This window comes from Lagopus leucura, unplaced genomic scaffold (genome assembly GCF_019238085.1).
Source record: "Lagopus leucura isolate 7727_CA_CO unplaced genomic scaffold, USGS_WTPT01 Super-Scaffold_100016, whole genome shotgun sequence".
Classification (NCBI taxonomy): domain Eukaryota; kingdom Metazoa; phylum Chordata; class Aves; order Galliformes; family Phasianidae; genus Lagopus; species Lagopus leucura.
The window spans coordinates 7,359,994-7,493,159 of NW_024962270.1; the positions used below are offsets into that span (position 1 = coordinate 7,359,994).

The 133,166-nt window shown below is 42.7% G+C and overlaps 3 protein-coding genes and 1 long non-coding RNA gene across 6 annotated transcripts; 2 read left to right on the forward strand and 2 right to left on the reverse strand.

Moving 5' to 3' along the window:
* Window positions 1-8,368: 8,368 nt before the first annotated feature.
* On the forward strand, window positions 8,369-17,314 carry HMGN5 (high mobility group nucleosome binding domain 5). Its single transcript, XM_042876724.1, has 7 exons — window positions 8,369-8,452; window positions 9,130-9,236; window positions 10,227-10,256; window positions 10,669-10,698; window positions 11,640-11,690; window positions 15,125-15,268; window positions 16,602-17,314. Exons 2-7 carry the CDS (start codon window positions 9,222-9,224, stop codon window positions 16,647-16,649), a joined length of 318 nt encoding a protein of 105 aa, XP_042732658.1. The 5' UTR covers window positions 8,369-8,452; window positions 9,130-9,221; the 3' UTR covers window positions 16,650-17,314.
* Window positions 17,315-34,351: 17,037 nt separating this feature from the next.
* On the reverse strand, window positions 34,352-36,804 carry LOC122182777. Its single transcript, XR_006179993.1, has 3 exons — window positions 36,717-36,804; window positions 35,929-35,957; window positions 34,352-34,371 (listed from the first exon to the last, which is right to left on the reverse strand). It is a non-coding gene; the product is annotated as an uncharacterized LOC122182777 (long non-coding RNA).
* Window positions 35,725-91,136, forward strand: BRWD3 (bromodomain and WD repeat domain containing 3). 3 transcript variants are annotated; one of them, XM_042876298.1, is made up of 40 exons: window positions 35,725-35,826; window positions 35,918-35,976; window positions 36,165-36,194; window positions 36,397-36,456; window positions 44,500-44,650; window positions 47,044-47,142; window positions 53,666-53,826; window positions 55,714-55,935; window positions 56,701-56,801; window positions 57,479-57,549; window positions 58,961-59,061; window positions 60,841-60,881; window positions 64,004-64,108; window positions 65,539-65,692; window positions 66,199-66,333; window positions 67,113-67,241; window positions 67,640-67,865; window positions 68,477-68,647; window positions 70,438-70,621; window positions 71,089-71,182; window positions 71,855-72,004; window positions 72,771-72,847; window positions 73,793-73,970; window positions 74,296-74,412; window positions 74,714-74,821; window positions 75,960-76,084; window positions 76,304-76,386; window positions 76,923-77,034; window positions 77,308-77,369; window positions 77,457-77,612; window positions 77,889-78,009; window positions 78,787-78,912; window positions 79,004-79,085; window positions 79,549-79,605; window positions 80,132-80,275; window positions 80,559-80,711; window positions 82,020-82,183; window positions 82,813-82,910; window positions 83,406-83,558; window positions 84,807-91,136. In XM_042876298.1, the coding sequence occupies exons 1-40, from the start codon at window positions 35,790-35,792 to the stop codon at window positions 85,592-85,594; spliced, it is 5,385 nt and encodes a 1,794-aa protein (XP_042732232.1). In that variant the 5' UTR covers window positions 35,725-35,789; the 3' UTR covers window positions 85,595-91,136. The 3 variants fall into 3 exon arrangements, with proteins under 3 accessions (XP_042732232.1, XP_042732230.1, XP_042732231.1); XM_042876296.1 differs by having other exon boundaries at window positions 35,726-35,826; window positions 83,400-83,558; XM_042876297.1 differs by having other exon boundaries at window positions 35,726-35,826; window positions 80,135-80,275; window positions 83,400-83,558.
* An 18,056-nt stretch (window positions 91,137-109,192) lies between these two features.
* TENT5D (terminal nucleotidyltransferase 5D) lies at window positions 109,193-122,402 on the reverse strand. Its single transcript, XM_042876550.1, has 3 exons — window positions 122,356-122,402; window positions 115,977-116,099; window positions 109,193-111,891 (listed from the first exon to the last, which is right to left on the reverse strand). The coding sequence occupies exon 3, from the start codon at window positions 111,870-111,872 to the stop codon at window positions 110,697-110,699; it is 1,176 nt and encodes a 391-aa protein (XP_042732484.1). The 5' UTR covers window positions 111,873-111,891; window positions 115,977-116,099; window positions 122,356-122,402; the 3' UTR covers window positions 109,193-110,696.
* Between the last annotated feature and the right edge of the window lie 10,764 nt (window positions 122,403-133,166).

A 133,166-nucleotide genomic window follows, 5' to 3' on the forward strand; every position in this document is an offset into this window, starting at 1 on the left:
ATGCTCTTGTCAGGAACTTTATTGTGGGAGTGAGAGGAGGGGAGGGACAGGAGGGTGGGAGCTGAAAGGCTCAGACACGGAGCGGGTTAGGCTCTAGCATCAGCTGATGGCCGTTGCCCTCATTCTGGGAGGAGATGCCCCGTTCCTCAGCGTTCTGTTGGAGTGAGCGCATGAGGCAGCACCTTGCCGTTCCAGCACCCAGCTTCCTGCCCGTGGCAGCCTTAGATGCTGCAGTGGTTGGATTGTCACTTGGAGAGGTGAGAGGGGTCGAGTGGGATGGGTAGATGTTACTGTTTGGTAACTCTGAAGTGCCTCTTAAAATTTGTTTCATTGTAAAAGTTGCTCTCTGAGCAAAATGTTGGCCCACGCCAAAATAAAGGCAGGCTGAGCATATAGCAGAGTTCAGAGGCTCTGTTCTTTGGCTTCCCAGAATTATTGTAGCTCATCTTCCACACAGAGCATCAAAGAAGCAAGTGACAGTAGTGCTCTCACAGGACCCACCTGAGTCTGCCCACAGCCCCTCTGCTTCTCATCTCCTTGAGTTCTGTGCCTTGGAAAGGGACTTTGCTGCTCAGTGAAAGCCCCAGTGGGAAACTTGGAACCATAACACACTGCAATTTCGCTGCATGGTATTTTATCATTTCTATTAATTACAGCTGCTAGATGAGACATCAAAGAGTTCTTAATTATTATAGTCATGGTAGCACTTTATTAAGAGAAATTTATATTCAGCACCTGTCTCCCGCTTACCTCTATAGAAAAGTACTCCAACTACCACCTTAATTTTTTTTTGTTGTTGTTAAACATTCTGATAGCAACTTCACAGAAAATGGAAAATGCTTTTCATGATAAACACAGCAAGCTGAAATTTTACCATCTACAAGCTAAGATTAAAGAAAGGTGTTTGATCTGCTCTTGGAAACAGGAGGGAGGTATTTTGAAAACGATGTTTCTCAACAGTGAAAGAACAATTCTGAAGATGACATGCCTAATTTTGGTATCTGATGCTTATCTGATTTTTTTGAGAGTGTCATAAGGTTTGTGCATGTTTTGGAAATGCAATAAGCCAAAATATTTATTTAGGATGATGGTATGCAATAAAAGCTGCCTAGTTCAGGGAATTTCAAAATTTAATGGAAGTAAGTGGTGTGCTTTTTAAAACAAACAGATTAAAATTCTTCCAGGAATGTTTCTTCAGATGTGTTTGCACAGCTTCCTTTAGAACTGTTTGAGAAGTATGCTCATAATTCCCACCTCCTCTGAAGCACGATTCTCTGTAATCTGATTAACAGTAAGGAACAGCAGAGGCAGAAACTAAAGCTTATCAGCCAAAGTGGAAAAAAATACAGGTGGAGACCTGGGTAGATATATTTACTTGAACTCTGTGCTTACCTGTCCTTGTGAGGCTGAGCGACTGCCCTCTGGCCAGCTCTCCTCACAACGCCCTGCAGCTTCTCAGAGCTGAAATTCGTCTGCAGTGCACAGCACCCCGCCTTTTCTCCCTGAGAAAAAACCTGCTGTAATCATTGCTCTCAAAAGTGCACTTTAAAAGGCATTTTATCTTCATGAAAGAAGATTTATAATGTTAAGAGTAGTGAAATGACTAGGTTTTCTTGACTCGCAATAGTAAATTTTCTACTCTATTGGCAGAAGAGTGCAATGCTTTTTATTCCCAGACTGTTAATGTAAAACCCATGGCATTATTTTTGCTTTCACTGTTAAACAACTATGAAGTGTTTAATTATCCTTCTCCAGGTAGACCAAAACCTCAAAATGAATAAATTTGATATTACGCCTGTAGGAGGAAAATCTACTGTTCTTAAGCAGCCAAGAAAAAAGTTTGTATATAACAGCTGTAATTGTCCCTTCAGTTCCCTTTTTCACTTACTGTAGTGTATGTTTTCAGAAGGCCATCTTATCAGGTCGTATCTTTTATTCCTGTCCCTTTCACAAAAGGAAAATGGTTCAGTTGGGCTGAGTTTAACTTTGCTGTGGGTTATTTGACGAATTATGAAGCAGGAGTGCATGCAAGTACTCCTTGATGCCCACCACAAGCCCTTGCCTTGTCCAGTGAAGCAGAACACCCAATGGATGGGCCAGCCAGGGAACATACGGGCATTTAAGGTATAATGTTGCAAGCAGTGGTAAAGATCTACTTATTTCTTGCTTAAACTGAAGACCAGGATAAGAGTACTGACAAAGTAAACTACCTTCAAAAAGACAAATGGAGTAAAATCCGGCAATAAAAGACATTGCACTAATCAAGTGCAAAATCCCTCTTGTACAAAAGATCAGGAAGCACATGTGCTCCAAATGCTCCACAGTTTCTTTGTAACAACAGAGAGAAATAAATCCAGAATTTAGTCATTTGGCAAGTAACATGAGAATGCACCAGGTTTCCTAATTTTGTTTTTAACATTGCTGGAGAAGATGATCTTGATGTGTCTGAACTGAAACAGAGGAACGAGCAGTTGGTCAGAAACATCAGCTAAGCATTCTCAATAGGAAATAAGAAATCTATTCTTTCATTTCCAATCCCAGACAACCATTCCTGCCAGTAACTCAAGCCAGAAGGCAAACTGTGGCTCAGATTGTGTCCTCTGGCTTCACCATGCTCTGCAAGAGAAGTGTCCCACTGGGCTGTTGTGTGTGGAAGCTTCCTGCCAGCATGCTGGAGCAGGTGCTGGGGTGCTCCAGGAGCTCTGCATGCAGCAGCATGACCGCAGCTGCATGATTGCATGCAGCAGCAGGTCCAGGGCTCAGCAGCAGCAGCACCATGGGGATTCCCATGAGTTCTTGTTCTCACTTGGAAATGAAGACAGGCTGCAGTTCTGAGCCTCCATGTGTAACTGGGTAAGGCAGCATGAGGTGAGCATGGGGTTCGTTTTTCTTTCTTTTCATCTACTTAATACCTCTGTGGTGGGACTGATAGAGTTGTTAAAATCCCTTGTAATGTACAGGCGTGTGTCTTTATGATGTAGAGCAAACAAAAGTAACATCAATCCACCTCCCTCCTTGGACTTTGGCTGGCACCAGTACTAGTTTTTGTAGGGTTCTTTACCTTACGAAAAGCATCACCGGACATCATCACTATGAATATTACAGATAAGAGCAGGATCAAAGCAAGGCAACATGGCAAACATTTTGCTTGTCATCAGTCAAAACAGCTTTTTATGTCTTTAGCGACAACGATTTCCTGACAAACCTCTGCTCCTGAAACCCGCTGCAAATGCAAGACCACCTCGTACTCTTTCACTAAGAGGAAGCGCACATTTCAATTCGTTTTCAAACGCTGGGACCTCCCTGAAGCAGCTTTCTCCGTGCAGAGCCCTCCCTCCAGGCCGAGCCCAACGATGGGCGGGCGGAGAGGGACGGAAGGCCGGGAAGGCGGAGACGGGGGGCGGCTCGCTGCCGGGGCGCGCCCCCTGCTGGCACGGCCGCCACGGTGCCGGACCCGCGGGGGAAGCGGCCGAGCCTGGGCTGTGCTCGGCGGTCCCACCCCGAGTAGCGCTGGAGACGTCGGTTTGATTCTCAGCACGCAACAGGCAATTTTAATTCTTTGAATAACGTTGTATTGTTCCGATAGGTAGGCTTTTATAGAGATAAAGATTAATTTGGAGGGATAATACTACTTTTATTTTTTTAATATTGTTACATTGTTCCGATAGTTCAGTGCTTACACAGCCCCTCTCCTGGACCTCCATTTTAGACGTCCATTCTGAGCACCTTGGAGCGCCCACATCAGTGCTGCTCTTTGGATCAGCAGTGTGCTTTTGGAGCACATCTGCCACACTGTGCTTGGACATGCTGGCACAGAGCAGCCTCACAGCCGCCCATTTCATGGCATTCAGATGACACCGGGCTGGAGGAAGGCTCCAGGTAAGCACACAGTATCCTGCAGCATCTGTGTGAACACAGGGCCCTCTGTACCAGTTCTGTCACTGTTCAGATGCATTCCCACTGCACCGCACTACCTGCAGAGGTAGGCACAACCAGAACTGCTGTGAGCAGGTGTGGCAAAACAAACACAGACAGCTCTGGCAAACATTTTTGGCAGACAGTATCTTTTACATGAAGAAAAAAAAGCACCCTGCACTGCTGCTGGCACAGGCTGTAACATGACTGCATGCAGCAGCAGGTCCAGGGCTCAGCAGCAGCAGCAGCATGGGGATTCCCACTGCTCCCTGAAGCTTCTCGTCCCAATGCTGACCTCCATGCAGGCAAAGGCTGGCCAGCTGCAAGTCCTTCTTATGGTTTTGTCTCTCATTATCCTTGTACCCAGCACTGGCAATCCATCCCACCAGCTCCAAGCCATGGCCTGACTAGTCCTGTTGTGCTCTGGGCATCTCAAAATGGCTGTTGGAAACGCTTGTAAAAAACAAGCGCTAAACGTGGTGTGGCTTTGAAAATCTTCGCTATGCTCTTTAGGTCACAGCCCTCCCATGTGCTGTCTCTCCAGGAACTGTTTGTAAAAGCTGGTGCTGCATTAGCCATCTCCTAAGGCTTTGTGTGGAAGCAGTTTCAAAGGAAGACTTGCACACTTCTGCAGGAATGGTGGGGACCATCTGGCAATGGTTAGTTTGTTATTATTCACTTTGTCAATTTATTCTAACCCTTACTGGTGCTTCAATGTGAGACAGATCCTCAGACAAGCTTGTGAGTTCCTGTCTGGGAACTACCCCAGCCTTCTTCACAATGAATACACGCAAAAAGCTCATTTGGGGCTTCTGTGGCAATTCTGTCTTTTCTATGTATTCCTTTGTATACCTTGATAGCAGATTGGCTCTAGAAGATGTCTCTCAGGCTTCCTGCTCCTGATGAGACTGAAAAGCTTTTTCAGTCTTTCTGCAGGTTGTGTGTCAGAGTTACATGTTTCAAGAAGGACAGAAGTCAAAGGAGGGATTCTGTGGATATTTTGCCTTTGTTCAGAAATGTCTTGAGTTGCTTAGGCACAAAAGGGTGATCTAGGAAAATATTCATCAAATATTCATCTGACATCAGGAAGAGGTTCACCTCTTCTTTGCAGGAAATTCCTGCCTCAGGCTACAAATATTCACCAAATATTATGAACAAGCAAACATTTTGAAAACATTCAAGACATGATTAGCAGTTCTTTGGGGGACATTGGAGAGATACAGATCCCTGAGTTGACTGGTTAATAAACAGAATAACCAGGAGTCAAACCAGTGCAGGAGCAAAATAGAGAAGACTAAGACTAAGAAGGCAAAAAGTGGGCATAGTTGTGATAGATTCAGTCTGAAAGCATTTTCTTGCACATTGCTCGTCTGTAATTTCCCAGCCTTCTATAAATTAGTCAGCATGTGAGCACTGCTCTGTAAGTTCAGTGTGGGTAGTTTAGATTGCATGTTCAGAGTGCTGGCTGTGTTGTTTTGGTTATGAGATAGTCATGGTATGTTTCTGTTTGCAGATGGGGAGGTTTTGCCTCTGTGAGTCTATAACCTGGTTCATTTACCTACACTGAATATAAAATTTAGCAGAAACTGTAGCACAAAGAAAACTAATAATCATTTATCTGTAGTCTAGTGATACGCTAACATAAATTCAGACTTAGACCTTTTTGTACTGAATCTATAATACCAGTTTTAGGAAAAATGACCCCAAAAAGATCACATGACACAAATTGATGATTCAGATTAAACTTACATCCTGGACCCAGTCTGTCAGAAAGACCTAACCGAGTAATTCTGTGCAGGCGGGCTGTATGCCAACTGAAGTGTATTACCTCCTGATACTCTAACATGTCATATCGAGTACTTTTTGTCTTCCCACAACACACACAAGGCCACTGTACAGCCGTAAAGCCAGTGTAAGCCCCATACTGCGTGCTGGGATTAACATCTGTGAATCTGGATCAGATTTGTACTACTGCATTAGCGCCCATGGTAGCATGGCCTCCTTTAAGGAAGATGAACAGCAAAGAGCAAAGGTCCTCGTGGTGGCCATGCACGTGAGTGCTTCTCTTACCTGCTGCTTGGTTACGATCACAGCTGAACATACAGCTGCCTGTGTGGCTTAGAAGAAAACTCAAGCAGCCATGGCCACCTTCCCACTTATTTGATAGGTGACTTCCTGTTCTTTCCAGTTATTATTACATAACAGAGTATTTCAGTGCTCCTTCCACTTGGCCTGAAGGAAAGATGTTTAGAATATCCATAGGTATAACCAGGTCTGTAGGTCTGTACAACAACAGCTGCAGTGCCATGATACCATGCCACATTTTATACTATCTATTGAGAGGGAAGTGGTCTTCTAATTAATGATTATTCCGTTTAGTTTGTGGTTTAATGCACATTTTCGGAGCAGTCAAAATATTTGAAAAGTACAAAAACAAAGCACATGAAATGCAAAATTGCAAGTGAATTTTAAGTCTGTCCTTAATTTCCAGTGCATATTTTGACCTGAGCTTTCAACCAAAGTGCTGTCGTGCAAGCTGTTCTCATCAGGAAAGCAGGCTGACCTACTCGACAGAATTCCTGCTCCTCTTCCACAAAGACTTGTCACAGAATACAGGGAGAATGCAACAGTAACTACAGACAGGTGAAACTTTCCAAGGCAACTGACAACAGCAACTGAAGCACAAATCTTAGCAATGGTGAGCTTCTATTATGGGACACACATACTTGAATGAAGACCCAGGGCTTTTGAAATGTGTTTTAGACAATTTTTTATTTAGAAGATGGAGAAATGAGTGGAAACACTATTTAAAATCTTGATTAATAAAAGAAAATGGCTGAGAATACAAAGGTGGCATGATCAGTGGGAAAGGAGAGCAGTTACTGAAAGGCATCGACAGAACAACAAACCTTCTAACATAGAAGGCACATGGGGAGAGAGCATTAACAACCGACACGAACAAGAGTGTAATGCAGCACTAATGGCAGTGTTAAAATATACAAGCAGACTTTCCAGATTGTGCAAAAAGTGGAATCAAGCACATAGTTAAGAATTAGCACTGCAGAATAACATGGGCAGGCAGGAACAAAATGAGAGGCAAAATTAGTACCTGAGAAGGATATAGGAACATGTTATATCTATATACACAGGAAATAAAAGCAAAACAAGTGAAAATATTGTTCACTGCTGATAGAAAAAGAAGGCACGCGCACACAGAAACCAGCACGTCAGTTTCTTCAGCCTTCAGAACTGCCTTGCAACCTGTTACTGAACCGAATGTTTTTGGGAGGTGACAGCAACAAGTAGCAGCAGGAAAGAACCCATTACATTGAAGTGGTTACGTGGTTACACAGGTTGGCAGCACTTGGAAAACACACTCCAAATTGTTCAGGATGCCAGCCAGAGAACTTCTGAAATTATTGGCGTGTAGCTACAAAAAAATATTGTGGAATTTGTGGGCTCTCCACTGATTGACTAGAGGAAGGAGAAGAAAGGTGAACTTGTGAATGGAAAACTGTTCAGAGTAAATCCAAGGTTCCAGGAAAATAATAAACTATTAATGTGTATGTACTTTGTGAATGAGGTAATTTAAAAAGTGACAAGTCAGAAAGTCACTATGAATTTGTAAAGAATGTGGGGAGCAGTTCAGATGACAGCATCGCTGAAAGCGTTCTGGGGAGCAGAAAACGAATCTGAACCAACATGGTGATGCCACTGCAAAGTTGGCAAACGCCATACTGAGATAGCTAATCTGGTTAGCCTGATGTAGATTTAAGGAAGAGTGCAAGGCTGAAAGGACTTAGGCAGCCTAAGAATGAGGAAAGGTATAGAAAATACAAACTATGAGAATTTGCTAGAAAAATGAAGTTTGGACATGATAATATTATGTGAAACGACGATCTAAAACTCTGCTATAAGTTGCAGATTGCTCTTACATAAACTTGGTGTTGGGCAGAGAAGCTTCAGCTAACTCACAGCCAGCTCAGATGCCAAGGCAACCTGTGCAGTGGCACCGACAGCCAAGCACCAAAACGCTCTTGGCAGGCTGCGGAACGCGCCTTGCTGGGGGCTTTCAGAAAGGTTCGACTGCCTTTTGCCAGGAGTGAGGCCGTGCCTCAAGCAGCGGCTCCAGTGCGTGTGTGCCCTGCACTTTCCCCAGAGAGACTGACATAACAGGTGCCACAAGCCCTACTGGAACGCGCACTTAGGACAAAACGAAACATCGGTTTTGCCCGGGACCTCCGCACAGGGTCTACCTCACCGGAGGCCCCGCTCCAAGCAGCACCTAGGGCCGCTGGGCCGAGCGAACGGCGCCTTCCAGCCGGAGCCGGGGCCCACGGCCCCCGCGCGCCGCCGCCCGCCCCGGAGGCACTCGGGCCGCGCGGCCGCCCGGCTCTGTGCCGCCTCCTCCTGCCCCCCGCCCGGCACCTTCCCGCCCGCGCCGACGCCGGCACCGCGCGGGGCTCCGCGCCCCGACCTCGGCTCCCTGCGGACAAAGGCGGCGGCTCGCGGGGCCGCCCCGAAGCCCGTTCCTCAGGTACCGCTCCCGCCGCCCCCCCCCGGACCCGAGGCGGGATCGCCCCGCGCCATGGCGGCCCCGCGAGGGACAGAGCGGCCGCCATGTTGTCGTCCTGCGGCCTGCGCTAACTTTGGGGAAGTTTCTTTCCCGGCCTCTGGGGGGACGCGAGGAAGGAGGAGACGGGGGGGGGGGGTGGGGGGGAAGGCAGCTCGGCGGCCGGCGGGGCAGCACCGCGACGCGCGGAGCCGTTCCGAGTGCGGCGGCGACGAGCGGCCGCCTCGCATCGACACCGCCCGCCCTCCGCGGGCCGCGCGGAGGCCGCCGGCGGCGCCGCGCCGTATTCACCGCGCGCGTTAGGCCCCTCCGCTGCGCAGACGGCGTAAGGCCGCCGCCGGCCCTCCGTGTGCAAGCGTCTCTCGCGCTACGGCCTCGGCCCCGCCCCCCGCCCCCGCCCCGCCCCTCGCGCCGTTTCCCGCACGCCCATTGGCCGCGGCGGCCGTCACTCTGCGGCTGGGCCCATCTCGCGCTCCCCATTCATGCAGTTTGGTTGCGTGTTGGTGTATTTTACTGTTTGCAATAAAGAGGGGGGGATTTTTTTTTTGTTCAGTTTCTGCTGCAATTAACTCTTGGTCCCGTCGACGTCTCTTTTTTTTTTTTCTTTTTTTCTTCTTTTTTTTTTTTTGGCAATCCCGCAGGACGCTCGAAAACAGTTTCCCGGCGGTTCCCTTTATATTTTTTACACCTCTCCCGATCTCTCTATTTTGCAATCAACTATTAAGGTGCAACTATGCCCAAAAGAAAGGTAAGCGGGGCAGAACGGGGGCGGGAGGATTACGGCCGTTTGTGCACAAACAGCGCCGATTCGCCGTGTGTGTGTGTGTGTGTGTGTGTGTGTGCGTGTGCACGCAGAGTTTCGGCGTTTTCCATTTTTGCTGCCCGTCCAGCAGCGCGGCCGCTCTCGTAGGGCCGGAGCCGCGCGGCGCGGAGCTGCGAGTTCACTTCGGGCCGCCGCCGGGCGCAGCGCGGCCGTCTCCATGCTGCTCCCGCCGCCTCCATGGTGCCGCCGCGCCTGGGCCGCGCCGCGCCGCTCCGCCGGGCGCCCACCGCCCCGCGCCAGCCCTGGGCAGCGCCGGCGGCATCTGGGCGCGGGTATGGCCGTATGCCGGCGGCGCTGAGCCGCTCACGGTGTCCCTTTCTTCGCCGTTTGCCTTTGTTCTCCTTTTTTTTTTTTTTTTTTTTTTTTTTTTTTTTTCTCCCACTTCTTGTCATACCAGATGGTTGTGCAATGGTAAATCGGAGCCATTAGGCGGCGCAGAGTTTGAAACCGTCCTTGAAGGGAAGCGGGGAAGGAGCCGCCACCATCATTAACAACTTTCTCTCGGCCCACGCCGCCGGGATCTCCCGCCACCCCAGCCCCCCGCCCCGCCCCGGGGGACCCTCACCGCCCGCCCCTCCCAAGGGCTCCCAAGGGCCCCGCGCCCCCCTTGGCGGTGCGGGCTGCCGCGCGCTGCCGGCCGCTCCACGTGCTCGGAAGGGATCGCGGCGGGACGCGGCGCGGAGCCACGGGGCGGCGGGGTGCGCGCGGAGCTTTGTCCTTGCGCGGGGCCGGCGGCGACCTTGTTGTGGCCGCGGATTTGGCGGGAACTTTTTAAACGCGGCGACGCCGCGGCGCGGTGACGTAGCGGCTCGGCGGCCGCGGGGCACGCTGGGAGCTGTAGTCCGCGGGGCAGCTGTGAGGCCGCGTCCCCGCTCATCGCCCTGCCTCTCATCGCCCCTCTCGCTTCTCTTGCAGGCTCCAGCTGAAGGCGAGGCGAAGGAGGAGGTAGGATTTCCTTCCTCGGTTCCGCTCTGCGCAGGACTTCTGTGGCGGTGTGGGTTAAATCCGAGGTTCCCCTTACGGGTGTGAGCCCTCGGCATCCCGCTGCGGGACCGCCCGCCCGCTCTGAGTCCCCCAGACGCCGCTCTGCACACCGGCTGTTCGGGGCCCGGGGCTGCGGGCCTCCAGGCCCTTACAGCTCAGACGTGGCCCTCGGGGCAGTAAGGGGACGTGGTTGCCTGGCATCTCAGTAGGGCTGCTTGTGCAGGGGAGCAGCGCTGAGTGAGCCGTCAGCCCTATGTCCAGAGGTTCCTAAATCCTGGGGTGTGCAGGGTGTGTGCTGTGTTGTGCTGTGCTGTGCTGGGAAAGCCCAGCTCTGTGCTTGCTGAGCTGTAGTGACACCTCTTTCTTTATGCAGCCAAAGAGAAGGTCAGCCAGACTATCTGCTGTGAGTATTCCTCTCTGATCTCTTCATACTCCATCTTATGGGATGTTAAGTTCTGGGGGAAAGTTGCAGAGAGACTGTTTTTTCCTGCTGCTGCTGTTAGAGGCCAAGTTAACAGTATAAAAATATTCAAGAGTAAAATTCCTACTTTATGTGTCTGGGTTTTGAGCAGCAGCACGTAACAGGGCTCACTTTCACACATCTCATGTGAGTTGTGCAAGTCGTTTCATTCATCTATTAGTGAACATACGTCTGGACACATGAGTTGGGTATCCAGACTCAAGGACTATTGATTTTAAGACAGACTTAGTGTCTGTAGGTCTCCTCACTACAGATACCTGCCCATAGCTCTTTAAATTGCCCACGCTTTCTTTAAGCTTGTAATTTGCCCATTGATTTTCAGTGTCCAAGTGTTGGGTAAACTGAGATCTAGAGGGTGTAAATCTCTGTTGAGTGGTAGGGTTCAGCCCAAAGTCAGTCTTCCCCAGGCTCTTGGTATCCTTTCCTACAGACTTAGTGTGCCCAGCCCTTTTTTAAGCAGTCTGGAAATGCCAAGTGGGTAACAGTTATTTTTTAAAAAAGAAAGTACTTAATTTTAGTGAAAGCTAAGATGTGTGTTGACTTCTAGAGTTATGTGCAGATGTTAATACGTCTCATTTTTGACAGATGCTTGCCTTCACAGTAGACAGTGACACTCAGACACAGTAGTGATCCACTCACTAGTGCTAGTCAGCATCTGTGCTGTAGCCACTGTAAGGTATATGAGGAAATGTGAGTTTGAACAAGAAAAGATATTGACCCATCACTGACATTAATTCCTTATTACTACAGAAAGAAGCTGTCAACTCAAAATCTTTTGTTGGAGTAGTTTTCAAAAGTTATCAATGTAATGCTAAAACTTGTATAGGGCTCATCTGACTGTTTCTTATATGTGTTTTGTACAGAAACCTGCTCCGCCTAAACCGGAGCCAAAGCCCAAAAAGGCAGCACCTAAGGTAAGTGTTGAAGGTATCCTGAACTGAAGTTAACACTTCTGTTTTTCAGGGTACTCATAGAGGGGGAAAAAAGCACTGAAACAACCCAAAACATTCACAACTTTTTTTTTTTTTTTCCATAGTTTTCTTTAAAGATTTAAGATTGAATCTTGTGGGTTAAAACAATGTGAAATTGTGACATCAAATTCATTTAATCCAAATTCTCCTGAAGGAATGTGGTAAACTGATCAGATTTTAAGTCAGTTGTAGTGAGGCTCTACTGCTGCCTCGCAAGGCCATTCTGTAGTTTCTTACCATGTATTGTTGGGAAACTGTATTGATTTCAATAGAGATCAGAAATTCAGTTAGGGAAGGCATTGAAAATCATGCTTTTAATTGCAGTTTCTTATTGAGTTTTCATTCAGAGGCACTCCTTTCATTTATCAGCTTATCAGATTTTAATCACTGGAGATAAAGATCTACATACTCATTTCCTTAAGCTGGATATTTTCCGAAATGTCAAAAATATCAGCATGTCTGACAATACAGCTAAACAAGAAATATTTACATTTTCTTTGTGCTTTGGAGCAACAACTCGAAACATAAAAGGAGGCTGTTTCTGTGATCCATGAGGTATTTATTCTTCCTTTCTGCCACGCTTTCCCAGAGGTCATGGCTTGCAATCCTTTTATTTTAGAGCTATCAGTAAATACTCAGATTGCATTAGGCATTTGCTGTTGGGAAAACAAAAAAAATTCTCCTTTTAGTCTGTTTCCATCATACATTTTCCTTGGTGGTTTTGAGCAAAGCACAGGTTTTTAGTTTCAGAAGGATATGATGGCCTGAGAACCAGGTGCCTTTTTGTATACATTTAAAAGCCCTCGCAATCACATACGGCATCATGGGCTTCCAGACGATGAAAAAACTGCTCTGCCTCGAGTTCTGCTGTGTGGAGCAGCAAAAAACGTCACGAGGAGAGGACAAGAAAGAGAACCCCACATGCTGTCTGGGGATCCCCCATCACAGTGGTGTCCAGAGCAAGTTTTTCACATCTGCATCTTGGCTGTGCAGCCTGAACTTCTAGATCCCATTCCAGAGCGGCGGGGGAACCCAGGAGCCCTGCTGCTCAGCATTCCTGCGGTGTGAGCCGCTAGCATTCTGCGCTGCACCTCCCTCTAGTGGCTGCTCCCTCGAGCCCACATTGCTCCTGTAGCCCCAGCGGAAAGAGAGCTGGGATCTGGGAGTGCTGGGGTCAGCTTCTGCTGATCACTCGTGCAGAAGTCAGTGCAATTGCATACGATGCATGGTGTTGGCTTTTTTTCAGGCTTGCTTTTTTATTTTTCGTTTTGATGGAAACATCTAAAGATTTATACACAGAAGCTCTGCTAACAGAATTTTGGAGTTGCAGAGCTAAGCATTTAAAAGTTAAGGACTGTAAGTGACTGTTAGAGCTTACTCCAGTCCCGTGCTGCACGAGCTGTGTGGTGCATCTCCTCTCAGGGACTGATTGCTATTGAGTTCTGCTGGCAAGTTGCGAGTTGCCCCACACCCAGGGCAGCAGCATTGTTCTTCTTGCAGTTAAGGTGTTGGTTTGAATATGGGAGACTTGAGCTTTGGCTCTCTGAAGCTATCTAATACAGGACCAGCATCTATGCAGAAGGGGTTGTAGTAAGAGTTCTACAGGATCCCAGGTTCCCAGTCACTGCTGTATTCTGCAAGGCACTTTCTTTCCATTCAGAGTCCAGTCGTAGAAAGTAATTTCTCTGGATTCTTCTCAAGTCTTGTTTTAAGAGGCTTTGCCAACAGACAGTAGTCTGCAGAGCAAGTGACTAACACACCTGTGCTGCTAGAGAGCCCTTCACAGCAGACTGCTTCTGTGTGCTTCAGAGGTCTCCAGAAGTTTGTTCAAGGGACAGAGAGCAAGCCAGTATCGCAGCAGCGTTGCAGTTCCAAACCTTAACACTGCCAGACACTTCCAGAATAGTTATGTGCTGGTGTTATTCTGATGGTTATTTTTCTTGGCCTTTTCCTTCTTCTACTCTGCCTCTTGAAAGTGTAAGTGGTGCTCTTTCAACTGGGGGAAGAGGGCGAGAGGAGGCAGATGGCTCTCTTTCCTGCTCTATTTGACGACTCTCTTCCTTCACTCTGGAAAAGAGCCGTTGTGTATCCTTCATAAGTCAGCCCCCAGAATGGAGGAGAAGGTTCTGGAGAGTGGGCACAGCCTGGGGGAAGGAGACTTCTAATGCCACTGAGGTGGAGTTTTCCAGGTGGGCTGAAATCCCTCAGGAAGGTCAGGCTGGGGAGTGGGAGGATAGAGAGGAAAAAGCCTCACTCCTGATTGGTGCCACCAACCTCCTGTCTGAGCTTTCCGCACTGTTACAGGACTTGGTTTTAATTTGGGTGAGTTTTTTATCATCAGCATTACTGAATAATCAGGTGGCTTTGCTCTTAACATTTTGTGTCTGTGTTTGACATTAGCAAACAACTCATTTTTGATGTGAATTAATTTTGTGAACTAATAAGCTAGGAGTTGAAATAAGCATATAGACTTTCTAGAACTTTTAGACACTGGGACAACTCCATTTTCTGACTAGGTAAATGTGTGTATTTGCGATTTATGTGCTTAGCTTCATTTACCTTTGGGTAGTGGTTTTGGAGGTATTTATTGTTCTTTTGTTGGAACCATGTTTATCAGTCATGATCTGCTTAGATTCTCTGATGGTTTCTGGTTTGCTGGTTCTTTATTGGCAGCAAGGGGCAGATCCTTGCAAGTGAAACTGGTAAGAAACCATGCTTGTTTCTGGGTTAGGGTCAGGGTTTGACCTTACTATATAGAAAACTGTTACTACAGAAGTTGTGGCATTGAACTTTGTTTTGATTTAGTCTGATCAGCCATACAAGAAAGTGTGGTTAAATAATAACTGCAAAATTTGCGTTGTTATTGAAGTGATGCTGTTGGGCCCCCAGCTTGTGCATCACACAAATGGTTTATTATAGTAAGGAATATTTCGGGCAGACAAGGGGGAAAGTCCTTTGACTACAGCTTTGTTAGAGTTTCTAAATAGGCCTCAATAGCACATCTGAAGTATTCTGGTATTTCCACTAGTTGCACATGTTCTTTTTGTTCTTTGGTATGCCTTTCAGCAGCACAGCAGAAATACAGGCCAGTTCAACTCCAGCATTTTTTAGCTAATTTAATTGAATGCCTATTTAAAATAGGAATTATTTTAACCCCAGCTGTGACTGCTTTTATATTATGCGCTTCTCAGTAGCACGTTTGGGGCAGAATAGAAGGAGAACACTTCTCCATAGAAACCTTCATCTCATCTCTGTCACTAGGAAGTTCTGTGTGTAGAAGCAGGTTGTGTGGACAGGTTCAGAGTTGCGAATGTGCGAATGAAGGCGTACGAGTTGGAAGTCAGCATTTGCCATATCACAGTTTCTTTTCTTAACAGAAAGAAAAGGCAGCAAACGATAAAAAGGAAGACAAAAAGGCAGCAACAAAAGGGAAGAAAGGAGCCAAAGGCAAAGATGAAACTAAACAAGAGGATGCAAAAGAAGAAAACCACTCTGAAAATGGAGATACCAAAACTAATGAGGTACCTTAGCTACAGTAAACATGGGAATAAACACAGATGTATTGGTAATGCATCTGCTGGAACTAATGATTGGGGCCTCCTGTCGGAAGGTGCTGCGTTCACTGCTGTCCTGTTAAGACACACCAGCTGCAGTGTCTGTGCAGGGCGACTCCCAGGGAGAGCCTGAAAGAATAGCATTCTCCTCAAACTCTTTCCTGCTATGTGGTAGAGCCCTTCCACAGGTGGTCTGTGCTATTGTAGTGTCCCTCTCTGTGTTGGCACAAGAGCAATGCAGAATATCTGGGGAACAATAGAGCTCAGAAAGATTGCTGTCCAACCCTGAGCTGACTTTGCATATCCTCTCTGGACTGCTGGATTGCCTATTCTGCTCAGCACGGGTTGGTACTGTGCCAGAAATCTGGTTTTAAGTTTTACACAATTCTTTAAAACAATTCTTCGCATCAGAACAGTTCAACAAGAGTTCTTCAAAACAAACTTGGTCTTGTCTCTTGATCTGAAAGCCTCTTTCTTATAGGTTCTTGGTCTTGTCTCTTGATTTGCAAGCCTCTTCCTTGCAGGTTCTTACCGTATCACTACTTACACAAGAGCTGCCGTTTGCTAGGACTGGCTACAAGCTTCAGTCCGCTCCTGATGGCCTTTTCCTAGCACTCCTGTTGCTGATAGAAGTGCAACATTTGCTACAGGCTCCTTTTATCCCTGCAGCTGTAGCCTAGCCTGTTGTGTACTCCAGTGCTGTTGATTTACAGTGCTCTCTCTTCGTGTGCTGAGTGTCGCTACAGAGTTAATGGGTCATTCATTTGTTCATTCTAAAAAACAATTCTCAAGCTTCTCTGCTAAAAATTAATATGGCACCATCGTCCTTCCAAGGACCACTGATAGGAGCTTGGCAATTTTGATGTGTTGACTTAGAAACTAATAGCAGACGTTTCATAGAAAACAGGTGAGATCTGCCTCCCTGAAGTTCGTACAACACAGTATTTGTGTGCAATTCTTACACTTCCTGTGACTGGACGGAGATGAGGACATGAACTTCCCCTAGCACTTGATTGATCCTTATCTAAAACACGTTTCAAATTCTGTCTCTGGATTCTCTTATCATTCTGATATTAATCAGTCATCAAATGATACTCCTCCTCCATGGTTTAGTTTTTAGAATTATCAGCCAACGCGTTGTTGTGTTGATATTATTGGTAGTAGCTGTGCTTTCCTGTTTACCTACACAAAGTGTTGTCCATGTGCGTGCTAACAAAGTAGTCTCTCTTTGATGCTTGTTAGAATGGGATCCGATTAGCATTACAAATAATATTTCTATTCTTCCCAAACACTTTTATAGGCACCAGCTGCTGAAGCATCTGATGATAAGGAAGCCAAGTCCGAGTAATGTTAACCCTGCCCTATATCTCCATCATTTGGTATCCGTACCTCCATGCTGTATTGTTAACAGAGAGGAATATTTTTATCAACTATTTTATAAATGCAGGTTTTTTTAGCATGAATTTAATTATGGAACATCTTCATCTCGGTTACTTGGGAATTAAATCCCTAACAAACAAAACAAAACAAAAAAAAAAATCATTGTTTTTAAATTTTGTGATTGTAATAGTTTGTATGGTACATGGAAAGAATAAGTGGTGGTAGCTTTTGACTTCTGTCAGTGTGTCCCTTTTTGTGTAAGTCATGCTTACAGAGTTCAGATTTTAATTTTACCCTTGTACGTGTTGTATGGTTTCTTAAAGTGGGGAGGTCTCAAAACAAATAACTGTGTTAAACATTCCAGTGGTTCTGTGGGTTGCTTTTATAAAGAAGGTGAGCTATTTTCATGAAAAAAAAAAAAAAAAAATACCTAAGAGCTGGAAATCTGTTGTTTTCCCAAATGTAATTTTATTTTGTCGGTTTTGAAAAATAAATAAATAATGAAAAAAAAGTGTAATCATGTTTTTAAATGAAATACAAGCATTTCTTTTAAAAGGGCAGGTCGGTTGTATGTACCCACTGTTAGGAATTTTGCTGGATTTATCTTAATAAAAAAGACTCCTCAAAAACTGACTGTGGTTCGTTGCTTGTGCTGCACACGCGCTGCTGGAGCTGTGCTGGCGGACCTGTGCAGCTGGGCCCTGGCATCCACAGCACGGCCGCTGCTTGGGCCCCTGGCTCCCGCCGTTGTGTCAACAAAACCGACCCCGTTTTTGGCAGTCAGGATGGGAACAGATGGTTCCAGAGGAAAGGCGCCGCCCAGCATTCCCACATGGAAGCTCGCGTTCTAAACCGTGCTTCCTCGAGAGAAGCTGAGACATTGGTGTTGCCCAGCGTCTGGTGGGTGTTGTCTCCTTTATGTTTCAGTGCCTGGTAATTGATAACGGTTTAGAAGAGGGGTCTTCCTTAGAAATAGCAGGTGAGCTTGGAGATAGCAGTGCTGACAGCAAACGGCTGGTAGTGTAAAATGGTTTTCTGTTATGCTGGAATGGCCATAGTACCAGATAAAGTGCATGCTTACCTACCTTTTACTTATAGCTTCTTCTAATATATCCTACTTACGGAGCGTTTTCCTGCTTAGCTTCCCCCAGCATGATCATGTGTGTATATACAGAAAATGGTTTCCATGAATGCAAGCCTGTTCTGGGAATTGCTGCTAGACTAGGCAGTATACATAGGGGTTTAATATGTTTTACCTAGTCTTATTTCTGTTGCTACAGCTATGCTATACAATTTTTTTCAAGGACACTTCACATTTTCCTCTCTAAGCCACCTTCTTTATGGTCTCTTCACATTGATGACCAAATTTATCATGTATTTGATAGGAAGAAAAATGTCTGCAATGCAGAAAGTGTGTTTTTCGTGTATGTAAGATTGTTTTGCAGCTCAGAAATGTGAAATTCCAGGAGGCTGCACAGTTCATCTTCTATCCACAGCCCAACTCAGTGTCTCAGTGCAGTGCCCTGTATGAAATGGCTGTTCCCTGAGCAGCACCCTGGGGTGCTGGCTACTCGGTGATGTTTAGTGGTGATTTAACCTCCAAGGCCTAAAGCACAGATGATTTTTATTTCTGCTGTGACACCTTTCATTCCATAGATGTGCTCTGCTAAAGCAGCCAGCATATGTGAGCTGCAACTTCCTTGCAGGGCTGTTACACAAGTTCAGGTGGTATTTTTCCCTCCTAGGATTTTCTGTGGGTGCATCTGTCGCTGTGTGAAATCTCATGGTGATTTAGTGATACCAGGGGATTCTGCGTATTTTAGGTTGAAGGGATCCAGTGACAATTCAAATGTCATCCCCACACTTTTACGCATGAAAATTACTGAATTTAGCTTGCTTTTGGGCAATGAAGGATCGCTAATAAGCATGGCAGTTTGTTTCAGAGACAAGATGCAATAGTTTTTAGGGTCTGACCAAATGCTGCTTGAAGTTGGTGAGAAATAGCAGTGGGCCTGCACAGCTTTAAGGATAAAATGCATTTTGGAATAAAGCATATTATAGCTGCAGTGTCTCCTCCCAGCTTCCAGTGGTTGCTGTGCAGGGGCGTAACAGCACATCTGGTGTAAATAGGAAGGTGAGCTCTTTGTGCAAATCTCAGTGACGCCCCTCTCTTCCCAGTTTCATTCTCCCTTAGTGTTTCGGGCATGGTTATTTAAATAGTAGCCAACAGTATGAGTATGGTTGGTATTTTCTTCCTAGCAAAAGGCTCATCCATGTGCCAAAGTGTAATCAGCCCATCACCCGCTAATTGAGGTCATTCTGTATGTTAGGTCACATTTCTCCATTCTAATTCAGAAGCTGTTACACAGAGACATACCATTGAGAGTTTGGTTTTGTTTAGTTCCCCTTTCAGTGCCAGGGCGAGAGTTTTCTTAATTCTATAACTATTGTTACAACCAGATTCCTGTTACAAATAAACTCAGAAAATTGCTTAAGAACTTTTCATACAAACCTCGTTGCTCAAGTTCACAGCTTTTCAGAGCAATGGGATATTTGAGTGAGTTGCACAATGAAATAGATTTCTGCCTTCTGCCAAGCCCTCCTCATCTGGTACTCTTGACATCTTGACACTGCAGCAAAGGCAACTCCAGTTTATGGCTGACCAAAAAGTGGAGGTTTCAGTGGGAAACTGAAACCTTTCACAAGCAGTCAGTTTGGGTGTCCCTGATTCCAGGCTCAGCTGGAAGGCATGGAGAAACCCTTCACCAAGCTCCTTGGCTCTCCACTGCCAGAGCTCTCGGGCATAAGAAACGTGTTTCCTATTCTAGTTCTGACTAGGAAAGGTTCTTAGAATGGCTACACAGGCAAAATCGATTTGGGCGTTTGATTACCATTACTGAAGATAACAACTCCAGACTGGACAAGGTGTGATGTGGCAAACAGCTTCCTGAGTCTTAAGACAGCAATGGTTCTGTAGTGGCACAGTGGTGCTCTCAGCAAAGGGAGGAGACTTCATGTGAGGTAAGATGCATGTTTTGAGCAAGGCACATGTAGAACTGTCGGCTTGCATTTTGCACTGAGACCCGGTGAACGGTGGCGATGCTGCTGCTCATCATGAGTTACAGACTCTGTACGTGGAGGTAGTTTGATGAATGTTACACCCAGTTTAACGAGCGGACTGCAGGCACCAGTAAGCAGGAGCCCTACAAGGAATTGCAGAGTTGGGTGTTTGGCCAGGGCCAGGGCTGCTGGAACACAGTGCAGCGCTCTGGGTGCAGTGAAGCAGTGCTGGGTCACATTGCACCGTCAGCACAGAAACACAGCGTGCTTCCACCCAGCAAGATGGCAGGGAACAGCGAACCCATTGTGGACCAACTGGAGGGATTGTGTGCACGCTTTGGACCCATCCTATTGTTAGGGAGGTTCTCCATAATGGTTTCGTTTAGTAGCAATCATTGGACAAAGCAAGGCTCTTCACTCAGTGCACAAATGCCCTGTGATGAAATTTAGGATGCAGTCTCCTAACGCAGCGTGGGGCTGAGCTTACTTCAGCGTGTGTATTGAATGTAGGATAAAGGGCTGAGACCTCGCATTCCTCGATGTAATGCTTGTTCTACAGGAGCCTCAGCAGAACGTGGGAAAGTGTTTGCTCTGTGATAGCAATGAAAGGCTTAGAGAAACTGCTGGGCACCTAGAAAGTGGGGTTTGAAGGAAGAGGAGACACCCTGGAACTTCTCCCTTGGGTCCATCGTGAGCGATGTGTTGGGGCAGCACAGAGGGAGGAACATGAGGGAAGAGGCACAAACAGAACATGGAAATCAGTGAGGTCCTTCTGCTTGGAAAAAAACAGGAGGAGGGAGTGAAATCTCTTATTTTAAATGAGGAGGGGAGAATAACAACTCCCCCCAGACCATGTACAAGAAAGGCTTTTGTAGATACATCCTATGTCCATCTTTGCTCCTTTGAGTGAAGTAACTGCATGCAAAAGCCAGAAAATCTGATGTGTCTGATTTTCAGATCAAGAGCTCCCTGGTAGTTAATGGAGTTACACTGGTGTTAATCTGATGAAGCAGAAAGAAAATTGGATCCCCTGAATAGAAACGGATGGCTTTTCTTTCCAGTTGTCCCAATGGTGATGTTCCTCCTCCATGCAGCTGGCGCAGGAGCCCTGCTCTGAAACCTGATCCTGCTGGATGGCTTCCAGTGAGCCAAGAACACCCCTCGGGCTGCGTCCGTGGCTTTCGAGGAGCCTCTCTCCTTCTGAGAGAACAATGTCAGCGTGGCTGCTGGCCAGAGAGCGTCCCAGAGCCCAGAGAGGGGAGGCGGTCACTACAGAGCATGGAGGAAGGGGTCAGAAGTCATTGCTGTCCATGCAAATAGCAGAGGGTCCTGGGGAAACAAAGCACTGCCTGGCTCGGGAGGGAGATGCTCACAACGTGTCACATGGGAACACTCAAGTGTTGGCCCCGTGTGTTACAGTGAGCCCAAGATTGTCACCGAGAGGTGACACCTGGAAGAAGTGAAATGAAGTAGGTGCTTATGTGATATGAAATGAACAACATCGCAAATTGGAAAGCGCTGCCTCTGAAAGAGCGGAAATCAAATTGACATCGCAAAGCTCTCAAAGGCATTTTAATATAGTTGGACACATCTTAAACATTTCCAGACGTTCTTAAAAAAAGGGTATGGGGAGTGGGAGGGGGGGGAGCAGTGCAGATAAAAATGTGGAATTGAAACCTACAAATAGAATGGGAGGGCCAGATTTAAACCAGGTTTGTCTCACTGGACTCAAGGACTGTGCTGCTCCAGGGGTCGCTGCCAGGGTGAGGACTCGGAGCTGAGGGGAGCAGTGTGCCCTGCACACAGCCAGGCACTGCCCACCCCGCAGCCCTGGGCTGCTGCTCGTCCTGCGATGCTGGAGCCATGGAGTTCTGCCATTTGGCAGCATCTTCTTCCCTGCCAAGAGGGGTGCATTGCTTTCCTTAGGGATGGAGGTGAGAGCAATCCTGGAATTCACTGTGAAAGCTGCTTGTAAGCGATCCAAACACTGAAATCCAGAAAAATCACCGGGGTTTTATTAGTTTAACATTAACAGTTCAAGGAGGGAGTGGGAGTACGTTTCTTGGAGCTAAAACCAGATGTGAGACTTCGTAGCCACAAAGATTTCTGGTTCCCCTCTGTTTGCTTTTCCCTCGGGAAGATGAAAGCAGCAGCAGGGAGGGAAGGCTCTGATGGCAGCAGCTCTCTGCCTTCACCCTCACTGCGGGGATCCCGCTGGATGCAGCTCCACAACCACAAGGGAGCTGCTTGGATCCACATGCTGCTGCAGTGGAGGTGGGTGTGCTCCAGCTGGGACACAGCCACAGCTTCCAGCCAGGGTTGTTGTGTGCTGGAGCTGATCGCTTGTCCTTTGCAGGTCAGGACCCTGCTCCGTTTTGCACCAGGAGCACCAAGGAGGGCTGGACTCACAGTCTGAGGGAAGCCCTGCGAGAGCTGCCTTCCCCTCAGGCCTCCTCCTATAAATCTTTCTACGCTGCAAACAGAAATTTGCAAATCTAGGCCAAGCGTTCCCTGCTCCTATTTCACCACCCATGTTGTCAGAGAGTGGTTGTGCTGTGCGCTACAGAGATGCAGCATCTCAGCATAAGAGATAACAGACCACTCTGCTCTGTGCCCATGCAGCCCGGTGGGGTCCTCTTCTATACCTGGACCGTTACCCTGGGAGTAATTAAAATAATTAACAAGTGTAATTAACTGTTGAGAGTTTTAGCACATTGTATCAGCAACAATTAAATAAATTGCCCTTTTTGTCTTGCAAAGAATTGACAGAGAGGGGAACAAGGAGGAGGGAGGTGGAGAGAGTGATGCGGTGGCACGGGAAGTGAATAGGGGTCGGTGGCTCTTGTGTTGGAAGACAAAGCAGACAAAGCGGTGCCCCACGGAATTACCGAGTGGCAGATGCAGATTGGCCACATTTCCCGCAGCGCGTAATTAAGCTGAGGAGCTCATTGCCCAAATGGATCCCCAAATCCGGGGGCATGGAGTGCTGGGGGCCCTGAGTTGTCCCCAGGTCCCTGCTGCCTGGTCCTGCTGTGCATTTGGTGCCACGACACGGCCGTGGCTGCTTCACAGAGTTAAGGGACACATCCCAGCCGTGTTCCAGCACTGCTCAGCCTGGCTCCAGCCTCCAGCACGGAGCCTTGGGGCTCGTCTCTCCTCACCATTGGTGACCCTGGGTTGCATTTTGGGCAGCACGGGAGCCCAGAAGGATGGAGCAGAACTCGCATGCAGGTGTTCTTCTGCCCAAGGGACAGTGGCAGTGCCAATGCTGTTGTGAGGGGAGCAAGTAGGTGCCCTGCTTCGCTTTGTGCATCTTGCTGAAATGCATGAGCCCAAAGGGAAAGAAACAGCAGAAATCCAAGCAAATATGGAAGGTGAGGCCCATGGCAGTCAGTGGAGGTCCCTCTGCAGGCTGACCAGAGGGAGGGCTCCATCCCCATCTATTTCTGCTCCAAGCGTGCCAGCGCGACTCAGCTGCCTTTCCTGATTGAAATCTAACACCTTTTATATGGTTCACTTCTCATAACTTGAGGGTTTTTTTTTAAGAAAAATTAATTCCTTGGACTCTGGCATCAGCAGGCAGCAGTAGGGGCAGAAGCTGTGCTCCTGCCCTGCAAAGCCATGCCCCCCCTCAACATCTCCCATCAGCACCTTTCTTCAGCCCATTTATTTTAAGGGAAACAAAAGCTCTACTTTCTGCCCGTTCCCTCTGTGCTGCCCGGTGCCTCCACAGCACAGCCCCGGTGCCACTGCCCTCCCTCTGCCATCTGCATGACAAAACCCACTGCTCCATCCTTTTGGGGATTGCCCGCACCACAAACCTTATGGGCTTCATCAAAAGCTCGGATGATTTTAGGGTCTAGGTTTTTATTCATTACAGCATTGGCTGACAAAGCCCATTACATCATCTGTTTGGAAGAGAAATTCTCTGCAGCTGCTTGTGTGGCACAGGGGGGTTTGCTGGAAAAAATAAGACAGATTTTTTTTGTTTCATTCTTTCAGGGCAATTTTCGTTCAAATTGCTGGAAAACTGCACGTTAAAAAGGCTTCCAAAGTGGAAAGGAAAAGGGCAGCACGCAGCAGCTTTAACCATTCTTTTTTTCTTTTTTTTTTCATTTCCCTTCCAAAAAGCTGGGGGAAGGCAGCCCCCGCTCGGGGCCATGTTTGGTGCTGGGATGTGGGGACAGCAGGGTGCCCCATCCTGCCCCATTGCTGCTGGGAAGTCCTCGTGGCTCAGCACCGGTGCAAGCAGAGGAATCCCTCCAGCATTCAAGAGGAGAGGCTGAAGTGGTACCTTAGGTTGCTGTTGGAACGGCTGCTAGGCTCGAAAGAAAGATTTATAATTCATAGGGTAACGTGCACACAAGGTGCTATGGAAAATATCTCAGTTCTTCACTCACTGCAATTAAGAGTGAGAAAAACCCATAACTACAGATAAAAATCCATTATTATAGATGAGTGTGACAGACCACTGCGTTTCCCCATCAAGTGAGCAGCACGGATGGGCTGAGCCTTGTTGCCACAGGAGTTTCACAAGTGGATTTTGAGACATTTTAACTGTATCCAGGAAAAGATGGGTCCTCACTGCTGAGCGTGTCCTTGGTGGTAATCTGGATATGCCAAGGAGCATGGAGGTATGGCATTGACACAGCATGGTGGGCTGGCGGTCCGTCTTGGTGGTCCCAACCTTAATGAGTGGCTGCCTGAGAGATGGGAATGCTGCTGGGTTTTGGCAGCCTCATCAACGTGGAGAAGGCGTGGGGGACGTGGGGTGATCCAGGTGGTGACCTCAGAGCTGCTGTTTAAAAGAACGGGGCTTCTTTCAGCGGTAGAGGTTGGGTCATGTTCAGTTTATGTTTTATCTCGGATAGAAATTGATTTTTGTAATAGGTCAAGAGTTCAGGAAAGCTAAAAAAAATAAACCAGGATCTGTCTTTTTCTGCTCCCTAAATACATAGGGCTGCTTTCCAGCACACATTTCATTTTCAGGTGAGTTCCTTTGTTGCCATAGCAATATTACTTGTGTTTGGAAAGCCGCAGCTTTGGTTTTCTCCCAGGCCATGCTGTCACACACAGGCAGCACCCCGAGCCCAGCACAGAGCCGCACTGAGCTGCGCCGCAGCACGCAGGCAGAGGGGGGCCATGGGGGAGCGCAGGGCTCCCACCCAGAGATGCTCCTCTCTTCTCATCCTTCCACCCCACACCTCGCAGTGCAGCTTTGCAGTAAGGTCAAAGGAACCCCGGTGGCTTTACTAATTAGCACTTATTAACAATGCTTTTCTGGCTATGCCCGTAGCTCTCCCTCCGGGCACCGGTGCACATGCAGCAACGAAACCTGTGTGTTCCCCAGAGAGCACAGAGTCCCGAAAATCCCATTTGCTGCCACACAGGTGTCTCATTTCCTTGCTCCGCAGATCCCAGGCCCAATGAATTTATTTTATTACTCTGCTTTAAATACTGCCGGACATGCATTACAGGGGTCTGTAATAGCATTAAGAAAGGCACAAGGAAAAGGGATTCCCTGGTAAGGGAATGGTTCTGTGGACATTTGGGTGATAGGTATTCTGTACATGTACTAGGGATTAAAATTTGATTTTAAGTATTTGTGTATTAAATATTTAACCTCATCATATCTAAATCATTTGATCTGGACAGACGGGATTGCTGGGCTGACGCCGATGGGATGAGCTTCAACACAACCAAGTGCCAGGTCCTGCAGTTAGGCCGAGCAACTGGAAGGCTGTGTGTGAGAAATGGACCTGGAGGGGCTGGTCAGAGCTCAGCTGAACATCAGCCAGCAGTGTGCCAAGTGGCCAAGAAAGCCAATGGCATCCTGGATTGTATCAGAAATGGTGCAGCCAGCAGGAGCAGGGAATCGATCATCCCTCTGTACTCAGCACTGCGAGTGGTACTTTGAGTGCTGTGCTCAATTTTGGGGCCCTCACTACAAGAAAGACATCAAAGTGCTGGAGCGTGTCCACAGAAGGGCAATGGAAATGTGAAGGGTCTGGAGCACAGGTCTTATGGGGAACGGCTAAAGGAACTGGGATTGTTCTGTCTGGAGAGAGGAGGCTCAGGGGAGACCTTACTGATCTCTACAGCTGCCTGAAAGGAGGTTGTGGAGGGTGGGGGTTGGCCCCTTCTCCCCAGTAGAGTGACAGCATGATAGGTACCTGCCTTAAGTTACGCTAGGTTCAGGGAGGTTCAGGTTGGAAAATAGGAAAAATGTATTCACCAAAGGAGTGGTGAGGCACTGGAATGGGCTGCCCAGTGTTGGGATGGAGTCACCATCCCTGGAGGTGTTCGAGAACCATTTAGATGTTGTACTGAGGGATATGATTTAGTGGAGAAACACTGGTGGTCAGTGGACAGTTGGACTAGATGATCTTGGAGGTCTTTTCCAAGCTTGGTGAGTCTATGATTCGTATCATTAAGTTATTAAAATATTTAATGTTAAATTCAAAATTATTTTTTTCTGTACTTCTCTAAACTAAAGCAGGCACAGAGGGCCACACATTAACCTAAAACCCACTCCGTGATGCCGCAGCATAGCTATGGCTGCATGCTGAGCGGCTGTTCTGCTGCACCACCATAAGCTGTTCACATAGATCACGTTTAAAGGCTTTTTTTGCTCGCTTTGTTTGTTTGCTTGCTTTCGTTTTTTAATTCTGAATAAGCCCCGTTTGGATTAACAAACAGAGGCTGCGTGCACGCAGCAGACCCGTGGGTGCTGCAAGCCTTGCTGCGATGCAGGCAGCAGATGACAACCGCAGGGCTGTGTGGCTGCAGGGATGATGCAGGCAGAGCAGCAGACAGCAGTGCTGGGGGCACACAGCCCTGTGACGTTTCCTTTCTGTGGGGGAATGCCACCGGTGCAGCTTAGGGCTGTGGTGGCTCCCAGGATTACCCACGCACAGCCCTCCCATTCCCGGCAGAATCGTTGTGCCCAAACACAATAGGAGCCTGGAAGAAAGCAACGGCCTCGACAATGAGTTTCTCTGCTTTTATAGGTTTTAGTGGAGCCCATTGTGCTGTTTTAACACCCTTTTTTGTATTTCGATTCCTAATATCTTTGACTGGGGGAAGGGTGGAGAGGGCACCGATTTAATTCGATAATCCCCCTAAGCCTTGCTTAATGCACTCACTCTATTTTGTGCCTGTGAATTTTATAGTGGTATTTTGGGTGGTTGCAGCACTGCACTGGAATACATCCCACCATTTATTTTGCAGCCATTGGAGGGAAATGGCTGGCAGTGCTGAGCAGCCTATTTACTGCGCTCACATTGTCAAACCCAGCAAACCATCAGCCCAGATGTGGTCGGATCCCGGGGCTGCAGCAGGGATATGGGGAAGGGAGTTCAGAGTCTGCCTGCAAATTGCCCAGATGAATATCTAACCATGAGCAGAAGGCTTCCTCCCTCTGCCAACATTCTGAGCTGGATTTGGGCTGTGGGGACAGCTCATGGCTCCTTCTGAAGGGTACCACATGAGACGTGCCTTTGGGCTCCCAAAACTTCATGGCTGTGCCACGAGCAATTTGCTCCTAGCAAGAACTGGGTGAAGCTGCTGCAAGATGAGGTGGTGCTGAGCCATCCTGGGAGCATCTCAGAAGGTTGCAGCAGAGACAAAAAGTGCCAATGTAAGGGTCAGAGTGTCTGGGGCAGCTGGCATGCAGCAGCAACAAAGCTAAGATGAGAAGAAGGGGTTTGGAAGAGGTCAGGATTAGAAAGATGCTGTCTGTAGGGAACCAGGTCATCCAATGAGGAGAAAAGAACAAAGGAAGAAAAAAATATTAAGAGGCTGAGATCTACCTCACTGACAGAGAAGACAGAAGGGTGTCCACAGACATCACAGAGAGAGCAGGAGACCTCAGCAGGAACACGGCAGGGCTCCTGTAGTTCAGCAAACTGCCCAAGAATGTGCAGAACAAAAAGATGCTTTTATTTTTTCACATATAGCCTGTGCAATTGCCTTCCTCACTTCTCACAGCCCAGCAGTAAGGATGTAATGCCTCATGAAAATAAGTATGGATGGCTGGAAGTCTGTCTGTAAGGCTCTCATTTGCCTTTCACAGCCTCACCCCACATCTTTCAGTCTTCCATGCTATTTCTCATCACACACCAGGAGAGTTTTCAGCCACATAGAGCTCATGGATCTCATAAACTCTACAGAAAAGCTTTCTTTATTAGCATAAAAGAAAGAGACAAAAGGGTAAGTATTTGGAGGTGTTGAAAAACACTTCACCAGACATTAAATTATATTATTTATTCTATCAAGAAAAGCTTTATGGGACATCCCAAAAACGTGAGCTATCTTTAAATGGAGATAAGAAAGAAAACACACGTACTAGCAAGCTGTTTCTAAAGCTCTGATCAGTTGAGGCAAAAAAACAAAATAACAACAAAAAAAAACAAGTCGATGGTGGGAGATTTTGAAAATTGAACTCCTGAGAATGTTTAAAAAAAAAAAAGAAAAGAAAAAAAGAAAAAGAGTATTTCCAAAAAAATAAGAAAATTAACAAGAAGCTGGAATGCTATAAAAGAGTGTATCCATCCACTAAATGATGAGAGTTCAAGAGCTAAATGAAATAACTGTCCAGGAAGGTGGTGGAGTCACCATCCCTGGAGGTGTTCCAGAACTGTAGAGATGTGGCACTGAGGGACGTGGCTATGGGCATGGTGGAGGTGGGATGGGGTTGGACTTGGGGATCTTAGTGGTCCTTTCGAACCTTAATGGTTCTATGATTCTATGAGAGTCACTGTTTCCGACAGAGGAATTGATGGAGGTTTCCAAATCAAAGTCCTCTTAAGAGGAATGAGATTGAGAAGTTTCCTCACAATGAAGATCAGCAGAGAAGTCTTTAAGCTGAATAAACAAAATTAATGGCAACCAAATTCCAGTATGGGATGGCAAAAAAAGTCCTAGAGGAGGGTTCAGACATGAACTGCCTGACTACATGATTAGTTTGAAGCTCATTGGCCACAGCAAGCCTGATATTGAAGGAATGGAACAACAAATGAAACTAAACAAGGATAATACAAATTAATACCAATGGAAGCTACAGATAAATAGAACTGGGCTCTGAACTATGACAATTTAATGAGGAGATGCTGGCTTCATTGTGCTGATCGTTCTGCAGTGCCATACATGATGCTCAGAGATAGTCAAAGGCAAACAGGAGGGAATGGGAAACAAATAAAAACAAGTGTTGTGATGCCAGTGAACAAACTGCAGTTTCAGTCCTCCCATCTCAAAATGGGGACAGCAGCGTGAGAAAAGGTAGAGGACAACAGAAGAGAGTGGGGCTTGGAGCTGCCTTGAGTGAGTAGGACTGGGCTTTTGCTTTTTGGAGGGGACACACAAAAGAGGATGTGGTGCAGGCCCCTGCCCAGCAGCTTTATCAGTGGCTTTGGAAATCTGTTAGAAACTCTTCCTGCTGTGGGCAAACAGCAAGGCAGTTTTCTAATTTATCACCTTGTGTGCTTATTCATGTTTAATTTCTATTTTTATAAGACTGTACTAAATGGGTATCAGCTTATTAACAATGTTCACATGTTATGGATATTGATGAATATATTTAGAAAATTAATGTATATTTTTATTTAAATAAAACCAGCACTTTAAAAAACTCTTAGAACTTGGTGGGGTCGTCCACAAAAATACCCATTACTTTTGTAAAACCACATTAAAATGCAAAAATTCCGACAATGTAGAAGAGAAAGGATAGAGGGGTGCAAGCGACTTGGTGGATGGAGTAACAGCAGCATTTGCATTCCCAGCTCTGCGGGGACAGACATGATGAATTCTGAGCCACGCAGGCAGACACTGTGTGCCCAGACTGGCTGCAAAGCTATGGGCACCCCAGCAGGAAAAGCTGAAGATGCAGGACCAGGCCCTGCAAATTAAAAAACAAGCAAACAAAAAAAAAACACAGTCTAGAAAAGGATTCAGCAAGACGTGAATGTTGTTGAATGATCTCAGCTGGGAAATGTCAGGTAGCATTTCTGAGGAGAGCCCTTTGTGCACATCGTCCCCGGAGCGAGCAGAGCAGGAGCCATTTGCATGAGCACCGCGCTCAGCAGCTGCAGAACGCTGCGTGCAGAGGGCTCGCACCAAACCACGCTCCTGGCGAGGCAGCATCCGATCCGGAGCTACAGATGTGGGCACTGCCACTGCAACACCACCAGCGAGGAAAGCTGTCTCGTCACTTGCAGCTGTAGGTAATTTTCTTGCTTAGAGAACTTGATGAGTTATAGGCACCTTCAGGGGTAGTGCTGAGATTCAGTGATGTTGTGGCAGATTTCACCGTGTGCTGGCATTATTCACCTGGTTCTTCTGTTTACAGAGCTATGGGCACATCGGCATGCAGGCTGCTGTTGCCTGTTTTTGTATGCATTCCATCCATATTTGAAATTTTGCATTTATTTGTATCTAAAACAGTTTACATAATGTTCAGAGAGAATTAATTTGTTTGAAAATGAAGCAAATAGAAGTTAGGCAGTGGTACGGGTGATGTACATACCTCCCAGCAGAGCAGCAGCTAACTGCAGTTAATGGCTGCCATAAGAAATATGAGATACGGATCGGTCGGCAGAGTAACAGCTGATCCTGTTCCAGACAGGTGGCACCTTGTGTGCTAGCAAATGGATTTGCAGCTTCACCAGAGGAAGAGACGCCACATTTCCATCACACAGAACAAATCTCTGAACTTAGACGAACTATTTTAAGATGGAATTTAGAAACAAAAGAGAGTGTTGCACTGTTTCCCAACAGCCTTTCCTGCGGGATAGTGCTGCACGGAACTCTCGGTTATGGAGCACCACCCAGAGGGCAGAGCAGAGGGATGCAGAAGTGAGATGATCGGATACGTAAAAAGAAAGAAGATCCTACAGCACACCTTACATAACCACCAGCAGGTACCGGATTGTTATTTAACAGATGTCGTCAAGAGAAAAAACTGTGAAAAGGAGATTTCTTTGTCAAGAGAGGATGTTCATCGGCACACAGGACCTCTGCACGCAAGCAAATTCGTCCATTTTGTTAATAATTTAGCACCTCTTATTTTCTTAAACAAACTACAACACCAAAATTTCATTTTGAGGCTACTGCATTTTGATACCATCTTAAAGTAAGCCTTGACTTTTCAATACCTATATTTGGTTTCAGCAGTATAGTACAAAGCACCAGTTCTGCAACTGCTTCTAAATAGCACTTATTTTTGTATCAGTTACAGAAAAACTTGGATTTCATCTCAGGAACAATGAGTATCCTTGTGTCTCACCTGGCTGCATAAGGAAAGACTCAAGATTAGCAGAAAGCACATAAAAAAATGGATGATAAATAGTCAAAAAAGTAAAAAAATGCTTAACCTCTTGTAGTCTACATCCAAAGGGATTCAGATACATGCATTCCCATATACAATTACTGGAGAGGAAAGGTACAGCCCAGGTACAACCCTGCACACCTGCATGGTTCCAATGCAGCTGTGCTGTATCTCTGTCTGGTTGTGGAAAACCTCTACTAGGCATGTCCTAACAGTATGCTAAAGCTAGAAAACAGAAAGCAGAATTTGACTCATCTAGAATGTATAACAGTAAATAAAATAAGAGAGACACTCATTTGGTGTTACAAACTGAGTAAGGATAAGATAATTTAGTGTAGCAGTGAAATTAAGGCGAGGTAAATCCTGTCTACTTGCATGTCCTCTCAACTACAGCACTACAGTGAGAGGTGGCAGACACAAGCTGGAACATGAGAAGTCCAGATAAGGAAATGATTCTGGATCACAAGGATGGTCAGACTGGAAGGGGTTGGGTTGCCCAGAAAGTTGGGCAATCTTCCTTCCTTGGAGGTGTTCAGACTTGCCTGGTCAAACGTGATATTTTAGGTCTGCTCTGTGCAGGGTGGGGACTGGGTGACCTCTGGAGTGAGGAAAGCAAAATAGGGCTTTTTTGAGAGGTTTTTGCAATATCAAATGGGCAGAAACAGTGGGTGTTTGACGTGAGAGTTGCCAGAACCAAGCTTTTCAGAGGGTTAAGTGCACTAGGTTAATCATATTTATTTAATATTAAGAGTGTTTTTGGTAAGTTAACTGTACAATGGCACAAGTAGGAGGCATTTTTTCTGAGATTTTTTCCCCTGCAGGTTCTCACTTAGAGTAAGATGCATATACAGAGATGTTATGCTGGGGAACCAGGGTACTTATTAGCACCAAGCAATATCAGTAAAAGGGCAGAAAGGTAGAACTGAGTCTGTGGAAGTATGAAAAATGCACACGTATGCAGGAAATTAAAACCTCCTGAGTTAGCTTCACCTATGGCCCGTATCTGGAACCTCAACAAGATCTCTATCACCATGATATTTGTCATGATTTTCCCCCATACATGTTCAGCACTCATTATCCACCCTTCCTGCTTTCTTCAGATCCGAATGCTTTGTGATGATCTGCACTCTGTCTGGGAGAGGGAGGTGACCCTGCAACATTTGACAAGTTTGGCCATAGCAGAATGAGACTGATTTTATTTTGTGGGACAATGTGTAGATTAAAGTTTTATCTACAGATTTCCACTCAAAATGCTTCAAAGGCATTCCTTCATTGTTATTATTATTACTACTATTACTATTATTTAAAAAAGAGCAAGCATGGAAAGAAACTCACAGCGTAGCTTCTTCCTCAAAGCATCTCTGCTTTTGAGTGTATCTGTTGATCACCAGCAAAGACCGTTGTATCAGTATGTTCCTCTCCAGCACTAAGTGCCACTGCTGCTGTTGGCATTTATATAACAGAATTCTGCTTTGGAGAAACGTGAATAAGCACTAGCATCAAATCTGCCTTTCACTAGGAGATTTACTATTGCTGTCCAGAACGATGCTTCTTGGATGCAGAGGATCCAGAAAGAGATGAGTCATGGAGCTGCAGATCTATCTGTGTATGGCTGCAGTGTGCTGTGGCACAGAGCTCCCAGGGAATGAAAGGTGGGCATTACTCACCAGAAAGACAACTCCTTAACGGGAGAGCTCAGAAGAAGCGGGAAGATCTATTGATCACAGTGCTTTGAGCATCCCTAGGGGATCATAAAGCAACTGGGAGAATGTTAACAATATGAAGCTGTGGAGCCACAGGATCAGCAATACAGGAAGAAGGCTGGGGGTCACTGCGGAGATGGAAACCCCAGCCCTAATTGCTCTGAAGGAGCCTGGCCAAGGGAAGCTATCCAATGGCTGCTCCAGGCATGACTAATGAGCTGTTTGTGTTCAGCCTGGATGCAGGCTGTGGTCTGTACACCCATAGTCTGCAACACATAGCTAACAAATAGCTGCATAGTTATTAATGTGCTCCTTTCTTGTTGACGCATGAATCAGCCTAGGCTTCAACGAGGGCACAGCCTTTGCATTAAGGAGCACCTCTGAGTTTTGAGCTGTAAGAACCTGTTTGTGTAAGCATCTAGGCATGCAGCAAGGCTTCCAGTGCGAATGGTGTGGGAAGGACACACGCAAGGGACAGAGGAACTTCGTTTGGGAACATTTTCTATCTTGGCTTTCAATTTGAGAGCCCATTTCAGTTCCTGTAGGAATTCCCACTGGCTCTAGATAGGCCCAGAAAGAATAATCCTGCCTTTTTGTGGTGGTACAGCTTATATGCTACTGCCTCCATGCTCAAATAAAGACAAATTGTGAGGAGAAAGGTTCGGCAAGACTTCAGCCAGGGGGGGCCAAAGAAACACGCCGTATCCATCAAGAATATATTAGGTAACTGTTACCACTAGAACACAGGAGGCCCTGGTGCTACACAATGTTTATTGTGCTGTGTTTTCTCCTGACACAGAATTAAATTTAGCTCAGAAAGATTGATGTGCACTTTCAAAACATATTACAATACTCTTATCTATGTTTTTCCTTCGAATTCCTAGCATACATAATAAGATGAGCTTGCAATTATCAGTTCTGACGAGAGAGAAATATCGCTTCTAAAGATACAGAATATCAGAAGGCTCTTTTCCCGGAAGGTAATTTGTTTCCAGAACTATTTTACACCCAAACTCCCACAGGAACAGCAGGACTAACTTCAAAGGCTTGTTAGTAATGGAAAGCCCCCAGAGCTGAGGTAACAGCTTAGGAAGGTGGCTCCCTACATCTCTTTAAGTGATAACTATGAATCGGCCTTATAAAAAATTCTAAGAGCTATGATGGTAAGCAGGGATGCTTTATTTATTTATTTTGGCTATTTAAATTCTCGTTAGCAGCTTGAGAGCTTTGGAGGACAAAGAAGAAAATGAAGTCTATGCCTCAGCCAGCTAATCCAAGCGCCTGCCACAAACAACTTCCACACCTGTATTAAGATGTAGGCAAGGCAGGCAGAGCAGCTGGATGTCACACACCTGACTTGTTTCGGTACCCTGAAGCATCCTGAGAGCAGGCTGGGCTGCATCCTTGTGGTAACAGCAGGAAGAACTCCAAAATGGCACTCCACAGTGTCTAGTCATGCATATACACTATAAATATATGTGAAAATGAATTTATCCTTAATGTTTCAACTGCATCAATTTACTGTGATTCAGCTCTTGGTATTCAAAGCATGAAGATCAGTTGTCTTAATCCTTTGTTTTTCGGTTATGACAGTGATTGTTACCCTGCAAAGAATCAGGAAATTCTAACACCAAACATCAGGTATTTATGGCAGCAAAACACAATTGTATATTAAGGAATGTTGACAATTCACTTAATATTTTAGCAAGTTATTGCTGAAGTGAAATACATTTCTGAAGCTTGGACAGGATACTTCTGGAAAAATTACTTGTTTCCCTCAAGAATGTCTATGGAGATCGATATTGCACAGAATTTTCTTTGAAGAGAACAGGTGCAGCATCATCCATGTCTTTATTTCCTGGACACTGGGAGGAAATAATTGTGATTCAGCTCCCGAAGCACTGGCTGTGAGCTAAGACGAGTGCAGGAGCTGGGCTCAACGATCCTTGTGGATCCCCTCCAACTCGGGCTCTTCTGTGATTCTATTTCTATGATCTTATTTCTCATCTATTTCTATGATGAGAAATACCCAATCTAACAAAGCCACCGCAGCCCAATTCCTTCTCTACCACATTGCCTTGTCCCTGTGGTATACTGGGGACCACACAAGAGCAGCCACACCGAAATCCTGTGAGGTGCTGACAATGACAGGTGTCACGTACTGATGGCTGTCAGTTCCCATTTATGTTAATATGAGGGCACAGCCTGGGCATCTGGAATTGAACGCTGTCTTGAGGACCTTCGTGTTTACGGCAGACTTCTCATTTATGCTTTCACAAGGGTGCTCTGCAGGTGCCCCAATCCCAGCATTCTGCCTGGAGCCCCTTTGTGTTTGTGGCAGTCAGTGTGAGGTGCGCAAGGACACCTCTGGGTATCCAAAATCCAGCACTTCCTGTGTTTTCGGAGGATTAAACAGATTCTTTTTCACAGAGGAGACAACTCCACGAGCACAACTGAAGTTTATTTCCTGCGCCCTCGGTTTGTTACACGCTGATAAAATCGAGTAAAACACTTCACCCGCCCTTTTTCTCTCGGCCAGGCCCTCCAGCAGAGCGGCCCTCGGCCCTCGCCCTGCCCCTTCCCACCCGCACGAACGCCGCTCAGCTTTGCCCTTCTCCCCGCGGCGGCACTGGCACGGCTCCGTTTTCTCGCGCTTTCCACACGCACACCCGCAGGCCGCCGGGGCCCACAGGCCTCAGCGCGCCCTCCCCGCGCCCCGGCCCTCCGCTGCGCGTCACCGCCCGGCCCTTCCGCCCCGCCGCTTCCCCGCTGCCCGCAACCGCTCCGCACCGCCCTCGCGCGGCCGGCGGCGCTCCCTGCACCCAGCTCGGCGGTCGCCTTCTCCGGGCCGGGCTATCTATGGGGCGAACGGCGATGCCATGAAGCCGGCGGAGAACGGCAGCGGGGCGAACGCCGCGCACGGGCAGCGGGGCTCCTCCATGGGCGTTCGGCCGCTGTAGGAGCGCCGAGTGCGCGGGGCGCGATCCGCCACCTCCCCTCCCCCTCGGGCCTCCTGAGGAGGATGGCGACGGCGGCCGCCCCGACCCAGCTGGAAGCCGGTGGGTAGCGCTGGCCGCGGGGGCTCCGCCGCCGTCCGCCCGCTTTGTAACCGTGTCCCCTTCTCCCGTCCCCCTTCCTGTCCCGGCGCAGAGCTCTATTACCTGATCGCCAGGTTCCTGCAGTCCGGACCCTGCAAGAAATCCGCCCAGGTGAGCGGGGCTGCCGGCCGGGCCGGGAGGGAGGAAAAGGAACGGGACGGGACGGGGAGAGGAGCCGGGAAGGGAAGCAGAAGGGACGGGGCAGGTCGGCAGCGGGCGGGCGGGGGCTAGGGGGGCACGGCGCCGCGCTGCGGGCTCCGGACTCACGTCCTTTGTGTGCGTGCTGTGTGTGTCCCCAGGTGCTGGTGGAGGAGCTGGAGGAGCACCAGGTAAGGGACGGCGCTGCCCGGCCCGGCCCGGCCTCTCCCGGCACTGCGGGGCCGTGCAGCGCGGTGCGGCCGGGGCCGCGGTGCGGCCGGGCCGGGGGGCGCGGAGCGGAGCCGGCTGCCCTCGGCCGCCCGGGGAGGGGTCTGACCTCCGGCTCCGTCCCTCCTCCCGCTCTCTCTCTCTCTCCCCGTCTCCCTCCCGCAGCTGATCCCCCGGCGCCTGGACTGGCAGGGCAAGGAGCACCGCCGCAGCTTCGAGGACCTGGTGAGCCCCTCGCGCCGGCGGCTGCCCCGCGTCCCCGCCACACTCTGCGCTCCCCCCGCTCCGCCCGACGGCTTCGCCCCGCTGGCCCCAGGCCGCCACCGGGCCGGGGCAACGGGGGCACGGCGGGGCGGTGAAGCCGGGCTGGGTGAGGAGGGGAGGAGGGGGGGGTTGGTTAACAGGACGGGGGCGGTGGGGACGGCCGGGGGACTAACCGCGACGCGCTATTGTGGGGCCGGGGCGGGTTATCTGAGGGCACGTACCGGGGCCCGGCCTGGCGAATGGCGCCGCGCCTTACAAGCCGGAGCGGCGCGAGCGGCGATGCGAGGAGGCGGCTGATTGGCTCCGGCGCCGCAGAGGAACTGGTGGGGGTGGCAGGGGGCGCGGGGCGGGGCGCCGCGGCTCGCGCCGGGCCCGCGGGGCGCTGAGGGGGCGGGCGGCGAGCGCGGGCCGGGGGCGGCGGCGGGGGGTGCGGAGCTGCGGGGCCGCCCCGCGGCGTTGGGCCTGCGGGCGCGGCCTGCGCCGGGCCCCGCTTGGGAAGCGTGGCGTTGAAAACACAAAAAGTCTGTGAGATAAAATGTGGGGAGACCGGCGCGGGTGGGTCAAAGCCGCGTGGGTGCCCGCCGCTGAGGAAGGGCGGCTTTGCCTTGCGCCGGGGAAGGCGCGGCCGCTGAGGGCCGCAGAGAAAAGCGGCCCTATCGTCACTGCCCGCGGGTGACGGCTCTGGCACTGCAGCTGGCGGCTTGGCTGTAGCCCTATAGCGCGCTGTGAGCGTTCCGCTCCGCACGCGGGGGGAGCTTCGTGCTCCCGCCCCGCAGAGCGCCGTGCTGGTGCGGGCTTTGAGAACGAGTGTTGTCCTGTAGCTTGCTATGCGGTTGGTTTTCCATTGTAGCACTATTTTAGGCGTTCAGGTGCAGGTGGGAGAGTTCCTGACATTGAGGTGAGACACTGGTGCTCCTGGCTTTCCCTTTCTGAAACATACAGAGAATTTAAGGTGATTGTGCTTTGTCATTCCTGTGATGGATAATTCTAGAGCTGTTTATTGAGTGAGCAGAAATGGAGTAAGTACTGCATTCAATAAATCTCAGTGCTGTGTGCGATTTTCCTAGAGCATCTGAAATCTAACAGGCCAGTTTGGGTTCAGATTGTGCCTGCATGCAGTGAAGGGTGCTAACAGCTGCAGTGTGAAAGCTGATTTCAGACTATTTTGCTTCATCAGTTGCACTGTGTCTGTTTTTCCACTTTGTTCTGTGAGGTGTGGCTAGGAAAGCGTTAAAGCCTTTTCTTCTGTGTTAGGTGCTGCTGCTGAAGATGTATGTTTTTAAGACTTTCAGAAGCAGGAAGCAAATTGGAGTAAAGTGAGGCTTGGAATTAATGGGAAGTTGCTTCTTGGAGCATAGAATTATCAAAGCCAAATATAAGATCTTTTTTTTCTTCTCTTTTAAGTTAATCAACAGTTATCCTTTTTTTGTCATCTCTTTTCTAGTTTTGTTTAGCTGGTTAACATGATAAATCAGTTAGGAACAGGACCACGAGCTAATCATTACAGAAAGACAGGTTGATGCTATATGGGATGAGCTGAGCTTCAATTAATCCTCAGGCTGAAGCTTTTACTGTCAAGAATGTGGCAGGAAAGCCTTTATCCCACTCTGCTTAGAGTTTGATGAATCTGGAATTTGGACCTTTGGATACATATGATTGTATATTAACCTGAACTACTTGACTTCTGTGCTAGCTAGATGTCTAGAATGTAATGTTTAGAACAAAGCTAGGGCTGTGGAGAAGAAAAAACTCTGAACTTAACTTTAATTATCTCACCTCATGAACAAAAAATTAATTACTGATGTTAGCAGTCAGGGATGGAGTGTTTTTCTACCCATTTTTCTTGTTTGAACACTGAGAAGCAGAAAGGCAATCAGTTACAATCTTTGCCTTGTGTTGCAACTGCACTGGGCAGGCAGGCCTGAGATAATTGAGCAAAATGAGAGATTTGCAAACCCGGAGAAGTTAGGTTTGTTTACTAGTTTGCCCAATATTCTGCTCTCGCAAATCTGACAAAGAATTTAGTGTCCTAATTGCTGATGTTTTTCCATTCTCTGTCTGACTGTTTAGTCTAGAGCTGGTATTTTTGCAAGAATGTGTTGATGCTCTTGTTGTAGAGTGTGCTATTGCTCTGAGTTCTTTCTGAAATGATAAAGATGGAACAACCAAATCGCCTAGCAGGTGGCTTTTATCTAGTTAATGTTTACTCCCACCTCCCTCAAGCTTTCAGTCAAGATCCGAAATTTCTCTGTTAAGAGATTTCTTTCTTTCTTATTTGAACTTAGTCCTTCACTTTACATGTCAGGCACCCTCAGGCAGGAGAATAGTTGAAGATACACTCATAAGTACTGTATCTGGTGAGCGAAGCCACACAGAGAACACGAGCATGTTCTGCATTTGTGTTCCCTTTGTGTTTCCTGCTTCTTTCCACTTTGGAGCACTTTTTATGTGCAACATGTGGCTGCCTGTCTACCAGGTGTGCTCCAAAGGTCTGCCTGCTCCAAGCGGTTTTTACTTTGCTATTGGCTGCTGGTGGTCTTGGGACATGAAACATGCTTGTAAAGGGGAGGGTCCTCACTTTCATTATGAAGGTCTTAGGTATGTCGAAATTGCATGCAATTAGTACTTCTATTTTAAATTAACCACAGCAGCTTAATGTACAGCCAGCTGCCGAGCAGACGAGTTGAGCTGAGCTGCTTTAGATTATCAGAGCAGTCTCCAGTGGGCAGTTTTTGGAAATTATTTTTGTTTATTCCTGATAAAAATGACTTTTCTGGTTTTCAAGAACTTTCTGAAGGACTGTCTATGCTGGCAAAGGCTGTTTTGTTCTTTGTGCTGAAGTTGAGCTTAATTTTAGGAAAAACAGAACATCAGCTGTTGTTGGATGGTGTCTCTGAGTGGAGAATTTGTATCTGTGGATGGCTGCACTAGTATGGAACAGCTTATGGGATTTGGCTTTGGGTTTCTGCCTCGTCCATCTGCATTGATTTAAAACTAGCTGTGAATCTGAGGTGCCGTTATTTATAGCTATTGCCAATCCCAGCGTGAGCAGCAGAGAGGTGGTGTGGTTTTGTCACCTCAGGAAAATGTCATCTGCTATATGATAGTTCCAACCCACTCTCCCTGAGGAAATAATGATAATGGCTTTTGAATTTCTGTGTATATGCATATTGTTGACGTCTTATGAAAGTCCAGTATCTGAGGTTTCTTTTGTTGAGATTCCATATTTGAGGTCTTGAGTAATTTCCTGCTTGCTCAGCTGTCTTGGTCCTCTGGTCTCCTCTGCTGCTTTTTGATGGAGTTGTCAATTGATTCTTAATTGATTGTTATTTTGGCAAATGAGAGCAGCATGGTGCGGCTGCCTGGAGGTCAGAAATCTGCTGCTGCTGCACGGCTGCCTGCCTGCCCCAGGACCTGGGGGGAAGGGGCCTTCCAAGGCCCACGTTGTTCTCTGCCTTCCCTCCGCTGTGCGGCTTTTGCATCAGATGGAGTTGGTGCTTTGAAGCCATGTTTCTCTAGGCTTCCCTGAAGAGGCGTTCCAGACCCTGGGAACACAGGCATCTCATTATAAGTAGTAATCACAATGAGTTGGCTTTTTGTTTGCTTGTTTCCTGTTTATTGAACTGTTCTTGGGAGGAGAAACTGTCAGCAGTAATTCCAGGGGATTTTGTTTGTTTGTTTCGGGGATCAGCAAGCCTCTTGCCTGTGTCTTAGCTGCCCAGTGAGGACTCTTTTCTTAGCAGTCTGAGATTATGTCGTAATACTTCCAACATCAGGAGCATAAACAGGTTTAGAGGTATGACTTTCTTCTAGCCCTTACGTGACTTCAGCAATAGTTCCTTATTTGCAGCTGCTTATCTGTGTAGCAGCATATTTGCATATTAGTTCAAGCTGTTGTGATGAAGTTCACTTGGAGCTGTTTACATGGAGTTTTTAGGACATACTGGCTTTGCTTGATTGCTCGAGTTTTTAGGTCTGTAAGACCTGCAAAGTTGGTTATTGAAAAGCATTTCTGCGGTGCTCTGGCAGTCTCATGCTCTGATATTTTCACCTGTATAGGACTGTTTCATATAAAGGCAACAGCCATTTTTATCATTTATCTCAGTATGTCTGTAGAACTGGCTCTCACTTAGCATGCCTTCAGCTCTTCTGAGTTATTTTAAAACAGTCCTTTAAAAGCTCCTTGTTTAGCATGTTTTTGGCCTGTCTTGCTAGTTTCTTGCTTTTTTTTTTCTAATTTGTATTTATTTTTCAAAAATAGTTTTTAATATTCTAAAGATATTTTCTAATGCACTTGAGGAGGTGATAATATGCTTACTGCTGTTTAATTTTGGCATCCCACCTCTTTGCCACACAGCAAATGTGGCTGTAGCTGACGTTAAGCTTTGCCTTTTTCTGTCCTTCTTTGAATGCAAATGTGATCTGGGAGGCTTCATTTTTCTCAGCCATGCGTTTGCAGCTTTACAATTTGGGGTGATTTTTAAAATCAATGTGCATCTCTCATGCAGAGGTGAGAGACAGGAACTTTGTTTCAAGTTTTTTTGGGAACCTGAAAACAAAATTCCTTGTTCTGCTCCAGGCTGCAGTTTAAGCGTTTTAGTTGGAAGTTACTATGGAAAAAAATCTCCATGAGAATTTACTTCTACTGCTGTCTGCCTGCGTAGCTGTTTGGTAGTAACAATATTAATATACAGATTAGGGGCCACTTAGGCTGCTGTGGTTTGTAGAAACGTGTAAATGACAGGGGAAGGAGAGCCACGCAGCCTTTCTTCTTTAGTGTGGTATGGTTCTGATTGCAGGTGGCGGAGCTGATGGGCAGGGCGTGTTAATAAAGGGAGCGATCACTTTGATACGCGGCCAGTCTGTGCAATATGCTCCACATGAAATGTTGCTGAGGAAAGTTTACAGTCTAATAAAACTGAGCGCTGAGATCTGGCAGCTCCCTGGTGCTGGTTTAGCTCTGGCTCCGTGCTGGGTTCACCAACTTTCCTGGTCTGGCAGGGAGCAGCCAGATGTCTGTGTCCTGAGCTGCTTAGCGTCTCGGCCACCCAGACAAATCACCGCCAGGCATCTACAGATAGCTGCCACATGCTCGGGGTTCTGGCACATCCATCTTTGATCTTTGAGTGCTCGCAGGTCTGCAGATGTGCTGGTGCTCACTCCCCTTGCTGTTCTGTAAAAAAACAAAAAAACAAAAAAACAAACAAACAAACAAAAAAAAAAAAAAACAACAAAAAAACAACAACTGCCTTAAAGGTCTTTATGCAAGCAAGTAGCATTCCATTTCTGAATAGATGTACTGAGTCAGTCAGTTCTTGCTGAATAACGTGTGCTTTGTGTTAGTAGAGCCAGGCTCTGTCTCCACAGTAGGATATCTGCTGCCAGGCTTAATCCAACACCTCTCCAGACATAGAATAGCAGCAAGGCTTCAAACAGTGTGTTCCTGAGTGAAAAGGGATGTGTTTCGCTGTGTTACATTGAGAGAATGTTCGGCCTTTCTGAAAGGTTTCCAGAGAGAGGAGGATTTCTACTCTAAAATTGAAATGAAAGTTTTTTCTGCTTTTGGATTGGTTACCAGCTCTCTTTTAATCTCTGGAGCTTGAATAACTGCTAGAATTGATAGCTGTTGACTGAGAAACATGCTACTAACTATCAGAGCTGTAAAAGAGCATTTCGCACTCTGAATTTAATACATTGCATATTTTCTCCTTAGATTGCTTTTGTTTCAGATCCTTCCCTTACATAGTGAAGAGAGGCTAGCACACGATAACAAAGCCTTTTTTACTGTATGTATGTATATGTGTGTATATATATATATAAATTATATTTATAATTTACAAACAGCTAAGAATGACAAACAAATAGAAAAGTTCACATAATCCTTGTATCTCATTTTGGCTACTGTTATATCATGTAGTTTCCAACTACTGTCAATTTATGACTACATCCTGGACCTCACTGTCTGCACAATTGGGTACTGATATCATTTTGAACCTGTATGGTTTTGGGGGAAAAAAAAGTTTGGCTGCAGAAGCTGCTCAGAATAGGGTGACATTCGTGGTACGGGGCGTTCATTCCTTAATGCTCATAGTAAGAAAATTAATGATGTGGGCCTTTGTTAATGTAGTTATCAAGTTTATATTTCTTGCAGAATTACAAAGCCCAGGGCTTTGGAGGAGCTTGCCTTTCTGCTTTGCCTTGCAGATCTTTGGCACGCAGTGACTGAGAGGTTGCGTGGTGAAGCCTTACTCTTCTGTAAGAGTTTCCATTCAGATTGGGAGTGTTTGAGTGAATTCAATTAAATAGTACCTTGTCTGCGTCATTAGAAAAGGCTGTGATTTGTTTGGTTAAAATCTCACTCGTGCTGTGGGACGGCGCTGATCCTGCCTGCGCTGTGGTGGTGACATTGTACAACATGACTCACTGCTCTGGGCCCCGTAGCACCACTGCTGCTGCCCAATTGGAATGAACCATTTCCCAATGACATGTGGTAATAACGCCAGTGATGACACAGCTCAACCAGTAGTGTTTTGGCAGAACACCTCAATTAAGTGGTTGTCTGTTCCTCTTTTCAGCTGCCTGCCGCTCCCTCTGCTGTTCTGGGGCATTCTCTCGTGGGTGTAGGTGAAGAGAGTAGCCAGACCTGTCTGGTGATGCTCTGCTGTTAAAGGAAGCGGTTCTCTCCTTTCCACCAGCTTTGGTGGAAAGCTCTTCCATCAGCTTGTCTGAATCACAGTCAGCTCTGCAGAGTGCCTTTCCCTTCTGTGGGTTGAATGTTCTCTGAGCATGGGGAGCCGAAACAGTTCGCATTGTGATAGATGAGCGCTGGGGCTGATGCCAAGGGAAACTATATCGAGTAGTCAAGCTGGGCAAAAACTTGTCCTGCACTTTGGGAAGGGACCTGCGTTGCTGAAGAGTGCTTAGAGCTCCTCACCAGCATTGGGTACGACTGGACACAGCTGCAGTGTTCTGGTGGGTGTGTGCATACACATGTGCCTGCTGCTGTTTCTTTACAATGAATGCTGTTCTGGCCTTTTCAGGTTGGCTTTAGTATTACTTGGCATTAGCTTGTGGCTTGGGAAAACAAAAAAAGCTCTTTTAGTATCATCTTATTCTTCATGATGTTGCAACAGATACAGCAATTGCAAATAGTTCTAGTTCAGTGTTTTCTCAGTCTTCAATCGCAGGTACCAAGGAGTTGAAAGGCTGGCTGTTGTTGATCTTAGAAAAGAGGTGGTCGTAGCTCTACATCCTGGGTTGAAGGAGTCAAATGAACTCTGATATTGCATATTTTTGTTGGCAGCTGGTGGGTGTAGTAGTAGTCAGGCAGCTACAGAGCACTCTAGACATGGCAGCAAAGCTTATTTGCTGTTTGGACAGACTGCTGGGGAAGCTATCATATCCCCATAGAAAACAGTCTCTGTCTAAAGCAGAAAAGGAGGAATGATTTCTCGGGATAACTAATTAGGAGCTGGCAAATGTGGGTCTTGAAGTTACTATTCCTAGCAATTAGAAAATAAGGACTAGGTATTGCTCTAAGCATAATATGTAGGGTTTTCAGGCTTTGTACATGCACTTCTTACAGTGATGTAAGGCAAGGGTTTTTCAGCTAAGCGAAACAGTGCATGTGAGAAGAATGAATTGAAGGGTGAAACAGACTGGAGAAGTCCCCAGGCAATACTTCATTTGATCAGACCAATGCAGTGAGAATGCTGTGTTTCTGGGATCTTTTGTTTGTTATTAAAGAGCGTTCTAAATTACTACTCTGGCTGTTATTACCTTGATTTTTCTAGTCTGACTTATTCCACATTCTGTGACATGTTAAAAGATATTTTAGGTATAATTAATTTTGAGGACACTTTCACTATCTTCATTTTAGAAATCATTTAAGTAACTAATTTTAATATTTGAATAGGAATTAAAAAAAATAAAAAAAAAAAAAAAAAAACTAGCAGAAGCAAAAATGAGCCGATTTTCAGATACCTGTGTTATCTGTATGTTTAGGTGGCTGTCAATGCACACATCCCTCCGGATTATCTTCTTAGGATCTGTGAGAGACTTGGGCCGCTTTTAGACAAGGAAATCCCACAGAGCGTCTTAGGTGTGCAGACCTTGCTGGGAGTTGGGCGGCAATCTCTGTTAAGGGCAGCAAAAGGTAAGATTTTTAGTTTATGTCTGTCTGCATTTTGTTTTGAGGAACGAAACCTTTTGTTTCAATCCATATTGTGTTATCTGTATCTGTTTGTGTAAACCCTGGTTTATCTTCTCTGCTTTTCAGCTCCTGCTTAATTATTGTGGTCTTGCTAAAACACAGTTATTGCTGGCCCTGTTATTGTGTCTTTGGTTGGGAATGCCATCTCTGTGTCTATTATTGCCTTATCTTGTTACTTTTCCTTTCCTTCCCCAGCTTGTTGGACTGGTATTTGTGTCAACAGTGTGATGAACTGGATTAGAGATTAGACCCACCTGAAAAATAGCCATATTTTTCCAAATGCATAAACGTGTGCGTGTGTCTGAAATAACCTACCACAGTATATATTTTGCTGGGCTATCTTTCAAACTGGTGTATTCCTTTATTTGATTGTCTGGCTGTACAGACAGGTTGAAGGGTAGGGTGGCATTTGGGACAGCAGTTAGAGGTTGGAGAAAGTGAGCCATTCTTTGGTGATAGTTTCCTGCTTGTCCTTGCTTGAAGTTAATTTGAACAAAATCCCCTGTTCCCTTCTTGAATAGGACACCAGTCTAGTCCTTCTGAAAAACTGCTCTGCTTGAGACAGTGATCCTGAAAGCACACTTTTGTGTTATAACTAAGCGGATCTGAGAGCCATTTGCTATTGAAAAGAGTGGTTCCTCCCTTCCCTCCTCCCTGCCACTTCTCCCCTGTAGGAGCCAGAACTTGTCTGATCCTATGATGTGCTGATTCACAGCTGAACTGTTGCAAAACTTGGTATTGCTATGGTAAGTACTGAATTAAATGAGCTCGTGGATCAGAGTGCTGGAGGTGACAAAGGAGCATCCTCCTGAGAGAAGAGCCGGGGTTGAGAGCTGCACCTTCCTGTGTCAGTGGCAATTGAGCACTAAATTTTCTGCATGTGAAGTCAGACTCAGATGCATAACCAGGATGGTAGCTTCTTGCTAATCCATTTGATGTCACCTGGTGGATGTGGTGTCTGCAATCACTCATCCAAAGTTTGGGGGTGAATCTATGCTTTGTTATAACTGGAGAACTTCAGATTTGCAGGGAGGTTCACAGCAAAACATTTCTTCATTTCACATTGATTTGCATCTTAGAAGAAAACATGGAAAAGAACGTATCTATGCTAAGATCTGGTCTCTGGGTTAATTAGGGAACAGAGGCTAGATGAATTGCTGACGTATAGGGCTTTTTAAGTGACATCTTCATTGGAAAGAGAATTCTGCTGGACTTATGATGGGATTTTTTCCTTCAGGAAAAGAGCTGCTGTGACACTGCAATTCAGTGTGCACTCGCTAGCGTGGGACAGTGTACCTTTTCAAAATTGACACATATGGGTTGGTTGTTTTTACTCTTAGTTGTGCTTCAGTATGAAGCTTCCATTTACCGTTAGCATTCGCAGTTATTTTGATCAATTTGGGGAAGTTTAAGTGCTGTTTTTAAGGTGCAACATCAGAATGCTCTGTGGCACAGTTTGGACTGTAATAGAGGGTGCTCTCAGGAGTCTTCTTGAGTCATGTAACCCTGTACACAGCGTGTTCAGAGATCGAGGTGCTGATACATGGACCTACCAATCTGTGGCACTGTCCTTCTCTTTCAGCTCTTATTCACTGTGGCAGCTCGTTTCTCCCCTCCAGATGGCCAGAAATGGAAGAAGTCCAGGTCTAATTTCTGAGGCTCTCTGAACAGTCTCAGAAAAATTGCTATTGTTCTGGAGAGAAGGCTCTCTGAGGCCAGTTGGCAGCGTGTAGCTGGAGTGCCTGTAAAGAAAACAGTCTTCATTTTAATAGCTCCTTCTGGGGGGGGAGGGGCACAGGGGTGCAGAGGAATATCTGAAGATAGGGCATATTGCCATCAATTGCAAGAAAACAGATTTATTGAAAAAAATTTCCCTTCTCCTCTTTTCAGGGAAAAAATGTATGTGAGCGTATTCTCAAATGTACAGTTTGTAAGGAGAGATCTTATAGGTGTTGGGATTCCAAAAAGACTAAAATCACACCAGAATTCATGTTGCTTTAATACAATGTGCACCTACTTTTTTTGTTCTCTTTTTCTTACCAGCAGATTAGAAACTATTCACCAAAATGAAGCAAAAACAAGCTAAAAACATTTATGGTCATATTGCTTAGGAATGAGAAATCAACTTAACAGCCTCCCCCAATTACATTTCTGACAAACTACTCAAAAAGATGAATTTTACTTTTCCATGAGAACAGTTGAGCCTGGAGGCTGAGAAATGACAGACAAGGGTGCTGGGAGTGCTGCTTGATGCTGTTGCTTCTGGGAAGAATAGGTCAGTTAGGCCTGGCTTGGCTGATCATTTCTTTAACCTGCTGTTAATCTTTCCCATACAGATTTCAGACACACACTATGGAAGGGATCAGCATTTGCAGCTCTTCACAGAGGCCGGCCTCCCGAACTACCTGTAAATTATGGGAAACCACCAAACGTGGGTGAGTTTTGAAACATAAATGAGGTGGTTTTGCCTTCTCTGTGTTTTTATTAATATTCCATCTTAAAGTTAACTCTTTCTGGTTGAATTGCTAATTTGGGTTTTCACAGAATCACAGAATGGCCAGGGTTGGAAGGGACCTCAAGGATCATGAATCTCCAACCCCCTGCCACATACAGGGCCACCAACCTCCACATTTAATACCAGACCAGGCTGCCCAGGGCCCCATCCAGTCTGGCCTTGAATACCTCCAGGGATGGGGCATCCACAACCTCTCTGGGCAGCTGTTCCAGCACCTCACCACTCTCTCCGTAAAGAATTTCCCCCTGACATCCAACCTAAATCTCCCTTCCTTCAACTTAAAACCATTTCCCCTTGTCCTGCTGTTATCTACCCTTTCAAAGAGTTGATTCCTGTCCTGTTTGTAGGCTCCCTTTAGGTACTGAAAGGCTGCAATGAGGTCACCCCGCAGCCTTCTTTTCTCCAGGCTGAACAAGCCCAGCTCCCTCAGCCTGTCTTTGTAGGGGAGGTGCTCCAGTGCCCTGATCATCTTCATGGCCCTCCTCTGGACCCTCTCCAACAGTACTGTGGGCTCCACACTTGGACGCAGTTTTCCAGATGGGGCCTCACAAGAGCAGAGCAGAGGGGGACAATCACCTCCCTGTCCCTGCTGGCCACCCCTCTTCTGATGGAGCCCAGGATACAATTTGCCTTCTGAGCAGCAAGGGCACACTGCTGGCTCATGTTATCATTAATGTTTTTATTAGTGGCTTTTTTAAGATGTCACCATTAATTAATCTAAAAAACAATCCTCACTGGCAATCAAATAATTGCTTTTGCACTCTTCTGGCTTCAGCCTTCTATAATATATGTACACATGTTTAGGTAGAAATAGGCTTTGATCTGTTATGATACACCCATGTAAAAAGTGCATATGCCCATATGATTGAAAAGGCATGGTCAGAGGAGCATGTAGACAATCTTTCATTCAAGATCTTTAGCTGGAATAAAGCACCTGGTTCCCAGATAACTTTTATCTCAAGAATTCATTTTAGTTCAATTATGACAGAAAGCAGACTACTTGCAGCATCCTTCTACATAAAAGGAAATGATCACCGAACCAGCACTTGTATTTGCTTTCAGTTGGATAAAGAGCTTGTATAGAACTCGGATGTATGTGTGCATTCAGCTTATTTATCATCACAGAGCTCTGTTTTGCTTAAACTGAAACCTCTTTTCCTAACATGGTCCGAATTTTCATTAACTGTTTTTGCAGCAAGCAAATTTGATTCTTACAGGCATAAATATAAGTCCTGTCTGTCATGATTTCTTTTCATATTAGGGTATTTTATTTATGATTACCATGTGAATTTTTGTGAAGATGTATGGACTTCCCCTGATTTGTTAGGGGATTTATTCATGTGCATTTCTCTTATCTGTTGAGTGGAAATCTCTAATGGGAAGTCTCTGTTGAACTCCATCCAACTGGCATGATTAATTTAACTTAAAAATCAGAAAACTGAGTACTAAGGATACTGTTTTTCTTTTTTTTTTTTTTCCCTCTTTTTCCTGACCACAATCCTTGTTTAATCTCTGAAAATAATTTATTTTTTTTTAAAGGAGATTCCATTCTCCTTCCCAGCCATTTCTCCTCTAGAGATGCAGGGATCATGGTGACAATCTTCTGCTTCTACAACGTCTGTTCCTTTGTTTATGTTTCTGCATTTTCTCACTGTCTCTCCTTACTAAAAATTAACCTTTGTCTGGCGTAAAAGTGACAAAGTCAAGGCTGCTTGTGGTTGAAACCAGTGGCACACTTTGCATAAGGTCTGTGGTGTTCCAGCAACAGTGACAGAAGAGTGAAGTTAATATGGATCTCCTGTATGAAAAATAAAAGAATATTTGCCTAGAGCTTGTTCATAATTAACTATTACCTTAGTACTTTTCCTGCTTTTGCCAGGTGATTTGAGCTATACTGTCACTTAAAAAAGAAGAAACTATTTCCATATATTGGTAACGTTACTTCTGTGCATATCTCTGTATTTATTCTTTTAGACTGGTTCGGAATTTACTTGAAAATTAGCACTTAAGTTGGTGGACTGTTAATAAGCTGGATTATAGGTTGACTGCATAACCTCAATCTCTGTAGAAATTGTATTTCCATAAGGGGTTCTGGATCAATACTTCAGAAGGAGCTTTTTGGAATACTTGGTGTTACTGATGAAGCATAGTGGTGTATTGGACTTCAGCACTGTCATGCTATCATGACAAAGGTCTCTGCTACTTGCTTGGTATCTGTTTAATGACTTGGAGAACAGAATGTTTTCTTGTTTCTGATATTTTCCCACAAACTGCTATTAAGAAATACAGAAGTGTTGTGTGGAAATGAGTCTTTATAGCCAGGAGTTCCTTTTTGTAAATACCAGTTTCTAGAAGAACATGGTCCTCCTTGGAGTAGATACATAAACTACCAGTTAGAGAGAAAAGTATGGGCAAAGTTTAAAAATACAGAGATGTCCTGTTCTAAAGGTGTACAGGAGACAGAAGCTTGGTTCTGGTGTTCCCAATGGCTGTACCTGAATCGAGTGTCAAAAAATTCTTCTGTGTGGATTTGTGCAAAATTGAGTGGGATTTTTGTTTTGGTGAGTGGTGCTGCTGTGTCCATGTCTTCTTTTAAAATGCTAAACAAAGAAGTACAAGCAGGCTCTTTAATATTTCAGCATGATTGTGAATTCCTGTGCTGTGCTGACTTAACATGGGACGGCCTGGGGCAGTCAGATGGGGACAGCCTGGAGGTTTCTGGAAATACTTGCTGAAGTGCTGGAAGTAGTTGTGCTGAAGGAATGGGTGCCCAGCATCACGTGCAGTCATGAAATTAAACTACTGTGCAATTGCCTGTGCAGATAGTTAACTCAGGTGTAGAAATAGTGAGTAGAAGAATTCTTATATTGTTTCCATTCTTGTGATAAAGATTTAAGCTTGCTGCCAGCAGGGTATCATGGTGAACTTGGTAAGCGTGGCCTTTCAGACTGTTTCTTTGCTGGTTTTGTGCTAATGGTATCTTTGGGACTGAATGAAGAAGTTCCACGAAGTCAGCAGCTCTGAAAGCCAGGATACTTTGTTTCTGTGCTTTTAGCAGGTCTGGCTGTCTTGGTGACACATTTGCTCTTTGAGAAAGTATTTGGCATGTCTGAGCCAACTGCATGTGTTTCCCAGTGTCCATGTGAAATCCAGGCTCAAGATGCCTCTCTTCTGCACACTTTGAGAGGTGCCCAGCCTTCAGGCCTGATGTTACATTTGTCTTGTTATCTCTAGCAGTACAGACTGCCACTTACAAATTACTGTTTTACAGTGCGTTTGAGTCCCCTGCACTCACTGCAGTGGTGCCTGTACTTGCACTGGAAGTGCAGGCTTTTTTGGAAGTGTGTGTGTGTATTCAAGGACCAAGGGCTGTGAGAAGCAGAGAAATGTTTTACTGCACAGCACCCCAAGCTAATGCTGCGGGTTGGTGCTTCTGTAAGCCAGGGCTTTCCCTAGCTCAAGGAGTCAGGAGCCCACATCCCCACCAGTGTGCTGCAAGAAGGATCGCGTAACCTGGATTCATTTCTGAGGTCAGCAATCTCTCCTTACCGAAGGGAGAGTGTGCCAAGTTCTGTGTGGCAGTAGGGAGTGTTTTGGAGATCAAGAATGTTGTGAGTAAGAAATGTTTTGGCTGGTGAAAGGCTATCAGCAGCAGTGAGGTTTGTGGCATCTCTGCACATGGGTAGCAGTCATGTTAACAGCTAGAAGAGCAGAACTTCATCTGAGAAAGCAGTTCTGTTTGCAGGAGAAAATTGCTTCATTTCTTAAAAAGAAGACTGGATATGCTCACTGTTAATATCACATAACATCAAGACAGTTTTGAAACCTTTTCTTAGGAGTAAATAGTGAGGGGAAGGAGAGCGAAGCTGGCAGCTGTTAGGCCTAGTATGGCACCAAGTGCTGCAGCTTTTTGGATGTGTTTCCCAAAGTTTTTAGGGGTGCTATTTTGCTAATTCTACCTGTGGGAATCAGGTTTTTTTTTTGATGATTTTAGACTTCGAGTATAATAACTTTATTGTAACAAAGAAGACAGATTTCCCAGGGCTCTTTATCCTGTACTTAGGTATTATTCCCATTAATCTTCTACCAAAACATAGGAGAACTAGATTTGTGCATGGTTTGTTGTTGTTTTCTGATGTGTGTATGAGAGCTCCTTTGAAGGCAGTGAGAGTTTATGAAGTGTGGGTGGACTAAGATCTCAGTGATGGCTTTGTGTGTGAGGTAGACATTTCTGGTTTACACTTAGCTTTTTTGCAGTGAGAGTCAGGTGTGTTGAAAGCTTCCTTTTTGTTCTAAGATGCACTTGTGCCTGGCTGCTGTTACACTTCGTGCACGGTGTGTCCTTTGTGTGAGTGACAGCAATGAGCAGTGCTACATTTCCAGAAGAAAACACTGCGGTGCACAGAAGGTATTGTCATTATTGGGAATATATTGAAATACAGTTGCACTGTTTTCATTCACACTTTAAAAGTGTGTGCGTATGTGTGGTTAAAAATGTTCAAAGCCATCTGAAATTGTTTCAAGGCAGGTGGGCTGTTACTGTGTGTTTGTATGCTCTGAAAGGCAAAGCAGAATTACTGTGTTGCTCTCCGCTTTGCTCTAACAACTCTCCAGCCATTGGTGAGGGGAGCTGTAATGTTTTTAAGAAGTTAGGTGTTAAGCTGGTTTGTCTGAGCAATATATAAAAATAATGCATAGGTGAAGCAAAAGGTACCATTTTACTGCATTTATCACAAAGGGAACACTGTTCCCTTCTGTAAGAGGTGGGCAAATCTTCATTTCTACTTTGCTAAGGGAGGCAGTTTCTATATAATTTAGCAGTTACTATATAATATCAGGTATTGCTTGAATAGTGGTTAGATAGTAAGTTAATTCAGCTTAGTGTGTTTTACTTCTTTAGCACTGCTGTGTATGTATTTTTGCATGAAAAACAAATATTGACTGAAGATAAGGTCATGGTGGGAGTCTGATTCTTTTCAAGCACAGACTTCTTTCATGTTACTGTGCCTTTTTTCTAATATGTAGCTTTTTTTGTTGCCTTCAATTATTAAAAATAGCCCAAGTTTCAGGGCACAAAACTGAGGAACAAAAATACCTTCTGTAAACCCGGATCAATTCATTTTCTGCCCTGCTTATCTCTCTGCTGTGTTTAAATGCCTCAATCTTATACAGAAGTGTGTAACCAGTTCATAACTCTTCGAAAAGGTGCTTCTTGACTTTGTAATTTTCTAACATCTTCCACGGTCTTTTTTTTTTTTTTTTTTTTTTTCCTGGTGTTTGTGTAGGCAGGTAAAAAGTTATGATGATGCAATTAAGAAAATGGGTCAAGTTGTTCAGTATGCTGTTAAAATAAAGGGCTGAAAGGCACTCGAGAGCTTCCCGTGGTTCCTGGGAAGTCCTGCCTACTGCAGTGTGCAGTACACAAGATAAGGGGATCTGCAGGGAGCCTCCTATGGCAAGCAGTCTGCAACCCACCAGTACAGCTGTGTATCTCGAGTGGCGTTCAGAAAGAACTCTCAAAACTCTGAAGTGAAACGTTCAAGTGGGATGAATTAGGACAGGTGAAATTAAATGCCAAGAGTTATCTCAAATTACGCACTGGGTCAAAGATTAGAATTAGCGTCTTTCTGTATTCTGCAGCCATGATGATCTGCCTGCAGTGGTGTGCCCTGGCAGTCAATTTCATGCTTAGTCTCTCATTTCCTAGTGAAAAGCTTCATAGTTACCTTCAGCAAATCTGTTAGCAGTGCTTGTCTCTACCTTGTGCCTTTGTGCATTGAGATTTCTGCCTCTTTTCGTCAGGACCCCTAGGAGTGGCAATACTGGTATCATTTGTTGTTGAGGGTTTTTTCTGTGCTTGATGCTCTTGACTGGAACTCTTTCCATCAGTGCTGCGTATTTCTTATTCTTATATCGTGATAAAAATGAAAGGAAGTTGCTGCTACTGCCAATAATGAGAGAGACTTTATGGAAAACATAGGAAACTTTTGATCCTGACGTATGATCCAGTGTCCTTTCCAAATAAATCTTTTTTATCACAAATTAAAAAACAAACTAACAAAAGAGATGCCATCCAAACATAAATTTGTGATGATTTTTATATGGGAATTACATATTACTAATACCAAATTTTCAAAGTCCACAGAGTGTGTGTGGCCTGCTCGTGATCTGAACTCTTGGATTAACTTTTGGTAATTATGAAAACACTTCATTGTGCTTTAATATTTGTTAGGAAACCAGGTGTATCGTGTGTGGTAATAGGCTTCCTTCATGGTTGTGTATTTTTTGGAAGACTGTACAGAATGTCCTGATAAGGTGGCAGGGGTTCAGATTTATAGATTATAAACGTTGTTACCAAATCTTATATTGACACAGTATTTTTTTCCTTTGAGTCCTGGACACAAAATGCAGGTCTTAATTTTTATTATTACTTCTTCTTCCAGTAAATATTCTTTCTGCACGGCAATTAACTGGATGTGGACGTTTCAGCCACTTGTTCCCAACATCCACCTACCAACAGATGAAGATGCACAAGAGGATATTAGGGCATCTATCTTCTGTTTACTGTATAGCCTTTGATCGCAGTGGGAGAAGAATTTTTACAGTAAGTCTAATAATTTAACTTTTCTTTGAAGATTGCTTTGCTTAGTTTGGTTTTCTTCTTTTTGAGTCCCTTATCAGCCTCTTTGTTTTTGATGGAGATGTGGAAACAGCCTCCAGAAAAAGAAGGGAAGAAAATATTTGATATATATGAAAATCCATCTTTTTCATTGTTAGTTTTCCCTTTTCATTTGAGTTGATGTTTTAAAATTGTTTCTGGCTCTGGGAGACTGAAACAGCTATCTACTTGCCAGCCCTTACAGAAGGGCTGTTCCAGTCCAGATCTTGTAGCTCTCACTTGAAATGTGTGCTCATTTCTATTGGTTAATCGACTTTCTTGTTAAATGGCACCTGAATTATTCTGGACTTTGTAATTATTGTGCATACTGCTTGCTGAGTTCAGTCTTAACACTTTTTTTTTTTTTTTTTTTTTTAAACTACATTTTACCTTTGGTAACCTTGGAAATTCTGGCAGTCCTCTTACATTTCAGTAAAAACTTGGTGACAAATAAAGAGCCTCGTTTCTTCATCTGCAATTTATGCCTCTGCTAAATGTACTTTCTAGACTTCACAGTATGTCAGTATATATTCACATGGATATGTGAATACCATTTTCAGTTTTTCATGATAATATATAACATACATTTCTATGATACTACACTTGGTTTTTGTTGCGTTTAAAAAACAACAGATTTTTTAAATTAATAACTAGTAATGCATTTTTAAAGAGTGAATGCTAATCTTGTCTTGGCTTATCTTTGCCCTTGTTTCTTATTGGTAGCTATTTAGCACAGTTTACCTGGAAGGCTAATTGTTACCTCTGTTTTTCTTTGCTAGCTTTCCCACTAATTATGAATTGTTCAAATAGAGATATTATTATTGTTATTACTCTGGATCACAGTGAGGGCCTTTCCATTTTTATCTATATCATAGAAAAAAAAAAAAAAAGATCTTTCTCATCTGCAGTTATATGAAGTACTGAAACTGATTTGTCTGTGAACTTACATGCAGCTAATAGAATGTAATTTAAAGTCAAATGATGTTGACATTGTGTTTAGTGTTACTGTGTTGATGTGCCTGAGTGCTCAGTGGTAGTCCTAGGAGAGCATTGGAGAAACACAGGCTGAGACTTGAATGTAGCACTCTGCTGTTCTTTTGCCTACTTGAATTAGGGTCAAAATTAGTATTGTTTTTAATATTTGAATAGTTCAAGTAACTGTGAACTGCCTAAAAATTGTCTTTAATATTCTGAGACTTTAAGACTGAATGTGAAGTTATGTAGCTGCTATTAGAGGTAGAAGAATTTTACAATAAGCTGCTGTTGGATTGTATCCTGTCCCAAACTGAATTCTCTCAGTTGCGCATGATATCCATGAGTTCTCTTTTTGTGGTCCAGCTTTCTTCCATCAACAAAAATTAAACCTCGTGGTACAGCTGACTACTGGCAGCTCTTGAGGCCTGGCAGAGGTTCTGAGGAGCCTCACATGCTCAAGTTCTCATTTTCCTTAGAGCTTCCTCCACCCTTATGGTCACCTTACATTTAGTATTGGATTCTTCCTGCTCGCACAGATGAACGTGCCTGTTAATAACACATAATTAAACATCTCATCTGAAACTTGATTACTACTGAAGGTACTGAGAAATGTTATATTTGCAGTGTATATTAGGTACATTAGAACAAATCAAAAGAGCATCATCTGTTTTACAAACATCTCAATTCCTGCCATCACAAAATGATTCCCAAACTCAGATGTGTTTCTATGGAATCCTGCTGAAGTTGTTCATCTCAAGGTGCTTTAGATTCTTGTTCATCCACAGCCCACGTGTGTATCATGGACACATAACATGTAGATTATTTTATATAATCTTTGGAAATTTTTTCTGGCATTAGGGGTCAGATGATTGCTTGGTGAAAATCTGGGCTACAGATGATGGGCGCCTGCTCTCAACGCTGCGAGGGCACTCAGCTGAGATTTCTGACATGGCTGTTAACTATGAGAACACGCTGCTTGCAGCAGGCAGTTGTGATAAGATTGTCAGAGTGTGGTGTCTTCGAACCTGTGCCCCAGTTGCAGTCCTGCAGGGCCATTCTGCTTCCATTACTTCTATACAGGTAAGGAATAATATTTCTTCATAAGCTATTGAAATAAAATGGTACTAGCAGATGGGAATAAAATTTCTCTTTCCATTGTGTTTGGCAGTGTAGGTTTGTCCCTGCTGAGAGCATCAGATGAACTGGCAGGGTCAGGGGGAAACAGCTGGCATCCTTGAAAGCTGTGTACACAGCAACTGGGAACCTCATTTCTCTTCCCCTTGTCTGTACTTCCACTTTTGTCTGAATTTAACTCTGTTGAAATGTACTTATTATATTATTAAGGCAATATTTTACAACTTGATTTTGTGTTACATATATTTGTATAAACAAAATATTTTTTATGGTATAGGTATACAATGTATATATAACATTCCTCACAAGCTTTTTTTAAAAGTTCTTAGAAAATAACTTAGAAAATAATCATAATTCTTCGTGACTTTTTGAGGAAACAGGAAAATGGCATGAACATAGAGAATTACAGAGGTATTCTCTCATCTTGTTGCCCTGGTCAGAAGGACTAAGCTTGTTTCCTTTTGGAGTTAAATTTTCTGTGGCCAGAAGAGGCTCGCTGGTCAAAATGTGTTTGGTTTTTGTTTCTATTTTCTTGGCTTTATTTTTATGGAAGTTCATTTCCTATGTTTGTGCCTGTTCCTGCTCTCTGTAATCCTGAGGAGAAAGTTAACATGCTAATGAAAAATATTTCTGTCAATGTCCATTTACTAATTTGTAGCATGGAAGGGGGAGAATGAAATTAGCTGATTGAATTCTAAACTTTATTTTCAGTTCTCTCCAGCAAGAAAAGGCACAACACGATACCTCACTTCTACTGGTGCTGATGGAACAATCTGTTTCTGGCAGTGGCATGCAAACACCATGAAGTTTAAGTAAGCCTGTCAGACTATTATTATTATTTTAAAAGAAAAACAAACTTATTTGGAATTTTAAAATGGAGAGGAATACTGGGGTAATTAAAGGCATGTTCCTTCTCTATGAGTAAGTTCCTTGGGGATGTGTTCTGCTATATACTTGCTGCTGGATGACTGTGGTGTGGCTGCCATACATAACACCATCGTGTGGGGCAGAGAGCACTTTATCTTACATGCATTGCAGAGTCTTGGTGTTACAATGCAGAGAGGAGGTTATTTTTTCTTTTTTATGTGCTTTGCTAGGCAGTGCTGTGGAAGAAGTTAATGCTTTTGTGTTTAGGACCACATCTTTGTGTGAAATGTACAAGCAAAGATATTTCATTGCTTTTGATCAGAAGAACATAGATCTATAGATGTCACCAAAGCCACACTTAATAGGAAATAAATCCTATTATACAAGTGGCTTGCCAAGTTCTGTTTTAAGTAGATTTAAGTTGGTTAATATAATTATAAATAAATTTAATATTTTCAATTTAGAAAATGGTAGTTTTATTAGTCAACAAATAAAAATGAGCTCTAGCAAAATAAGGTATGAATTACGAAACGGAAGGTTTTAGGATGAATGCGCTGACCTTGCGAGCTGCAGTGTGGGAACAAAGGAATGAAGAGTAAAAATGCTGTGATGTCACATATAGGGATCGCCCTGTGAAATTTGCGGAGAGGTCCAGGCCTGGCGTTCAGATATCTTGTTCATCTTTCAGTTCTGGTATGTATGCGATATGATATCCAGATATGAGCTGGAAAGTATTTTCTGAACTGTAATTCCTCTGGTGGGTGACAGAGCTATTACTTCTTTATAAATACAAATGATACCAAAGCCTTTTTCAGTTAATCACAGCACTGTCAAACTGTGATTGTTTGAATCTCTTTGTGCAATGTGTGTTTCAAGCCGCTTCTTTATTTATTTTTATTATTTTTTTTTTTTTTTGGTGCATGTGTGTGTGCTTGTTTCTTTGTTTTAAATTTGACTTAAATGTCTTTACCATCTCAGAAAAAAGTTTCAGTAAGGATTTTCAATAGAAAGTTCTTGAAATCTTCCAGACAGGTGACTTCTGTTTAGAGATGGCTCTTTTGCCAGTTCCAAATTTGGCTGTATTCTAGAAAGATCAGTTTTCACTTAGAGACTTCTTTGGGCTTCAATAATTCCCAGTATTTCCTTCAGGGCATTTTTGCCCTCCCTCTTTCCCTCAGGCTGCACGTGGTGCTGCTTGGCAGAACCGTGGAGGCCAGACCAGCCCAGGAGTGCAGGAGGGAGACAGAGTTGTCTCATTAGTGAGCAGCTATTCAGTAATTTACTTAGTACTGAAGAGCAAAGTATAAAATAATCTGTTGAGTGATTTGTAAGTGACTGAGTCCTTATGTTCCCTTGTATGCGTTTGAAAATATCAGCTTGAATAACATCCTCTGTTATAGCTCTTAATCCTCAAAAATAGTGATTCTTACTAGTAAAATTGTGTATTTTCTTATTTATTTTTGTTACCTGGAATTGAGAACTATTCTAGAGCCACACAACCCTTAACATATTCCTTTTTTTAAAATCTGGGGTCCTGAAATGGCTAATACCATTTTGATGCCATAAGCTACACACGAGCACCCATTTCTTCTCTGCAGTATTATTAACAGAACAAACAAACATTACAAGAAAATAACTTAATCGCTGACTCCCAGTTCATCAATAATTTCTCTAAACACTTCAAATAGATGTGCTTCCACATTTGGTTTGGCCAGTGAGGATATCAAATTGCTCCCCTTCTATTGTTCTGCATAGGCTGACTGAGGGCACTGTGATAATTTCTGAAGGTATGGGGGAAGGCAGTAGAATTAGTAGAATTAGTTGATGAGTGCTGCAACTTGCAATTTTTCTTCCTTTGGTCACAAAGACCTACAGCTGTAACATGTTGCAGACCTCATTGTTACATTGAAGTTGATGCGGTCTGAGGAAGTACGGGTTAAAACAAAACTTGTCAGGGTTGCCTTATTTTTTCAGGACGTGTGTTTGTATTACATTGAAATTTTCGGTTTAAAACTTCTTTAAAATTGTTTCTTTGACAATAAAGCAGTAATTGAATTCAGTTGTTCCTTGGATGACTTCTCACCAGAAACACTGTCTGTCTTAGGTGGCATGTTCATTGCAACAGGTAGTACTGACCACGTGATAAGAATATATTATTTGGGCTCAGAGTCTCCAGAGAAAATGGCGGAGTTGGAATCTCACACGGTAAGAGACAAAAGGAAAGGAAATCTTCCTTTTCCCCCTACCTTATTTCAAGAACTTAGGCTTTGTATACGCTATTAAACTTCTTTTCTGTCTTCAGAGTTTGGTTGGTTCTCAACACCGTGGTATTTTAACGCCTTGAAGTTTGTAATATACTTATTTTAAAATTCCTCTAAAGCCAGAGATGCGTGCAGAATGTTTTATGTATTTTATCCCCTTTATTCCAGGAAATGGGAGGAGGGACTGGGTTGTTTCATTTGTTCCTGAAGAGAGTCTGTGATGGGGTGGGGAATTAAAGCACTTTTCGTGCAAGACATTATTATTCCTATTAAATTTGTTCTTGAATATTTAACTTGATCTGTGACAAAAATCCATGTAATAAAAAGACCTCAAAGTCATTCTAGTTTTAGAGTATGGCGTCGGACTCTAGATCATTTAGAAAGCAAGGAAAACTTAAGAGTATTCTTTCACTAGTGGTGCAGAGGGATTCTCATTAAAATTAAAAATATTCTGAATATCTGTGTAACCTTCAGCACTAGTTTCTAGGTTTCCAAGTTTTGATGGTTTCTATTAAAACTATTGAATGTCTTGATTTTAATGAAATCTGAAAAAGAGCTGTTACTAAAATAGTGTCAAATCTGTCTTCATTTCTTAATTGTTACTGAGAACAGAGGATGTCAGTATTATTTATTGTGTTTGTAAACAATATATCAGAAAGGCCAACTTACAGCAACACTGATAGGCTTCTGAATGATGAGGAGCTTGGAGCATTTATCTTTATACTGTAATAGCCCAGCCACCAACTTTAATAATATTTTGTGCATTAGGGCTGAGGACTAAATTGATTAATTAAACTTCAGTGGGAGTCATGAGTCCTGTGTTTACATCTCAGAGCTTCAAGTCAGTAAATCTAGCAAATGTTTTACTCACAGGCAAGATCTTGTCTTCTGTATTCAGCACATCAGCTTGGGAATAAACTGAAATTCCTTTGATTTTTGAAATTCTGCTTAATAACTCAGCTTGCTGTTAGCCTGCCCCTGAAGAAGTCCTGAGCTGGACACTTGTCAGGACCTGGGAATGCTTGTGGGAGGAAAGATTAGCAAGTGCATGTAGCCAATATAAGTATTAAGCAAAATAAAATAATAATTTTTAAAAAACATCTAAAATTTAATGCTAGTTTCTCAACAATTAAGAAGTGGAAATAAAACCGAGGTTTGTTTGCTTTTTCAGTTGTTGCTGGACAAAATATTTTGAACTGCTTTAACATTCTATCTAAAAATTGCAAACCTCTTATGTATGTTGTTAAGTCATTTTTTTTACCATTGTATTGAGTGCTGTACCTACCAGGCCCTGGGACTCTGGGAGTGCCTTACTCCTGTTAACAGTGCAGTGTTAAATGTGCAGGGTTCCCAGGCAGGGTTTGCCCTGTGGCGTTTGCAGGAAGACTGTGTACAGGTAAGAGCAGAGCTGCTGCACCTTCTTCCTCCTAAATATGCAAGTATTGAAGAGGCTGAGCCAGAAATCCTTTGCGTCTCTGAACTCCTTCTGGAAAGCTGTGGATTCACTGCCTGTTCGAGATTTTTCTCTTTTGATGTCTAACACAAAATGCCTGCTTGGGGAAATTTTAATAGGGGATGTGACTTTTGAATTTATATGATAATGTATTACAGGAGACGCATAGGAAGGTGTAATTTGCTAAATAGCAGTTCAGCAATGAGATCTTTTTGGATGAGCGTTTCATCTTACAAAGCACTTACTACTATTTTTTCCCTCCTTGTTTAGGACAAAGTTGTCGCAGTCCAGTTCTGTAACAATGGAGACAGGTGAGTGGCTGCCTTGGGATTTTTCCATTGAAAGTATGGTATTTAATTTTCAAATAATCCAAAGTAAACTTAGTGCAACAGGAAGACTGCATATGGGCTCTTATTAATCTTAGACAAATTATTTAAAGTGTACTAGGAGTTAAGTACCGTATCCACAAGGTTAATCTTGCTGTCTTCTGCTATAACAACAAAAAACATTCTGTGACTCTGCTTTTCTTGGTGTGGTTTTTTTTTTTTTTTTAATTAAATTGAATAAATAGGAAACCAAATTTTGTATTCTTTTAGTGTCTCACCTCACAGGTAGGCTTGTTAAGTACAGGAAGGGTTACTTCTGGAAAAGAGCACTGTAATAGACATAAGCTAAGCTAAAACTGTTACAGATTCGTAGATGGTCAGACAAGCAAGTGTGCTTCATGGACTGGAGCGCAATCATCTGCAAAGAGCTGTGATCTGATTAATGGGGTTTCTGTTGCAAGGTGCTTTTATCTGAGAAAGTTGGCAGTAGCAACTGAATGTATTCAGGTTTTCAGGTATACAGTAGGATCTGGGATTTCTTTTTCCAATTACTTTGCTTTATCATTTCAGTCCTGTTAGGGCGAGGTGAAGAGCAAGCATATGTACTTACCTGTTTATTTGTGTGGCTCATTTGGTAATGACTTCTGACCACCTATTTTTCTGGAGCACCAGGAAGCAAAGTGGTAGCATGGTGGCTGTACCACACCTGTTTGCCAAATTCAGCTTGTGCTGATGGCCAGCTTAGAGCAGTGGACTAGCTACCAGTGATAGCAGCACTTCAGTTAGCTCTTGCGTTCAAAGGAGATCTCCTCCCATGTTTCTGAACTGCAGAACTATTATATGTAGGACCCTTTTTTTTTTTTTCTTTGTTTAATTGTGCACTTATCTTGTTTAAGCTGGTAGGGTTGTTGATAGATTATGTATGTGTTGGTTTTTATTTTAGTGGAGCGGGTTTTGTGTTTGTTTTGTGTTTTTTTTTTTTTTTTGTTTGTTTGTTTTTTTTTAGTTTTTAAGCCTTTCTTGTCTATGCTTTCTGCATCTTTTATATCAGCTGGGAACCAGAAAGCAGCCAATGATTTGCATAATTTGAAAACATTTTCTAAATAATATGACATTGCTGGTATTTTGCTGAGCCATGAGGTCATCCACCCTTTGCTATCTGTCTAATTTAGTTCCTTGGTGAATGGTTTCTCCTGTGAGGCCCTCTCTGGGCACGTTGACCAAGCAAGTTCTCTCTTCTGGTGCTCAGTTCTGAAAAATTTGGGAAGTGTGTTTGTTATAATGAATTCGCCAGTTCTTGACTTGACTTCAGTGGGAGTCTAGTGAAGAACGTGATATGATGAACAGCCTCCAAAATGACAGGAGAAAATCTGATTTGTTCTTGAAGGGGAATAAGCACAGAGCAGCTCTTCAGTGGGCCTTTGGGTCTCGTAGACAATTTTATTGGTCTGCTTTATTATTTATAGAAATTTGCTTCTGTCTGACAACATGTCTGCAAAAATGTGAGTTTTTAGGCAAATCCTGAATTTCCAGCTAATTAGTTTAGATGACTACTTTTGCTTTTTAAACCTGCATTAAGTCGGGGTGCTGTTGCTTCTGTGGGAATTGCAATCAGGATGCCCATGGTGAGAGGTTCCTATAGGCATATCAGTGTGACAAGCTTTTGCAGCATAGCTGTGTTAGAGTGCAGTATGACAAGCTATGATTAGTGACCAATATCCTAATGTAAATGCATTTTTGCCAGCTTTTGCTCATTTTCCTTATTTTGCTAGGCAGAAGGTTTAAGGGATTTTGCATGCAGGAGTCATCCAAGCAAAGCAGTGCCTTTGCCAGAGCAACTGCACCTGTACTCAGAAATCTTTGTCGTGGAAAATTATGTGGGAGTGTACTGATATAATGGTACAAAAAGTTCCTTACTTCCAAGGAATGTGAGAGCACAAGTCCCTCTGAGGGTATTAAGTCAGGTAGTCACTGAAAATTATACTCATATGCTAAATGGAAAAGTTATGACCATGTTTTTATTTTATATTAAAAAAATAATAAATAAAGCAGGAAAGCTTGTCATGCATGTATTTAAACACTTTTTCATCATCATGAAAAATTTCAGGACAAGAAATGTGAAAAGGTGAACCAATCATTGTTTCTGTATGTAAATGTAGTACATTTTTAAAGGCGCTTGCTTTCCTGGGAAAGAATGTTATTCGAGGAGCTTTTTTCAGAATTCTCAACAAAAATGACTTCTTAATGTTGATGGTCAAAGCTTTATGATATGGTTTTGTATTCAGCTTCACAGGCAGGGCTACTACTTTTATTCAGCGTGGGTATTTCCTTTCTGTCTTCACCTTTTCCCTAAGTTAATGCATTATAATTTATGCTAGACTCTTGGCATGTAATTTCTTTCTCTTTGCTTCCACTATGAACTGCTCAAGGGATTTGCTGATGTCATTTAAAAGGGAATATGCAGCTTGTATGAATTACGACATTGAAGTCATTCCAAGGCCATCTGCTAGCTATAACCAAATGTAATTAATGTTGTGAGATATAAACTGTTTTCTGCTGTACAAAATCTGATATGAAAATTGTAACCTCACTGTCTTTTAATTATATTCTCTAGATCAGAGATGCACAAACAATATAAAGAATAAGTGTTGAAAAAGTATTAAATACATTCTAGCTTCTGTACTGACTTGAACACGTGTGCTCTTGGCTTGCCAAATTTTGTAGCTTCTTTTTATTCTGTGCTATCAGTTCATGGAGATTTTATGACAGATTAAACATGCCTGTTTGTAGGCATATAGAGAATAAGGCAAGAGTATACACACAAGTATGCATCTCCAAGTGTTTTACCTGTACACATGTATGTGTGTGCATATTTGGTGCAGAGGGAAACACAGTCCTCTGCCAAACTCCTAAACATTCTTACCACAGCATTTAGTATGCTCTGAGCATGTTGCTGCTGAGGATAGAAAGCTCCATAGTGAAGATACCGAACAGTGAGCATGTAAGAAGGGCATTTGGGTGTTAGACAGAAGCAGCAGTGACTTAATGCTTATTCAGAATTTCGTGATTCATTTTTTTGTTTTTGTTTTTCCACCTCCACCCCATAGTTTAAGATTTGTCAGCGGTAGCAGAGATGGAACGGCGAGAGTATGGCAATATCATCAGCAAGAATGGAAGAGTGTAGTCCTGGATATGGCGACTAAAATGACAGGGTAAAGCAAACTGAACAAAGCATGCTGCTTACCACTGTGTACATAAAGACCAAAATCTGCCATGGAATTTAAAACTACTTACTTAACTTTAAGTTAACTAAAAACGCATGTTTGTGGTATATTGAAAATGCCATGGCCCTATCTGTTAATTAGTCCCCAGAAGAAAATATTAATAATTGGTAGATCCTGACTGTAGTGGTTGGGGAATACTTAGTATTTTACTGATGAGATAAGAATGTCAAATAGAGTTCACCTCATGGAAAGAGATTTGCAGTAGAACCTCATTGATCCTATGCAGACCTATATGTTTTTAAAATAAATGTGTGTGTGTGTTGAAGACAACTCTTGTTTTCTCTCACCTGTCAAAAAAGTTCTAGTAGTTACTGCCATAGTTTCCTCAGGTCATTAGTATTCATTTTATGTCATGTATACTGTTTTATTTTTGTACTATGGGGTACAGTTTAAATTATAATGAGTTCATTGAGTTTAAAACGTTAAGAAGAGCACAACATGTAAAACGAATGTGAATCTGGATGTTTGGCAGTTTCCAGCGTTGTGCAGCCATTGTTACAAATAACAGGCAGTTTCTTCAGTTACTATTCAGATAAATGAATTTAGGCCACTGGTGCTTTTTTTACTTACTTGAGGACAAATGACAGTAGGCAGAAGGTTGATGAGAGGTTTGACACTGGTTCTTTTCCATAACAACCTTCTTTCCTGTGTGAACGCACTCCCAGGTTTCTTATTTTAATCCAAGACCTGAGTTGCTTTGCAGAATTTCTTGTAATATAGAAATGTATATCCTGAGCAATTATTAACATTGCTTTTTTCCCTAAGCCTTCAGGTAAGAGATGAGTTGTGTTCATTTTGTTCTCAGGTTCAATTAGATTTTTGAATTTTTCTGTTTGAGGTCCTTTCCAACAGACTTCTGAACTGGATGACTTCTGAAGTGGCCTTCTAGTTGAATTTGTACAATAACAAAAATCAGTGCAGGGGAGATCCGCTAGGCAGCTTTTTTTCCTGCATTCTATTGTATTTCAAATGGTTACAGTTTTAATAAGCTAGCTGCTGAAGTCTGAATCTGATTTATTTAGGAAGCTTTTGCTCACTACAGAGTTTACTTGTGTTGATGACCAATAAGAAAAAATGTCTTGTAGAAATGAAAGAAGGAGTTACGGTAGGTGAAGATGGTCATTGAAGAACAGGAGGGAAACTTGTTCTTTTTAAGGCGAGAGAACTGTAAATCTCAGTGGTACTGAGTATTTTCTGTATCTGTTTTTTGCTACTGCAAACGCTCCCCTTCCTTCTCCTTCATTAGCCAGTAGTGGTGGCCACTGTGCTCTCCCTAACTTCACATTGAGTTAGTGCTGTTAAATGTTGCTGTGTGCGGTGACTGATTTATTTCTTTTTTAAATTATGAATTTTCTTAGAAACAATGTAGCATCTGGAGAGGACAAGGTGACTAAACTGAAGGTTACAATGGTGGCTTGGGATAGATATGATGCAACTGTCATCACTGCAGTCAACAATTTCCTTCTCAAAGTGTGGAACTCATCCACAGGGCAGCTTCTTCATAGCTTATCTGTGAGTAAAGTTTGAGTGAATAATCCCTATTTGTTATAAATGAACTCTAAAAGTGATTTGAGGCTGAGCTGCAACCTCATGCCTCCTGTTAAGCAATGTTTTATCCTGAAATATGCCAGCTGTCTGGTGCTTTTTGGGAGGATGTGTATCATGAGGAAAGGAGCTGATGATCAGAGTGCTGCTAGACCGTGCTGATTGTTGGCTGACAAGGGAGCCTATTTGGAGGTCACAGCTTCTGGCCTGACTAAAGGGCTGCAGCTGTCCTCAAAACTGATTTCTGCTTCCTCTCCCCTCTCCTCCTTTTGTGCTGAGCTACAGTCTGAAGCAGAAAGTATGATAATGCCAAGCCTCTGACAAAATATCAGCTAAGTATAGATGCAATTCTAGTTTAAGATCTAGTAAACTGAGCTGTTTTAGATAACCTCACACTAAATACTGGTGTATTCAGAGATATTATGTGGAAAAACATGACTTTTTTTTTTTTTTTTACCCTGCTTTTGCTATAGGGTCATGATGATGAAGTTTTTGTTCTGGAGGCCCATCCATTTGACCAAAGGATTGTACTTTCTGCGGGTCACGATGGAAATATTTTCATTTGGGATATAGACAAAGGAACAAAAATTCGTAATTACTTTAACATGGTAAGAATAATCAGGGAAGGAGTTTTGGTTTTTTACATTTATGTAAAACTGGTCTTGAGGCAAGAGTGGATTTCATCATGTACTTGCTGTGAACAACATTATAACAAGATTAGTGGAAAGTTGCTGCATATTTAGCAGAAAACACTATACTCCTCAGAAGGCAACATCCAAATGTGCTTATTGTGTTTTTAAGTGTAGCAGCAAGTCTTTCATGGGATCTGTTAGGTCAGAATATTACTCATTTACATAGCTATACTATGCAAAAGATAGTAGTCATTTCCAAGGCAGAGCAATGAAAGCCAGTAAATTTCTGTGTTGTAACACAATGCTGTGGTCTGGAAAACAGTATGGTTGTCTTGTGTGGCATCTGTCTGAATCCATGCAGTGTAGGTTTGTTGGTCTGATTCCTCTGCTGAGTAAATGCAGCTGTGCTGTTTCAGGACCTGAGCTAGCTTCCTGGCACCTGATGCTGTGAAACCCGCTGGTATGGAGTTACTGTGTGTATGAATTCTTTGCTTGCTCTGTATCTTCCACTAAATAAAATTCAGACTTCTTGTTTCAGAACATAAATTAAAAGTTGCATTGAAATTTCAGGGCAAAGAAGTAATTTGACTTTATTGACCAGTGATACTTTAATAGTTGAGTAGAAAAGTAAAAGCAAGCATTGAGTGAGTTGGGAGTGTTCACAGAATTAGAATTTAGTACTTGAAGGAGACAAGTGAAATTTTCTTTTCATAGAGAATACATGATTTTGAAAGGGATGCTCTGTTTGTATACAGATTGAGGGCCAAGGCCATGGAGCTGTTTTTGATTGCAAGTTCTCACCAGATGGACAGCATTTTGCCTGCACAGACTCTCATGGACACTTGCTGCTATTTGGTTTTGGATGCAGTAAATATTATGAAAAGGTGAGTTGAGTGAATCTTAAACTCATCTCTCTTGGCCTCATTTTGTCTTAGGAGTAGTTGTGTTAGTTTGTTGTCTCCCCCGTGCCCTGGACTAAAACTAATTAAATGAGGGAGCAGTTACTGTTCATCTAAATCAGAAAGATGTCGACAAGAATTACCAGATAAGGGAGCAAGACGTTATCTTCTTTCAATTCACCTTGGCATAATTTACTGTTGAATATTTGCATCAAGTCTTGATAATAAAACACACTTGTGGTAGGTGTCTGTTCTCTGTCATAACATTTCTTCCGCTGATTCTAAGTGTAGGAGTTGTGGTATGTGGGTATGGGAGCCATTCCAAAGCTTCATGACAGCTGCAAATGGCCATTTATTTATTTTCTAAATTGCTTTTCTTGCAGATTCCAGATCAGATGTTCTTCCATACAGATTACCGACCACTGATCCGTGATGCAAATAACTATGTTTTGGACGAACAGACTCAGCAGGCTCCACATCTTATGCCTCCTCCATTTCTGGTGGATGTTGATGGAAATCCTCATCCCACGAGATTCCAGCGGCTGGTACCAGGGAGAGAAAATTGCAAGGATGAACAACTTATTCCTCAGCTGGGTTATGTAGCTAATGGTATGCTAAGTCTCATGCATAATGCATGTATTGCACAGTACTGAGCACCAGTTCAGCAGGATGGTACTATAAAGATTAATTCTGTTTCTTCTGAAACAAGTGGTTTAAAATCAGTGTATGGTAGAATAACAAACAGGGTACCGTCATGGCATAAAGGAAGTGTATGGGATTAACTAGATTGGAGATAAGACAAGGAGACTTCAGTATTCCAACATCTGTGGACCTCTATATACATTGATGGCAGCATGCTTCAACTATTGTCCTTGTTGTTCTTGATGTGACTATGTATGTGAGTAAGGAAGCAAGGAAAGTAAGACAGGCTTTGAAAAATGCTGATCTCTGATAGAGGTCTCCCACTGTCACCTACTGAAGTATAATTTCTTTCTGTTGTTACCAAGTTCTTATTTTTATTTTATGTGCAAGTCTGTAAGTATAGGTTTTTCTTGCAGATAATCTTTTAAACTTTGCTTCCATTCTGAGAGCAGAAAGACGGCCTGTAATCAGATGTTTTGCAGGGCAGACAGCACAACTTAAAATTTGATTGTTTCTATAATGTTTATAAATCAGAAATTAAACATTTTGTAAGCAGTCATGACCCTGTTCTTGTTAAGGTGATGGTGAAGTAGTTGAACAAGTCATTGGACAGCAAACTAATGACCAAGATGAAAGTATCCTTGATGAGATGATCAGAGAGCTACAAAGGGAGCAGGATCTGAGACTAATCAATGAAGGAGAAACTCTTCCAAACCCTCCACTCAATAGATCTCACTCTGTTAATGGAGGTAAGCGTCCCCTCTTTTCCTCTGTCATTTCTTTAAGCAAAGAACAGTAAGGTACTAATCAAAATGTGTTCAAGTTTTTGTGTTTTAGGGCAGTGTCTTTCACAACACTTTCTCTTGTTCTTGCACATTTTATTAACCTGTCTGGGGCACCTGCTAGTACTGTCAAAGGAATTAAATGTTGAAGGTGCAGTCGATCACTTACTAACTGGACATTATCTGATTACTTAGAACTGTTAATGTGCTAATTCTAGTATAAATTGTTTCTAAAAATAAAGTTCCCTATATTGTCTCGATGTCAATCATTATGGAGATGATACTTTCTAACTGAATAATGTCAAGTTAACAGCATGTAATTAGAGAATGCCAATGGAATACAACGTTGTGACAGGCTAATGGCTTCCTTGTGCAGAGTAAATGCTAAAGCTGAGCATCAGTGTTTATAAAATAAACATGTCTGCTCTGTCTTAATGTTTCCTGAGAAAGCTTGAGATTGTTCTCCTAGTGAGTGTTCTGCTATTGTGACTGTAGTTTTAATATGCAAAGTGATTAAAAATTTAAAACAAACTCAGTCAGATATGAACAGCTGACTGTGAAGCAGCTGACTGAGTGCATTTGTCATAACAGAACAGATGCTGTGGACTTCTGCTGCAAATCATCCTGAGCTTTTAAAAAATTCACATCACTAATAGATTAATTTTAGGTTAAATGACTGATTATACTTTCGTATTTGAGTTTCCTAGCAAATCTTAAATTGTTAGTTTTAGAGTTTAAATTCAAGAAGAAATAGGAAAAATATTACTGGAAACTGCATAAAATAGACTTTTGCTTTGATCTGGATTGGTGTTATCATGAATGTGGCCTAGCAGGCAGCTTCAATTCACAGGAAGTCCTTTCTGCTCCTTATGATAGGCTGATGTGTAATCCCAGTTTTCAGTTGTATTGGCAAAATATGTACAAATGCCCCTGTATTTGTGTGAGGGGGAGTTTCTGTATGTGAGGCAGTAGAAATGAATGTAGTTACTTTGCAGAACTTGCACTGTCAATGTTTTTCCCACATGAACTGACCCATTTGTGTGAGTCAGAATATACATGAAGTGATTGATATTTTAATAGCTGAATATCTCTATACAGGGTAGTACAATTGTAAATTCAGTTTTCTCATGCTGTTAGCCATACTTAAGCATGTAGAAATTGTCGGTGCTTTCCCAAATAACGAGATAAATTAAGGCAGTGACAGCAGCAATTCTGATTTTGTCAGCGGTATTTTCTTCTTGCTACCGTGAAATTTCAGTCTCTGTTTTCTTCTGAGTGTGTAGCACTGCAATGTTGTGCCACCTGATGAAAAGTGTGCCTGTGCACACAAAGTAAGCATTGCAAATACAGGTATAGGCACAAGAGACATGTTAAACCTTGCAGCAGTCTGTTATTTTAGTTGATAATCTCTTTTCTTCTACCACAGAATTTAAGACTCGTGACTTAAAAGCCTTTAAACAGAAGACAAGGTTTGGATTTGAGGGTCGCTTAAATGCCTTTACAATTTTTCTTATAGTTGTGTTGTCTGCTTGCCACAGACAACTCCAAGGTATTGCAAGCCACAGTGATATTACTAAAACAAATACATCTGCAGTAGCCTATGGCCAATATGTAAAAACCTTCATCTGAAGCAAAAGACAAAGCCACCTGACATCTAATTAGTGTTCCATAAAGACGCTTTGCAATCGCTAAGCTTCAAATTTTGGGTTTTATTGATTGATCATAGAAGTGAAGAAAAATCTTTTTTACCCCCTCAGCTCTTCGAAGTCCAGCCTTGGAAATTGCATCTCCACCAAACGTTGGTCTCCGGAGAAGTGGTCAGATTGAAGGGGTCCGGCAAATGCATCACAATGCTCCCCGAAGTCAAATGGCAACAGAGAGAGATCTCATGGCATGGAGCAGAAGAGTAGTGGTGAATGAGCTTCCTCCAGGCATCAGCAAGTAAGAGGCCAAATGAGATAGGAAAAGAAGATTAAATTGTACGATGTTTAGTGATTCTTCCATACACCTACTGTAGGTTTTAGAAAATGATTTTTCGGAAATAATTTCAGGTTTCTGGGGATTTGTTTGGAAATTCGGATAGTAGGATCACAGTGGTAGCTTCTGCTGAAGGCTTAAGAATAGTAATTCCTTCTCTTTTCAATTAAGCCTTTTTTCAATGGTTCCTTCTTTTTAATTTCAATTTTCTGATTCTTCTGTCTTGCTGAAGGTTTGTTTAAAGACAAACAAACCCCACACTAATTGTAATACATTTAAGTTTCCTTGTAGTGAAGTGTATGTAAACACTGTTTGGAGGACCTGTGCTCAGATTTCTTGTGGCAACAGGCACAAAAGTATTTTAATTTATAGAGACTGTTGAATATATAATGATATAATGAATAAAACAGATGTCTCCTGCGTATAATTAGGGTCCAGGAAGAATGTCGAGCTGCCAAGGGTGAAATTGAAATTGGTTTATACACTGTTGAAAAGAAGAGAAAGCCATCCCATACCTTACAACGGGTAAGTTAATTCACCAGAAGTGAGAAACCTGGGTATCAAACAGTTCTGAGAACTGAGCTAAAAAATAAAATGAAAGGAATTGATTTAGAAGATCAATAGTGCTAATCGTTACTTTGGCTCTTCTGCTTTTCTCTGTAACTTCTCTGTTTTCATACTGTGGCGTGCAAAAAACAATGGTAAATCTATATCCATAGGGCTTCAGTTGTAGGATGATTCTGGGAAAACAAAAGAGCAGTAGCATGGTAAATGCTCAGCTTGACTTACAGAAATTAGGAGAAAGGTTAGAGGTGCCACCTGTTAAGTGGCCAACTTTTGTCTTATCCAGAGGCTGCAGGTATTGTTTTAGAAAAACTATATTTCATCATAGAAGTCCTTCTTAGAAAGAAAGATGCTTTAAAAAGTAGTGTTGATATTAAACAAACAAACAAAAACCATCCAACTGAAAAAAAACCACAAACCAACATATGCTGAAATGAGCAACCACGAGTCTCTAAAAGATGTCTTTTCAATTCTAATTCTAAAAATTTCTGGTTGGCATTTGTAGATGGGATAGAACTTATGTCTCTAAAAAATGTCTGTAAAAAGTCACTGTAAAAAGCATCTTTTAACTCCATCGTTCATTACTACATATGTACTCGTTTTCTTTTTATCTCCCCTCTCATGTGATAAAAGAATGATTACCAACCTGGAAGTGGAAGATCTTTGAGAAGGAACCAGCGCAAACGCCAGCACGCGTATCAGACCCGCTCCACGATAGAGCACAGTCAGCAAGGAGCAAGTCAAAACTCACGTGCACGGGAAGAGTCAGACAGCTCCTCAGAGGTCTGATATGTCAATGATTCCTCCACATGTTCCTGGTTCACAGACTGTCACTGTCACTGCTAGGGCTCAAAAGTTTCTGCGCTTTAAAAAATAACGCTCAAACTGTTGAATCCTTTGGCTCTGTGGTGTTACTGTACCATGTTGGTACAGTACAATCTTGGAGAGAGGAGGATCATTTACCTCCGTGCTAGTACAATATTCAAAGCTCAAAACTAGCTTAAATACACAGGTTGTGTATTTTTGGAAATCTGAAATATTTTCAAGTAATTTTAACTGGATTGGGTTAAACCACTTACAGTTTTGGACATTCACATGCTGTGCATATATTCTAGGTCAGATTCAGTACTTTAATTTCATCTGCATCTGTAAACTGTTGTTGAAAGAGATGTTGGCATTATTCATTGATATGTCAATAGAAGGACTTAAAATATACCAGATTAAACATAACTTTTTCTCAGTAGGTGTAAAGTAGAAAGAGACTGCAAATTGTGAATGCACTGAACATACAGAATAGCTATAAGGACAGGTGACACCAAAATTTATTAATCAAACACTTAAATACAACCTCATTCTATGGTGCAAGTGCTGTTAAAATTCACACCAGGAATTACATATGTAGTATAATATTAAGTAAGAAATTGTGGAATTATTTAAATTAGCCCTTAACTACAAAGCTTCCTCAAGTGAAACAGACCATGTAACTTGCAAATAAAAATGGTACATGTAATACTTTGCCTCAAAGTGAACCCTTTCGTTTTTAATGCAGGAAGATGAGACAGTTGGCACAAGTGATGCATCTGTGGATGATCCTGTGGCAACATGGCAAAGTGACAGCAGCTCCAGGTACATTTATTAGCCTCTTTATTATATTAAGTAATTTGAGTAAGATAAGTCAGACATTTGTTTTGATATTGTGAAAGATTGCAAGTTCAGGAAGAAGTGTTACTGAGTTACCTTGTAAAGATACTGATTTGTTGATACCCTATGACAGATTGAAGCGAACTGTCCTAAACTAAAGTAGTTTAAAATGTTAACAACAAAAAATTCCAGAGTCTTATCAAGTAAATACTTGTGTATACTTGATTTTAATATGGTGACTTCAATATGTATGAGAAAGTTTTTGAAGAGTGCCTCCTTTCCTAATCCCACTTAAAGCATTTCCTTTTTATTTTTGGAATTGAAGAACAATTTTGAAAGATTTGAAAGATTTTGAAAGAAATTTTGTTTCTATGAAAATCCCCATTTAAACTAATAAATTATTGAAAAATTGATGCCATTTAGTGGTATCTAGTAGAAATATTGATAGGCACGCATCCATATCTTCTGTTCATGTTTCAGTAGTTAATTTTTTCATTGTCAATATGTCTTGGTGTACAAGTTCCACAGTCTCTTTTCTTAATGCTGTGCTATTATGCCTGGAAGAGATGTGATCTAATACTGTGAGTCTTATTTGGGTGTTAGAATTGGAAATGTATTTTTAAGAGTGCTCTAATTTTGTTTATTTTCATGCAATTAAATCAGTTTTTATAAAGTCGGTCTATGAACCAATGAGCTAATTAGTATGAAAATAAGTACCAAACAGAATTCCTAGATTTACCAGCAATTTTCAATCGTTAAAATGATCTGCTAAGATATCACTTAGCTGTTCTTTAAGAGAATGGAAATGCGCCCTAATCCTGACGTCTGTTTCACATGACCAGAAAAACGGGTTGAAGGATTAAACCTTTCATTCCATTGTGTGAGAACTGAAGTGCTGTTTTCTTTCTTACAATTTTATATTATCTACAGTGATTCATCAAGTGAATATTCTGACTGGACAGCTGATGCTGGAATTAATCTCCAGCCTCCAAAGAGACAAACGAGGCAGGCGGCTCGGAAAATCTGTAGTAGTTCTGAAGATGAAAATGTGAAGGGAACAAAAGGAGTGGAGCAAAAACGAAGGAAACTAAAACAACCTAGAAAAAAGGTTGGCATTTTTAATTTATGAGGGCCTTTTTGACTTCCTAAATACATGTTTTTTTCTTTAACTGTTTGTGTTTTTTTCTTAATAATCATTAAAGAAGACCAACAGTGTATTTTTAAAGAAACCTAGTCTATTTATGAACATTTTAATCTTCTGTTTTATTGATAATGAACGTTTCTTACCACCCATGAGTTAGTTGAGATTTTTGGAAGGTTCCAGAGTAGCTTTGCCCTTGTATATAGTTATCTTTATATCATGCTTTATAATCTATTGTTGTATACTCTGCCACAGTAACTGCAGCTTGTGCTCTAAATTTAATATATTTAAGAAACCAAGTGGACTGCTTTCAATGGAAGGGGAGCCCAGTGAGGAGTGGCTGGCCCCGCAGTGGATCTTGGACACCATACCGCGCCGCTCACCTTTTGTCCCGCAAATGGGAGATGAGGTAATTCCAACTGTAGCAGTCTTTAAATTCCCATCTAGGCTGATGAACTTCTGTTTGGTTGGCACTATTAAATGTAGCTTTCAGTGACTCATGGCTAAGATAGCTGACTTAAGGAACCAGATGTTTACAGATAGCTGTCCCATGTCCCTTTATGTGCACATGCAATTTCTGAATAGAAAGAAGAATTGTTTGTGCATTTTCAAACAAATCTCTGTGCTTTGTAATGATCTCAATTTTGAAAGTCTATACAGGAACAAAACTATCAGTAAAATAAACTTTTTTTTTTTAATTCTCATTTTAGATCATATACTTCAGGCAAGGCCATGAAGCTTATGTGCGGGCAGTAAGAAAAGCAAAAATTTACAGCATTAACATGCAAAAACAACCATGGAACAAAATGGAACTCAGGGTAAGTTTAAGGGATACTTCAAAGTGCTGAATGCCTCTGTAGTGTTAACTTGGCATTACAAGCCAGTATGAAAGAGTGTTGGACTAGATCACTGCCAGAGGTCCCTTTTGCATTTGTTTTTTTTTTTTTTCCTTCTTAACTCTCATTCAAGCAGTATCCACCCCACAAAAGATGCTTATAGTTCTATCAATGGTCTGCAATGACCTGAACATATAGGTGGTGTCACTGTTTTAAATGTGATTGCAACAAGTAAATAACTTAATGCATGCATAAGCTTCCTTGAACAAGATATAGTTAAGTATATAATTGTGTATGGTAATTGTTGGAAGAGCTTGACATAATATTACAACATGTTTTGACAGAATAAAAGTGTTATAGATTGTTTGGCTAGGTATTATACTTATGTAGTTCTTCTGTTTTTATCTTAACCTTTTTACTTTGAGTTACTGAGTCCAGTGACACCAAATGCTCAGTATTTTCATATTGTGTTTTGCTTTATTTAGATTTCATATCAAGCAAAGAGCATATATAAGTGCTAATATTCATATACATATGAAAATAATTGCTTTACTGGAAATATATTCTGATGTTAGTGCTAGGTACTGAGTGATTCCACCTGTAATCTACAAAGACATCACTAGGATACCTCTCAAAGAATAAAGAAATGTTATTTCACTTAGGATACACATCTTAAAACCTGCTCATGGTTGACAAGATGTGATTGTACAATGCTAATATTGAATTTCCACTCCAGAAGGAAGAGTTTCCTTTTCCTTCCCTGTACATTGCTACACAAGGGTGAGAGGCCTTGGCTTTAGTCAGGAATAACCCTTGGTGCCATCAGTGTGGTTGAAACAGAAAGTAGTGTGCCTTAAAGTCTTCTCACAGAAATTAAATGAGTTGTGGGCATCTTGCTCAGTGCCTCGGTGTATTTGTGAATATCTTTTATTTTTAGTTTTCTTTTTAAGGACACTGTGATTAATTTCTAGTTTTTGGTAAGGAAAACTTTTATGGGTGAAATTACCTGGGCTGCAAAATGGGAACATTTGTTTGTTGTTTATAGGTCTGGTACTTTAATGTGGATGTTCCTATTGTAAACATGTTAAAATAATATTGTTCTGTGCATGTTGGTTAATAGGAACAAGAATTTGTGAAGACTGTAGGAATTAAATATGAAGTTGGGCCCCCTACACTTTGCTGCTTGAAGCTTGCATTCCTAGATCCAATCACAGGCAAAATGACAGGAGAATCATTTTCCATTAAGTGAGTAACTGAAATTCTGATGGTATTCTTTAAGAAATTGTATTGAGCCTTAGAAGCTTCCACCATTTTTTTTCTTCTCTTTCAAGATATGATGGCATGAATTCATTTTCTTTTCACATTTCACATAATAATGCATGAATTTTTATGTTAGGAGACTGTATTGTACATATGGTACAATGCTTGTGGGTAACAGAAATAATATTTTTCTATTTCACGAAGGTATCATGATATGCCAGATGTTATTGACTTCCTTGTGCTGCATCAGTTTTATAATGAAGCCAAAGAGAGGAACTGGCAAATAGGTAACGACTTCCACTTCCGTATGTTTGCAGAGTTTCTTTGCTTGCTTAATAGGCTAAAATTTGGTGGTTGTGTTCTTTTGATTTTCTGTGAATATTATATATTTCAGACATTGAAATGGGGGGAGAAGTGCTGACATCACAACAAATTCTAACTTTTAAGTATACAAACTCTTTTTCAAGCAGTGATTATCCTAATGTAAAAATAATTTTACTATATACTCTATTAATAGCTTTACTTTGTGATAAAGATTTTAGAAGATTACAAGTTTTATTTTGTAATTAATTTACAAATGTTGTGTTTTGTAACTCTCTGATATTCCTGTAGCATTCCCACAGCCTGACTTCTTAGAACAAGGCTTGTGATTTGTGGGGAAGTGTTTGGAAGATGATGTGCAGCATCTTTGTAACACAATGTGAAAAGACCCAGTCACACTTGATACTACAGTGATCATTGGAAACCGTTATTTGATGTTTACTACAATTAGTATAACAGAAAAGAGAAATGATAAATTCTGCAAAAATCCTGTTCCTTGCAGGGGATAGATTTCGCAGTATAATAGATGATGCTTGGTGGTTTGGAACTGTGGAGAGTCAGCAGCCTTTTCAGGCAGAATACCCTGATAGTTCCTTCCAGTGCTACTCTGTTCAGTAAGTACTTACATAGTTGCAATGTATGACACATTGATATGCTTGGTGTGTACTTCAGGAACATGGATCCTTTTTTTTCCATTTAAATACATAATAAGCTGCTTTGTTTTCATGTATTTAATGATGATCTTATTCTTAAAGCAACTCTTCTAGCATAAATAGAATTACTGTGAACGCATGGGAGGAAAAATATTTGTTGTTATATTTAGCCAGATGAAAAATTAAATGCTTTAATTTATGTATTTGAATGTATTTCATTTTTATTTTTAAAAGCTGGGACAATAATGAAAGAGAGAAAATGAGTCCGTGGGACATGGAACCAATTCCAGAAGGAAGTAAGCGTGTTTTGAATTCACATCCGTATGTAAAGAAAATAGTTTTGTGTCACTGCCAGTGCTCACTGTTCAATTCTTCATATTTAGCTGCTTATCCAGAGGAGGTTGGTGCTGGAGTCCCTGTGACTCCAGATGAGCTGACGGCTCTTCTCTACAAACCCCAGGAAGGAGAATGGGGGGCCCATTCCAGAGATGAAGAATGTGAGCGAGTAATTCGGGGGATTGAGCAACTTCTTTCTCTTGGTATGTTTGGAGAGAAAAGGTGGAAGTTTTAAGGACGTCAGCATGGCTCCACGTGACTGAATGCTAGATGAGGTGGAATTGGCATGAAGTATTTCAAATGTTCTCAGCTAAGTAATTGAAAAGAGTCTGTTAAATGTCATGTGGGGTCCACGTATTACTTTTGCTGAGTTCTTAGAAAGGAAACACAGAAACTATTATAAGGCATCTTCTTATTTTGTAACTTTCTTGCTGGTATCAGCTGAGGCATCTGAATTACTTTGACCTTTTGTCTTTCAGACATTTCTAATCCCTTTGCTGTTCCAGTGGACCTTAGTGCCTATCCCATGTATTGCACTGTAGTTGCTTATCCCACTGACCTCACCACAATCAGGAGGAGACTTGAAAACAGGTTTTATAGGTCAGTTTGTTTTTCACTTATTTGTAATCTACATTTTCTGTGGACTATTTGAGCAAAATATATTTAGCTAAATAACATGTAGTGCTATTTAGGCAACATTTGGTAAACTGAAAGCATACAGTGAGATTCTGTTTGACTTTGTAGAAAGTAAGTCTTTGCTATATGATCATTTATTTTGGCCACGCTGTTAAGGCAAAAGCTGATATGTCTGGATCTGGAGTGCCCTTTTTGTTACACATTCAGAGTCTTAGTCCCTGGGTGCATTGTAGGTAGACTATATTTGATCTGTATTTTTGCTGCCTTTGGACCAGATACTTTTCTAGTGCTGTGTTTGCTAGAATTGGGCTAAATAGTTCTTTAAGCTGGAAGTCTTAGTTTTTTCAGTTAACATGGTTATAGCTAATATCTTTTTCTATAATGCTCTTTTCCCTGGGGGACCACTTTATCTGCAAGGTTTTCTCTATCTGGGAGAGGACAGTAATCTTCTTCAGTAGGTTTGTCTCCTCTTTTCTTTCCATTCATTGCTGATTTGAAGAGGGATATCTTTCCTCCACAAAGTTACCTGAACCTGCATACTTAATGGGGCAGTAAGCAGAAATAAGCAGAACAGAAACCACTTACCTCTGTCTCTGGCAACCTATGTACTTGAATTACTCAATTTTTATTATTATTATTATTATTATTATTTTTAACTCTGTAAATCTACTGAAATCAGAAGGTGAATGGTGTACCCCTTCCACTCCATCCCTTTCATTTTTTTTGTTGTTTTTGTTTCAGGAGAATCTCTGCACTGATGTGGGAGGTACGATACATTGAACACAATGCCAGGACTTTCAATGAGCCAGACAGTCCTATAGTCAAAGCAGCCAAAATCGTAACAGATGTGTTACTTCGTTTCATTGGGTAGGCATTTTTTTGTCATCTTCATAGACCTGATGTCTTGAGTTTCTAAGAAATTCACTTATGTATTTTGACTTTTTTTATTGCTCTGCAGGGATCAGAGTTGTACGGATATATTAGATATATATAATAAGGTGAAAGCAGAAGATCTGAGCAGTACTGATGAAGAGGAAGAGGTAAGACCATTTAGTATGATTGTGAGAGCTGACATTTTTAAGTTGGGTATCTGGAAAAAGTTGCAGAATTTAATGTGAGAGACTACGTGAAGTCAGAATAAACTCAGTACAGCTGCTCATGGCGTGAACATTTAGGCAGAGGTATATAGCTCAGCAAGAATGAGACTTAGCTGAATTCTCAAGGACTGAACCAAGCCACTAATATTTCTCAGATACTTACGTGTGATTTCTATGGAAGCAAATTTGGGTCGGAAAAGAGTGGCTTTTCTACCTTTTTTTCTACATTCTACCCTGAAGTTATGTAATTTCTGATTTAAAACTGGTTTCTGTTTTGCTCAAAACTGTCTTTTCATTGGAGTAGTTTGTAATTGTATTAGCTGTTATTTATTTGTAACCCTGCTTGTTTCCATTGCTCTGTGTGCACAGAAGCTTTCATGTTTGTAATCATCACCTTTTCCTTTAGGTGGCAGAAGTAGATGTAGATTCAGATGCTCCAGGAACTTCCTCTGGAAAACGACGGGTGAGTAAATCTTTCTGGTTGATTTAGCTTATGAAGACAGGTAGAACAGGTACTAAAATAGTCATTTAGTTCTGAAATAGTTTAAATCTTTCATCAGCCTATAGTCTGTAGTTCAAACAGTATGAATTCAGTTGTATGTCAGTACTGCCAAACTAAGAATGTTGTTGCCCAGGAAAATTTAATTGCTGAAGAATCTTGTTTGTTTGTTTGATCTGAAGGATATCTAGAACAAGTTCAGTTTGCAATCAGAACTGAGGGAAAAGTGACACCAATAGCAGGCTTGAATCTGAAATATTGTGTACTTCATATGGATTTGAGTAATTGTCTGTTGCCAGAAAAAGCATATTTCTGCATTTTGCATTCTGCTTATTGTTGTTTATTAAAGCATTAGCTATGCTTTAACTTCTTGCAGTTCTGCTTTTAATTATGAAAATCTATTTCAAATCAGAACACTAGTAAATTAATAGGAACTTAAAATGGAAATTCTGAATATTTTGAAAGATGATTAAATGTATCTGTTTCCCAGCAGGTAAGAAGACGAATAAAAAGACAGCCTGTGAAAGGAAGTCCTGATGCTTGGAAAGAGCAATGCAAGCAGTTGTTAAACCTGATTTATGAAAGAGAGGACTCTGAGCCTTTTAGACAGCCAGTTGACCTCTTCTCCTATCCTGTAAGTGCGACTTCCGTACTCGAAGTTTTAACAAGCTGATGTTCATCCTTTGACAAAGTTCCACATTGAGCATGTTTCTAATGTCTCCTTTATTAGCTGGAATTGATCATGTTCAATGCACCAATATTTTCAGAGAATTATCTGCAGTAACTCTCAAATCTCTGTCCTAAGTGAAAATAATTACATAACAGCCATTGTTGTGGATGATAATGTAGATGTTCTCAATTGTCTGCCATAGACATTGTTATTATCAGCTTTTATTAATTCGTGAATGTTCTTGTAGGATTACCGAGATATTGTTGACACTCCTATGGACTTCAGCACTGTGAAAGAAACCTTGGAAGCAGGGAATTACACTAGTCCCTTGGAATTCTACAAAGATATTCGTTTAATATTCTGCAACTCTAAAGCTTACACTCCTAATAAAAAGTCTCGAGTAAGTAAAAATTTAAATTTCTTCTTTACAAAGACCTGGGCCTTGCATGAATACAGTACGTGATGGATGAAAGGTGGGTTGGGGTAAGCTCTGAAGATAGACTAGTTATTTTTGCTTGCTTGAGTAGAGAAAATATTAGTGGAGAGTCACAACAAGACAGGTGATTTGAGGGTGTTTTGTATGTGCTTGACGTCAAATTAAGCTTGGTGGTGCATTATTTACTGCTGTGCACCCCCTGGGAAACTTCCCTGTGTATTTATAACTGAACAGCTTGTGAGTCAACTCCCAAATTACTTTAATAAAGTGGTACATCAATATCCATTTGCTTAAATGCTGTGAAGTGCCTCAGTGGGATGATCGTTGTGGGAGGGCTGGGGCACACAGCTGGGCCTTCTGCCACTGTAGGTTCATCTGCTACCAAATGTGTGTCAACATCCTGAGGTTTTCTAGTCTGTTTTACTGTCTTGGCAACAGCATCCCAAGTGGAGGCAAGAAGGGCAGGACAGTACATGCCAGAGCTAAGGAGACATTGCTGCAATGTAAGAGCCAGGGGACAGGAATTAAGTTGTGTGAATGGAAAGAAAACTCCTTGTCAAAGAAGTTTGGTATTCAGAAAGACTGCAAGAAATGGGAAGAGGTATAAGACATTGATACTGTTGTCTTGATGGTATTTATGTGACATCCGTAAGACTGTATGCAACAGAGGAGTATAGACATGAGAAAGAAAAGAAATTTTGCTTTTGTATATGCTGAGTTTGAACTATGAGTTTACACAATTATAAGTGAAAAACATTCTAAGTAAAATTTTGAACAGAAGTAAATTGTCTGAAATACAGAGAGACATGCGTGAATTTAGGAATGAGGATAGCCAGAGGTGTGGTCTAGAAAGAAGACAGGGAAATAGCTTAAAGATTTTGATGTCTGACTTGTAAAAATCAGGAGCGAAGACACTTCAGGTAGCTTTTCTCTGCAGCTCTAAAGGGATGAATGTGACGACTCTTCACGAGGGAATTACAGCCAAAAGCTTAGATGAGGGGACAACGAAGTTGCTGTTATTTTTTCCCTTGGTACTTCAAGTTATTTCATGGATTGCTGCCATGCTTTATGGTGATTAAGAATGGAGCTTTCTGTCATAAGAATAAAATTATCTCATGAATGGAAATTATCTGTAAAGAGCTTTGTAGTTGAAGTCACCATGAACTTTTCTTTTGCACTGAGAAGCTGATGTCTAGGCAGTTTTTTATACTTTTTTGCTGATTTTCTATTTTATGAAATTCTGATAAGTATGGCCGTGCTTTCTCACCCCAGATTTACAGCATGACACTTCGACTATCTGCCTTATTTGAAAATCATATGAAGAATATCATCTCTGAGTACAAGTCAGCAATGCAATGTCAGAAGAGGAAACGGCCCCGGTACCGAAAACGACTAAGAAGCAGCAGCAGTTCACCATCCACTAGCAGAGCCTCTAGGTAACATAATGCTAATGAGATGTGTTATCAGTATCATTTGAGACACAACATAATGGTAGTAGACAAACCTTTGTAAATGTGCAGCCAGTAATGGTATTGCTTGTTTCTTGATACAGTTGTTCTTTAGGATGGTAAAATCATGAGCACAAATCCCATGCTCACTTCATGTTTGTGCCCAATTCTGCTAAGTCTATGGAATTAGAAGTAATCCCTCTGGATAAAATGGAAAACCAAATTTATTTTTGCCCTTGTCTCATAAAGGTTGAAAAAATACTGTGTAAACACTTCATTGACTTCTGTATGACACATTATCTATGAAAACTGAGTATTCCAGTTTGAAAAGGTGAGATGGAAAAAAAAAAAAAAAAGAACCCTCACATGCCTTGCACTTAAAAGCTCAAATGCCTTTGCTGAACAGGATATTGTAAGTTTAGTGTTATTACATCTTTGCAGGCACCAAGGGGAAAAAGATCATTAGTGTTATGACTTATATGCAAAAAAAAAACCAAAAAAAAACCAAAACCAACCAACCAAACAAAAAAAAACAGGACATCTTGCAGGGAAAGTTGTCATCTTTGATTCCTTTGGTATAAGTAGTTTTATCTCTTTGGGGTGTTCTGTGTCTTCAGTCCAAAAGGGAAACAGAAGCAAATGAAGATTCAACCTAAAACCAACCTGAATACCTCATTGCCTTTGACTAGGACCAGCTCTTCAGTTTCATCTCATGGTAAGAAGTTTTCTAATATGCATCCTTTCAGCAGCTTGTCTGCAGAATGATGAAAAAGCTGAAGGATATATAATATTCAGTTGAAGTATTATATTCATGAGACACATGCAAAACTTACCTGTTGAAAAAGCAAGTAGCAAAGTCTTGTAAATACGTGGTCTGTAGATCACGTTAACAGGACATGACCCTCTGTTTGTTGGTAAGTTATTGGTAAGGTTCAGAGAATAAGGTAACTTGGCCTGTCCTTGCTAAGAATTAGTTGAGCTTGGACTTCCTGTATATATGCTTCCTTCATATAGCAACTACAAATACATTAAGTTACTTTGGGTTACACTGTGGAAGAATCTATGTCTCTTCTTGACTGGAGAGGCAGCTTGGTGAGACTAACCTTCTGACTTTTAGGCCACTGACTAACTACAGAACTTCATTTCAAATGTATAAACAGAGAATGAAAGATCATCTATTGAGCGAGTGGTATCACATTTTAAGTTTCAGATACAACAGAGGAACCTCTGGGTTCAGCCACTGGTGAAGAAGTGGAAGTCCAGCCGTCTTCCTCAGGCTCAAATGCACAGAATCGAAGTGGAAATACCATTGATCCAGGGAAAATTAAACCAGTCAGAAGTAAAGTGACACCAGTGAAACAAGGTGGGACATAACTTCTCTATTCTTTCCATGACTGATTTCACTAGAAGTGGAAGTTGGTGCTTGTGGTTGATCTTATGGTATTCTTGTGTGGGTCTTATATGGTATATAAGGTATATATAGCCCCAACCCATACTCAAAGTAATTTAGCTTATTATTTACAGTTCTTTTTGTCTGAACGGTGGCATGCACATAATGCTACATGTAATTCAGTGGAGTCCTTTAAAATTTCTCCTGATGGAAAAACTTCATTGCTTTTAAAAGTCTTGGGAAGTACAATTTCTTCAAGAGTGACAAAAAGGCAAAAAAAAAAAAAACAAAAAAAAACCTGAAAGAATTTCCACCCCAAAACCTTATCCTTTTAGTAATCAAGTTGAAACCAAAGATAAATAAAAGAATTCCAATTTTAAAAATATATTTTTTATTATATTTGAAATAAGGTGTTATAATTGGAAGTGGAAACAGTTTGAAACCTTCACTATTTTGTCTTTGGGGCACATTAATCAGAACTTTCACTGAGGTAGGCATTGAATGAGCATTAATTGAAATTTCTGAAGTCTTTCTCAAGTCCATGCCACTGTGCTGTAGCAGTACTGTGTATGGCAGATGAGTTTTTTGTATCCAGTGTGAAAGAAGATATTTACAAACCTGATGATGAAGAGTAACCTTAAAAATTAATTTGGTCCCAAGACAGCAAAGCGCTTTGCAATGTTTTTAACTCAAGGCATTCAGAAATCCCAGTGAGCAATTTGGGCTTGTTTATTGTCCTGAAACTGTTTGCCACAAATGCTCCCTAAAAAAAGCCTTTTGAGAACTTGTGTTTGATGGGAAACAAGTGCTACTTGCAGGCTGTTGTTTCGATGTATATTTTGGGAGTTTTAAATAGATTTTGGTGTTTTTTTTTCTTGACACTATTGGTAGGATTTGTCTAAGCTATTAGACATTTGTGTACAAGCACGTCACTATGTTCTCCTTTTATTGAGTGGATTTGTACTGGACTCTTAGTCAAGAGAGTCTACAGTCTTTACTTCAGTATGTGGTGTACTGTATTGACTTCTGATCTGATAAATTTTCCTCTTAGAGCACCAGTTTGCATACACAAAACATAAAGGTCGTCTCTGGTGGCTAGCTCAGAGTTGGATCATCTCCAGAGCTTGCCACAAAGACATATGAGGTGAATCCCAGTTTCTGTGGCCCAGTTTAGCTCAGACACGATTATGATGATAACTGGATAATTTTGTGTTTGCTTAGATCACTCTCCTGATGGACCACTTACAAATGGTGATGGCAGAGAACCTCGGACAGGAGTGAAGAGGAAGCTAATAAGTGCATCAGAAGATGAGCATCTAGAGGAGGGAGAGGCAGAGGAAGAAGAAAAAAGAGAATTAAAGGAAAAATCTGGTTTGTCTTCATCAGAAAGTGGGGATTCAGGATCTAGTTCAAGTTCTGAAAGTAGAAGTGGCTCTGATTCAGACTCTGAATCAACATCTAGAACAGATCAGGATTACATTGATGGAGACCATGACTACAGCAAAGTTGTGCAATCCAAAAAACCCAAAAGAAAAATCAAAAGAAAATTCACCAGTGGGAAAAGGACCTGGCAGAGCAGAGGGACAGGGAGGAGAGGTAGGTGGGGAAGGTGGGGGAGATGGAGCAGAGGGGGAAGAGGCGGTAGAGGTGGAAGAGGCTGTGGCAGAGGAAGAAGAGGTGGTGGCAGGGGTGGAAGAAGAGGCCGAGGAGGCAGAGGAGCCTCACGAGGAGCCACCAGAGCCAAACGTGCCCGAATTACAGATGACGAATTTGAAACTCTGTTTGGAGGACAATTTGGTGAAAATGTGTTTGGAGGCCGATTCAGTAGAGCACCTCGAATCAGAACGAGGAATGAGGGTAGAAGAACTGTCCTGTATAACGACGATTCTGATAATGACAATTTTGTGCACACCGAGGATCCTTTGAACCTTGGTACTTCCAGGTCAGGCAGGGTGCGGAAAATGACAGAAAAAGCCAGGGTCAGCCATCTCATGGGATGGAATTATTGACAGATGAAAAACTTTGGAACAATTTTAAAAAGAACTTCAATGGCCTTCTACTGCAGGGATTTTACCAGAAAATCTACCAAGCAAGTTGTGCGGGGACTCCACTCACGTTTCACAGTGGTGCTTTTCCATTATGTCAGTTTGCGTTTGTGTTGAAACTTTAGATCGCCACACTTCATTGGTCAAAGCAAGCCTTATTCATTAGGCCTTAAATTACAGAAATTCTTCCCCACGCACTACGAGTTCATCGCATTAAAGAGGCTTCCAGCTTCTCAATAAGAACGTGACATTTTGAATCATGGTTATGACTTCTCTCCCTTGTTTCGTTTTTGTATTATAGAAATAGCACCTTCTTACAGAGTTTTTATGTGGTTTTTGCCATAAACCCTTATACACAGTAATAATTATAACTTTTGCACAATACACCAATCCTAAAGGCAGCTATAAGATGTTTACAGTTTCTATATTGTAAGAAGGATCTGGATTATTTTAATCTTCCCAGGCCAAACAGTCGTGAATTGCGCTGAACTGAAGTATGTCTATACTACAGTCATGAGGGTCCTGATGTGCTTTCTATCGGTTCTTCATTCGTGTAAAAAGTGACAAAGGGTTGGTGCCTTGTAAATATGTAGCAAACCTTTGATGTGGTGTGTCCTATGTGTGCATTAACTTTATTAAAAAGAGAATACTTGAGAAGTATGAATATCTAGACAAAAGGTGCCAAATGCAAAAGTTATTTGCATCTATTTTCTTTTTGTCCTCTCATATTTTTATAGTATTAATAGAGATTGTGCAGCTAAGTGGTAACTTCAACATTTGAAAGGTTCCTCCTCTTCAAAGCAAAACGTGATTTTTTAATAGTAGCTTGGCTACCTCTATTTGCAACTACTGGAAATTTAAAAGAAAATAGATGCTATTATTCAGTACGTGTTGAAGTACTGGCAAGAAGGAGCTGTAGAAGGATGGAATTGTTCACCGAGTTGTGTAGTAAAGATATCTTTGTTGACACAATGAAAACAAATCTAAGTAATTATCAGAGTTTTCAGAAGCATAACATTTTCAGCAGATGGCAGTTTGTTGGTGCAGATAGGCCAACTGTTTCCCATACAATTCTGCTGCCACTTATTCAGTGCAAATCTGTGTTTATTTTAGTTTGTCCCTTGAAGCTGCTGGGGAAGCAGAATGGAACTCTGGTGGCTGGCAGTGCTGGGAAGTCGCTGTTCCATCCTCCACACGAACTCTGGTATCTCAAGCTTCCAGAAGCGAATTCATGTTGCACTGTATTGTTGTGATACTGCAGAATGCTAACTTGAAACCAGAATCATTTTGGTAGTAGTGGTAGTAGTAGTGGTAGTACAGTGTGTGATGATACGAGGGAAATGTAGAGGCTTTTCTGTGGGTGCAGAGCCAGCAGCCAGGAGCAGGCGCTTTGCGTGGGCTGAGCTGGTGGTGGCAGCCTCTTTGCTCAGCAGGGTCTGCTTGGAATGCATGTGGAACTTCGGTTTTCTCCTGTTGTCTAAAAGAATCTGACAGTTCCAGCTCAGTTGGGTGAGTTAGATTACACTGAAGGAAGAAAAGGAAAGAAAGAGATTGGACGTTTTTGGTGGAGTTTTTCAATATTCTTTTTAAAAACAAAACTAACAAACAAAAACTTTCATCCAGTATCCTGAAGTTCTTCTGTGCACGGCTTGGTCAATGATTCTGGAAAACCTCAGGCAGCAAAGAGTGACCCGTGTATATTCGCAGATGCAGAAAGAATTTAGTTTTTGCCTTTCTATATTGAGCACTATCTATTTTATCTCGCTTTCCAGAACCTCTAGTTAGAAACAAAATGACTTGAAAAAAAACAAAGGTTTAGTTTTGTGATGGAGGAAAGTATATCCTAAATTTCTCAGAGCATTAATATGACTTAATGGTACAGCAGAAAAATCACACTTTATCAACTGTTTTGAATCAGCCATAATCCATTTCTGAACTTAATTCAGTTGTGTCTTGGTGGAAATACAGTGCAGAGGCACTGCTAGCTCTGTATTGGGCTTTAAAATATAAGTACCTGTCCTATCATCTCTCTCTCATTTTATATATATATATATGCATATATATATATATATATATATATATGCTTATATATTTATTAAAAAAATGTATTATTTCTTTGACTGATGGCTCCTCCTACATATGGTAACCTGGAATAGCATGTATGCATCAGCTCATAGTCAGAGCCGTACCTCTTTTAGATCAGTCCTGTTGAACTAATGTAAACACTATGGGTTCTGTTCTAAAGCCTGAAAATCTTGAAATGCAGAAGAAATGCTTTCCATATATTTCTGACTGGCCGAAGATCCACTTACATATTTATTTTGTGTAGGGGCTGGGGGGGAGATAAATACGTGGATTCCAGATAAATCATTTTATTATTTGTGTATTTTAGCAACAGTTAGGATAATATTAAACATATTCTCAAATGTATCTTTTCTATGTAATGAAGTACTGTGAAGATAACAGTGAAGCATCACTTTGCTGTGGCGTAAGTATTAATCATACGTGTTACATGGTTAAGAGCTAGGCAGCAGGGTGTGCTGGAACAACAGAGCTATTGCTTATTTAAAAAGAAAACAAAAAAAACCTTTTTTGTGCATGAGAACTTTTTTGTAAGCATGAAAAATAACTTGGGTTTAGAGATGTTATTTTTACTCGGTTTCATTTCTAGATTCTTTCTCTGAGTTGAGCAAACGATTTCTCATCTCCTCATTCTATGGGATAATTTTAATGTTATGGCAACTTGGATGCTTTCTCTCAAATCCAGATTCTGCCAGGAGCCAATTGCTGCTGCAGAAAGCCCTGCGGGTCATCAGCAGCAGTGAGCTGGTTTAAGCCTTGTGCTGTCTACTCCAAAATTAGACCTAAGAAAAAGGTTGGCAGGCCTGGTTATTAGATCCCTGAAGGCTAGCAAGGCATGCATGTGGGCCTGGGGCTCCTCTGCTGCTGCTGGTTAATTCTTGAGCTTCTGTGCTGCAAGATGCAAGCAAGGTTCTCTCTAGCCATGAGAGGCCAGGTGTTCTTCGGCTGTGTGGCCCTTCTTCTGAGTGCTGGGGGTGTGAGGGCATTCTGAGGTGCCCTGGGAAAGGGGCTTCTGTCCTGGGGTCACTGCAGTGGATCCTCACTCCCAGCTTTGTGCTCTGATGGAGCTGAAAATCCATATTCTTGGATTTCTCCTGGCTATGGGTCTGTGCTCTGTCCCATATTTTCCTCGACTAGAGCGTGAAATGCCAAGCTCTCTTTGCAGTTTTCTGATGTGCTGTTGCATCTCTTTAGCCTGAACTTTGCCCACTTTTTATTTTCTGTCATCTTTTGTTTTTCCACTTGTTGTATTCCACCCCTCTTCTTCATCTTCTTGTTATTGCCCCAGGTTATTTATGATAGTTTTGGAATTCTATGGTATCTTGATGAATTTTATTTCAGCTAGGCTGTTAGAGTGTAAGACTTCATTCTTTTGCCTCCAGTTTGTCTGGCAGGTGAACTTTCCCATCACTTCCCATGTTTTTCATATCTTCCTCTTCCTGTGTGAGCACCATTCCCCAGCTGCTGGAGGTGCCTGGGATGCATCCATCATCTCTCCTCTTTCTCATCCCTCTCATTGCCAGTTTTATTAAAAAAGAGAGGGCCCATTATGCTTGCTTCATAGGGCTTGGAACAATCTTGGGTTATGCTTTCCAGTAATAGAAGTTTGCTGCAGAGCAGTAAGCAGAGGTCACTCCTTTGTCCCAGGCAGCTCCACCCCGCAGGTGGACCAGCTGAGCAGAAGCATTTAGAAGTAATTTGTAGATGATTTTCAGTTGCATAAAATGTTGTACCTTTTACACATCTTCGTTTTCCCTGAACGTTCTCTCATATGTACTCCTCAGCTGCTACTTCTGCACAAAGCGTGCTGAGCCAAGGGAAGAACAGATGTTGTGTGCTAACAAAAAATGTGTTCAATTTATAAAATATGGAAAGTTAGACTAAAATATGTTGCTTTTGACAGTGGCAGAGGCTCTGCTGACCTCAAAAAGCAAGATAACCTTGGCAAGCATTTGGAAATACTGCTCCCACGTGTCTGACAACTGCTCAAAATCACACACTGCTAATATAAGGAAAAAAAAGGTTGGAATCTCTAATGTCTGATAAGAACGGAAGGTTTCCACCTCATCTTTAACTGTGGGTGGTGAAGGTCGGGGAAGGCCGAGTAGCTGTTGGTGTAGGGAGGTCTTGGCAGCCCCACAGGGTGTTGCTGCGCTGTGTCACGAGTTCCATGTTTTAGTGACGTGTTTGTGTGCCTACAGTTCTTGATTTACTTCTTTTAATCGACACGGCAAGTTTTATGAATTACGAACTGCAGGATAGACTGAAGGAGCAGTTACCAATCCGAGGAAAAATCCCTATTAGGACCACAGGGAGCTGTCATTGTGTTCTTACAAGTATGTATTATAGAAAATTACTGCGCATGTGCGATAGATAATTTTCAGATATTAGTATATGGGAGCTGTGCACCTTTGGGGAAAAAACAAAAACAAAAAAACTCCTTTCTGTACAGTAACAGCCTGCAAAACCTAATCTAAAAGTTGTCTTTAGTATTAGAAACGTGAAGACCAGTTGGGAGCTTGTACATGTTTAATACCCCCCAGCAAACGTACACAACTGTGCTATGGATCCCTGAACCTTTCCAGTGGAATTGCTGTCACAGCCTTAACTCTAGTATTATACAAATGGTGCTTAAATACGTTTATGTGCATGGATGTGGGTACCTGATACAAGAACTCAAAACAGAGCAGCTTAGTGCTGCGTTGGAGAGTTGCTGCTCCTGGGAAATAACTGCAGCCACATTGGTGAACTTCCAGATGTGAAACTCTCTGGAAAATGCGTGACCTCGTGGACAATTAAGGGCAGTCGCTCCGTTCTTGGGTTGCGTTTTGCATTGGCAGTGCTGGGCAGGATGGGATGGGCTGCTGCTCTGCAAAATCCCAGCGCTGCCTTTCTGCCCCTTGAAGCGCCTCCCGAGAGCAGTGGCTGCTCAGATGTATTCAGAAATCTAAGTCTGGTTGTTGTTTTTTCCATAGAAATACCAATATAGGCTTTTTGTTCCTACATGAGTTGTTATAGCAGACTTTGCTTAGAAGTACCGCCCCTACCGTTGGTGTTGAAGCAGTGACATTCACCACATTTAGGCTCTACAGTTCATGCTCTGGATGACTTACAATACTCCAAGAATGCACAAAGCTATTAGAATTATATACTTTCTCTGTTGATTTTTTTTTTTTTTTCAGGTGATATTTATGCCCATATCTTCACATCCGCTATCTCAGGTCCCTTTAAATGAATACTTCAGGGATTTTGATGCCACTTGTTGGCAGACCAAATGTAATATTTATATGCAATGAGCTGTTAGTTTTTGTATTGTACAAATGTAAATTTGTAAAGATTTTTTTCTAGAGTTTTTTTGAAGTCACTTATGTAATCTAGGATGTTTCATTTTCCAGCTGTGGGATTGACTTAATAAAAAAAAAAAAAAAAAGAGAAACTGCTTCTTTGGCTTTGCATTGCTTACTGAGTAGTTCAGAGTTCTTAGACAAAAACAACTCACAACTGTGAGCTTTTCTTTCTGTAGTTAACTGTATCATTTTGTACTTACAAAGAAGGACGCTTGTATAAATGGAATGGATGTGGATAATTTAACCCCACGAGGAGATGGTTGACCACAGGAGGGGCTTAATGGCATGGTGGCTGTGGGCAGGTTGGTCGCTGTGGTGCTTGGGGTGCCAGGGGCACGTGCATGCTTTTATTCCTGCTTTATCGTGCCTTATAGGGATGGAGCTGCAGTGCGTTAGTTCGTTCACTCAGCAGGAAAAATCCAGTGCTTCTGGAATATGGAGCTGTGTTATTTTCACTCTGCTGCTGAAGAGAGAAAGGCAAACGCCGCCCAAGGAGTTTTCAAAGCAAATTGCATTTCTGCTTTTGGTGGGGCTCGTTTCTGACAGATGCAGGTGCCCCACCATTTGTTATGTCACTTCGTTACGCTCTGCCTGCACTGGGCTCCAGGACAATTTACAAATCTGTCTGCACTAGCAGGAAAATATTTTATTTCTGTATTTTTTCTCAGTAAATCAGTCTGAATTCCCACAGACTGTTTTGATTCCTGGGTGTGCAGGGAACTGCTGGGCAGGGATGGAGAGGGGTGGCGAGGTGAAGGCAGTGCCCTGGGACACAGCTGGTGCCTGGGCCGTGCCACCCTGCTGCTGCTGCCCCTGGTGCTGTCCCTGCACCAAGCCCCGTCCTCCCCATCAGTGTGGTGCTTCAGGCTCCAGGAATAGAAGGGCTTTTTCATGTCTTTGCTGCACGCTGAGAACAAAATCAAATTTCTGTTTTACCTGTGCTGAAGCTGTACACACAGGTACTGGCTTTGGCACTGGCAGCTCCTTCACCTCCATCAAGCCACTCCATCAAACAGCTGAAAAGGAAGCATTCTGGAGGAGTTCTTTTTTCTTGTTCCAAAAGAAGCAATTAACACTTTTTTGATAGCTGTATTATGTGGTCAAAACCCCAAAATGCTGCGTTTACTGCAGTTGGGAATGTATTAAGTTTATTCACTGCAACAGAATGGATTTTGTTTAAGCTGAGGAACAGATGAAAGGCGCTAAAACGTGTTTTTCCTCTGTCTCGGCGCTGCTCAAAAAGCGTTGGAGGAAGGTTTTGTAACAGGCACGCTGTCTATCCGGCGCCGTGCCCGTGCTGCCACGTAATGCAGTCACGAAGAACCGAGGCTGATTTCCACCCTGAGTCACTGCTGGCTCTTTGCTGGGCGCCTCGCAGCGCTCGCTCCAGCTGCGGGCAGGCAGGGCAGGTGCGCGGCGTCCTGCTTTGTGTGCACAGCAGCTGTGAGCAGGGCAGGGAGCAGCGCTGCCAGCCACAAAGAGCCCGGAGAATAATGCTAAATGACGATCAAAGAGTTTCTGATGAAGCATAAATTGCCAGGGAGAAAATGCGCTCTGTGAGAAAAGTTTTTGAATTTGTGGAATGGGGGCTCATTTCAAAGCCAGACATTTGTCATTCGTTTCCGTGTTCTTGTAGCTCTGAATTGCAACTGAAAACAGGAGTGGGGAAAGAGCGGACGGACCACGTAGTCATGGTGCTGGGGGCAGCCGGTCCTGCAGGAGGTGAGGAAGGAGCTGAGGCTGTGGGTGGGCTTCCATGGAGGCATCCCAATGCAATCCAACGAGGTGCTGGCTCCAGGGCATCGCTGTGCGTCCCCCTGCACCCAAATGCTGGTTGCCAGCACCAGGTGAAAGCTGGGTCCTGCTCCCTCCTGTGAGCATGTTTAAGGTCTTGGCCCATGTCAAAAGGTTCAAATAATTCAGTTACTTTCAAGCATTTTCATCACAATATGCTGTTACCTGTGTATGTTATTATATTGTTATCTTTATTGTATATCTTTCAATGGCTACTTCTCATTTAGAAAAGGCTGAGATATAGGGGCTCAGCCATTTCACCATGCTGGTTGGGGAAATTAATTTCAAGGGAAAAAAAGCTAACCCTGAAAAGTGTGATAAACCAAATGGGAAAAGTTCCTGAGCAAACCTAACCTGCGTGTTGCTCAGCTGTGCTCTGCATGCCTGCACCTCTGCACGCTTGCACTGCTGGAATCGTACTACAAGGAGACCCCTCTGCACCCAACAGCAGCCACAGGCATGGGTGGAGGCAACCGAGAGGAAATCAGGAATGTCCCAGTCCATCGATTAAAGAACTCAAACTGAAACAATTTCAGCTTATAATTAATCAGTGAGTGAAGGCACCAAGCATAGCTCTGTCTGTCTCTCTGTCTGCCTATCTATTTGCTGATGGCCACAGCTCAGTGCACAGAGCAGAGCTGAACCTGCTGCTTAGTGTCACCCTAAGCTGACATCTTTCCAGCAGCCTCCGGTGTAATTAAAGTACTTTATGGATGGCAATGGTTGTGTTAATTAAACGCTGCTGATTATTATTAAATAATGAAGCTCATTAGCATGGGCTGTGCAGCAGGGACGCTAAGCACCTGTAGATTCACTGCTCCCACCCTGCACCCGGCCACGTTCGTGCTGAGGTGTGGAGATATTTTCACTCATTTTGGCAGAAGTACTGAAGTGGAAAACATTGTAATGAGCTGCACCATGGGCCATCTATATGCATACTGCTTGGGGTCACTTCTGATCCCTTTATAACACTCCATAGGCACTGGAAAATTCAGAAATCCAGCACATTCCCAAGGGGATCATTTTTGCATTTGTACAAAGCAATTGATTGCAAGCATGCAGCCGGTTCCACAGCACATTTAAGCTCGTTATTTTGCTGGTACATCACATAACAATGTTTTTATGAAAGCTATATAGTCACTACACAGATAATTTTCATATTTCCTGAGCTAAGCTGAGCAGTGCTGTATTAAAGATTCATGTATGTTGAAATATTCACAGTATAAAACGCACGCAACACTGATTTGAAATGTTCCAGCCTTTGGGTCAAAATAGAAATAAAGAAAACAGCAGAGCAAAGCAGTGCTGTGCCCCAACTTGTTTCCCCACCCTGTTGCACACAGCCCTGGTGAATCAGAGCCACTCGCTCCGTGTCGTTCATTATCAGAGGGGCCAGCTGGGACCACTGCAGGAAGGGCTTGTCAGCACTTCCATTATAGCTCAGCCATACACTTACTCAGAACTGTGATGTTCCACGGTCTGTGCTTAGCACGGCATTTTTTCTCCACAGCACCTTATTTTAAAGTGATACAGGAATATCTGTGGGGTCCTCACGCTGCTGGGGTCACCTCCATTTCCTTTATGCCAGTGGAAATAAGACGTGATCCTTGAAGCCACGTCAAAGGCAGAAAAATCAGAATGGGGAAAATTGGAGTAAATGCCCTTTTTCTGAAATCCATCTCTGAGCACAGTACAATGAGCAATGTAATGCAGAAATGGCAAACGTGCTCCGTGCTGGAAAGCAGCATCACAGAGCCCATCCCACTGCCACAAGAAGACCCAAGTGCCTCCCTTTAGTGGGCAGGATGTGCACGGAATTCATTCCTTCTTTAAATAAGGAAGAATGGACAAAGTTAGAGGATTGCAATAGTTTCTTGTTCTCTGGAGTAAGGCAGCCAGCCCCAGCAGAGGCCTCTCATTACCTGTAGCTGCTCATCAAAACTGCTTTGTTTCAGGTCTGCAATACGTGGCGGAGGACTGTAGCTATTTGAATGAGAGGCTGATATCTCAGATCTTCATGTACAGTTCAAAGCACAGATTTTGGGCTGTCACGATGGTCTGTGTTGTCCTGGTGCCGCGGCTGTTCTTTTAGTCATGCACTAAAAGTGGGCAGTGGGGATATGAAGTTGTGAACGGGGCTTTAATCTGGTTTCTATCCCCAGGTTTCAAAGCACTGTGTGCTTTCTCTGGGCATTGAGATTCTCAGTGCAAGGATTGGTGTAAAAAAGGTACAAAAGAGAACGTTTCAGACAGTTGGCTTGGGAGAAGAAACAAAATGGCTGTTCACTGGGAGATCTCAACTGGAGGATCTCAGGATCAGCAAATTGGCTGAAACTGCAGCCTATAGTTACTGTTCACTTGCTTTAAATAGCCTGGTGTATCTCAGAAGGACAGGGCATGGGGCAGGGCTGGGTACGAGAGGTTTGTTGCCCATAGCTTAGCAAGAAATCAGGGTCACCAAGTCACAGAACCTCCGAATCACAGAACCACTCAATCACAGAACCACCTCCTGTGCTTGGGGAGCTGGGGAAGCCCTGGGCAGGCTGCTGCGTGCAGGACTCATTTCCTGCCCGGCTGGCCTGGGATTTCTCCTCCTTCATCCCATCTGTCATGATTTTATCACTGCAAACTTAAAGAGATTTGGATTACTTCTCAATTGATCCCCAATTAATTATCTCCGCTGAACGTTGTACAAAGTGGAGATTCTTTATCTCCTCTGCCCTGTGAGTGATGCTCTGCCCATCGAAGTCCTAGCCTACAGGCAGTGAATTGCAGAGGTGGTGGTGGCTCAGTCTGCCCATAAAACTCAGAGAAACTCTGAGGTGTTGCTTAAGTCTTCCCATTTTCTGGCTTTTTATAGGTGTCTGCATGCAGTCAATCATAACAACTGTTTTCTCTAATATCCTTGTATGTTTTTTACAGTTGTGAATGGTGAAAGTCCTTTAAGAAGGCCATGGGAACATGGCTATAAACTGGCAATTAGTGGGAAGGAACACTCGCTTATGATTTTTTAATAATTTCTATGAAGCATTAAGAGTCACATTCCTGAAACCCACTTGCACTGAGAGCTCATCAGAAGCACTTATATTGCTAAATGGGCCAGCAAGCCACATTTATTGAAATAACTTAAATTGAAAAATATTAAGTGACATAGGAAATGCAGATCCTGGGGCAGAGGCTCCTACATCTATCAGATTTTGTTCTTCCTGTTAGACATAGTTAAAACCAACAACTTCAGTGTTTGCACTGAAGTGTTCATGCTTATAGCAACAGAGCTGATCGGTCAGAAAACTGACATAGTTGTGGTGTTTTGAGGGGCAGGATTAGAATTTGGCACTACCAGCCCCAGGAGAACCAAGGGTTGGAAGCATTCCCTGAGGAGCACTCCAATTATTTCTGTATTTTGGCCTCTTAACCTCCCTTGATTCAATTAAGGCTGTGTCAGATAGAGATGCTGCCTTCATCTTAAGAGGGTTTTGAGGTTTAATTAAAGGCCTTTGAAACACTTGAATAAAAGGCATTGAAGAACCAACCACTGATGAGAGTAGATTATTTAAGGATTGCTGGACACATCACGATCTGTAAGGTTGGCCAAATCCTGAGAGGAAAGGAGAATTTTGGAGCCAGGTTTGCAGCTGTTGGATGTGGGCACTGGACGTGGCCTTCCCTGGGGCTTCTGCTGGGAGAAGGATGGCAGGAATCCATCCACCAAAATCAATCGTTGTCTCTCCTTTATGGATTTTGAATATAGCAACACGTTGTGAAATCGGCAAGAAGTAAATACTGACAAGAGTTTGGGATTTTGAAATAGACTCCTGAAAATCACTGTTAAAGAGCTGTTAGCTGTCAGCAGTGTTTGGGAATTGAGCTCTCCAGCAACGTGGCTGTTCTGCTCTGCTGCTGTACAGACCTCATGAGAATGTGTGCTCTGTCAACGAGAACACGAATGCACTGAGTGATGAACAGAGCTGCAGAAATGCATGTTCACAGTTCACAAGCCAGTCCATGGGCGTCATTCAGGAGAACCTTCCCCACTGTTTTTCAGCTGCTGTTATGCTTCATGGGTGTGAGAATGTTTATATTTTCCTTTGACTAAAAAGCTGCTTAAAGCATAGCTGGATGGTATTACTGAAATAGACAAGATGTCAAAACTGGCAATTAAGAACTCGGGATTTTGGCAAAGGCATTGTAACACTGCTGCTGGAGTAGTCAGTGTGCTCACACTGGGTTGGCACGTCTTGATGGGGGTGAGCACAGGTGGCATTTATAGCCCAGGCTGTGTGCAATAGAACACATCCATATTCAAATTAAATCCTGAATGGTATTTGTTTATGGAGATTAAGCTATAGCTATCAGATTGTAGCGTGCCTTTTTTTTTCTCTATAACAAAGCACAGCTTATTGGAGTGGATGCAGCAATCAGTTACTTGGGGCAGCGCATCTCACTGCAGTATTTCTGCTCTTCTGTGTCTTACTGCAACTCCTGTTTTTAAAAGAAAATGAAATCTTCCACATGTATTAGCATAATTTCTTGTGAAGGCGACTGTGCTAAAGTCATTGACTAATGCAACATATTTTTCAGGGAGATTACTTCCGGAGAGATATGCAAATACCACCTTATTTTTATTCAAATATCTTATTGAATTATTATGAATTATCTGTGGGAAGTTAGTGTGTGATTGTTCTTCAATCATTATACAAAGCGTTTGTACACTGACTGCATATTAGGAGTTGTTATTTATAACACCTAATGAGTCAACTCCACCAAGGTCGAGCAGTATAAATGGTGCTATTGGATTCATGCAAACACCATTCATTAAGGATCAGCATCTGCTCTCTAGTAGCAGAAAAACACTGAGGTAACTATTTGCCTTCTCTAGATGCTTTAAGATAAACATCCTATGGCGTTGTGCTTTCTGATATTTCCCCTATCACTTGTGCAATCCAGATAGGGGGAGGTAGCAAGAGTTGATTGAGATTTCCAAAAGTCAAGCCTTGGGTTCTCATGGAACACTGCAGGCTGAAGGCTGAGGGAGCATGGGGACAAGTGGTTCTCAGGAGCTCCTTGGGAAGGTGTGCAGGCTCCATGGTGTGGTAGGAAAGCAGGAAACTGTGTGTTCAGATTCATGGTGAAGTTGGAGTGCTGAGGAAGGTCAGTGGGGTGAGGCATCGGAATGGGCTGCCCAGGGAGATGGAGGGGGTCACCATCCCTGGAGGTGTTCAAGGAACATGGAGATGTGGCACTGAAGGACACTGTTAGTGGGCTTTGTGGGGATGGATGATCACAGTGATCTTTTCCAACCTAAATTGTTCTGTGATTCTAAACAGTTATGGCTCTGGACCCCTTCTGCCCCCAGGGATAAGGAATGGGGCAACGTGCCCTGAAGTCAGCACAGCACTGGGAATGGCAAAGAGCATAAAAAAGCTTGCACCACACTACGGTCCAAAGCTAATGGATGTTAACAGCTCGTTAAAATTCTAATATGCATTTCTCCTGCATATTAGTAATGAGTCTGAAGCAGTGAGGAGCATTGTGCAAAGGAAATGATAATTGCAATATTTAAGGGAAAGTAAGTAGATAAGCTGATGTGAAATGGCACAGTGCTGTTTTAATTTTAGCATGTGATAACCAGTGTTGGATGACAAGGAGAAGGGAGAGGTCATCTGTTGCCTGCAAACATTAGTGTCCCAGGTACTTGGATATTGATATTCTCAATTATATCTTCTCTTTGAGAGGTGGCACAAAGCAAACGCTGCAGCGTCTGTTTTCCCTGTTCTCCACATTCCCTTTTCCTGGTCCCTCTCCTTCCCTTTGCAGAGCACCCAAAATGCTCCGTGGGAGCCAGAAGGTGCTTTGTTTTCCTGGAGCAGATTCATCTGGGAGAATCTCTGACCAGAGCAGGAAGTGCTTTGCGCTGGGAGCTGAGTTCTTGCCCAGCCCAATCAAAGCATGCAAGTAATGCAAGCAGCCAAGCAGCTGTCCCAGAATTAGCTGCAGGTGTTTTTTTTTGTTTTGTTTTGTTTTTTTTTGTTTTTTTGAGCAGAGGTTGCTCTTTGCACACTTCATGATGCTCAGCTGGGAAATCCCAAGGATGCCAAACAGAAATAATTGAATATAAAATGACAAAGTGGTGTTATTACGTATTATAGACTTTCCGCTGAATCAATACCTGTCAGGATGTGTTTTCTAGGCCAGAGTTATCCACTAAGGAGGCTCCCCATGACACTCCTCCAAGCGCAATATCTTGTTCCTCATCTTGCATGCTCTCCCCACACGCTGTTATAATATCCATGTCTTTTCTAGGCAGCACCTGGAAAAAACTGTCGTTCGCATACAACTCCCCTGTCTTCAGTGAGTTTCCACCCTAATTACCAAATGGCTTCACTTAAAACATCATCTTTCCTTTCTGCCCCATCCCTCTTTATTCCTATGCACTCAGTTCAGCAGAAAAGCAGAGCAAAGTGCCTGCAAACATAGGGCTGGGCCCGAAGGAGATGCTGGACAGGTACTGAGCACCACTGTTGCTCAGTGAAAACAGGTGGCAAATGACCTGGCTGCTCGTTAAAAGTTGATTGTGTTCTGCCATTAACTGCTACCAGGTGTCCTGGGCTGAATAAAAGCAGAGCCTGAGCAGTGCCTTAGCCTAGAGAGTAAGGAGGGAATCTGAAATTGGCTGTTTGAGCTCAGGAGCAGTGATTCACTAATGTATAGGAAGGTGTTTCCTTAATTTTTATGCAACAATAGCACAAGTGTGATGGCTGTATGGTCTGTGAATGGTATAAATGGGAGTTCTGAGACATAGGAGCAGGTCTGGATATTGCTCCTAGATAAAATGTGGGATATTCTTGTCTGGTTTCTGTGTAACATCAGCAGTGTGAACGTAAACTGATTGTATGGTGATCGTGCAAGCATTGCACCAAGTGTGTATGTGCTCACTTTTATATTGAGAAACACAAAAGTGAGGTTAGCAGGGAGAAAAGCCACCTGTCTTCAAGAAGTAAGCAGGCCTGCTCCTTCCTATGGAGCTCACTGGTTCTTGCTTCCCCTTTATCCCAAGAAATTGTGTGGTGAGTATAGATGTACCACCTTATGTTACCTGTCTGTAACTTTACATGCCTTTCAGCAAGCACAGAGTAAGTTCATTCTTCGTTCTTCTGATTTTAAAAATGAAAAAAGTGATTTTCTTTCTCTTGAGTCTAGAAGCAAGAGGTTGCATGCTTTTTGTGTTCTGTGCATTTCTCAGAGCGCCTGTACTCTGTGACTGGGACCCCCGTGTTTCCTGAATTCCAGGTGGTGAGCTTGGAAAGGCCAATGTCATTTATTTAGCCCAGACTCCTGGGCAATGCACACAATGGGCTGCTCTGCCACCATCTGAATATTTATAGGGTTATTGGCTGTTTGACCTGATTCCTTTTTGTACTACCTATATCCTACTTGCAAAATGATCATGGTTCTGTTTCCACTGCAATTTAGATCCAACTTGAGTGTATGTTAAATTCTGTTTTTTATCATGCTGTCTTATTGCCACTCTTAATCTTCCAGTTATAAATTCTCCCATTTAATGTGCTGTAATTCCACTGAGTGCTGCCTCTTGAGCTTGAAACCAAGTTCTGTGTTCTCTGTGCATTGCTTTGCTGTAAAAGCTGTATAGGTTGTACAGGAAGATGAAAACTGTAATATTCAGGGTTCCTTAACATTCATTTTAGTTATTTTTATCACTTTCGCAGTTGATTTTGAGTTTCTTTGTAAAAGCACGTTCCCTCTGCTCCACCTGGAGGCAGAGCCCAGCTGAGCCATGGGAGGTGTTCATCCTTCCTAGGTCAGTGGTCATTTCTGGGTAACAGCTGCTGTGCTGGGTATGGGTATTACAGTGTGTGTTGGCAGGCATCCTGTGGGGGCTGCAGGCACCAGTAGGCATTACTCTGCCTTTTGGTTTCTAATCTGTGCGCTGCTCTGTGTGATACAGGCATGTATAAGGTTGTGGAATTGATGTTCTGATGCAGATTTAACTCTCCTGTCAAATTACTGGTGCCTCATTAATTTTTTTTTCTACTTAGATTAGCTTACATCAAAGAGCTTGATTCTTGCCTCTGGAATGACTCCAGCCTGAAAAAAAGGAGAAAATGGGCAGGTGCATCCACCTGTGTTTGCTGCGTGTCCATTAACTACAAATAACTAGTTAACCTTCCCAAGTAGACTCTATCTGCAAAGAAACAGTAATGCATACCTGCAATAGAAAGCTGCCTCTCCTCTGTGTCACGGCCAGAGGAAACAGTTATGTTTCATGCAGAATTAATAAAATATATGGTAGTCTGTGCCTAATGAATGCTAATTCTGTTTTAAAGCTCATTTACCAAATGCGTGCAATTAAAGGACAATGAAAGGCATTACTTACAGAGCACACTCGAGCATTACTAAAATATCTCGTTTGTTTGTCACAATAATTGTAAAATAAAATACATCAATTGCTACATATTTATGAGTTCAAGAGCTATTTGTGCATTCTTCCTGATGTGTAATGAAGGTTATAGAGGGAACAAGCATTTTAATGTAAAATACAAGGAAAACTCCCAAACTGCATGAAATCTGAGAGATAAGACCTTGTGAGTCAGTTGTTTATCTGTGTTCTTTCCCACCAAAGTACATGGGTGGTGATGCAAGCAGGATGTGGGTGGATTTGTGCATATCTATGAGCAGGTGCTTTTCAGCTAGATTCAGTTTCAAGGTAATTGACACCTGGAGTGAGCTTTGCCCAGGGGATGGTGGTGGGCATGGGAGCTTCTTTAACAAGGTCTCTGGGTTACAGTAACAACTGGATTTCCGCAGTGTGTTGGAGACCTTCAGCCCATCCTTTTCCCAAGGTTTCCTGGTAGGCAAATGGAGAAAGATCCCCAAAACCATGGTGCTGTGTAGGGTAGGGGGTGCCAGACCTTCCCTCCTGCAGCTGTTTTATCTAGGGCAGAAGCACTAGATGGGACTGATGTAGATACCTTCTGCTTCTTTCTACTGGCATGTTTGAGTAGTTTTGACTTTTTTCTACAAGGAATAATATACAGTCAACTGGTTTGTGTATGTTTTGTCTTTCTTTAGACCCAGAAACAGCTGCAGCACAGGGCTGCTAGGGAACCCCAGGTACTGCAGGGGTGGTGATGTGGGTGGTGGGGGTGGATATGTGCATCCATGATGGCTGATGGATGGAAATAACCGTGAGCACCATCAAAGGAGTAGGCATCTAAACTGTGCAGCTGAAACCCTAGTCCGCAGGGGACTAATTCCTTACTGCTGCTCCAAAATTGCACAATTTGTTTTCCTTTCCAAAAAAAAAAAAAAAAGCCATCAACTGGGCACTCAGATTTATCTCTGGTGCTTTGAGCTCATCTCCCTAACATCCATCTTCACCCTAGTTTACATATTCCCCATAAAGCTGTGCCATTTTACCAGGGCAGCCCCCAGCTGAATGCATGTAGGCTGTCATCTGCCAGCAAAGTGATCCTTCTTTCCCAGGCAAGGGAAATTGGGGAGAAACAACATAGTGTCAAACTGGATGGCTCCTGCAGTGTGTTTTTGGTGGCGTTTGTGGAGCACTCCTGGGATGGACAACTCAACCACCAACTTCAAATTCACCAACCAACTGTAAACTCTTCTTGCAGCAAAATGCCATGGTAGGTCTGCAGAGCTGATGCATTCAGTCTCTGGACAGGAGCTTATCCTTTTTTCCTTCCAAGGATCACTTATTGGCTCACTATGGAGCTGTTTCCATCTTACTGAAGAAACCAAAGCCAGCTTTCTTAGTTATGATTCATTAAACTTGTTGAAACCCCACCAGTAATGGTTGGTCCCTGGTATGTAGACCTGAAGAGAAAATAAGAGGAGTTATGAGCCCAGAAGGATGAAGACATTACTGTTGCTGTGATTTCACAGCCCTGATCACTGCCGATGTGAGCAAAGGGCATGGAGTGGAATGAAATGCAGAGATGGTTATGACTCTACCTGTGAGGCTTCCTATGCCATGTTGGTACAGGCTGGGAGAACAGGGCCTCTCCCTGGCCCCCACTTCACTCTTGTTTTTTTTTTCCCCCCACCATTCAATCATTACTTTTGTGTAAGTAAATTTTGAGTTGTGAGAATTTTTGGGAAGGAAAGGCTGAGATATTATGCTGAGTAGGACCCACTTTGGTCACCGTCTGGTAGCATCTACTTTGTTTCCAGGGTGACCAAAGAGCCATAAGTAATGATGTCCAGCGGTGTTGCCATAGAGCCGGGGGCGCAGGGCAGAGGGGTTTGTTCATGGTCAGTGGGCAGAAGGTGTAAATGTCAAAAGTTTCCATCCTGCATTGGCAATAGTGAGATGGCTGATCTTGCCCTGATCAGTAGGATGTGCCAGTAGCTCTGTGTTTAAGGAAACCTGATGAGTACTTGGTGCTCAGAGCTGTTTGTACTGGTTGGATGGGTAAAGTTGGCACTCAGAACACAGGTCTGTAGAGGGCCCATGCCATTCTCCAGCTATGGAGAAAAGTGAATGTGGGGCCAGGCTGAGGTCCTTCCTTCTTGGCTTCCCACAGATATGTGACATAAACTTGGTCAGCAGCTCTTTTTCTCTACGGGTGGGAACCCAGACCTCAGTTCTCACTTCCAGAGCTGCCCAGGCCACCACACATTGAAAACCATTGATTTACCCAGATGGGAAACACCATGGGTATAGTACTTCTCCAAACCACAGAGTGATCAACATTTGTTGTGGATTGGTGCTGCTGATTTCTGACGTCTTGCTCTGGGGAATATCTGTGTTTTACAACAGTGTGGCACTGGGAAGAAAGCTAACCACTAGCGAACAGCACTTGCATCCACTCTTTTTGCTGTGTTTTGAAGATGTTGACGCTTGAAATTGTAATTATTTTGGTTTTCTGCCAAAGCAGAGGGCTTGCTTCAGCTGCTCCACTACATTCATTTGTGGGGGCTGTTCATTTTCAGATTGAGGGAGCACCCGCATTCCCCTTCTCCTTTAGGAGAAGAGAGGAAGCTCCAAAGGGTCATCTCATTCCTCATCCTCGCTCTATAAATAAGCTGTTATCATAAATAATATCATAAATAAATATCATAAATAAGCTTTTGTTTTTCATCACTAGCACATGTTTACTAATGCATGGCTTTGCAAGTCCAGATGACCACGGAAGCCCTTAGAATTTGCGTTCTGCTATTTATCACTTATAGGAGAGAGTAATAAGCTTCTTAAATTTCCCAAATGTTGAATTGCATTGTGTGTATGGGGTTCCCCATAGTACTGTCACTGCAATGGTGCAATGACATACCAGTGCAAAATGGGATTTACAGGAGCAGGATAAGCATGAAAGAAAACAAATGCCAGAAGCAAAGCAGGTGAAAAGCAACTAAAATATGGGAAAATGCAACTTTCAAACTGAAGATGTTAAAAGCAAGACAAAGCACAAGTTGAGAAAGAACAAAACAACTTTCACGACAAACTAAAAACCAAAAAACGTTGTAGTGCTGCTTTATAGTCTGGCTTAATACCTTAATGGGGAGACAAACTTTTGCCGAAAGCTTGCTTGTCCCACAAATCTTGTGGCTTTTGTTCTGCAGTCCCTTTTTTTGTGAGGACTAGGGGGTGGTGAGGAGCTGTTCCCACATGGGCTCTGAAGGTCACATCTGCTGCACCCTGATGTCTCTGCCTATAGACATTCACTGGCTGGAAATGCACCTGGTAAGCTTGTTTCCTACAATAAGGGTTGAGAATTCATTGACTGAATATGTTATTTAATGAAAGGGATAATCAATGGGTAATTTAGAGGCTGGTACCAGATCAGCTGTCTTTGTTGCACACTACTGAATCTCACAACAGCGCAGTTTCTTATGCCTCTTTTGGTTGAAAATGCTACTGAATGTTTGGGCTGTAACTTACAGTTTAATTGACTTCTGAAAAAGTGAAAAGTTGTTGGTGCTTTAATAGGAGGAGTTCGATGCTCTTTGTTCCAATCTGATGGGAGTACATGAACTGTTTGAGGCGGGTAATGAATCCAGACCCTCCACTGGTAAATCTCATTACCTGGGAACTGTTGGGGATAAGCAGGCAATACAATGAGAAGAGAGATACTCCTGCATCAATTTTTATCCTTCAGGATACTCCATGAGCTGCAGCTGCAGCTTATTGTCAGGAAGTGGTAAAACACTGGGGAAGAACTGATGGGCACGGAGGCAGCTCCCAGCACAGCCTGGAGGCTCAGGGTGAGAATATCTTCAGGGTAATGCAGTACAGGATGGGGAAAAGGACCTAGTGGAAGGCAAGGTTTGTGAGGCTGCATCTCTGCTGGGTTTGCTCTTCTGTTCATATTCACATGCAACCAGCATACAAAAAAAATAGAGTATGAAATTGTATTTTCCAATGAGTTCATATTTGCCCATGCATGCAAGTATGCATATGATAACATATATGCATATGATCTCAATCCAGTTCTCCAGAGGACATGTATTTTTATTTTCTAATACATAGCTGAGTGAGTGGCTATTTATTATGCTGTTGAATTGCTTTCCATGGTAACTAATTGTGATTTCAGAAACACAGGTTCTGCAATGGCGCAAGATGAAATGGAGTTGAATATGGAAGCAGCCATTAAGAAAGTCACTTGCTTATGAAATAGGTCTTAGTGATAGAGACTGATAGAGTAGGAAAAACGGGGAAGCAGAGATCAGAAAATAAAGCAGCCCTCCATTACCTTTGTGCATTGCTTTAGATTTTGAACTCCTTAGGAGAGTGTGTGGTGAATATCTGAGGAAAAGAACATCCCCTGTGTAGACTGCCTTCCCATTTCCCACTTACCTTTTTTATTAAGAGAGACCATTAAAAAGATGGCTGCATAAAAGAAAAGCAATGGTTAGGAAATGAAGTTTATGATTAAATGGCTATTTCTGGTTGAAAAATGGGGAGGTGGAGACTTTTACAAAAGTTTCTCCGTTCCCCTGTGAAAGAGGACAGCGTGTTTTGAACCTGGGGAGAAAGGAACAAAAGCCACAAATCCCCTGCTGCTTCTGTTCTCCCTGCTTCCACCAAATGGGCTCATTATTACCGTATGTGAACCCAAGCAGCATCTCTTAGTACTGCATGGCTGGCACTGTAAGGGGACAAAATGCAATTAATAACTACATCTGGGATCTCTGACCTCTAATACCAGGCTGAAACCTCTGAATGCTTGTTCTTCTCTGCTGTAAGGCACCGAGAGAGCGTGTAGGGTCTAACCCAAGGTAGAAAGAGCAGCATTGACATGGTTCTTTCTACAAAAATCTTAGAATTTAATAATCAGTAGTTCAGAACCCAGCCCAAGATGCCACCCCTCAGAAAACCCAGAATGTGTAGGACTTTCTCTGACCATTTCCCAAAGCCACCAGCACAAGTCAGTGCTCACACTCGATAGCGGTCTTTCAGCCTGGATAAATGTGTTCAGATTTATGTGAATATGCATTCAGAGTAAGTAAAATGTATTCTTATGCACGTGTAGAGCCAAATAATTTGTCAAGTTAAGTATTCATTTTATTTACCCAGCAGACAGTCGTCTTTATTACATAAATGTATAACTAGGCACTTAAAATGTGACACAAGCCTGTTCGACAAACTGGTGTGGAGGCACTGAAATGTATCACAGATGTTTATGAGCATCTGAATATAGCCTTAACTGTCTGACAGCCGGATTGCTGCTAGCTCTGAGTCTGCGGCTTACTGACCCAACAAACCGTAACCAAACCTTTCCCACTTGCAGTCACGATGCTCCGGTCTGGCTGCCTGACATCCCCAGCAAGAAGTCGGCAAATTTGGGCTGACATCCAGACAGAACAGTGAGTATATTACAAGCAAACCATTCGTTTAACAAGAAAGTTATTTTAATGATTGCTTCCCGAATACCCAAAGGCACTAGTCAACACTGTGGACTAATGGCCTACAGATCTGTGTGATCAGTACACGTTTTTAGCGTTACAATGGTTTTTTAAACAGCTTCAGATGGCACATTATGTGAAATACCTCTTACAGCTTTGTTTCTGTATATCCTCCCATTTCTTTAGACAAAAGGAAAATATATCAAACAAAAACTGACCATTAGAATCCCAGCTATTCCGACTTGTCTGAACTCAGTGCTGTTCTTTCTCCAGGTATTTCTAAACATCGTGTTGGATACCCCCTGTGTAACTCCAGATCCAAGTTTATGTTGACATAACTCCTAACATAAGTCAAATTACGTAGCTAAAAAATCAAAGTGGCACAGTGGTAAATTGGATCCATTATTTTACAGGATCAGTGTAACACAACAGACAATATAACAGCTTGAGCAAGGACAGTTTTACATTTCTTTTATCCATCACAAAAACCTCTGTAATATGTGGAGTATAAAGCTCACAAATTACATTTGAAAGGAACTACCATAAAGTATATGCTTCAAATGGACCTTTTACAACATAACACAAAATTCAAATGACTTTTTTTAGGAAAGCACTTAAAACTTCAACAATTACATCCTGACAACATTAGATTACTGTAAGCTGTAAACCTTGAGAAGTTCTGTGATTAAATAAAATCAACCTTACAATTTCCAGGTATAGTAATGATTGAACGGATCATAACAACATGATATATTGTAAATGTGAAGCTTAGGATACTGGTGCTGAGAAGACCCTCTCAATTCTTTGTAGATTTGCACATAGTGAAATAGGTAACAGCTGGAGTAGAGGTGAAAGTATTACGTTTTACATATTGTTATCAGTGCTTTGCAAGCAGCGGTCTGTACAACTTCATCTCCGTTCTAAAATAGTTTTACGGAATCAATACTACCTTAAAAACCACCTCCAGTTCAAACTCTGCTGCCAGATCTCCTTCAGCATTTGGAAGGAAATATTTAAAAGACAACATCAGATATTGTTAATGACCTGTACATGTGTAGACACGTGAGATTTTATATATATTATATATATAAAATCGCAAACCTTGCTGAAGCTTCAAAATGGAACTACCTGTAGGTAAGAAATACAAGTCCTTTTCAATAAAGTTAAAGGGTTTATTTATACCTGAGACATTTTTGCATATTGATGTCTTTGTACCTTTAGGTACTCACAGAAATCCTTTGCACTTTTTGGGGTCTCACCCGAAGTCCATTGGAGTTAGCTGGATCCTCCCCTCTAGCTCAGTGGACTTTGGCTGAGTCCTAACTTATCTAACCTGGATCTATAAACAAAGATGTAAGATAATGAAATATATATATTTGAGTGAGCAGTTGCTGTACAAGTGGACAGGCTGGTTCACACAAGTCCAGAGTTCATCATTTTGCATGTGTGATTCAAAACAGAATTGTAGTCCTTCCTGCAGGGGATACACATTTCCACTTGGTTTAAAACAAAACGAAAAACCAACAAACACAATTTCTTGAAATATTTCTGCAGGTAGTGGATCATGGGGTATATCCAGTATATTGAGAACACCCCCTTCTTAGTTGACCTGCTTTCTGGTTCTTGAGGCATTCGACCCATTTGTCCTCCCAGGAAGTGAGAGATTCAGGAGAGGAGTAGTAAGTTGCTGTAGCAACGTTACATTATGATCACAGGTCAACGGAGCTGGGCTAAGTCGAGCAAACTCAGGGAGTGCAAGAGCCAACGAAGGCAAAGGCGCTGTGTTGCCCGACTCCTGCAGGTTTGTCTGGGTGTCCCAGCTGTGCACAGCCCAGCTTGCAGCTCCTGGCCCTGCGGAGAGCATGTGCTGAGCAAGCACAAGCAGGGGCACAATCTAAACAAGGCTCTTACAAAAATTCACAGTGCTATTTAGTTTGCAAAATATCAAACTAAATTTAAAGGTGCACTCTATGAAATAAACAACCCAGTTAAGAAAAAAATGCACCGTGTCTCACTCCATTTTGCTTCTGGCAGGGAATCTTTTCATAGCATTATCACATTTGATAATGTAGCAATTAGAATTGCCTATTTTATGAAATATAGTTTAATCAGTGGAAAAGATACTAGTGGAAGTGAAATAAACTGTGCTTTTAGATGTGGAATTGGACTTGAGTAATCAGGGAAAATAGCAGTAAAATAATTCAAGGAAAAATCACCAATTGAATCAACTTTCAGGTAGATCAGTGTACTCTCTTAATGTTGCACTTCTAATTTATTACTCTGCACTATGTTTTTTGCACTGTATTTTACAGAAAAGGATGAACTGTAGTGATGATGGTCAACAAAGTTGTTTTTAAAAAGCTCTTTGTTCTACTGTACAGGCATATGATGGGGAAGCTACATTTCACTGGTAAGTAGAACATCACAGACCTTACACATCCTGCAGATGTTTTAAATATTTGTACGTAACATACTTTTGTGTAAAATAGATCAGATGTTCTTTTCCAAGTAGAAATTTCTAACACCTGACACTTGTTGTAAATAGATAAAATGTACTCAATGCTTTTAAAAATGAGGAGGAGGACACAAAATGAACCAGTAATGAATGCCAATGTGACACAGTGACATGTTAAGCATCAGATGTACAAAACTCTGTTGCTTGCATTTCCAGTTGACTGCTCTGATTTTACAACCGCATCCCTTCATTCCTTTTTCCATCACTTCTGTACCTCATTCAGCAGCTAAACTGGAGGTGTTTTGGAGAGAGCAACCTCAGCACCCTCTGTTCCAAACCTGCTCATACTAAGGCTACAAAGGCTATATACTTTTCTTTCCCTTCTTATCATTCAGGAGCTCTCTGGCACAACTGCAGACAGCATTCTAACTTTCACAGAGCAACTGGCACAGGGAGGCACTTATGTGACATGTTTTAAACTTATCTTTGGTAAACACAGATGGAAATTTGCAATGCTTCCTGAACATAAGAGAATTCTTCATTTGCTACTGGGGTATGAGTGCAGGTAAGGAAGCTGATGTGACACTACCATTATAAAACTTTTTGTTCTGATGCTACTGCCAAGGGTTTGTTTTAATTCACCTAAAAACAACGTAGTCCTGGGCTGTTCTTTTCCCCTGACTCTGTTTATTATGCATTGAAGCATCTCTGATCAATAACAAATTAGCAATAGAAAGCAAGCCCTGTGTGCTCAATTTTCACCTTCTCACTCTGTTACCTTGTTGTTCAGGGCTAATCTAATCAGAATAGTAGTATCTCTTTTATTACCTGTGAGTCAGAACCTGGGGTTCAACTCTTTAGTAGCAAAATCACTCAAATCGGCAGCAATTTTGGATACCCAAAAAGTCTGATTCTGCTTGTGGTAGGGATATTTCATCCCAAACCCTACTGAGGAGTGGGGAAGGGACCTCATATCTCTGATGGAAACGACCAGGTATAGCTTACAGAGTGCACTCAGTGCATCCAGAAACAGTCCTTTGTTGTGCATTTTCAAACGATGCTGTAAATAAATGGTGTTGGAACCTGCATGGGTATAACTGTTGGATGCTCTAGTGTAAAGTACCCAGAACACCAGCAATTCTAGAATTAGGCATTTCTACTGAGAGGTATCTGATTAGCTTAATTTTACACTTTCAAAATTTTGCTTAAGAATTTATTAGAACCCAGAACTTAGTGCATTTCATCTTATAGAATTAGAATAATTTATATCCTTCTCTTTTCATCCAAACACAAGTGGGAGACATAAATATATCACCGTGAATAACGAGAGACATTTTTCTTGTGATCTGCTTAAAGGTGTTGGAGACATTGACCAAATAACTTTGGCAACTTGCACAAAAGTATGTCTTCAAATCAAAAGTGATAATAAAACTTGGTTGAATGAGGCCTTTATTACGGAGAGAAGTAGGAAGAGAGGGGTGCGAGTGCTGAGAAGGTTACCGTGTTCCTAAACCATGCCACTTTGCATTTGTATGTGAAATGGGTATGGCTGGTAGATGATAGGTGGTTGTCCGTGAGCAATGTAATAATTGCTGAAGTTTCTGTCACTGATATAAGGAGCAGGCTGATAATAACATGTTACATTAGCTGCGTTTGGGATAATATTTTGTTCTCCGAGAACTTTTAAAGCCAAAATTGTAATCATATTCAGAGTTTGTCTTCGCTCATGTCCCATGAGACAGACTGTGCTCTCATTTACAACTCCACGCAGAGTCATCAAGTAGTCATACTTGCTTTTTTCTTCCCCGATGAAGTGGTTGCGCAGATATGACTCAATTTTCCTTTGCTGCTCAGCAACATCTGGAAAATCAATGAAGAATCTGGAGCACATGTAACGTTCCAGAGATTTAATTTCAGCCTCATCTGCTGGCTTAAAGTCACGAACCAGGAGATTGCTGTACTTCAGAAGGCCACCTCCTCTGATTTCCTCAGGGTTCCTCGTGGAAATCAGTTTGTATTTTAAATGGTCCATTGCTTCATTGAAGTCTCCATACATACTCTCCGCAATAATAGTGGGGTGAGAGTCTTCTGTCAGTTTGCAGTCTGTTTCTCTGTAAACATTTAAGATGGAGTCCAGCACGATTTGGAAGGAGTCCACGCTGAACTCAAACTGTCGCCTGAGCGAATTGACAAACTTTAACTCCACATTCTTGCCGCTGTTGTTTGACAGTGAGATGAGGCTCCAGCGATCGTGATCCGTGGAGACTTTGACCATCTTCTGCACGTAGGCATCTTTCATAGTCTGGGCAGTGATTTTTTCCTTATTAACACATTTTGGCAAAAAGTCTAATAGGCAATTAAGAACTGCCTCCTTAACAACCTGAAACTCAAGCTCGCTTGGGAGTTCCACCCCGAAAATGATGTCTAGGTCCTTATAACTTGTTCCATTATGCTTCACTAGGATGTGGCTAGCTGTTGAACCATTCAGGCGGATATCTCGTATGTTGATTTGCTTTTCAATGAGCTGCTCCTTAACCACACGAATTATATCCTTTGGTTTTACTTCCAGTGTTGGAAAATTCCCTCTTCCATGAATGGGTATTACCTCTGCTAAAACTTGATCCAGGATTTTAATCTGATCCCAAGTGAGACTACTGAACCTGTGGTCTAAGTCCTCAGTCATTGTGATGTAGGTTGGCTAACTATGGAGAAACAGAAATTAGAGAAAAACATTAGAATGTACTCAAATACAAGAGGGTCTGCATTTCACTCTGCAATGACAGAAACATCTTGGTTCCTCTGTGCAGTGACAAAGCAGTTCCTTTTACACAGAGACACAATTCGAATTAACTTTCTGAGTGAACCACTGCACTTCTCACAGGCTTTTAATTGAATTTTAATGCAGTTCAGGTTTTAATCCTGTGGAGAAACTGTTGTGCTATCATATAATAAGTCAAAGCCAATGCAGTAAACTGTACAGATTTCATTTAAAACTACTCAAAGGTTAATAACACGAAATATTTGCTGGTTGTAATGAAACTCCAAATTTCACTGAGCTAAAATGAGCAAATTGAGTTATTTCTGTCCTGTCTAGAATGTTCTTTGCATCTTCATTCACTTGCACAATGAAAAAAATAAAAATGATGCAACATGCTCGTTGTTTACCCAGTCAAATGCCTTGAATGTACTTTAGTCTCTGTGGGTTATCTGTATGCATGCATCCTTTAATACCACTTCTGACAATTTAAAATTGGATATCCAACAACTGTGCAGTTGCTTCCTTTATATTTCTGATGCAAACTATTTTGCTTCTGTTCCAATAACTGTCCAACAGCAATCAGGAATCAGTGCTCCAAGTTAGGGTTTGCAGTGCTGAAAAGAAAACCCCTTCCAGTCTGCACTGATACCCTAAAACTTCTCAACAGAGCCAGCAAAGAAATCTGCCTAGAAGATAAAGGATAAAGCTTTCCAAGGTTAATGCTGTGATTAAAAAAAATAAAGGGCTTTGAGAAGAGAATGTTCAAACCCCTTCTTTTAGCAGAGGAACCCACTTAAAACACTTTTGGAAAGCTGGAAGATGGAAGCCCCTAAGTAAGATTGGAAATCCATCCTTTATTTTTACATGTTATTAGTTATTTTAGATCTCATTGCTATTTACTAAGATTTAAAAATGACTTTGCTGTCAAAGGTAATGTCACTGAATAGTTCTTTTGCATCAAAGAGAAATTGGATAACTTCCACTCCTCTAAGAGCAGCACCTTAAAATTTCATTCATCTAAAGCGACTCCTGGAGAATCTGCTGATGGTTTGTCAGTTCAGAGCCTCAACATTTGTGTCTGAGAAATCTTTTACAAAAAATGCTAAGAGTCCAGAGCTGAAATGGTGCCTTCTGATTTGACAGGAAAATGTCTCAGAAAAAAATGGAATTATGTTTTCAAGAACATAATTAATTTACAGACAGACCTGGATAAGTTTGGGTTTTCTTTTAATTGTATAATTTTCTTACAGTTTGTAACAGTGCATAACTCTGCACGTTCTTAGAAGGATTTTCTCTTGTTCTTTCCCTTAATCTTGTTAGGGAACAAGAACAATTTCCAGGCTATTTTATAGTCATTAGGAGCCTTATTTCTTAACTAGTGGCAAATTTATTTACTGAGGTGTTCAACCTAATGTCAGGAGTTATTATGAATACAAGTAAAACTCAGAAGCAATAAATCAGCAGAAATCTTAAGACCATAATTAGTCAAAGCACTAATTAAAGCACTTCACTAGTGTAAAGTGAGCGAGATGGTGAGAAATGAGAAGGCAGCTCACTGGAAGCCCTGTACAATGAGGAGGGTGGGAAGGAGCGCTGGGTTTGTGGGAATGGAGACTGAATGGCAGCTTCATTCTCAGCTATGACTGCATGGAAACTGGGAACTGGTGATGTCTGCTAGGGAGAATGATCCTGGGAGGCAGATGTATCTCATGCCCCATTGCCAGCAGCTGTGCCATTTGGGTGATTCTGTGTGTGACACTGAGAGTTGTCACCCTGCCGCATCTGTATTCCTTAGGCCTGGCCTGTTGCTCCCTGCCAAAGAACAACCTTTCTGCGACTTCTTCCATGTGAATAGCTGGAAGCATTTCATATGCTTTATATTCAGAGTTCCATCTTGAAGTCCATCCATGGGCAAATGGAAGGCTGCATAAACACTAGCACTGCGACAGCGAAAAGAACAAATAGCCTTCCGATTGTGTATCGAAAAGTGTTATCTTTCCTTCTTACCTCATCAGCATTTGGAACTTATTGAAATTCTCTTCTAGGGACTTTTTTAGGTTCTGTTTGTTTGTTTGTTTATGGGATTTATACTTCTACTATATACTGCATTGGACCCTGAATTCTGACCAATTTAAAATCTTTGGACCAAACAACTAAGAGTTTGGTTTCACAGTGATAAAAGATTTAGTTAATCAACTCTTAGCATTCTGCCATATGCCAGCTTCATAAAAAAAAATAATAGGACTATATCTGGCTTTACAGCTCTATCAGGAAAGTCTGCCAGAGTAATGATAACTTTAAGGCTGCACAGAATTTTCATGGAAACAGATGCAGTCTAGAGGACAGTCTCATCAAATTTAGCTCATATTTTACCAGAAAGCTGTTTAAGAATCTCTTTTTATGTGCTCTACAACATTGCTTCAGTATATTTTCAAAGGGTTTGCAATATGCTGGCATTGTCAAACAGAATACATCTGAAATAGTTCTTGTGCAGCTGTGTTAGCTCTAGTCTCTTCCCTTTGATTTCATCTACTGCCCAGTTTGTCTGTTTTACAGCAATTATCTGGAATACTTTAACACTCCAGTTGCCTTTACCTTTGTCTGCACCTGAAGCCAGTTGCTAAGGGACCTTTTAGAAATCAAGGAAGATATCTTGCCAGCTGTAGTAGCTTCGCATCCTGCCATTTTGGAATTTACTCCAGAAATGCTGAAAGTAGCTATTGCAGTTGTCCCCCAAGAACTCGGTATTGCTTTTGCTCCATACACATTATATGCATCATTAATTATTTCTATGATATCTTGCTAAAGCTTTATTTTAATTCAGCAGCACAGCTCTCTAATAAGCTGGACATTTTCAAGTGTTTTCCATACGTAGTGGCTTCAGGACTGCAGCTGGCTTTAGCTCTGAAGGCAAGAATGTTGAATGTGGAAGGAGGTCTGGGCATAATTTGAATGCACATGAGAGATTCAGAAGCAGTAAAACACCTGGGGCATCTTCAATGTGAACACATTTAAACTAGATGGACAAGGTTTTTCATGAGTTTTTCCTTCCATTACTGTTAATGCATACAGTGAAGATACTGTTTATTTTTCCTGTTATTGTGAGATAACGCATGATTTGCCATAAGTTTTCAGTACAGTTACCATCTAGTTACCCTGAAATAACAAATAATAACTCAAGGCCATATGCTGTTCTCTGGTGAGATAAGGCTGCATGGTGTGCAAAATAGGCTTGAGTAGAAAGCAGTTTGCTTGGACTATGCCATAAAATATCACCTTTAAGGGCAGAACAAGCAAAAGAAGAAGGGAAACAGAGACATTATCAACAAAAATGTGCACTGCCTTTTCTCCAGCCCAACCCAAGCAAGAAAGATACCCAACACAGCCATGTACCAGCCTGGATCACCCCTTCTCCCAAACTAAACTGATCTGTAGACAGTACAGCACAAGAGCAGCCAAACTCTTCTGCAGCACAAAGCTGGGAAAAGGAATTGAGCAGCCTATACCTCTGCTGAAACATTGCAGGATACTGGCTTGCTGGTTTTGGAGTTCTTAGAAAGGAAGAATAAATAAGGAGTTTACTTTGGGAATTGATACTAATACATAATCCGTATGATTTCATCCTGGAGATTAGGCTTTTTTGGATGCTGAATTTTTTCATCATGACTCACAGTGTGTTTGCTCTCGGCTGCATGTGGATACCATGGGGCAGCATTTTCAAGAACAGACAAGCTGCACTTTTTCATCAGTTCCCACAACACACAAGGTTACTCCTTACATGGTCTCCAGGTTCAAACAATGCATGTCCTCTTAAATAACATGGTATGAGGTATATTCAGTTTTCTCATTTGCTCTAAACTACTTTAATAACTGAAAATAGTGGTGGTATGTAATATTTGGTCTATTTTGGGCTGTGGTCATCACTGAGAAGTTACTACTTTACGAAAAGGTAATTTGTACTACTGAATGCATCCTATGAGCTAATTTCTGAATAATGTTTATGAAGAGAATTCAGAGTCTCAGGCTTACCGTGGCAGGACGATTGGCAAGCATGTATTTCAACAGAGTTAATAGGATGACTCACTGGATCCTTGGGTAAAAATATGGATTGTCATCTTGTCACTGCTAAAAACACGAACCTCCCAGGGAAAGCTACATGGAAAAAAAACACAAAAACAAACAATAACATCCTTTTTGAGATAAATGTTAACTACAAGTCACCTGCTGCACATAATAAATCATGCATTATGACTTGGTGGTCCCACAGTCGTAACAATAGCCTTTTAAGTCAGAAATGATAAGGTAAAAGCAGTGGCAAGGCACAGAAGTGCTCAAAAAGACTCTGGTCATACTTGGTCCTCTGAAAGGATGTTAATCACAACCTGCTATTTTCCCTAAGGGATTGAGAAAAAGTATTTAACATTACTGACAGACATGCAAATTAGAAGAGACAGTGGAATCATACAAAAAAAAATTGGAACTAATAACAACTCAGCAAAATTAAATATAAGAAATTGTGAAATTGCTTCAAATGCTTCCTAAAAATGTGTACAGATGATGGGAAGGTCTTATTTCTTGGCAGACTGGGCTGTTGGTTCATTTACAGTAAGCCCAGTATTCAGTCTATTGCTGGAATTTCCATGCACTGAATGGCCTTTGACTGGCTAAGCAGGAATTGTAGCTATTTCTGTAAATAATTGCATGCGATCACAAAGGCGCTTCTTTGTATTTGTTTTTACTTTCAAAGATATATTGACAGCGAGGCAACCTTTTGTAAACATTCATTCAAAGACCCCCATCTCAGTGTCCTATCCACAGAGTTCAGAGCAACTACAGAAGGTTCTTTATGCCAAGGAGCACCCATCCAGCATACGACTTCATGCGGGTGTGAACTTACTCCCCATTGCTGAGTTATACTTCACAATCTCATCTTTTAGGCTGGAAGTATTCTTGTTTCTGAGTAAATGAAACTTAGAAAGTATGATTTGAGTGTAAATACATGCATAATCTGCAAGAAAAGCTGAAATAATAGCCAGGAAGGTATGGACTATAGCATTCGCTTTATTAAGAACACTATGGTGGTTCTTTTCTGCCATGCTATAGCAATTGCATCTTCATCACTGAACATGCTATATACGCTGCCAACAGCCCAGGACTCTGTTTCCTCATGCAGTCCTTGCTGTGCCAGGACTTATCTGCAGCTCTCATATGCTTTCCAACTCATGATAAGCTGCTGACTGAATGACTCTGTGTTCCCTGTGTTGCTACCCTGGTCCATGCAGTGTTAGCTAATGCAAGTGCTGATGTCTGTTTAGGCTGAGAGTGAAGAAGGCAATCTTGGCAAGGAAAAGAGGTAGAAGAGTCTCAGCATGTGCAGTCTGGCCTTCTGGAGGGAAAGTCAGACTAATATATAGCCATTCACTTAAAAAAAATACAAAATTTAGTCTTTTTAACAGTGAGCTATTGTTATTCCTTTCTGTGTGAGGGTGAAAGATTTAATGGATATATGATATCCATTAATGGGCATATCACTGTGATAGATTGATGCTAAAGTACAATTGATGGCTTCCCTGGTGATGTATAGGGGAAGGAGTGACAGACTTTTATACAATTTGTAAAAGACCCATTTTTATACAATACATTCATAAAAACAGCAGCTGAGATTGATGAAATGCTTTGGCTGTAGGGACCTTATTTTCAATGACTGCCTTTTACTGGCTCAGTCGTTACAGGAAAAAGTGTACAATTTCATTATTCCCTGCTCAAGGTTTCCAGATTTTTTTTTTCTAACTGAAGAAATAAAAGAATTTATCAACAATTTTATTATTTTATCTCTGGTATAATATTTTTCCTGCCCTTGAATTCCAAATGTGGATGGTGATGACACGTACTAACAAATTCATTTCCAAGTCTCTTCCTCTAGTGTCTCTGTGCATAATGAGCTGAAGTATATAATGACAGTGCATGGCTCTGCGTCATGGGCTCCCAGCACTCAGCAGTGCCCAGTTCTGCAGGACTGAGAGCCAGGGGCCAAGGGATGCTTGCCTGCCCTTCCTGCTTGCCAGCTCCCCATGCAGCATCTGATTGCTCTGCAAAGCCCTCCAGACTAATACCAAAATCTATTTATTCATTCTAGATACCAGTGACTCAATCTGAAGCTCACTTACCAAAAAAACTATTGTGATGACTAAACTGCAGCAAAAGCAGGCAAGGTAAGGAGTGAAGCAGTCCATCTATTAACTATCTTTGTAATTGTCTCTCCTCTTCAAATGCCAGAGAGGGAGGGATGAGCTGCAGAGCGCCACTGCAGTCCCAGATTTAGGCTGCTTTTTGAAGATTAAAGGCATCACAAAGTCTAGGCTTTCCTCAGAAATTTTATCAAAGGGGTTTCCTCCCCTCTTCTACACCAAGAGAGACTAAACAAGTCATAAAGAGCCTGTCTGGTGGGATGGCCCTGGTTTTGAGAGCATCAGAGGATGCCACTGGGCTTGAGGTCAGGTCTGTTTTGAGGGGATTCCAGCACAACATGCACAGTACATTGGACAGAATTCTTTTTATTGAATGTACCAGAAAATGCTGTACCTTGCTAGAAGCTGTACTTGGTTGATTCAATCAATGAAATGCATTTTTGTTTTCTGAATCAGTTCTGAGCCATTGATGCATCAGGCTGGTTTTTGATAGTGTTTTCTGTAGCACAAGGCATTTGGAGAGGCTTCTGTGGGGTGAGCCAGGAAGCCAAAGACAAATGTGACCTTTCAGCATCACCCCTGCTGTACTCTGCATATTTTATAGAAGTATTTGCCATTAAGCCATCACCCTGTTTCGCTCCAGAACTGTTTTCATTTTATGGCGGAAAACACGAACTCTGTGCTGTCTCCCTGTTGATTTGCAGAGCATCTCAGGGTCCCTTGGAATACAGGCTGTTTATGACTGCTGCAGTAAATTCTGAGCTTAAATTGATTTGGAAGAAAGTCCTGTGTCCTGAACCTGGTTTGGCTGGCATCCTCCAAAGAACACGTATCAGCTAACTTGTAAGGTAGGATATGGGTCCTAGTCAAAGATAACTGTATCTCCAACTGTTTGTTTTTATTGCTATTTGTGCTTACAATGTCAATGTGTAAATTTAGTTCATATTTTTATGGATTAATTTCCACAGTTATATTAGAAACCTGTTCTCTGACTATATAATGCAGTAGTGGGATTTCTTTTTAATGTTCTTTTCCCAATTTTATGAGTTACACTGTAACACTGGGGGAAATACATGAATTATTTATTAACTTAAAGCACTTGCTGTACAAAAATTATTCTTAATGTTGCATGAGTAAGAGCTTGCATTGCCCTAGAAAATCACTTTTTGATAACCAAAATGTTTTCCAGAGTTACGTGATAAAGTAGAAACCACATACAACATCAGGCAAAGGATTGTATCTGCAGCAGCAGCACCAGGAAACTGATGCTCTTCCATGGTGAAGGCAGAATGAAAAGTCTCTGTTGACATTGTTATTAAAACACAGAGAGAATAAAACGATCAACCAAAGAAAAAGGCTTGAGCCCTGCAGCAAAGATGTGTGTATTCATGACTTTTCCATCACTATCAATAATGCATAATGACCATCATGTAGATGACGACACCAACTTTTGAGACAGGCTGAGTCAAGCTTTCTATCACTAAATGTGAAAAAACATTCAACATGACATTGGATGTCAAAAAGCTGGGACCTGCTAAATAAGCAAAGATCCAGCAGAAAGGGTAATGGAGAAGAAAATCGGCTGATGCTGACATAAATTGACATCTGTTGTACCAGTTTGTAATGCTCTATGGAGGGAAACTTTTTTGTTCTTGTTAATATCTACTGAAATAAAGTTTTTGGAGCCACAAAATTATCTTGTTTAGGAAAAAAGTATGTGCTAATTCTTTGTGAGCACTCACACAACATAAAGAAACTACAATCAATATGATGTTCAAATTTTACAGCTATGTTCTTTTTTTAGTTAATGCACTCTAATTTTGCATAGGAGTGGACAGTAGGTACATTGCTAATTCCCAGTGGTGTCTTAGATTCTGGACTGATGCTCTGAATAATTATTTTTGCATAAAGATCATGGTGACAAAGGAAGAAAGCAAGACTGTGACTTACATATCTATATATCTCTTTATAAATAATATTTGAATTGGCATGAATTCAGTCCTCACACCAGAAATTCCTCTGGTGTAAATAGGAGAAGAATTGGTTGAGTATGTGCATAGTTGGGCATATGACCTGAAGGAAGAAAACTGTGAGCTCTCTTCTACTTCATGCAGTCCCACCAAACCATCCCTACCCTATGCTTTGATGATCAAATTTGATTTGGAGTTTGCCTACAACTCTTTTAACTGTTCCTGGGCTTCATCCCATACCATTAAAACCAGTTAATGGGAGTCATACATAAGCATGTATCTTACATGTATCTTACATATGTCTTATATCCATAAGACAAATACTCTCCCCACATGGAGGTGGCAACCAAGTTTCTGGGAGTTCAGCGCTGTTGGTAATCTCAGTGTAACCCACCACGGGGCATGAATGAAGGAGGCAAAGCAGAGCACCAGCTGTTGACATTTCCACCTGCTGCTGTGCCCTAGTGCTGGTGGAACAAACCAGGTCCATCCCAATTCCCTTGCAGAAGACGCACAGCCATGGCTGATGGAGGAACTGATCATAGAAGCTGAGGCAGGAAGGCTGTGAAACTGACCTGGATTAGGAGTATTTGGAAAATCAGGTAGAATTTCATTCCTTCAAGCAGTGCTAATTAATGAATTAATTTCCACTGCCAGCCTAAATGCTGTGTAATTTACTCTTCAAAAAACTCCGCTGAATGTGATTTCAATGTGATCTTTCAAGGAGTTTCATCCACTTATCTGCTTTAGAGCAGATTTATAAATTACCGGAGCCTACTGTGTCAGCAGTAACTTCTGAACTTGGGCAGGTGCCGCTCGCATGCTCTGCAGGGCAGGAAGTTAAGTTCAGGGCTTTGCTCACAGGGGTCAGCGTTAGACGTCTCTCTTTCTGGCAGCTGAATCATTACAGGTCACCCAGTCCTTCCTACTGTGCTGTATGTCTGATGCCTAATGAGGCAAAACAACCAAATTTACTGTAAAGTTATGCCTTTAATGCAAAGCAGAGCAGGGATGATGTGCAAGCAACACTGTGACGAGGTCACAGGTCTGAAGCAACAACAAATTAGGATTGTTACTGTTCTCTTTAAACTAAGCTGTAGGAGTGCAAGAATGTTGAAGTATAAAGGAGAAAATATAATTCTGGCCCTGCTGTTCTCCCCTCTGCACATCAATCCCTCATTCCCTGCTCCCAGATGCTGCAGCCACAGCACACAGGGGAACAACTGGACAGGGGATCATGTTCACATTTCTGAGTGGGTCACACACAAGCCACATCTCACTCTATAGGTTAAGGAAAGCGTGAGCATAAAGTATGGGAGAGAGTCTCTGCTCCCAATTCACTTTCAATTATTATTCATTTATTGGCCTTTAACAGCGATCCACATCATTATTCATACCCACCTTTTGCTTTTTACAGGAGTCACGAAAAAACTATTGCTATTAACACAGCAGCACGTGGAAGACAATGTGTGTGCCTGTATAGTCAACTGTGCTCTTTATGACGGAATAATAAATGTGTTCAAAGATTTGCAATGGCTTAACAGATGTACCAGAGAGATGTGCCTGCAGATTAGAGAAGGCAGTGAGTGCTGAAGATGCATTTTCATGTCGAGAAGACGGGACTGAGTGCAGATCTCGTGATCCAGAGCTGCTGGGAACCAGCTTGGCTTTGCACGGATAGGGTTACCTACAGGAGGAGTGCTTCTAAACACTCTGGGTCAAAGAACCCCAGAGGTCCGGCTGTCACCTCCAGGCTGTGAGCTCTGTGGGGAGCACAGATCGCCCTGAGGACCACATGGAGGTACTAGAAGGCCTGACCCACAACACGTGTGCTGCGGCAGGGAGGGCTGCTCTGAGGAGACAGAGCTTCCAGCATCGAACCGGACAGCGAGTGGAGAATGGCACAGCACGCCTCTGCTATTCTACTGCCAATTTGGTGGTCTCACCCGAAATTCAAGAAGTTTTCAGGATTCACACAAAGAACGCCAACATCAGAACAGTGCTTGCGTGCAACGAGCAGAACCCCCGAAGCCAAAAAATCACAGCAAATTGACCAAATCCCTCTCTTTATAAGTTGATAAAGTTGTTTTATGGCAAACGCCGTACGGAGGCCAAACCCGAGGCCACCCCTCCGCGTCTCGCCAAGTTTTCCGGCCGTCGCCCTCCCCTGGGGACCCCCCCCCCCCCCCCCCCCCCCCCCCCCCCCGCCCGGTCCCGCTCCCCTTCCCTGCGCTCGGGGGCTCGGCTTACCGCGAACGGCCGCCGGAGGTTCCCGCAGAACTCACCGGAGGGCTCCGCCGCCGCCCAGAGACGCGCTGACCCGGCGCCGGTTCCGCGGCGGCCGCGCAGCCCACACCAGAGAGCCGCCGCCGAGCCGGGGCCGCTGCTGTCCGCGGCCGCCCTGGTGCTGAAGCGGCCCCTCCCTCCCCCCCCCCCCCCCCCGGGCCTGGTGGCGTAAATGGGTGGCCATGGCAACGCGCGTCACGCGGGCCGAGGCGGGGCTCCCGCCCGCCGCAGCACGGGGCCGGCCGCGCGCCTCCGCCTCGGTGTGCCCGCAGGAGCGGGGCGGGACGGCGGGCCTTCAACGCCTTGACGCGCGCCGGTAGCTCGCGGTGCTGCCGCTCTGCCGCGGGGCGTCACTCGCCTCCCGCAGCACCGGCGCCGTCCCGCCCAGGGTGCGTGCCCTCAACAGGCGGGCAGCTTCGGGCACCCAGGGGAAGGCGGCTTCGCCCTCCCGCTGCCCATCTTCCGTCCCGTACTCCCCGAGCAGTGTCCAAACAGCTCCTTTGCTGCTGAGCTCCTTCCCGCATGCCGCGTCTGCGGTTTTGTTCTCACTGTGTGCTGAGGCGCAGCTCAGCCCTCGCCTGGTGGTGGTTGTCCGGTGTGGGCACGCACAGCGAGGGGATGCCGAGCTGCCGAAAGACCCCAGTGAACACATCTGAAGCTTAAGGGCCGCAAAGTAGAGGGCTTGTGGTGTTTCAGGTGGTGTAAGTGCAAGGAACTGCTTTTCAATAGCTTAAAATCCAACGTTATGACTTGGACACAACACAGTGCTTCCCCCCCACGCTCATTTTCCACACAGCCTTCAGTTCCTGGGAGAGGAGCCGGCTCTGCAGAAGCTCTGCTGGGAGAGACCCTCCATGCAGGCTCCATATGCTCCTCAATATGCAGCGTGTCACTAATTCGGTTCTAGTTTCAAGTGGTGAGATTAGAACAGCAGTCTTTTGAGCTGTGGGGTTCTAAAATTAAATCTCTTTGATCAATTACTGAACTTGCTGGATGGAACAAATCCCTGCATGGAATTAGGTTACGGCATCTGTGTCTTTCTTCGTTGTAGTACTAAATACTTGATAGTTGTTGTGCAGTGTCTGCTTTGCCCACTGCACATAACTAAAATCAAAGATAATATACTTTAGTGTTCTGAGAACTGATGCCAAATGGGTAAGTCCTGATTATTCTTGAAAAAGTGCAGATTCAAAGCTACGATGACTCATGACACTGAGCATACCTTGACAAGAAATGGCTATGTCAGTATTTTAAGCTAACTTTTATGACAGGCAAATCTATATAATAACTTTAAAGAGCTATGTCTGTACTTTAATTTACAGCACCCGGATACTTCTAGGCTGGCTCTTGCGTATTACACAACATCAAGGCTTTAATCTGTTCTCTCTCTCTCTCAATAAATAAGTAAGTAAGTAAGTAAGTAAGTAAGCAAATAAATAAATAAATAAATAAATAAATAAATGGAGCAATCTGACCCTTGTTAAACACAAAAATCCCCAAAGCAGTTGTTATTCTTTAGGGCCCTTAAAAACATCTTCAATGTCTCTTTCGTCTTGAGAACCACTTTATGAAAGCAGTGATAAAGTGCTACTGAAGGAAATACACAGCACTGAGTAATCAAAAAACCTGCTCATGAACCAACTTCATTTTATGCCTTAAATGCCAAATGCTCAGCATTAGTTTATGTTCCTAACTGTCAAAGTAGAAATATATCAGTGATGAGATTTTCACAACTCGCAAGCCCTTACAAACTCAATACAAACCATTGCTCCGCTCTAACGACTTCACTCACAGCCCAGAAGTTACTCACCCGCACTCAGCCAGCCCGGAACGAAGCCCATAGCTCTGCCCAACACTTGTATGTCTCTGTTGGGTGACTGACTGGGTAAACCAATTAGTTAATGCACTATGAAAACAGTAACCAGGTAATTTCCAGCCCCGTGGCTGGGTAAGAATAGCTATTAGTGTATAGAGAAAAGCTTATGTTCAGTGGCTGATAAACCTAATTTAATGTGAGGCAGGGAGAGCTGGATTTTCTTGGAACTGTGCCTTTACCTTCTTGCGCATTTTCGAGGAGGTGGATGTAAATCTGTGCCATCATGATGTCACCATGCTAGTATGAATGGCCATATGCAGTCAGGCCAGAGGAATGATCACAGGGTTTGCAGCAATATATTTTCAGCAAGAAGAAAAGTGGCAGAAGGTGCTGAATGAAAGAGAAGGACATCTGTATGATGAATTCCTGGGTCCAGTGAGGTTGATGGGACTTTTGCTACTGAGCTCAGTGAAACTGGGATTTCACCCAGCACATTTTGTTTGTTTTGGAAATGAGGATTTTAAAGGTAACTTCTGAGGGCAGGTCTCCTCTGCCATGTAGAGAAATGCTCTCTGAAGCCTGGACTCTTGCTACCTCCTCCTGCTTTGGCCCTAATTCAAGAAAGCACTTAACACATACATAAATACCGTTCTCATCAGCAAAGTTTTTGAGCAAATACCTAGTTTAAGGATTTGCTTATCTCTAATTCGTTGGCTAAGAAGTAAGGTATTTCTGAATAGGAGTGGGATAATCTAGCTGTAAATCCTTATCATTTATATTGTCTATAACAAGAGCTTAGTCATCTTTTGACCAGTGACGCACAGCAGTGATTTCTTGCTGAATAAAATTTTAGAAGCACAGCCAATTTTTCACAGAGGCTTGGAACTGTGCCCTTTATCTGCTTTTATGCACTGCTCCAAGTGTGTAGCATGGAAAGCCTAATGCAAGGTCACGCTTTGCTAGAATAACAGCACCTAGCTGCAGCCATAGGGTCCAGCTCTATCATCAAATTTTATCAAATTTCATAGCAATTTTGATATGCAGAGTAAGTTCCAACTGCGATAGTAATAAAGGCAGTTTAAAAATGAAGAAGATTACCAAGCTTGGAATTGTAAAGGTCAGATCCTGATCTATGCTTCCCCCAATTCTCACATGAATTTAGATTTGAGATACCCTGCTCATTTAGCTCTGCTCTGCAGTTCAGTAGAGAGGAAGAAAATAGTTTTGTAGTTTTTACCTTTGGAAAATTCCATCACAGTGTTATATTTTCACTCCAAAACTGCAGAATTTCATGTCACATATGATGCATAGTCTGTCTCAAAGAGAATGATTGGAGGAAAAAAAATCCCCACGGCCTTGATTTTAAGCTTATGCTTCTGAGACAAGCTGGGAGGAAACAGTGCACTTTCCAGCTTAACTAGGCATTCCCCTTGCTTTTGCACACAAAAAGGAGAAATGCTACTGTAAGAAATTTTACTTTCCAGACTGCCAGAGAGAATCCGACAGCTTGCACACATCTGTCAGAACACAGCAAGCTCTCCCTCTTGTCCTGGGGTGCCTTGCATGGAGTGCTTGGCCAGACTTCAGGAAGGAATTTATCCTCCATGTCTGCTTTTTCCATTCAGTAGCCACAGTGTGCTAATCAGACCTTACAGAGTGGAAGAGGGTTCTTGAGAGCTACTTGATCTGCAAATTTCTGCTCAGGAAACTGGAAAGGGAAAGGTCCACTGAGATCTGAGCTTTTGTGGCTCCTGCAATTTTTTATGGAGTTTTACACACAAATGTGAAAAGACTTGCTAAGTTTATTTATTGCATGAGCCTAGAAGTGGAGAATGTTTTCATTCATCCAAAACAGTTCTTTTCAATACAGAACGCAATTCACTTTTTCTTCTGCCACTGGTGCTTAGGATGAAAGCAATTCAAAACAATCAAAACCATGAGATTAGTCAGAATTAGCTCTTTTCCTGTTCTGATGCTCAAATTCTGGTCTTGTATGAAATAACTTTTTGACCTTTGGCCAATGAGGAAAAAGTTGAAAAGCTCAAAATAAGCTATAAAAATAGCCATTAAAGATTTCCTCAGGAAATCTGTTTAAATACTGATGTCATTTTCTACAGCAGCTACTTCAATTTGAAATAGCTTCTTGAACTGAGGGAAACTAGAAAGGCACTGCCAGAGCATGCAGAGATCAAGGCTCATCGCTAAGTGGGTCGACACAGTGTGAGACAAATGAAAGGGGAAATGCAGGTGCCATTTGAAAGGTTGTGAGCTGCAAGGTCTAGTAGGAAGAAGGCTGCTCCAAAATGAATGAACCATCTGGGAAAAGAAGCGTCTCTGTATTCTGTAATTTGAGTGTGGCTCCTGTGACATTCAGCAACCTTCCCACTAGCTGCTAGATTTTGGAGAAACCCACATAAGTGATGATTTTAAATGAAGATTTGATAGTCCAGCAGGTGAGAAGCTGCAGAAAACACACTTAGTATCATGACTGGTAATAGAGTGAAGATGGAGCTTCTAATTCAAGACACCGAGTGGTGAATGTTAGTTTGTTGGGAAGCCAGGAGAAAACAGGAGAAAATGTGGCCTTGTAAATCCAGTTATGCTTCCAAAAATATACCATAGGAACATTAGATGCTATTGGGAACACACATAGTAGACCTAAGTGCTCAGCAAAGCATGCTAACCTAATTTCATGATTACATGAAAGAAGAAAATCCTGACTCATATTTTATTAAAATTGTTATGGTGAATCAGCAAATTACTCTGTTTATCTCCTTCAACGTCAGCACACTGAAGTCTGGAGCAACTTGAACTGATCTCACTGCCCTTGTAAATAGAATATATTCAGACCAGCTGAAGCTGGACTAAATGGAAACAAGGAGTAATTCATCACCAAGGACAGCTGGGAAGCTCAGAAAAATGCTATTTCCTGACTGTCCTGGCAGAAGGAAAGACAAGTGCTGTGTGTGCCTTTCATCTCTGACTCCTTTGTCATGCCAGATCCCAAATACAAACATTTACATTCAAAAACTTTGTGGCCATTTTAACAAGATCTCCCCATATGGCAAATGCTTGCCTTTTTACACATATACCCTTTTATTCATATCCCAGTGCTGGCAGAGAAGGAAATAAAACTGCACAGAAATACATAACCTGATCTGGCTTGTTTAATCACAAATCCAATCTTCCCCCTTAGTAAAGCAAACCGGGATCTCAGCAGCCCCATCTGTAATACCGCATATCTCCATGGGGAGGAGTCTTAGAGAAAAAAAAACAAAAACAAAAACAACAACCTTATTACCAAGAGGCAGATGCACCTTATAGGACTTGCAGGGAGTCCTGAACCAGATCTCCTATTTCAAAGGGATGGAAATGCAGCCAGGGGCAGTCCCAGAGACTTAGTCACCAATTTGCCCTTCTCACCACTCCCAGTTTCAGGGCAGACTTTTAAGGTGAGGTCTGGAGCTGTTTGAGACAGTTGAGATGTAGGTAAGTGGTGGATTTCTGCAGTGGCACTTAGGATTTCTCCTTTCCCCGCTGCAGACTATCTTGACTGAATCACGAGTACCAGATGGACAAAGAGAAAGCAGAAAGAAGAAAGCAAGCACTGACCCATAAGCTGTCCTCAGTGATGCTGCCACATATAAAGTATGCATGACTTAATGCAAGAAAACATCCAGTACATTTCAAGAGCACTCAAATATAGAGGCGCCAGCAAGCAAGTAACAGTGAACTGGTATGAAATGGGGCTTGCTTACCCTCTTGTGCTCTTGTGATGTTTTGTTAAGCAGATACTGAATTCAGTGCACGCAATGTCAAAGCAGCTGGAGTTTGCAAATTGTGGCAGTGCTTGGAGAGGACAGTAATAAAAACAGTGTGTATTTAGGGGAAGCAGAGAGGGACATGCATGGGCTCTGTCTGCATTTTGTAAGGATGGTTCTTAGAATCACAGAATGGATTCATAGAATATTCTGAGTTGTAAGGGACATACTAGGATCATTGTGTCTGATGCCTTGCTTCACACAAGGCCGCCCAAAGAACAACTTCTTGCTTTTTTCCAAGAAGGATGTAAGAAACAACTCTGAATGGCATCTGGCTGTCCCCAGAGTGCTACCAGGGCGGGCAGAATTGGTGGAGAGCAGTAAGGGTAGGAAGGGTGCTTTTGCCTTGCTGTGTTCCTTCCTTTTGGATCACACAGTTTCTTGCATGGGACAGTGTTGATGCTTTATTGAGCAGATGGAGCACACAACAGTGGGATCCAGGTAGCCTGGAGGTCCTTGCTCTGCCTGGAACTGCCACGAAGATAATGTGACTGTTCCTGTGGAAGTTTTTTCTGATACCATATGAATAATCTGAGACAAAAGTTTGTGGGGCTGATGAGGTGCTGTGTGTGTTCCCATGGTGCTAAGTTTGTTGCAGGAGAGCCCCAGTACTGACAAAGATGATCCTCCACAAAGTTTCGCAGCATCCAAAGGGAGTTTTCATGCAGTGGCTTCTCATTCTAGGGGAAGCTGCAAGCCTAGCTGTGACCTCTGAAAGAGCTGCTGATGTAGGGAAGGAAGCAGTTCAGCTGGTGGAAACTGATGCTCTGCCTGCTGCCCCCTGAGATGCTGAGCCCCCCAGGCAGCAGCACCAGATCCTAGATGAACAGGAGGTATTCATTTAAAAAAAGAACCTGTGAATAACCTAGACTTTCCTGGAGAAAGGTGCTCTGGAAATATGAGAGTTGGTCTAGGCTGGGATGTGTGATGATGCAGGCATCTGAGTGCTAGCAGAGTAATGTGAGAGACTAAAATGTCCTGGAGGGCAGGAGCCAGGAGTTACTCAGCAGTGAGCTTTGCTGAGCTTTAGCTTTCTGTGTTTTTGATCGCTGCATGGAAGCTGGCACTGCCAATCCCACTGAGGAAAGGGTGGCCACCAGTGAGTAGATACCAAATGAGTCGACACATCCCATTCAGGGCTCTGTCGTTCCTGGAAGCAAGAGAGAAGTTGCAGACATTGAGAAACAGCCAAGTCCTCGAGGTGCCAGGGCAGCTCCTTGCAAAGAAGAAAGCCCTGTTAGCAGGGTCATTGGCTCTGAGACAAGACCTAGACAAGGCCCATCATCCCCGTGCTGTGATTTGATACACATCCCAGTGTCCATGGGAGCAGTAGCAGATTGTTCTTCATTAAACCTTTTCCTGACAGTCACCCTTCTTCCATGCTGCACACAGACTCATGAAGAGGATTCAGTGCTTCCTCTCTGCCAAGAGCAGTAGTGCTTCCACCCAGGGCTCTGCACCAAGCTCTCAGCTGGACTCAGCTTCTCCCAGCTGTGCACAGCGGTGATGACAGGCAGCACAGCTGGCCCTGCAGTTGCCCAGTCACCAGCAGAGCAGAGGCAGCATGGCCCTGCAGGGAACTGGATGCACCATATCGCAAAGTCACAGACCATAAGCCTGTCCTGTGGTCCCCCAAGTGCTTGATGCGCAGGGTGTTCATTTTAGGCTTTAACACACATGTTTTGTGGGTTGATGTGTAAGGCTCTCTGGTATCGGTAACCACCACACTCAATATGTCATATGAGATGCCAGCTGAACACCTTTTCCATCATGCCTGTGAGCTCTTTAATGCCAGCTCTTTGCATAGGACCTGATGGATACAGAGAAGAGCTGTGTGCCTGGCCCATCCTGCCCACACCAATCTGCACTAGGGACATCTCTAATACCATGTGATGGAACAGTTTAGAGGTCTTCATGGAGGAGAGCCAAGGTGAAAACCATCCACTCGCCTTTGCTGACTGGCACCAAAGCAGCAAATTTCTCTTTCAGGTTTCATCTGGCAGGAAAGCTACTGCTTTTATGAGTGTCCTAGTTGTTAACAGATAAGGGCAGGGAAAGCATGGGGATGAGGAATTGAGCAATAAGCCTTTCTGCCAAGGAATAAACACTGTCAGGCGTGGGAAGTGCTGCCCTCTGTCTCCACAGGATGTTTCTTGCTCTCATTTCTCTTGGCAGAAAATTCATTTCCTCATCACCCCTCTCCTCCCCTTGTCTACTTTCAGCTGCAACTTCTCCTCCCCATCACTTCTCCACTTCTCTCACTGCATCCTCCCAGCAAGCAGGAGACTCCCTCACTCTCTGCATGGGCTGCATGTGGACATGGTGGAAACACTGCTTTAAGATTCATCATCCTGAAGGAAAAGAAGTGAACTTAGGCTGTCACTGGTGATGCTGTGAGAAGGAAAGGAGGAAGGTAAATGCATGTTCTTCATTCCAGCTGAAATAGAGTGACTTTACTGCTGAAAAAGGGGGAGTTAATGCAGCTGTATGGGATTAGAAGGGGCAGATGTGCTGAGCTTTTCCCATGAAATTATTTAAATAGGGCCTAGTCCTAAAAATATGCAAAGAAAGTAATTGCAAAGGGGAAGTGCCATGTTAATATTACCAATGAAAGATTTAATTTCTGCTTTAGTGTTAATACAGCAGTTTTTATGATAACCGCCTTTGAAGGGTTTTTTTCTTTATTACTGTTTTTACCCTGACTGTGTATCAGCATTTTCCTCCTTTCAGGCTATTCTTCTAATCTCATACAAGGCTCTGCAGGGCTTCACATATCTTGGGACACCCATGGGATCCACGAGTTTGTATGCTGTGATCAGCGAGAGTTGGAAGTTGCTGGTGTAGTTCTCAATCTAGCTTGCACCCATGAGCATAAATATACAGTTATTGCAAGAAGGCCAGGATTTTGAGGGTTAACCACTGAACAAAAAGTTTATTATAAAACTAGTGACGGTGGTATTTTATAAGGCTGCTCTTAAAGATTGTGGAATAGGACCAGATAAGACCCAACTTCTCCTTCCTGCTTACTCTCTTTTCTGCTCTCTATCCTAATCAGGCTTCCTCCTCATTTCCCCAAGGCAGCTGCATCCTCAGTGATGCTCTGACCATCTTTTTAGCTCAGGCAGGGTCTCTGCCTGGAGCCGTGAGCATCATCTACACAAAGGTAATTTCCTTCAGTTTGACTCTCAGCACTTGTCTCTCCATCTGCAGCATTTGATGCTAGCAGACCTGTGCATGTGCTGCCAGGCAGCTCCTAGCTAGACACCACTTCTGCCCATCCCAGACTCCTGGCATGGCAGAAACACACAAGCTATTGCTGGCAGATGGAGTTGTACTTGCCTGTCAAAGTCAGCATTTTAATCTTGTAGAATCATAGAGTCACAGAATGGCTGGAGTTGGAAGGGACCTTAAAGCTCATTCAGTCCCAACCCCTGCCATGGGCTGGCTGCCCCCACCAGCTCAGGCTGCCCAGGTCCCATCCCACCTGGCCTTGGGGACCCCCAGGAATGAGGCACCCACAGCTCTCTGGGCAGCAGTGCCAGGGCCTCACTGCCCTCTGAGTAAAAAACTTCCTTCTAACATCTAACCTAAATCTCCCCTTTTAGTTTAAAACCATTCCCCCTTCTCCTATCACTATCAGACTGTGTAAAAATTCATTCCCCCTCCTGCCTCTAAGTTCTGGAAGGCTGCAATGAGGTTTCCCCACAGCCTTCTCCAGACTGAACACATCCAGCTCCCATAGCCTGTCTTCATAGGAGTGGTCCTCTAGCCCTCGGATCACCTTCAAGACCTTCCTCTGGGCCCCAGCTCTGCATGGGGCCTCACGAGGGCAGAGCAGAAAGGCACAAACCCCCCTTTTGATGCAGCCTAGGATACGGTTGCAGGGCTGCAAGCACACACTGCTGGCTTGTGATGAGCTCTTTACTCACCAGAACAGCCCTTCTCCTCAGGGCTGCTCTCAAGGAGTTCAGCACTCTTTCTGTAAAATTTGGTAGGACCAGTTAAAGCGTATTTTAAGTGACTATTAAGATGCAATCCCTTTGAGACCATGAATAAAATATATTTTCCTTCCACTTTTTTTTCTTTTTTTTTTTTTCCCCCCAGTGTGAAAGTTATAAAAAGCAATGTACTGAGTTATAAATGGTGGGTCTCCCATGAGTCTGGTGTGAAGGGTTCGCATGGAGGGATAGATCAGATCAGCTAAGGAGAAGCCAAACAAAGCAGCAGAACTGATGTTTTTTAATAGTGGAGTAATCCAAATCTTTGTTTTCAAGGAGGACACGAATGCCTCCATCAGATATTGTGTCTCTCTGGCTTCCTTGTTAATGCCTCCCTGAGCTGCAAACGTTGGATGGCTTAGTGCTAAGTCTAGCTATCTGCAGGGTTACTTGCAATGTAAACAGCATTGCACCAGGTCTTACTGGAGCTTTAGCCTGATCCAGTGTACTGGACAGCCATGGGCACCTGGGTACCCCAGTGGCAGGTTTTTAATTGTACAGAGGTGCTGAGCACTACCAGACAATTTGGCTGTGTTGCATCTCATTTTTGTCATCCCTGCAGAGGCACGTAGTTTTTGTTCTAAACTTCAAATCTTGCAAGAATATCTTTGCCTTTAGCTAAATTTCCATTTACGGTTTGCCCTTCAGGGGAGCTCATAACAACTTTTTTTTTTTTTTTTTTTTTATTTTTTTCTTTTTTAAAATTTATATAACTTTCTAAATCTGTTTAGGAGCTGAAAACCTGGCCAAAGCAAACACTGCCCCAGACAACATTCGTCCCCAGGCACAGGCAATGGAGGTGTGCAGTCAATAATGTGCTGAGGCTACCACAAGAACCTGTACCGACTGTCTGCTTACACCACATGGGCCGGAACTCCTGGGTGTTTTCTCCCTTGTCTCTGCCTCTGGGAGTTATTCAGCCATTTATTTTTGGTTATTGCTTTAAAGCCCTCCTCGGGAAAGCTCCTTCATAGCTGTACTTTTACTATGTCATTTCTATGTATGTGCTGCTAATGCTGTTCCTTTCTCTCAATTACTGCTGAAGAGGAGAACAACTTTGAATAAAATGGGGCTGTAAGTCTTATTTAGTGGGGTGTGTGCTGATTTTAAGATTGCAGAATTCTGAAGATGGTACTAAAC

Bases quoted from the DNA above. Each gene is read 5' to 3' on its own strand.
- BRWD3 (XM_042876296.1), top strand. From the start codon at position 35,790: ATGGCGACGGCGGCCGCCCCGACCCAGCTGGAAGCCG. The intron at 35,977-36,164 runs GTGAGCGGGGCT...GTGTGTCCCCAG, and splicing joins CCTGCAAGAAATCCGCCCAG to GTGCTGGTGGAGGAGCTGGA. The intron at 57,550-58,960 runs GTATGTATGCGA...TGTCTGTCTTAG, and splicing joins TTGTTCATCTTTCAGTTCTG to GTGGCATGTTCATTGCAACA.
- TENT5D (XM_042876550.1), bottom strand. From the start codon at position 111,872: ATGACTGAGGACTTAGACCACAGGTTCAGTAGTCTCACTTGGGATCAG.
- HMGN5 (XM_042876724.1), top strand. The intron at 10,699-11,639 runs GTGAGTATTCCT...TGTTTTGTACAG, and splicing joins GGTCAGCCAGACTATCTGCT to AAACCTGCTCCGCCTAAACC. The intron at 11,691-15,124 runs GTAAGTGTTGAA...TTTTCTTAACAG, and splicing joins CCAAAAAGGCAGCACCTAAG to AAAGAAAAGGCAGCAAACGA.